A 144,179-nucleotide genomic window follows, 5' to 3' on the forward strand; every position below is an offset into this window, starting at 1 on the left:
CTTTGACAGAGTTACGGTAATAATACTCCGGACATATAAAACACAACGCCAGCGCTGGGTCATTAGGTAAAGGGTTAAACAAGTTTTTGAAAGATTTCTAAAATATTTTTGTTTTCTCATTTTTATGACAGGTGGTCTAATAAATTTGTTAAGCACTGTATATTTTTGAGTAAGTATTGGAAGCATTCAGATTAGTTTTATTTGAGTGAAAAAGTAGGTCGCTTTCTTTGCAACCTTCACTTATAGGTTGTTTTCAATGTTGCCATAAGATCGAGTACTGAGGCTGACATGTATTTATAGGTTGAAACATTACTGAGTTGACACAATGGCACACAAGATCTCTCACATTCATCTAAAAAACCAGATTGCACAGTGAGGCACGATATTTATGGATATTTAGACCAGCCTACACCAGACTGGGTGCTACAGTTGTTATACTAATTCTGTGGTTTGGGGTGCAATAAGTGCTTCAGGGTTTAGTACGCAGCAGAATTTTGGCAAGGGGCACTTGAGAGACCTTGCCCAGGGGCACTTGGATGTCTTAATCTGGCCCTGCCTGCAGGAGGATGAAGCCGGCCCCTCCTGTCATTGGGCGAGAGGCGGGGTACGTCCTGAGCCGGTCATTGATATGATAGTCGAAGACCATAAAATAAAGGCATAAAGAATGTTATGAGATTATTCTAATTTTGCCCCCCCCCCCCAAAAAGACAACATTTACTGCCCTTATTTTATCTAATGATAATCTATCTGTTATGTATTGCCTTTTTAAGCTCCAGGATTGGTCGGATCCTGAAGAACCCAATTTCTCTCAGCCATGCTAGAAGTCTAATCTCCAAAAAGAAATCTGCTGCTAATGAAACCAAGTGTGACATGAAGGTAGCTCTCAGGAGAAAAGGTTACACTAGCTTCCTAATTTAGCTGCTATGATCCGCGATTGGCTGGAGGAGTGGATTCACCCTGAGAGACGGTGAGACAAAGAGCGCTTTAATTCCCTGGGAGAAGGCCGGAGCTGCATGAGAAACCAATCTGAGAGCCATTATCTCTCCTCCTCTCATCACATCGCTCTGATTTGGCCTAATCGAGCTAATCTCCCCCGCTGCTCCTTCACAAAACTGGCTGCGGCTCAAATCATCTCCCTGCCTGAGGAGGAATATTGGTCATTTTCTTTTAGCACCAGGACTCTTATTAAGATCCATCTCTAATTTTCTCTCTGTCTCACCCGGGGGCTCGCAGGAGGAGGGAGACGGGCGTCGGCACGTGATTGCAGTTACCTTGACTACAGTCCGGCGGCGCCCCCGGGATCGTGGCCGGGCGGGGTGACGGCGAGCAGAGGGAGAGCTGAAATTGCATTCCATTAGTGCTAATACAGAGACATTAAGAGTCCGTCTGAAGCGCGGCTGCTAACGATCCCGGTCACTAATTCACCCAATCAGCTCGCCGGCATATGCTTCAAGAAGTCACGACGACCTCGCCGCCTCTCCTCGCCGGCTATTAGCGAGTGATTGACAGCTTTGTTTTAGACGGAGGGAAAGGCCACGAGGAGAAACATCACTCAGAGAGGAGGATGTTTGAAATCTCCATCCTGACAGCCCTGTATGGTGGAGGAGCAGATTGTTAGCAGGCTCCAGTCCCTCCGCTAACACCCAAACAAATGATATTGATCAGTTATCAAAGTTTAACTATCAGCACACTCCTTAATCATCCAACATTTGTTCTTAAGAATTTAGAATCTGATCTGTGGACGTCCCTAGCACAGTCAGCCTTTCAGAGTGGGCGTGGCCTCTTAGAGCTTTAAGTTTATTAGTGTAGCTTCTCACACTGCAAGATTTGCATTGAATCCCACTCCCACTGCAGCCCCCGACCTCCTGGCTTCACGACACCAGCAGACGAGGGCTGCAAGCAAGGCCAAAGATGTCGCCAGTTTTTAGCTGCGTTTTTTTCCCACACTGATTGAAATTCATCCATGAAACAGAAATGTTGGTTTACTGTTTAGTGGCAGTGGTTCTCAAAGTGGGGCCTGTGACACTGTTTACCAGAGATAGCTTCCAGGTAAACACGGGGCTAACGATGAATCTACAGCAGACGTCAGGACTACAAAAATAGAGACCACAAAATGTGACGGGTCATGTCAGACCAAGGGCTTCACCCAAGGTCTGTTCGTTTAGTTTTTACTTTGCAAAAATACTTCCTTTAAGTTAATTTTTCCTTTTACCTATTCAATTAGGATGTTAATCTCAACCTTAAGACCCAACATGAACCATTGTGTTCAGTCTTCTACACTCTCCAGGCTTAGGTTAACATGTCAGTCAGTCTGCTGCTGGCAGAGACTATAACGAAGGAGATTTTTGTCTCTAATTTTATTTTATCATTATTATTATTTCCACATAATTAAGTTTTAGTTAGTTTATATTTTTCTTCTAAAGCTTACTTTTTATTCAGTTTTAAATCACTAAAATTATTTTTGCCTTTTAGTTTTATTTAGTTTTATTTAGTTAATTTTAGTTAACTCTAATAACTTTGGTTTCACCTACACCCTGATGGTTATTGAAGAGAGAGCAACACACCTTTATTCTGCCATTTCCTACCCATGCGAAATAATTTAAAGTAATATACAGCTACAATTTATTAAGGTAAAAACTCATCACTTACCTAGTCCATTTTTTTAAAGCTGAGTTCAAGGTCACTGACATCTATCAGTCTGGAAAGGATTAAAAGATGTTTCTAAGGCTTTGGGACTCAGTCAGAGCCATTATCCACAAATGGAGAAAACTGTAAACAGTGGTGAACCTTCCCAGGAGTGGCCGGCCTACCACCATGACTCCAGGAGAGCATGGATAACTCATCCAGAAGGTCCGAGAAGAACCCAGAACAACATCTAAAGACCTGCAGGCCTCACTGACTCAGTTAAGGTCAGAGTTCATGATTCAACAATCAGAAAGACACTGGGCAACAATGGCATCATGGGAGAGTTCCAAGGCCAAAACCACTGCTGACCAAAAACAACACAAAGGCTCGTCTCACATTTGACTAAAAACATCCTGATGATCCCTAAGACTTCTGGGAAAATATTCTGAGGACTGACCAGACAGAAGAGGAACTTTTGAGAACACTAACCGTCGCTCCTCTACAGTTCCACCCACTTTTCCAAAAGTTTGGACCAGGACTACCTTAATAAAACATTCATAAAACTCAAGTTTAAGGTGGTAAATGCAGTCAAAGTGTAAAGCTAATGTTAGGAAGTCAAAGACCTACATCAAAGTCAACTGACGCTAGCACCATTTCTAAGTTCCCAGCATGCATTTGGCCCTCCTACCTCTTCTAGAAAAATCTTTAACCCTTCCCCTTTGTTAATCAATAACTAGAAGCATAAATTCCAATCTACTGATTGGATACATACATGATACATACCATCTCTGCTAATATTTATCTGTTTTATTTTGCAGTTTGTCAGGAGGAAGTTCCACAGAGGTAAAATAACTTCAAATACATTTCTTCAGACAAAGACCAACATTAAGACACGTCTGTATTTCTGCACCATTTTTGCTGGTAGATTGTATTACAGGATTTCACAATAAAAGCAGCCTGCAGGAAGGAAATAAATAGGTTTATATAATATGCACTACAGCCCCAATTTGTGGATTTAAAGCTTCAAATAGAGACGTACGGCTGCAGAGAGCTGTAACAGCAGGGCAGATGTGCATTCATGCGCAGAGGGAATAATAGAGCCAGCTGCTTTTTCTGAAATAATAAATATGCTGCAGGAGACCGAGGTACTGCTCTCCATTCACAACAGGTTGTTTTCTTTTGTCTCCAGGTCCAGGATCTAAATCTGGGATCTGCTCAGGAGGTCACATAATGATCAGGTTTAAGGGCCTCCAAACAGCTGACCCCTGAGACTACCTGTCCTCAATCTGCAAGGCATTCTGGTCCATAAACATAGGGGTTTATTTGCACCGGATTTGTAGGATTTTTTCTCCAGGAAAAAGCTATCATTAATGAAAATGTAATGACTAAAATATAAAAATCATTTTTGTTAAACGTTTGCAGCATTTACGTGATAATTTAGGAGGCAGTGATGCTCTTCACTGATATTAAATAACCAACCAAGAAGAGGAAGATACAGGCACAACGAAATACACTAGAAATTTTACGTAGCAGTGTAGATACGATGCTGTTTATAAAAAGCTAAAATATTTCAAGACTATGTGTCGACATGCAGAAGTAGAGAACACAGACCATACGCGTGTCTTAAAGTGCTCTGCTCAGGCTCCATTACAGTGTAGCTTACTGTGTGTGTGGTCCTTCACTGATGTGCAAAAGTCATGATTTTACATCAACTATTTACTACAAACTACAATGCAAAAACAACTGTGTAACAGCACACTTCATATTGCTCTAAAATAAATATACAAATGCATGCATTTTAATATGCATTTATCAGGTTTTATTTACCATATCCTTCTCCTGGGCCAAAACAAAGACCCAGGCATTCAGGGATGTCCTGGATGCTGCCATCAAATCTGTGTCTGAGCAAGGTGAGAGCATGGACGTTGTAGAGCATTTCTCCTACTTTGGTGGTGTAATCCATGGATCCACTGACTTTAAAACTGAGATCAACCAGACTTGGACTTGTGCATCGGGTAACAGGTTCACAAGACCAGGGCTTTTCAAAGTGTGTGAGAGTGAGCCTCCTCTAAGAAGAACTGATCCATTTGGTGGACCCCACCCACAAAAAGGATTAAAAAATTTTTTTAAAAATTAAACAACAACATTTCAAACATTTACATCTAATCTTTAAACATTTTTAACATTAATATATTTTGGATATTTTGGTTTGTAAATGTCCTTAAACATCTGCCTTTCCCTCTTATTCAGTTATAATGCCATTAAATACCCCTTTTCCACTTTTATCCCATTTTTGCCGTTTTTCACTTTTTTGTCCATTTAAGCTACCTTTCATCATTAAATATCTCTTTTTTCCAATTTTTTTGGTGTTTTGCCACTTTTATCCCATTTTTGCCCTTTTTTAAACCATTTTTTGCCACTTTTTGCCCATTTAAACTACCCTTTGCCATTACATACCACTTGTTTTCTCTTTTTGCCCATTTTTGCCACTCTTGACTGCTTATTGCCCATTTAAGTCACTTTCCACTCATTTTTTGTCACTTCTCACATTTTTTGCATTTTTTGCTGTTAACCTATTTTTATTGCTACCTCAAGCTGTTTTTGCCTCTTTTCACCTCTTAGATTGTGGCTCTTGCAAAGGTATTTTTCAACAGCTTGGCTCTTTGGTTGAGTAACACTGCTCTATAGCATAGTCCCTATAGTAACTATAAGTCTATCCATTTTCCTCCATGCACAGCAGAGGTTAGCAAAGCAAATCACCTTTTTTCAGGTTTATGGTTCCGCGCCTCCCCTGAAGCTCTGTGGCGACCCCCAGGGGAGGCCCGCCTCACACTTTGAAAACCACTGCACTAGACGGTGTGGAGTTCCCAGTGAGCATGCAGGAAAAGTCTGCAGTCACCCCAGTCTTACTAGACTCTTGCAAGGCCTGGATGCTGGCTGATGACCAGAGGCACCGACTGGACTCCTTTGTGATGACTTCTGACCCGTGCACTTTAAAGTACCGGCTGCTGCAGATGTGATAGGAGTATCGACTCTTTTTAGTGATCTCAGATCAGTAAGAAGAGTGGGCTCCAGATCCCAAATACTCTTACCAGCTTTACTGGACCTGCCAAATTAAGCAATGCCATGACGTTCACATTCTTGTTAATGATAATGCAAAGATGTGGAGCAAATTGGTAAGCATCAGGAATGTCCATACAGGCCTTCTCGCACAACTGCATCTCTGCCTCCTCCCCACCTGGCTGTGGGTGTGGTGATGCCTCGGCGTCCTCCTTCTTTTAGTCTGTGAGAGTCCTGTTCTCCAGAAAGATGCGAACTCCGCAGGCGCTCTTCCTTTAGCAGCAGTTGAGATTAGACTCAGCGGTTGAATCAGACAGTACTGAGACTGGCTGCTTTAAGGTTTATGATCTCACCATGAGAGAACCGAGGCTTTCTGCTGAAGGTACACCGTGCTGAAAGCAGGGGCTGTGGCACTCTGTGGACATGTGGAGGCCATTCTCCATGACTACAGTTGGATCCATAGATTGCTGCTTTGAACAAGATAAATTCATGCAACTATGTTCTTAAAGGTTTCAAGAATAAATGGAAGAAAATTTGTTTTTAGAACACATTTCGGTTGATTCGGACAGAGCAGGACGAGCTATGTTGCCGTTTATGTTGGATTTACTGTCACATTAAAAAACAGGTGAAACGGTAGCTCTGTGTCTTCATCTTAATTGGTAGGATAAAATAAGATAAAAAGAAAAAGTAAAAAGTGAAACTGGGACTACATCTCCATTGTCTTTCCTCTCTCCCCTCCCAACGTGCCACATCTCGCCTCCTCTTTATTTATCGTCTCATCTCCTGTATTTTCACCTCAGGCTTTTGTCTTCGTCTCCCCACGGCGATCAATAAAGTTTCATCTCATCCTGATCAAAAAACAAACATCTGAGAGCAGAAACGGCGCGGCGGCGGGGCGATAATTGTGAGGCTCGATTCATTTGTTTTTACTCGTCTGTTGTCTTTTCTGCCGCTGTGTGTCATCAACATTTGAGCGAGCATGGCGGACAGACGGAGGGACGAGGAAGCGAGGGATAAAGGAGGGATGGAGGACGGAGGGAGGGAGGGGGTACTGGTGTTGTCTAGCCTGGTTTTGTTTCCTAACAGACACATCTAAATCATTTCGACGTGGGAAAACTGTTGTGTTTGTTGTGTTGGTGTGTCGTCATCGGGCGATGCTGCTGCTGCCAACAGAGGGAGGCTGAATGGAGGAGTTACTACGGCAACAAACCCATCATCCCTCTGTCTGCCAGAGAGGGAGAAAGTGAAAGACGGAGAGAGGATGAAGAGGAGGGAGAGAAGAAAGGACGGAGACAAAGAGACGGTGGAGGAGAAGGAGACGACAGCAATCTTATCTCCTCATTTTTAGGACTAATTTATATTTTTTAAACAAAAGTAAAGGCAAAACAGTTCAATCCTGTTTCTGCAGCTCTCTAATATTAGACTCTTCTATGGTTTCTTTATTTATACAGGAATGTAAGCTATTTTTGAAATGGCAGATAACAAGAGTGTTTTTGATTTTCAAATATAAAACATCTATTCTTCATTGCAGTTTCCAAAAAAAAAAAAAAAAAACTGGCATATTACAGAATTTTTAAAAATATATATCTGGTTGTTAAAAAAAACAAAAAAAAACTGTCTTCTTATAAGTGACCCAGGCCCGGATCTGATGACCCTTGACCCCAAAATCTGGCTCAGATCAGAGTGGATCCAGGGATGCTGAGTCTGTGAATGCCACCATGCTCCAGTATGGGGTATGTAGCTGGGTTTCCATTACAGTTTTTCGCAAAATAAAAGCGATATTTCTTTAATTTCGATTAAGTACAATTGCGTTTTGAATGCGTTACCATTGAAGGGAGTTTTGGGCATCGGCCTTGCAATTCTCGTGAAATCTCGTCTCAAGTGAATCCTCTGCAGGGAAGTTTGACGCTGAAAACCTGTTGCGTGTTGGTACGGTTTTGGTTAGATCTACTGCGGTTGCCTTGATAATTTTGAACAAAAGACGAAGACAACGGATGATAGTTCAGAGGTAAAGTCTGTATGTATGGCAAAAGCCACGTATAAGGGTAGAAGTATGATGTTAAGAAAAGTCTCGTCTCTTCTTCTGTCCACACGAACCGCACCATGTTGTCTCAGAGTGACTGGTCATGTGACACCGTACGTCACGTACCGTGACTTGTAAATGCAGAAAAGTGTTTCCATTACACTTTTGCAATATATTTCTAGAACGAAACGCCTGAAAAACCTCCTCATGAAAGCGTAAAATCTTTTTAGCACTATTTTATTTTGCATCACAAGTTTTTTTATTGCGCCATTTCAATTTTGCGCATTTTTTTTTTTGTCACCTTCAATCAGTTTTTACAGCTACAAGCACACTTTTGCCCCTTGTTTTTGCCACTTTTTACCCATTTTTGCCACTTTTATACTGCTTTTCCCTATTTGGAATTTTTTTTACCCCTTTTTGCCTTTTTTTTTTTTTTTTCCACTTTCGCCCATTTAGGCTGCCTTTTGCTATTGAATGCCACTGTTTTATTCACTTTTTGCCTCTCTTTGTTGTTTTTTTCTGCCCATTTTAGTCCCTTTCACTCATTTTTGCTGCTTTTTGACTACTTTTACCTCTTGTAAGTCATTTTTTTGTCATTTTTCACCAGTTTCTACCACTTTCTACCCTGTTTTGCCACTTTTCCTCCCCATTTAAGTCACTCCAACCAATTTTTGCCATTTTATGCCTACTTTGCCCCTTTTCACCTATTTTTGCTGCTTTTTGACCATTTTTGCCACCTTTTAATTTTAAATTTTTTACTTTTTAACCCATTTTTGCCACCTTTATCCTGTTTTTGCTGTTTACAATTTTTTTAACCCATTTAAGCTGCCTTTTGCTATTGAATGCCACTTTATTTTTCACATTTTTGCCTCCTTTTGGTGTTTTTTCTGCCCATTTCAGTCCCTTTCACTATGCCACTTTTGACAATTTTTGCCACCTGTAACTCATTTTTTGGCATTTCTCACCAGTTTTTACCACTTTTTACCTTGTTTTGCCACTTCTTCTCCACATTTTTGTCACTGTAACCCATTTTTGCCATTTTATGCCTATGTTGCCCCTTTTCACATATTTTTGCGGCTTTAATCATTTTTGCCTCCTTGAATTTTTTTTTTTTTTTTTTTTTACCTCTTTCACCCATTTTTGCCACTTTTCACCACTTAGATTGTGGCTCTTGCTAAGGTATTTTTCAACTTTTTGGCTCTTGGTTGAGCAGGGTTAAGTAACTGGCTTCAGTAGTAAAACTACTGTTGCATAATTGGGCGTCCACACACAGACGAGTTTAGGAGTATCTGCATCTATCTTATTGGCGTTTTGACCACATGGATCTGGTGTTTTGGGAGCTGAGAAATGCTTTTTGAAAGAGTGAACAAACACATGCACGCCTACCTTTGCATCTCCGTGTGTAGAACCAAGTGCATCTCTTCTGAAACCATCAGCATGGCCTGACCTCGCCAACAACGACGATACCAGCAGACTACAGAGTGTGTTCTTCTTTGGCTGTGCCAGTAAAACCCTCTGCTCCTCTACGACCACCGTGATCACCAATGAGGACCAGCGTACGCCACATGTTCTCAGCTCCACTCGTGGCGTACGCAGTCAGGAGAAAATTTATGGGTTAGCTCGCTCCATAATCGTCTGTTTTTTTGTGTATTTCTGTGGCAGCGTTACAGCGCCACCTACATGACTGGCATATGTACTACAGCATTTTCAGTGGTTTCGTGCTTACACAGACATTTCTTTAAAAAATGCCATGTTTAAAGTCTATATTTCATTACATTTTCTGCATTAATTTGGGACAAATACACTAGTTTGATTTGCAGAATTTGAAAAATAGGATGTTTTATCACCGTGGTATTTTATTCGTGACCTGAAGAGACGTTAACGGCTGTCTTTCACTGAGTTCCGCCAACTGCGTTGAAGTTAAACAGCCCCTCAACTACGTGTTTGCATTTGATTTTCTTTACAGCCGGGAGAGATGACAGATGTGAACACATAAAGACGGATTATCACCTTTAACTCTATAGCCAGAATACTCCTAGCATACTCGCAAAATTCAAACTATATGAATGCATGCAAATGAACAACTATGTCACCTGTTTTATTTATTTTTAAGACAATGCAAAAGCAGTTTTATATCTTTTTGTCACTTTAACATAAATGCATTTTATTTGGGTTGTGCTCGGCTGTTTGAGTCTGACTCTTTCTGAGATGGGAATTCTTGGAAAGACTTTTGACTTCCACAAAGCTTTAAAAGTAGATTTTTAACAAATTCACCCTGCTCTTCAGCAGAGTTAAAATACTCAGTCTGTCAAGGATTAATGTTTTACATTACATTTAATCGCTGGATTTGTGTTGCCAGTTGCGATTAATCATAGTTGTGGTCACGTTCCTTAAATTTTCTTGATTTTTATGTCTGTATTTGATATGAATCATTTTAACAGTGAGTCGAATGAAGTCAAAGAGATTTATTCAATGACAATAATTTTAATTAATTTAATGTTAGTTTTTTAAACTGAGTGCAGCACTGCGGTCTAGATCCATGCCTTAGATCAGGGGTAATCAACTAAAACTCAAAGAGGTCCAGTCAGAGAAAATGTATTAACTAAAAGGTCCAGAACATCACTATGAGTTAGTGTGAAATGTGGATCTGGGTGTGATTTCAGAGACTTGTGCTGATGAATATGAAAATTAGTTTTCCTTTAATGCTGTTAATTTTATTTAAAACACAAGTTTTTATTCAAACAAAGACACACATAACAAGTAAAAGTATAAAGGATAATTTGACTGTTATTTAAACACTAATTAAAAAAAAAAAGGAATTACTCCATAAATTCTTAAAATAATATTTAAAATTACTCTTTCTTTTTGTCTTCCTCTCGTCTGTCCCTCGTATGAATGTAGCGGTTCAGTGTTTACCGCCTGGAATGCAGACAGTTCATTGGCCGCGTAGCGTCACATGAGATGGCTTAACTCGCATGCAGTTGGTCTGTGCATTTCCTGAGCTGCAAAACCAGTACCGTAAATCCTAGAACAGCTGCGCCGGTTAAAACAAAAGCGCCCTGTCAAGTTCCCTTTCAATCTAATGATTGTAGGTCCGGGTCCAGGTCCTTATCGGATGGCGTCTGGGTCCGGACCCGGACCATGGTCTGCCTGTAAGTAACCCCTGCCCTACCCCCAATTTCCATATACAGCGTGCGCGCCCCGGAACGCCAGCACTCCAGACCGGCAGTGGCACGTGCCTGGAGTGGCGCTGCGCTTCGTTTCAGATATACTACCGGTCTATTTTCAGCGCTGGCCGCCGCCAAACCTCGTAAATTTACTGTCGCTCAGAAAGCACCAACCATGGAAGTCACAAGCGCAGAACATCCGGTTCTTTCAAAATAAAACACATTGCATGGACTCCCGATCGTAAATCATCACTTTATCAACATTACGTCTCATCCTGCAGCGAGAGCAATGGGTCACCGAGAGGTCAGAGGGTCACAGAGCTACAATGGTGTCATTGACGAGGAAAAGTTATCTTTTGGGGACATTTAGCCAAAGAATTTGCATAAATCCACAGATCCTTTAAGCAAACATGAACCTTTTAACTTCCTAATGTACTCACTCAGTTGAGGAAGCAATAATATCATGGACTTATACCAGAGAGGATGGTAAATTAACCCCAAAAGTTCCTGCGTGAACTCGCAGTTCTCCTGTAATCTCTTCCTGCTGATCAGGGCTTGCACGCCACGGTGCTGACTCACTTCCAGTGGGCGATGTCGCTGGCTTTTCGGTCGGAGCAAACCCGCAGCGCTTCAGTGTGCGGCGCACACGCTGTATATGGAAATTCGGGGTTAAAGCTAGGAGACAGGTACAGAGAAGTCATTCTGTCACATAAACTGTTAAACACCGAAATACCTGCAGAAATCTGCAGGAGTGCATGTACAAAATGACTCACCGCTGTTCCACCCTGAAGCACACGCCGTCCATTTATCATCTGAAATTGCTGCACCCTAAAAAAAGAAACAGAATGTTTAAACGCATTTGTGTTAAAAACTTTCATCTATCACTATTTTTATATTTATGTTTTTTCAGAATTTGTTGATTGTGTTTTTTGTTTTCTGAGACTGATTTTTCAGAGTAGTGGCTGCAGCTCTCTCTCTATAAACACTGTGATTTGTATGATATGGATATAAACCATCCTACCATGAAGAATAAAGGCCAGCGCTTGTACTGATAGCGACCTAGCAGTCCGTAGATTAGCGCCGTGACTCACTATCTTGTGCAAATAAGAAACATGGCAATCTCTGTCAGGATGGATGGACCCCGTGATTTTTCTCTTTCAAGCCGAGGTCCACAAAATCATTCCCATGTCTTTATTCTTCATAGAGACGGCTCTTTCGTCTCCCAAACAGCTCTTCGTTTGAGTACCAGTTTGGCTTCATTTTACCTGCCAGTTTTATCAATATGATAACACATGGCTGATATTTGTGCAGGTATTTTACTCCAACTATGCTCAGTTTAAAAACAGCTGAAAATGTCATGTATTTAGTGTTCAAATGTACTGTCTCCCCAAAACCCCTTGCAGGATAGATGATAAAATCTTATCTCTACAAATCAATCAAATAACACACAGACACACACAATCTATAAAATAAAATTGGTAATAGTTACAAAGATAATGAGCCCGCGCCTATCATTCATCTAAAAGAGCCGGCTCTTTGAAACGGCTCGTTCACGAACGACCCATCACTACTTTTTAGCTCCAGACCAAATTTTTGCCGGGAAGAAGAAGTCAAATAAATCCATCTAAATCTGTGTTCAAGGCTCACATAGGTGACACTTTTTATTGAATTCTGAGTCTGAAAAATGCAACCAGAAATAACCGACTCAGTGTGCAAAGACCATAACTGGTCTTAACATCTGGTCTAACCCTTGACTACTTCACCTGCAGCTCAGTGTGTGAGGTCATTTTGAGTTCAGGATGGAGGTGGCTCATGTCACCGTTATCATTTTTGACCTTCCAAGTGTTTCATACCTTACCCGTGCTCGACTTCTCCTCGTCTTTCCCAGACGGCCTGCTTTTCCACCAGTAACATCATCCTGTGCCCAAACCCTGGACCTCAGAGGATGGAATGGGTCCATGCTGTGCAGATACTAGAACATATTCCAGATTTGCCCTGTAAACCCCCTCATAGACAGGGACCCTGAACTCGAGCACGGTCAGCTCTCATCTCCAGCGTTCTGTGCTCGGGTACAGAATGCCTGAGTCCAGCTTTCCATGTGGACTACAGAATCCTGAGCGAGTGCAGTAGGCCTGGGACCTCATCGATCAAATAAACAAACTTTGGGGTCAGGTGTTCTTGGTCCTGGGCCTGGGTACCCTAATAGAAACGCTTCCTTAACCTCCTAAGACCCTGCGTCCACATGTGAGGACATTATATGTTGACTTTCTGATATTATAGTTATCATTTCTGGTATTAAACTTGACAAGTGTCCAAAATGTTCATTTAAGTTTAGGGTATTTGCTTGAAAAGCTGGGATAATTTGCTGTTTGGATATTTCAGTGAAGTTCTTTAGTATTTTTAAGGAAATTTAGAGGATGTATTTGTATATTTTGGAGTTTTATTGCTTTAAATTTATTTCAGTGTTTCTTTTTTTTGTTTGTATTTTCATGTGAATATGGGAAAAGAATTATCCAATTTGGGGAACTGGAGCAGGATTATTTGAAGTTTTCAGGTTTTTTTTTTTTTTTTAGAAAATTGATTTGGATTTTCCATCACTTTCACTAAATTTTGGATAACGTTTTTAAAAAAAAAATTCCAGAATTTGCCAAAAATAAATAAATAAATAAATAAATAAATAAATAAAAAAAACAGGGGGAATTCACTTTTATATTTCGGTAATTAGCCTGAAATTTTTCAGGAATTTGTATAAAATTTGGGGGGAAATTTTTATTGGAATTTTAAGGATTTATGAGAAAGTTTCACTGAAAGATATAAAGACTATCTAAAGAACTATTTTGCACTTTCCATGGGAAAAATGTGTTTAAGAATTTTCAAATACATTTTCTGTATTTTTATTTTATTTTATGGATTTTGTTTGGGTTTCTAGCAGGGAAAATTTTAAAGAAATTTCCATTCAGTGACAAGGCTGATGTTTTAACTTATCAGACCGTATTTATCAAAAATAAAAACGCTTTCCAAACAAAGGCTCGGGTCTGAAGAGGTTAAAGGCCGGTGAAATCCATCATCTCAGTGACAGGGCTGGAACTCTCTATGTCAGGGGTGTCAAACTCAAGGCCTGGGGGCCAAATCCGGCCGGTGGAGCGGTTATATCTGGCCCACATGATCATATTTGTGCTAAACTGGCCCACCAGTCTAAGGTCTGCAGATTTCCTCCAGTATAAAAATATAAACTTAACCTGGATGATTTAAAACTCCCCTTTTAAGCCACATTAAAGAATCAAGAGTAAGAAAATTAGATAAAAAGTTAAGAATGTGGGGAAAGAAATTAATTTGTGTTTTATTTCATATTTTCAATTTTGCATCTCAAGATACTTTGTTCTTTTCAACTCATAACTGGTACTAAATATGCCATATTTATATTTCTAGATTCACAGTTTTAAATTTGAAATCATATTCTTATATATTCCACTCATTTTAAATTTCATATCATATTTAGACATTTTCAACTCCTAACTTTGGTCTTTAAACTCATCATTTAAATGTTTTGCTCATATTTTGATGTTTTCAATTCATAATTTTTACTTTTTCTATTGTATTTTGTCATTTTACATTAACTATTTTAAATCAAAGTAATTTTTTTTAAACTTTTTTTAGTCATTATTTTGAATTTTAGCTCATATTCTGAGATTTTCAACTCCTTAATTTGGTTTTTTAATCCTATATTTTGACTTTTAAACTCAGGATTTCCATTTTTTTTCTTATATTTTGACGTTTTTAAACCATAATTCACACTTTCTATATCATATTTTGATGTTTTAGATCAACATTTTAAATCAAAGTAATTTTTTAAAACTTTTTGAGTCATTATTTTGAATTTTAGCTCATTTTGACATTTACACTAGTTAATTTGGCCTTTTTTAATCCTATATTTTGACTTTTAAACTCATCTAAATATTTTGCTCATATTTTAGCGTTTTTAATTCATTATTTATATTTTATATCATATTCTGACATTTTCAACTTCTTAATTTGGCTTTTTAATCCTATATTTTGACTTTAAAACTCATGAGTTCAATTTTTTCTTATATTTTGACATTTTTAATCCATAATTTATCCTTTTTTTAAATCATATTTTGACATTTTAAATTAAAAATTTTAAATCAAAGTAATTTTTTAAAAACTTTTTTAGCCATTATTTTGAATTTTAGCCCTTTTTGACATTTTCACTCCTCAATTTGGCTTTTTAATCCTATATTTTGACTTTTAAACTCATGATTTCAATGTTTTTTATATTTTGACAATTTAATCCACAATTCATACTTTTAATATTATATTTTGACATGGTAGACTCATAATGTTGAATTTAGGTCATTTTTTAAAAACTTTTTAACTCATTATTTTTTAATTTTAGCTCATATTTTGTCATTTTCAACTCACACTTTAAAATTTCAATTCATATTTTGACCTTTAAACTTGTGATTTCAACTTTCTGCTCATATGTTTGTTCTTAAAACATTATTTTTCAGTTTTTAATATCATGTTCTGGCCTTTGGATCTAATAAATTTCAGCCTTTTTTTAAACGTATCATTTTTACTTTGTTGGATTTCCAAATGATTTCGCATCAGTGCTGTTTGTTTTATTTTTCATTACTGGGGAAACTGAGGTTGACAGTTTAAGGTTGTGTTGGCCCTGGTAGGCTCTCAGGTTAGACCTGAGTCCAGAGTCCGGCCCTGCTCTGGTTTAGTTTGACCCCCCTGCTCTACGTCCAAAAAGGTTTTAGGAGAAAATTTGGCTTTTAGCTCGTATTTCATTGGTTTTCTTTACATGATAATAAAATGTACAATATCGATTTTTGCTGAATTTAAACAGAGATAAATAAAAATATACCCTTTGTCCCGCCGTGCCCTTCCTCTGGAACAAAAAGAACAGACTCTACACCTGACTAACCTCACTGATATTTTATTTACTGATTTAATTGATTCGTGGAAATCTTGAGTCATTCTTTTCACTCACCACCTTCCACGCTAAAGAAACCAAACAAAGGTCACGATTTCACCGCCGTACTCTGGAAGACTCGCCTCGAGTGAAAGTTTGCCCGACAGGAAGTAGCCCAGTAATGGTTAGAAATAGAGGAGGCGTCCTGATTGGCTGCCTTTATTTTGGGTGGGACCAACGGACGTTACGGGTGTCGCAGCGTTACTTTTAATATCTAGACGATGTGGCTGTTTGACGTAGAGACAAAGCATTAAATAATGTAGCTGCTCTGAATGTCAAAGGCTGATTTAATCAATAAGGGGCCCCTCTCGAGACGCTGAGGGGCCCCTGGAGGCCCCGGGTTCACTGCTCACCAATTAATCACCAATTAATTTTGATAATCTGATTAATTGCAAACTGCTGCAGGACTTTTGATAACCATATCAGCACTTTTAGCCAAATTTTTGCAGCTCGTTTTATTTGTGAAATTCTTTGTTTTTGTGTTTTCTTTGTCTGTGCCCTCTCTGGGACTATTTTCAGCGGCGGATGGATCCACGTTTGCTCCTTTAGTTCGTGTTTCAGCAGCAGGATTGTGTGTTTGTAGGTTTTAATAGTTTTCAAACAATAAAATGAGTTTAAAGGGAGAAATCAGTGGATGAATCCGTCAGGCAGATAATCATTTTTACATGAAAATAAAAGCAAACATTCAAGAGATTTTTTCCGTGTTTTGGCACAAAGTGTCCTCTGAAACCCTCTGGTATAAAAACCGTGAGGCAGACGGAGAGGATTAAACGATAAAAGAGAAGAAACGAATCAATAAAGCGAGAAAAACTGAGACGGGGAGAAGGAGAATGAAGAGAGAGGAGGAGTAATGAAGCGAGAAAACGGCGGAGAGAGGGAGACATATGGTGGCTGCTGGTTTGCAGACTTCTCTGCCTGGCGGCGTGGAGCTGACAGCTCGCCTGAATAAGTCGAGAACACAACACGTAAAAATAGAAAGAAAAGGTAGAGACAATGTGAGAGAGGCAGGAGGGAGAGGAAGGTAGAAACAGCTGCACGGGGGAGAAAAATACGGAAAATCTAAATTACAGCATTTTTAAACTCACATGCTCCAGAAATGGCAAACAGTCAGATTAATGCTTCTTTGTTTATTTTCTTCTGTTTGTAATCTGCGGTTCAATCTCGGATTAAACCGGATTAACTAGGTTTCACAGCAGGACCAGTGAGGGAGGTTTTTAGAGGAGGAAAAACTCCAATATTTAAATAAAGACGGGAAAATCTACAGACCGTTTTAGTGCAAACATGTAAATTAAATGTGCCATTTTATTTAGATTTGTCCTTTAAATGTTTGTGTTCCTTCAATAAACCACCGGGAAAATAAATAAATGAACACAGAGGAGAAAAATAACTGCAACAAACCAATAAAATATTATTTTTAAAGTAGTTGTGGTCATATTACTTTCATTAATTTTTGCATATGAGTTTAAAAATGTTCTTGAAAACAAACAAAACTGAAAAATAAAGCATGCATTGTTTGTTTAAAACAACAGAGAGTTAAAATAATCTGTTTTATATCATATTTGTTTCAAATAAAATTATTTGCAGACTAGGTTTTGCAGAAAAAAAAGGTTTTGTTAATTGAAAAATTAAAAATGAATGTCTGAACAGAAAGTGGATCGAATCAGTGGTTCTCAACTGGTGGGGCGTGTCCTTAAAACAGGTCGTGGGCCTGCTGTCAGTGTGAGCGTGCTGAAAACAAAGAGTCCATGATGTATGGAAGCCCAAAGCGGACATGCATCCATGTGTTTTATTTTATGTAGTTCTGCAGAGATGATTGGTGCAGTTCGGTTGTTTTCAGGAGACCTTCTCTTCGTTTTCTCTCTGATTTTAGAAAACACTGCTGACGAGTTTTCCAGATCTCCATAAAACATCTAGAACGTCCGTGCTATCACAGGAAAAGGAATAATAAATAAATAAAACAAATGTTTGGTTCCATTTAAGATCCAACCTGAGATATTTTTAATGAAATAATATTTAATAAATGGATTTTTTTTTAATTCAGGGTGGTGGATGCTGATGAAGGTGGTGGATAAATCAGCTGATAAATGACTGAGAATGTGCACAAAAGACACTAAGAGGGAAAATTAACAGAAAACAGTATTATATAGAGTGTTTAAAAATTCTGTGCCTGTTTATTTTATTTATTTTAAAGTTTAAGGACAATAAAATAAAATAAAGTGTGAATCAGCACTGAGAACAAGAATGGTTTTATTCTAAATCATATTCTGATGATAAAAATTATTTTTAGCTGAAATAGTTTTGAATTTTCACACACAATGATTTTATTTTAATAAAGACGACCACCATGTGAAGAATATTTTCCACTTTAACAGAATGAAGGTTCTGGATCATCCACGGCTCATGTGACTATTATGGGATAGTTTTTCTTCTACAGTGGTGTGGCCCGCAGCTCTGACTTGGTTTAGGACTGGAGGGTTGTTGGATCAAATCCTGGTCAGACAAAGACCCGATCCAAGACCTGAAATCAGGCTAGTCCTTCAGGAGGTGCAGGTTCACATCCTGAGTTTCACTGAGGGGCCCGTAGGTGAGACTCTGACCCCCGTCCTGCTGAGGCGGTCCTCCTGCACGGTCAGCAGTCCTCCTGACGTCTCTGAGTCTCTGTTCAATAACACAAGGAAAACTGAATTCTCCCACGGGGGATTAATGACACCAAATCTTCTTTAATAATAATAATAATAATAATAAATATATATTTTTAAAAGTAATAATAACAATAATAATAATAATAATCATTATCATTATTATTATTATTATTATTATTGTTATATTTTAAATAATTATAATAATAGAAATAATAATAATGGTAATAGTAATATAAATAATAATAATAATAATAATAATAATAATAATAGGCTATTTATTATTATTATTATACCAAAAGGCTTTCTTTCAAATTTTATTTTTTTACTATTAGAAAAGTATTTTATTTAGAGAGAAAACAGCTGATGAAGAGGCATGGAAGAATCTTTATGAGGAGCAGCTCCTCAGTTTAAGAAATTTAAAATAAAATAAAAAATAGATTTTGTTTAAAAAGAGAAGCCATGATTTTTTTTCTTCTTCTTTTTTTTTTTTTTTTTTTGTTTGGAATAAAAAAACAAACTTTTTAAAAATGCAGTGAATAAAAATTCCTGACTCTAAAATGTTGGTTGATGTGTTGAAATGAAGCGTTTCTTCCCGGTAATAAATCAGCTGTTAACAAACACAAACATGAATAAAATCTGAATATCTGCTCTCTCTCTGCTCCAGCCTCAGTCTCCTGGATCCTCCGGACTCTGCGGCTCTGCAGGCTGCAGGTCTCGGTGCGTGCAGCGTCAGTTCCCCGCGGAGCGTTTCTGTGTGGACGGCAGAGAAGCGGACGAGCTGGAGGACTTCTCTGCAGGAGGACGGCTAACGAGACCCGGAGCACAAAGGAGAGCCGAGTCCTGAGGACGGCCGGACGGAAGGCACTGATTTATTCTGCTGCAGAAAAACCCGAGCAGAGGACGGAGGGAACCCAGATATACGCTAAATAACTAAAATAACAGGCGCATTAACGCAAACACAGGCTTCCTGTCTATCAGCAGAATAAATGTGATTTACATCTGCAAGAGAGGGAATGAAAAAAAAAACTTTATTTAAAAATACAATTTTTTTTAATCCTGCTTTAACAACATTTCTGTTCATCTAAGTTTTTATTTCTATTTAAATCTTCATCCAGCTGTTAGAAATAAACTGTTAAATAACGTAGAGCTTCTTCATCAATCTAAACCTGATTTATTCACGTAAAAAAAGGAGAAGTGGAGCACATTTAGGCTTAGAAAGACCGGATTTCACCTGAAGCATAGTCATAGTAATCACTTATCTACCACCTCACTGTTAAATCCACTTTCTTGTTTTTCTGTTGATGTTAAAGCTGCCTTCACTGTTTTTGTTTGTCAAGTTGTGAAATTCAGTTTATTTTTGTTGTGTTTTTATGTCCTCTGTGAAGAAAAAGCGATAAAAATATGTTTAAAAAAGAAAGACTTTATTTCATTTATGCACAAAAAACAAGATTTTTGAAGGTTTTTTAAAATAAAGCTTAGAAATACAAAATGTTTTTTTCCTAATGTAATTTATGAATTTAAATTTTTATTTTCACCAGTAGCTGTTTTAGAAATTCTCTGTTAGAGCTACAGCTCAGGATTCTTTGTTTTTTTTTCCTTTAAATTTTTAAAAAATAATTCTTTAATTTCTAATTAATCCACCCATCCACTTTAATTTTAGTTATTTTTCTTCAATTTCTGATTATTTCTTATCATTAAAAAATATTATTAACCCCTTAAAGCCTGAAAACACAAATAATAGCCAGAAAATTCTAATTTTTTGGAAACTGAAATGTTTATTTAACTTTCTACTGAAATTAAAAAAAAAAAAAAATCAAATTTCTATAAAATCTAACAATTATATTTTTAGTTTCTTATTTTGTTCATTAGGTGTTTTTGTTAACTGATAATCCACTTGAAGGCATTTTTATCATTTATCAGATTGTATTCAGAAGTTTTTTGAGTCATTTATTGATCATATTGATTAGATAGAGGTGTCATAAAAGTATGTATCAAATATGTGACAACAGGCTTTAAGGGGTTAAAAAAAACAAAAAATAATGTTCAGAAATTAAAAAGTTTGCACATCTGCAAGGAAAACTCTCTCTGCATATTTAGAGCAAACAAACAAAATAAAATTGAATGTAATATCAGTAATTATTTTAAGCATTTAAATCATTTATTACAGATTCTGTTTTGGTGCTACAGGTCAGGATTCTTCATGTTGGTTTTTTATTTTTATTATTATTATTATTATTATTTAATAATTCTTTAATTTTCAATTAATCCACCCATCCACTTTAAGTTTAGTTATTTTTCTTTAATTTCTGATTATTTCTTATTTTTAAACAAATATTTTAAAATAAAAACAAATAAAACATAATGTTTAGAAATGTAAAAGTTTGAACATCTGCAAAGAAAACTCTCTCTGCACATTCAGAGCAAACTAAATAAATAAAATAGAGTGTAATATCACAGTAACGGTTCTTAGCATTTAAACCATTTAACTACAGATTAGCTGTGTTGCAGAGGTCTCATGTTTGACATTTTCAGTCACTCCATTTAATGAAATATATCATGAATTTAAAAGGGGATTTTAAAAAAAATCAGAATTTAATTCAATATTCAATGCAAAGATGTTAATTTTTTTTTTTACCAATCTGCATTAATTTCCTTTAAAATGTTGATATTTTATTTTATGAGTCCATTTAAAAAAACTTTATTAACTCTGTGCCTCATTTACAGTTTTTAAAATGACTGAAAATAGAGGCAAATCCCTTTCTTTCCTTTACCTCATTAAAATCAAACAGAAATATTAAAATCATAAAGCACGGTAAATTATACCTGCAGCAGGGTTAACACAGACGGGGTCGCGACCCTCTGAGGGAGTCGCTAAAGGGGGACGCGGAGGAAAGACGAAGATAGGGCAGACAAATTCAAATGGCACTTTTTATTTTGACTATAACTGAGGAATTTATAAATATTTAGTTGTAATAAATCACTGCAGAATGGAATCAGTACACTACTATTCTTTGCAAATCATTTAATTCACTTTAATTGTTGTTAAATATCTTTAAAGAGGAATTAAAATAAATAAAGTAATAAAAAATGACAGTTTCATACCTAATATATCAAAAGTTTACATTCAGTCAGAAATTAAAGATCTGACATCCTGATAATAAAGGAGAAATATTCAAAAATGAAGAAGAGATGAAAGAAAGAAATGTTGAGTCAAGAATAAAAGAAAAGAAAAGAAAAGAATCTGTGTTCATGTCTGTGGTTGCTGCTTAATGTTAATTTCTGCAGAAAATGCATGAAAGAATGAGGAGATTATGAATAATAAAGCAAAATAAATCAATGTAGGGAGAAGATGCATGTTTAAATTTTGGGATTTCCCATCGTTACGGACATGGGATTTTAGGAATTCTGCAGGACGGGGGTCCGGTGTGGTGTGGGGGTCTGTGTGTGGGAAAGTTAGTGGTCGTCCTTCATTAGCAGCGCTGCCTTATTAGCACGGCCTCGGTTTTATTTAGAGATGATTTCACAGCAGACAGAGGAGTGTGCGGTTTTTCTGCAGCTGCTCCGATCCACCGTTTAGACGTCACGTTGCTCAGCCTCTCAGAGTGTGTCGCCTTCTCTCCGTGAGTGTGTGTGTGTGTGTGTGTGTGTGTGTCTGCAGAAAAACAAACACCTGGGCTCACACTCATCCATGCTGCCTTCTTCTTCTCTGCTTTTAGAGGTAAAATCCTCTCTTCTTTGCTCTATTTGTGTTTCTTCCCAAATGTGTCGGTGTGAGCGTCTAAAATAATTCAGTTTTTGTCTTAAACCCTCCTCTCTCTCTCTCTCTCTCTCTCTCTCTCTCTGTTTTTTTAATTGGCATATAGGGAGGCTTGTTTGTTTTTGTTGTCTGCTGTTTCTTAAATGTGTGTGTTCGTGCTCATGTGGCCCCCGGTGTCCCAACAAGCACCGCGGTAGGTGTTGGGAGGTGTTGGGAGGCGCTTTCAGCGGCACAAACACAGAGAGAGAGAGAGAGAGAGAGAGAAACACACGAGACAAAATAGATGACAAAGACAGAAACACACAAAGACTCCTAGCATGGGAAATCACACACAGATACACACAACGCAGAGACAAACACACACCCACACACATGCAGGGAGGAGAGGCACACACACAAGGATGAAAGGCACGCATGGGGCGCCATCTAGTGGCCACACGGGCCCTCAGAGCCTGCAGGCGTCTGCAGAAGGAGGCTCAGATTTCTGCCTTTTCTGCACAAAATGAAGAATTTTCCACCATGAGAGAGGCTGATGGAGCTCTGTGTTCACTTTTAGGCTTGAAGAATATGTAATGTTGGTATTCAGCCTGATAAAAGAGAGGATTTTTACCTTACAGGGGGCACTTTTTGTCTGACTGAGGCAGTGATTGATCAGATTTTGTCTAGTTCAGTGTGGGAGAGTGAGCCTCATTCGGTGGACCCCCACCCACAAAAAGGATTCAAACTGAAAAAAAACAACAAATTTTAAACATTTATGTCTAATCTTTAAACATTTATAACATTAATATATTTTGGATATTTTGGTTTGCAAATGTCCTTAAACATCTGCCTTTCCCTCTGATTCAGTGGAAACTCTACATTTTCATCTGTCCCATTGATGCAGGATTGAATAACAGCAGACCGCACCCCCACCTTCAGCCTGTCTTCGTACTGGTTTCTCATAAGTGCTGGTGCATTTATTAGTGACCGAAACTCCTCTCACTTCCTGTTAAAAATTCCTCTAGTTTGGTCACTAGACTTTTTGCTCGGTCTTAAGAAGACCCCGAGGTTTACACAGCCTCATGCTTGAACATCTCTGCAGTTAAACACTGAGACTTCAGCATCATTGGGATCCATCCATCCATCCATCCATCCATCATCCATCCATCGTCCATCATCCATCCATCCATCCATCGTCCATCTTCTTCCACTTATCCGAGATCAGGTCGCGGGGGCAGCAGCCTAAGCAGGGAAGCCCAGACTCTCCGGCCACTTCATCCAGCTCTTCCCAGGGGATCCCGAGGCGTTCCCAGGCCAGCCGAGCGACATAGTCTCTCCAGCGCGTCCTGGGTCTTCCCCGAGTCCTCCTCCCAGTGGGACCTGCCCGGAACATCTCACCAGGGAGGCGTCCAGGAGGCATCCAGACCAGATGCCCGAGCCACCTCATCTGGCTCCTCTCAACGCGGAGGAGCAGCGGCTCTACTCCGAGTCTCTCCTGGATGGCCGAGCTTCTCACCCTGTCTCTAAGGGAGAGCCCAGACACCCTGCGTAGGAGACTCATTTCAGCTGCCTGTATCCGCGATCTTGTTCTTTCAGTCACTACATCACTGGGATCAATGCAGGAAAATCCTAACTGGATTAGTTGACTCAACAGCACTGATACTCAACATGGAGCGCTTTTGTGATTATTCCCCCCAGAAAAAAAAGAGATTTTTTATTTTGCCATTTTCACAATTTTTGCCACCTTTCACCCTTCTGACATTTTAAAGATTTATTTTTGGACTTTTTCATGCCTTTATTTGATAGAGGAAGGACAGTGGATAGATTTGGAAACAGGGAAGAGACATGTGGTAAAGGGCCACAGGCTGGATTCGAACCCGGGCTGCCCGCGTCCCTAGGTGGCGCTTTAAACCACTCAACCATCTGCATGCCCCTAAATACCCCTTTTTCATATTTTTTTGGACATTTTACAACTTCGTTTTTGCCACTTTTCCTCCATTTGTTCCACTTTTATCCCATTTTTGCCCTTTTCACCCTTTTGCCCATTTAAGCTAAATTCATCATTAAAGGAGACATGCAAAAATCACTTTTTCAGGCTTTTCTCACACAAACATGTGCCCTTGGACTGTCCACAGTCCCCTTAAATACCAGAAAAATCCATTCCCTCTCCACCTCTCAGAAAATGTGTGCTGAAACAAGCCTCACCTGGAGCGTAAGCACCCGCCCCCAGGTTTGGTTGGCCCTCCCCCACTTGGAGGAAAGTTCCGCCCTCCTCTCCTGACCCTCTCAGCTACCAGCTGAGATGCTGATAGCTCAGTGGGCTACCCTGCTGACTACGGTCTGGGAGGTTGACGGCTTGAATCCCAGTCAAGTTCTAAACTTTGGATAAAAGTGTCTGTAGTACCAGGAGTACTGCATCCATTTCCTGAGAGGGGTGTGGTCAGGGGCGGAATCAGACAGCTAATTACCATTTAAAGCCACAGACACAGAAAGGGCTCGTTCTGAGCAGGGCTGAAACAGAGGGGTTACTAGTTAATACTAGAGTGTTTCTTCAGGAACAAACTTCACAGGCATGTTATACGGACCTCTGAGACCGATATAAGCTTGTCTTAAGAGGGTAAAATCCTTTTTGTCCCATTTTTGCAACAAATTTTGCCACTTTTATCCAAATTCTTTGCCCTTTTTTACCATTTTTGCTACATTTCATCTGTTTACGCTACCCTTTGACATTAAATACCACTTGTTTCCTAATTTTTGCCTCTTCTTTTTGCCATTTTTTTCCATTTTGCCATTTTTTGCCCATTTAAACTAACTTTTGCCATTACATACCACTTGTTTCCTCTTTTTTTGCCCATTTTTGCCACTCTTGACTGCTTGTTGCCCATTTTAGTCACTGTACACTCATTTTTTTGTCACTTCTCACCCATTTCTGCTACTTTCTGACCATTTTTCCACTTTTTCGCCCATTTTCACCCATCTTTTGCTGCTTTCTGACCATTTTTGCCACCTCTTACCTATTTTTATTGCTACTTCAAGCTGTTTTTGCCTCTTTTCACCTCTCAGATTGTGGCTCTTGCAAAGGAATTTTTCAACTATTTGGCTCTTTGGTTGAGGGTTGAGTAACGCTGCTCTATAGCATAGTCCCTACAGTAACTATAAGTCTATCCATTTAGCTCCATGCACAGCAGAGGTTAGCAAAGCAAATCACCTTTTTTTCTGGTTTATGGTTCTGTGCCTCCCCTGGAGCTCTGTGGCGCCCCCCAGGGGAGGCCCGCCTCACACTTTGAAAACCGCTGGTCTGGTATATTTATTCTTCCCTCACTGATCCATATTCTGATTAACATCAGAGATGGATTATGTCATGAACTTTAACATTTTGCTCTGGTCGCCTGGTTGTTTCTGCATTGATTTTAAAATTCTTGTTTTAGTTTCTGAAGCTCTGCATGTCCTCTACACTCCTCTAGAGCAGGGGTTCTCAACCCTTTCAGCCCGCGACCCCCCAAAATAAAGGTGCCAGAGACTGGGGACCCCCGCCATACCTGAAGGTGGTTGAACAGCCATGAACCTTCAAGAACAGTCATGTGGAGACAAGGCCGTCCATAAGTGAGATAAACAGGAGAGCTTTCTGGGGCTCAGACCAAACTGGGGGCCAGCAAAATCCTGGTCCACTGTGAAGTTGAGCTGTGATATCTGTACTTTATATTTAACCTGAAAAGTAACCACTCTTTAAAATTTAAACCTCATTTGCTGCAAAAAAAAGCTAAAATGGGTTAAAAATTGCAAAAATGTTGGAAAAGGAGGTGAAAATGGATTTTAAAAGTAGAAGAAATGAGTTAGAAGTGGCAATATGGGATTAAAATTGAGAAAAAAAAAACTAAAACAGGCAAACACTGGCATACATAAAAAGTAAAAAGTGGTAAAATGGGGTTAAACAGAGGCAACATTAGACTTAAGTCACAAGAATCGGTTTAGAAGTTGCAAAAACAGGGATAAAAATGGTGGAAAGGGTATAAAATGGCAAAAAAAAAAAGTTTTTTAACTGGCAAACGTGTGTTAAAATTGGTGGGAAAATAATGAAATGGGTTAATAATAGCAAAAATGTTGCAAAAGGAGGTGAAAATGGATTTTAAAATTAGAAGAAATGAGTTAGAAGTGGCAATATGAGATTAAAATTGAGAAAAAAAAACTAAAACAGGCAAACATTGGCATACATAGTGGTAAAAGGGAGTTAAAAGTGGCTGGAAATGGGCAAAAATGGGTGGAAATTTGGTGAAATGGGATGAAAACTTGATCTAAACTGTATAAAAAGTTAGCTGAGAAAGAAAAAAAATGGGCAGATGTTGGCAGAAATTGGTTAAACTTGCAAAAATGGGCAGATCAAATAGTAAAATGTGGATAAAATGGGAAAAATTGGGCGTAAAAAGTGGTAAAATGGGGTTAAACAGAGGCAACATTAGACTTAAGTCACAAGAATCGATTTAGAAGTGGCAAAAACAGGGATAAAAATGGTGGAAAGGGTATAAAATGGCAAAAAAAAAACATTTTTTAACTGGCAAACGTGTGTTAAAATTGGTGGGAAAATAATGAACATGGGTTAATAATAGCAAAAATGTTGCAAAAGGAGGTGAAAATGGATTTTAAAAGTAGAAGAAACGGGTTAGAAGGGGTAAAATAAGAATAACATTGAAAAAAAACAGGCAAAAATTGGCATACATAGTGGTAAAGGGAGTTAAAAGTGGCTGAAATTGGGCAAAAATAGTTTTTTACCTGGCAAACGTGTTAAAACTGGTAGAAAACTAATGAAAATGGGTTAAAATGTGGCTTAATTTGTGTAAAGTGGCATTAAAAACAATATTCTTTGTTTTCTTTTAGGCAATCTGGAGACCCTCTCTCAGTGTCTCACGACCCCAAAGGGGGTCCCAACCCCAAGGTTGAGAACCCCTGCTCTAGCATATGGAGACTTTTAAAGCTAGGCTAAAACTCATTTATTCAGTGAGGCCTTTATGAACCAGTGAATGAACTAGTGTAAGTATGAACAGTCATTGTTATAGTTTAAATATTTAGTTCACATTTGGATTTTTAATTGAAGGCTAAAAATACTAATAATAACAACAACAATAATAATAATAATAATAATAATAATAATAGTAATAATAAAGAATAAAAATAGTAATAAATTACTACTGACTACTATTACTACTATTAATAATTATAATAATAAGAATAATAATAAAAACTATTGATAAAATACTGCCACTGCTACTACTACAAATACTACTAAAAACAATAATCATAAAACTATTAATAAAATACTACTATGACTACTACTAGTAATAATAATAATTATAATAATAATAATAATAATAATAATAATAATTATAATGGTGATGATGATGATGATAATGATAACAATAATAAAAAATAAAATACTACTACTACTTCTACTACTACTACTACTAATAATAATAGTAATATCTGCAGCAGGGCATCATGAGGTTAATAATTTAGTTAAATTACTTTCTACCTCTTATTTTGCAAAGGTCAAAGTGCATGACTAAGTCAGACTTTCATTAAAAGAACTGATGAGTAGATATTTTGACCCAGATCAGCTCTGAGAGGGTTTAGATGATGATTTTCTACCAGTGTTCATTAATATTAACTCCAACAGTCTGTTTGTCCGTCCACATCCGTGTTTCTCTTCTGTCTCACTGAGCCGCAGGATTATTTACCGTCTAACCCGTCACTAGTGATGCTGACCCTTCACACTCCTCTCTCTAAAGATTTACTTCCTCCTCATCTTCAAACCCTCAAACAAACCCCCACCAGTCCTCCCCCCGACCCCAGGACTTTTCTCTGTCGCCACCGATCACCATCAAACCTGAAGGCGGAGCAGAACCAGGAGCCTCATGGCGAGGGCTAAACGGCTGACAAAACGCAGATCTCCTCCTGCAGGCTGCATCACCGCAGCCACGATATTTATACTTGAGAAAAAAATCCAACAGACCTTTAGAACAAAGAGGAAAATGACTCCAGCATAAAATCACATCATCGGGGCGTAACTATGGAAACCATGAAGTGTTCAATGTTTAATGTGCCAGCTGGTAAATGTTACCGTGACGACTTCATTCACTGCCGGGCCGGGGGTCACAGCAGCTCCAGGGGCGGGTTCAGTTATTTAGAGGCCCTGGGCAAAGACCAACATGAGGCCCCTCTCCTTTCAGCTAAAAACAACCAGAGAAGTGAACATACATCGATTTTTTCACCAGCCATCTTATTTTAACGATCAATTCAAAAAAATGAGATATGATGTAATAATCAAGGCTTATAGTGGCTCAAGTTAGACTGTTCAATACACTGCAATGTTTCAGTGGCATTTCCCTGTGCTTTGAGTGGCAGACTTCCAAAAATTAAACATGTTGTGCACGATTTCTGAGACAGTCTGGCTGCAGACCACAGATCTCAGACCCGCCCTCTCGCAGAAGGTTTATGTGTCGCTACGTTTCCAGTTTAAGATTTTTCTTTAAATTCAACATTTTTCATAAACAAAGTCATTGAGCAGTTAGCTTTAGTAGCATAAGCTCTAGCAAACGTAGCTATGGCTAACTTAGTTACATAGTTCATGTAGCTTATGTAGCTAATGTTAGCTTTGTAGCTCTGTGAGTATAGATACTTAGGAGCTTCATAAGCTGGAGCTTTAGCTATGTTGGCTACGTAACTACATTATCTAAGTAGCTTATGTGGCTAATGTTAGATTTGTAGCTTGGTTAGTATAAATATTTATGAACTTAATGAGTTGGAGCTGTAGCTATGTTAGCTAGGTTTTCTATGTAGCATAATTAGCTACAGTGTGCTTGGTAGCTTTGCTAGTACATATGTGTGTGTGTGTATATATATGTAATATTTTTTTCATTATTTCAGTTATGTTTTTCATTATTTCTGTCAGTTATTATGTCATTTTGTCATTTTTTTGGTCAGTGTTTTCATTTTTTTTTCTTTTCTTAGTCTTTTTTTTAAAGAGTGCACTGTCCATGCATAAAAATCAGCCCCTAAGGTCTGTTGCCTGCACAGATTTTCCACCAGTCAAAACACAGCATTTTAGTATCAGATGTAGTGATGAGCAGCAAAACAGCTCCAAAAATGTGTCAAAAATATCTCACTCGCCCCCTAGTGGCAGGTGGCTGTATCAGTGATCTCAAAGCCAAAGGCTGAAATTACAGAAAATAAAAATATTTTGACAATTTGTCAATTAGACCAAAATATTCACATCGTTCCTCTGAGAGTCTGGCCCCCAGAGTGTCTGCTCAGAGAAAAGCTGGTCCTTGTGCTAGTACAGCTGATGAGCCTTGTTCTATGACCTGGTCTGAATCATCTTAAACAGTACCTTAAATAAACAGTTTCTTTCTTTAAGATTGATTTATTTTGGTAGAAACCCGAGGAACAAAAAAACCTGTAGAAACAAGTAGTTAGTGTTTTATCTTTACAATAGAACAGTAAAAAAAACACCAGACACGTCTCCCTGTTGGGTTTAAAATATCTTTATTTAAACATGATTGAGGAAAAATACATCTTTTAGTTCCTGCAGAAAGCAAACACGTGAGCACTTCAGGCAGGTGTTTCTGAGCGCAGAGGAGTGAAGCCACGGTAGGAAATCCAACATTCAACCACTCAGCACACGGCAGCGCTGCAGGACAACAGTTCTGACCAATAACACCATCAGAATCATCTCAGTCCTGAAACAGAGACCGCATGGTCCAGAACTTTCTGATGTGAGCTGACTGGACTATCGTCTGAGTGCAAACACAGGAAGGGTCAATATGAGAGGCAGAAATCCTAAATGAATGCTAACGCTAGCTCGCTAGATGTAAGAGAATGATTGTTGAATGTTGGCGTTCACCTGCAGGATTATCACATCTGGATTCTGAAGTTTGATTGGATGCTGAACTGTTACCTGTCATTCATATAACACTACCTTTACCTTCAGAGTCCTAGCACCTTTACCTTCAGAGTCCTAGCACCTTTACCTTCAGAGTCCTAGCACCTTTACCTTCAGAGTCCTAGCACCTTTACCTTCAGAGTCCTAGCACACACAAACAGCCTCACCAGCAGACGCTCTCTGCTGCCATAAACACCCAGGGATCTGCACTTCCTGGATCTTTAGCTTCTCTGCAGCATTCGCACCACTTCAGGACCATCTGTACTCAACAACAAACGCCTGATCACGCAACTCTTTGTTCAAACATACACAACAGGTGACATTTGTTCAAGCTCAACCTCAGATGTTGTTTTCAGAGAAGACAGAAGCGGCGCAGAGAGGCACGAAGAAGACAAGGCCATGGAGGCTTGAGAGAAACAGCCCTTATTTTCAGATCTATGGCGGTATCATCGGACTACGATAACCATGACACACGCTGTTAGACTCGGGGATTAGCGCGCTCCAAAGGTGGCAGGACAGATTGTCTCTGCCTGTCAGTAACCAAAGCTCAATGATTGTGTGGGCTCCATGCTGATATTGTTCCTGGTCAGGGATGACCGGACCAGTCAGCATCATTTGGGGAGAAAGAGGCGGAGCTACAGGTGAGCTTTAGTCAAAGTGCCTCAGACATTTCTTTGTGGATGAGGAAGCACTGAAAGCTTTTCTTTTGACTTCAGCAGAGTTTAATTCACCAGCTGACTCCTGTTGAGCTCCTGTTTACATCTTATTTCACATGCACACCTCCATTGACACTGTAGGGGGCAGTAGCATATGCACGCAGTCTGTTACACTAGGTCAGGGGTTCTCAACCTTGGGGTTGGGACCCCCTTTGGGGTCATACGACACTGAGAGGGGGTTTCCAGATGCCCTAAAAGAAAGCTTAGAATATTTTTTTAAGCCAAATTTTAACCCATTTTCATTATTTTTCCACCAATTTTAACACGTTTGCCAGTTAAAAACCTATTTCTGCCATTTTAAACCCTTTCCACCATTTTTTATCCCTGTTTTTGACACTTCTAAGCCAATTCTTGTGACTTAAGTCTAATGTTGCCTCTGTTTAACCCCATTTTACCACTTACGCCCAGTTTATCCCATTCTAACCACATTTCACTATCTGATATGCCCATTTTTGCCAGTTTAACCAATTTCTTCCAACATCTGCCCAGTATTGTCTTTCTCAGTTAAGACTTTTTTCACAGTTTAGATCAGTTTTCATCCCATTTCACCAAATATCCACTCATTTTTGCCCATTTTCAGTCACTTTTAACTCCCTTTTACCACTGTTTACCAATTGCTGCCTGTTTATTTTTATTTTTTTTTAATTTTAATCACATTTTGCCACTTCTAACCCAATTCTTCTACTGTCAAAATCCATATTCACTTTTCCAAAATTTTTGCCATTATAAACACATTTTAATATTTTTTTCAACAAAGGTGGAGGAGGTGAAGCTTTAGTCTATAAAGGAGGAGGCTGGGGTGGAGGAGGTGAAGCTTTAGTCTATAAAGGAGGAGGCTGGGGTGGAGGAGGGGGAGCTTTAGTCTATAAAGGAGGAGGCTGGGGTGGAGGAGGTGAAGCTTTAGTCTATAAAGGAGGAGGCTGGGGTGGAGGAGGTGAAGCTTTAGTCTATAAAGGAGGAGGCTGGGGTGGAGGAGGGGGAGCTTTAGTCTATAAAGGAGGAGGCTGGGGTGGGGGAGGTGGAGCTTTAGTCTATAAAGGAGGAGGCTGGGGTGGAGGAGGGGGAGCTTTAGACTATAAAGGAGGAGGCTGGGGTGGGGGAGGTGGAGCTTTAGTCTATAAAGGAGGAGGCTGGGGTGGGGGAGGTGGAGCTTTAGTCTATAAAGGAGGAGGCTGGTGTGGAGGAGGTGGAGCTTTATGACTTCTGTGAAACTTCATCAATACTACGTTTGAACTAAGGCAGAATGATTAAAAAACATCTTATTGTTATTTTTACTCACATTGCTTCATTTAAGGGGGTTATCATTTTTAATTCACTTGTTCTGATTATGAAAAACTTATATAAAACAAGAAAATGAGGATTTTTGCAAACCAATCTAAAAATCTGACACTTGAATGTTTACATAATGTGCACTTAATCTCTGCTGCTGCAGAAATGACTGTGTTAAAATGTTTTTTTTTTTTTACACATTTAAAGTTAAAGCAACATTGACACTTCTGTGATTTCTACAGTACAGCAGGACATATTGCAGTTTAATCAAAGTTGTGATTAATTGCCCAGCCCTAACAAATGCTGTCAAGTGCACTCAGATCCGGGCCTAGAACCACCCCATGTAAAACCACCCTAAAGTCCTATTTGCAAACATGTCTTTACCTTGCAGAGTTTAAATTCCAGGGCAAATTACCGACCATATTTTAGCACACCAAGTCTCTCAGGGAATACTAATCCAGTGCGAATCTGCATCTCTGCAATTTAGGGTGGCATTGATGCGTTTTTACAGTCTGTGTGGCTTTTTTGCCTTTTTCTGATTGAGAAAAATAATAGAAGGTGTGTAAGAGATTGTCTACAAAGTTAATTCAGTTCATGTCATCGTATGTTTACCTATGCTTTTATTTTGCTTGATTCATTCCTTTAAAGTCGACTCTCTTCATATGCTCTTCTGCTCTGCCTCCTACAGCTTCTCCTTCCATGTGCATGATCTCATATCAGAATTATTTAGCTGGTCATTTCATGCATAACACAATTTATGTGTTAAATTTGATAATTAACATTTTGTGAGTAGGCTTTAACAGCTGAGGAAGGCTGTTGTTGGTGCACAGCGATGAAGGTTTAACATGAGACGTCTCATTCTCTCATCATGAACAGGAGCAGCTACCTCTTCCTCACAGCTGCAGATATGCAGGTTACAGATGTAGACTAATGCATGCTGGGAGAGCCAGGGGAGATTATAACTTCTTAATGGATCATGGACTGCTTGTAACAGACGATGAAATATGAAAACACTCCAGCCCATGTTATCTATTACAGAGGTTTTCAAAGTGTGTGAGAGTGAGCCTCCCCTAAGAGAAAATTATTCATTCGGTGGACCCCTACCCACATAAAGATTCAGATTGAAAAAAAAACTTAACCATATTTTCAAACATTTATGTCTAATTTTGAATCATTTCAACATTTTCATATCTTTGATATTTTGGTCTCCAAATGTTCTTAAACATCCATCTTTACCAGGTTATCAGTTGTTTGGTTTTAGTATTAAATTTATTGCCAATACTACCTGATTATTCTGCTCTGATAATCCTTAAAACAGCGATACTCAACCAAAGAGCCAAACTGTTGAAAAACACCTCTGCAAGAGCCACAATCTAAGAGGTGAAAAGTGGTAAAAACAGGGCAAAAAGTAGCAATAAAAATAAGTTAAAGATGGCAAAAATGGTCAAAAAGCAGCAAAAATGGGTGAAAATGGGAAAAGGGTGAAGTGACAAAAAAATGAGTAACAGGTGGCAAAAAATGGTCCAAAGGTGGCAAAAACAGGGCAAAAAAAAAAAAGTATAAAAAATGTGTAAAAAGCAGTCAAGAGTAGCAACAATGGTTAAAAAGCAGCAAAAATGTAAAAAGATGGGTGAGAAGTGACAAAAAAATGAGTAAAAGGTGGCAAAAAAATGGTCCAAAGGTGGCAAAAACAAGGCAAAAAACTAGAATGGCCGTCTGAGGCGGCAGACCCACGCCTAAGCAGCGCCACCGAGGAACTTACACTCCCATTGATTACTATGGTGTTCAAAATGTTGAAGTCAAAGAAAAACTGAGCGGTTGCGCAGATCACCATCAAAATCTAATCGATTCTTCCCTGTCACTAGCCCAATATTGCCTGAAAGTTTGGTAAAGATCCAACTTTCCGTTCTCGAGTTATCTTGTACACATACAAACCAAAGAAAGATATGGAGCCCTTTACATAACCCCCTGCCAATTTCATCGGTGTGGGTAAAAAAGGATAAAAAATGTGTAAAAAGCAGTCAAGAGTGGCAAAAATAGTCAAAAAGTAGGAATAAAGTGGTATTTCATGACAAAGGGATGCTTAAATGGCCAAAGAGTGGCAAAAACATGGTTAAAAAGGGCAAAACTTCGAAAAAGTGGCAAAAAGAAGTGGCAAAAATGGGCAAAACATCGGAAAAAAGTAGCATTTAATGACCAAAGGTAGCTTAAATGGATGAAAAGTGGCAAAAAATGGTATAAAGGGACAAAAAAGTTCCTTTCTTAAGATTTTCTGGGGAATAATATTTAAAATGAAGACATCAAAGAGCCACAAATAATCACACGGTGAGTACCACTGCCCTGAAGTAACTATAAGTCTATTTATTTTGCTCCATACACAGAAGAAGTTAGCAAAGCAAATCACTTTTTTTTTTTCCAGGTTTATGGTTCTGCGCCTCCCCTGAGGTTCTGTAGCGCCCCCCAGGGGAGGCCCGCCTCACACTTTGAAAACTGCTGATCTATGGGAAACTCTGATTGACAGCGTCTGCAGGATGTGCTGGATGAATGCAACATCACCTGCAGAGTGTGTACATGACATTGCATTTTTTGTATGGAATGTAGAAATAAAAATTCCCTGTTTTCATTGCTGCTGCTGTTGTGCAGCATCTTCATGTCTTTCCTGCAGAAATGTCTGTAAATTTAAGTATACTACAGACTTCCATTATCCCATGCAAATGCAGCCCAGCAAGCACTGACATCAGGGGGTCATTCATAGAAACTATTCCCATGTAAACAGTGTTTCAGACAAATAAACCAACAGCATATTTGGCTGGAATATCCTGCTTGTCTTTGTTGTTTATGAGAGTCTAACAGCATGTGTGAGGGTTATACTTTATATTACAGTACATGTGCAACATTCATACAGAGAACAGAAGACGCTACATAGCATGTCAGTGAGCTACTGACTAAAAACCACATACACGCCACACTGTGTCATCATATAAACACATTCTCTTTTTTAACGTCAGTCATTGTTAAAAATATTTCTGTTTTTCACTGGCTTTAAGACTGATAACAGACATGTTTTTTTTAATCCTAGCACTAAAGGAGAGGCTCTGCTACAGTCGTGGTCCAGAAAGCCCACCTTGTTTTAAAATGGTGAAAATAAAAACCTCAGAAAGACAAGTCGAAGCAGCAGTGTCGCAACGTTTCTGGAGAAACAGAACGCAGAAATCCAGGACCAAAAATTAAACGCTTTGTGGTTTTTGGTTTTTGTTGTTGCTGTGTTTAAGCGGCGGAGGATTTTCATTCCAAAATGCTACATATCCTTTTATCAAAACATTCAGTCCTCAACCAAATAGACTTCTATTTCCCAAATTAACCGTCTGTTTATTTGTGTACATCTAATTCAATTTGGATATCTCCTTTTGGAATGAAACCCCTGACAATCATTGCTACGCTAAAATGGTGGAGTTTATTAGTGAATATCCTTGTACGCTGATGACACTCTTCTTTATCTTGATGCTGCTTTTAAGCTGTAACTTAACCCTTGTGCCCTCCTCAAATTTACTACCCTCTGGACACCTTTGAGGCAAAAATGTACACGTACAGAAAAACTGCCATTAAATCACCATACATCAATATTTTTTCTACTTTTTTCATAAATCTCTTTAACAACTTCAGACCTGTTCAAAACTACCAAACATTAAATAACTCTCAAGATTTCAACCCTTTAAATGCCAGTTTGATTATTTGAAATATTTTATTTTTTACTAAAAAACACAAAAAGTGAATTATTTTCCATATAATAATTAGTAGAAAGATGGGGCTTTGGGGGTGATAAGAGTCTTGGATGGGTCAAAGTTGAGCAATAAAACTGATTTGATCACATTAATATCTTTTTTATGTAATGTCAGAAATACTCTCTGGACATCTTGGAGGCTAAAATGCCTCCATTGACTTCCATTAAAACCAGGTTTTTTAATCTCACTGTCACTGCAGTATAAAATCATGCATTCTTTAATGTCAGCATTTCAATGTGAAGAAGTCTAGTGAAATTTGACATTTTTACCGTATTCCACCAGATTCAACCATTTACTCATTGTAGGACCATGCACCACATTCTTCTATTTTTGCCCGTTATAATATGGAGAGTTTTGTGTGAGTTTAAAAGGGTTAAAATTCTGAGAGTTATTGAATGTTTGGTAGTTTTGAGCAGGTCTGAAGTTGTTAAAGAGATTTCTGAAAAAAAGTAGAAAAATATATTTATGTATGCTGATTTAATAGCAGTTTTTTTTAACATGTACATTTTTGCCTTGAAGGTGTCCAGAGGGTGCCCTAATGTTAAAGCTGGCACTACATAAAAAATATTAATGCAATCAAATCAGTTTTATTGCTCAACTTTGACCCATCCAAGACTCTTATCACCCCCAAAGCCCCATCTTTCTACTATTTAGTATATGGAAAATAATTCACTTTTCGTGTTTTTGTATAAAAAGTAAAATATTTCAAATAATCAAACTGGCATTTAAAGGGTTAAAATCTTGAAAATGATTGAATGTTTGGTAGTTTTGAGCAGGTCTGAAGTTGTTAAAGAGATTTCTGAAAAAAAGTAGAAAAAATATATTGATGTATGCTGATTTAATAGCAGTTTTCTGTACGTGTACATTTTTAGCCTTAAAGGTGTCCAGAGGGTAGAAAATTTGTTGAGAGTCTGAATGACATTTAAGAGTTAAACATGTTGGATTTCAAACATTTAACTAGAAAGAAAAGTTCCTGTAAAAATTCATGCCACGAGCTGTAAAACTGACAAAATGATCAAAAATGTAAAAAAAAAAGTTGAGAAAAATGGCTAAAAATGCCCGAGGAGGGCACAAGGGTAAAAAAAAAACTTCCACTTGAGAAAAAATGATTTTATATATATATTTTACACAGGGTCTAGGTAAATTAAAACTGTAGTAAATGAACACTTAACAGACAGAAACCCTGATGTGGCAACTCTTTTAAAGGATATGAAATGGTAATAACACTTATTTTTGTATATATTATACCTCTGTCTTTAAAGATTTTTCACTTTTATATCAGCAATGGCTTCTTTCGATTCATGAACTTTAATAAGCAGTAAAGATACATAAATGTCTACATAAAGAGGATAATCTTAGAGGATGTAAAGTTTTGTATTTTGAAAAATAAAACAAGGCTGAATGTCCATAGTCTTGATTTTTCTGATTGTCAAAATGCAGTTTTTTTTTTAAATATTTTTTTGAGTCAATACTAAAACCAGAAGTGCATTGCAATCACCAAAGACAGAAAAGGATTACTTTAGATTTTCATTTTTCTTTATGAATCAGGCAAACTAGATTTTGTTGGCACCTGTTTACTTTAAAAAGTTAGTTTTTAAAACACAGTTTTAGCTTTAGTGAATGTAATACTCTATGAAAGGAAAGGTTTTGGGCTTATTTCTTAAACCCACATTCAGAAATAATCTCCCCTTAAATGTTTGTGTTTTTGGAAATATTCTGGAAATTAGGAAATGATCTGATCATGAAAAAGGCCTCAGAATAATCCTATTTTTGTGCTCTCACTCTTGTGTTATCTGGTGTTTCAGTCCTCAGAGTTCGCTGACCCTCTCGCTCAGGGTCTCGAGCTCCTCCTCCGTCTCCTGGTAACGCTCCACCCTCTGTCCGCCGTCGCCGCGGGGGCCGTTGCCCACCTGGCTGGGGTAGTCGAGGCCGCTGAGCTGGGCGTGGTGATGCCAGCGCAGGTCGTCGCTCTCGTGGGTGATGTAGCGCTCGTTCATCCGGGACTCCAGGTTCCTCAGGTCCAACCACATCTGGTAGTCCTGGTGGAGAAAACAAGCACAACCTTAGCTCTGGTGCAGGTAAGTTTAAGGATTCATGACAGTGACTTTCCTTTAATTTAACGGGCTTTTAGCAATCATTTTGTGGAGTGGTGAGTCCAGCAGGTCAGCAGAGCTGATGGCTCTGATTATGAGCAGGTGTGGGAAGCTTCTCTGTCTTGGTCTCAGACCAAGAAAAAAGGTTGATTTTTGCTTTGTGGTGTTCGCAGACATCTTGTTTTTTGCTGTCATTTTTTAAAAGCAAGCGAAAATTAAAGTGAGAGCGCTCTTTTACTGATTGACCTTTACGGTCTTGGTCTGGACCCCCCAGAAATCTTGGCCTTGCCTTCGTCTCGGTGCTCTCTGATCTCGGGCTTGTCTTGGTCTAGGATCGTGTAGTCTGGACTACAACACCAGTGTTGCATCGCGTCTACTCATGTCTTTGCATCTTCCTATTAACTTACACGAATGATTTTCTCACGCCTGGCGTGAACGGAACGTAGCAGTGTTAATTCGCCGTTTGTTCCTCTCTGGGTTGCAGTATTACCTGGGCTTGTTTCCTCATTGGTCAGCATGTCGACATGATTGAAAACTTTCTTTCATTACAAAAATCAAGAATAAAACTGGTCGAACACGTGGGTGGAAACAGAGACCGTCTACTTCTCCATACCTCCTGTGCAGACTTAAAAGACACTTAAAAGTGCTCTGATAAGGACGAGGTTGATGTTTTCGTTAGATTCAGACTTTTACTTTATTATGAAATTATAAAGACTGAGATAAAATCTTTAATTTTCTTGTGACCTACGTTTCATTTGAGTTTACACACGATGTGCGCTTATGTTCTGGAGAGGTGTAAATTAAATGGGAAGTGCTTTAAAGCCATTACGTTCTCTTGAGAGATTTATTGATTATATTTGTTCAGAACTGTTTTCAAAGTGTGAGGCGGGCCTCCCCTGGGGGGCGCCACAGAACTTCAGGGGAGGCGCAGAACCATAAACCTGAAAAAAAAAAAAAAGTGATTTGCTTTGCTAACTTCTTCTGTGCATGGAGCAAAATAAATAGACTTATAGTTACGTCAGGGCAGTGATACTCAACGTGTGATTATTTGTGGCTCTTTGATGTCTTCATTTTAAATATTATTCCCCCAGAAAACCTTAAAAAAGGGAAACTTTTTGTCCCTTTATACCATTTTTTGCCACTTTTAATCCATTTAAGCATCTCTTTGTCATGAAATACCACTTTATTCCTACTTTTTGACTATTTTTGCCACTCTTGACTGATTTTTACGCATTTTTTATACTTTTTTTTTGCCCTGTTTTTGCCACCTTTGGACCATTTTTTGCCACCTGTTACTCATTTTTTTGTCACTTCACCCTTTGCCCATTTTCACCCATTCTTGCTGCTTTTTGACCATTTTTGCCATCTTTAACTTATTTTTATTGCTACTTTTTGCCCTGTTTTTACCACTTTTCACCTCTTAGATTGTGGCTCTTGCAGAGGTGTTTTTCAACAGTTTGGCTCTTTGGTTGAGTATTGCTGCTTTAAGGATTATCAGAGCAGAATAATCGGGTAAATTTATTACTATAACCAAATAACTAATAATCTGGTAAAGATGGATGTTTAAGAACATTTGGAGACCGAAATATCAAAGATATGAAAATGTTAAAATGATTCAAAATTAGACATAAATGTTTGAAAATATGGGTAAGTAAGTTTTTTTCAATCTGAATCTTATGTGGGTGGGGGTCCACCGAATTAATGATTGTCTCTTAGGGGAGGCTCACTCTCACACACTTTGAAAAATCCTGGTTTATTGCATTTTGATATATTCTTTACTTTAAAGGTTTTCTATTTTCCTTGAACTCCCCCCTTGTGTGTGTTTAACGCTAGCCTGAGACAGTGTTCACACAGAACATCAGAAAAACAGGATTGAGAGATCCCAGTTGTGATAGCTACCATACGAAGGAATGACCCAGATGCAAAAAAAAAACAAACAAAAGCAGCCAAGTGTGCGCAATTACACATACAAACTGTTTGCACCTCCCTTCGAGAGACGCAGTTTCTATGAGCTTTCAGGTTTGATAAATCGCTTTGCGTGTTCTAAAATAACATATTTACATTTTCTCCTCCCAGCACATGCACAGTTGCATGTAAATGCCCCATATTGCATATTCATTGCGGGGAATGTACTCACTGGATGCAGCTGCGCTATTTTGCACCTTTGAAAGGCGCAATCCTTAAGGTCCGGACATACTCGAGCGTTCTGTAAGTAGAGCGGACTCCGAACGAAATGTCCGCAGTCATCAGAGCTTCCATAGTCAAGCGCACTGCCGCGTAGTAGTTTCCTGTAAAAATTTTAATGAAATCTGACATTTCCCACAATCCTTGCACGTTGTTTACATTTTTCTGTCATGGCGTCCTACACTGATGAAGCCTGCTGGCTTTGCAAAGCAATAAAATTAAGAGATGGTGGTACGTACGGCCATTAAATGTCACACCATGTTGGTGAAGGACATGAAGTATTGGCGTGGAAATTTTCAATACTTCCGAATGACACGTGAGAACTTTGATGATCTAGGTGGGCGCCTAGCCCCACTCCTTCTCCACTCTGGGATTCACCGCTCACAACGCTGCACAAAGGAACAAAATGCAGGTCGGTGTCACATTTAATGGGTCGATGTGAAAAATTCATGCTGAGCAGTGTTTTGTGTGACACCAGTACGCGGAGCGGAGTCCGTGCAGTCGTAAAATTTGACCTTTGCGCACACAGGCCTTGTGGACGTCTGCTTTGAGTCCGCGCGGACCTCCATGGAGTCCGTTCTGCGTACATTCTGCCCGAGTATGTTTGGGCCTTTAGCGCACACTGTTAGTAAATCAGTTTGTACTTTTTTTTGCGTGTGCAATGAGTTTGCACACGTTTTTATACACGCAAAACTTTAGTAGATCTGGCCCTGAGTACCGGATTGATTCATGGTCCCCTTAGGATGAACCATGATGTTAAAGCCATCAAGACCAAACAAGCCTTAAATCACAAAAACACTGAAAAATGAGCTTTTTGGGATTTTTAACTGTATTAATCTAAGATTAGAGAAAATGTGGAAAAGAAAAATCTTTAAGCTTTAAATCCTCACTCCAGTCTTCTCTCTTACTCCCCCCATGAAAACCAAACTGCCCCTCTAAACGTCCCACACCAAAGTCAGGCTTCTCTGATGTCTCACCTGTAACCAGGGGTGGCTGAGCGTCTTGTCCACGCTGTACCTCTTCCTCATCTTCACCTGCAGCAGGTTGTTAATCAGGTCAATCGCTGCCAGGAAGGAGAGACGGAGGGAAAAAGCAGAGATGAGCGAGAAAGTCCACCAGAGGGAGGAGGGTGTAGGGCCTGAGCCCCCCCGCGGTGAGGGGCCAGTCGGGGCTAATGAGCAAAGCTAACATGATGTTAACATTTCTTCAGGGGTCATCGGTTTGAACGGCTCAGGGACCCAGGGGCCCCTCAGGTCTGCGGGGGCCTCCTTCACTTGGTATTATTCACATGAATGGAGCGGCACATGAATACCCCCCGAAATCTGTCCGTCTAACTCTGTTTCCAAGAAGAGCCCGGACCCTCGCTGCTTCTCAGGCTCTTTCTCTCACACAGCCCCCCCCGCCCTCCTTCATTCCTCTCTTTGAGGAGTCACATGACCCCTCTTTAATCTGAGCTCTCTTTAGCAGCGAGGCCGAAGGATGGCAATAGAAGTCTGTCCAACTCCAGCTCAGAAGAGGACCAACTTCCCCGTCAAAGTTTCCTCAGTCAGACGTATTCTTCTAGAAAAATCTTAAACTGGATGTTAGTGTCCTGTCCTGAGTCCCTGTCATTGTCTGTGATGTTCCTCTGTCCCTTTTCCCTTCATAAACTCTCAGTGTTCGTTCTAGAAGAAACCTCCATGTTCTTCATCCTAACCATCATTGGGCTGCAGTAGCAGCAGGCTGTAAGTCAACCTGGACAGCTCTCCGGGTCTCCTCCCTGATGTATGTGCCTCCACAAGGAGGCATCCTGATCAGAGACCTGAACCACCTCAGCGGACTCCTTTAGCTGCGTAGGAGTGGGTTGAAAAATAGGGATGCTCGTCTCATTGGGTTTCCTAAAAGCTTCCCTTCTGGTCTACACTGATGCAGTAAAAGCACTTTACTGGTTTCATCCTACAGCTTTAAATCAGGGGGGTCAGACTCAGTCAAGTCAGGGGCTGGGTTCTGGATCAAGGCCTAACCTCTTCTTTAACTACCAGAGAGAAAGCTAGCTGTAGATAGATGCTACAGTCATTCCTACTATTCTTTTACTTCCAGAGAGGCTGAGTTAGCGCTCAGACGTCCTCTCATTAAAAACCCGGACTCACGCTCTACGTGGGCAGCTCTCTAACAGAAACCTTTAAGAGTCTCCTTCTCTCACACTGATCTTTGAAAATGCAGATTTGTTGACGCACTGAGAGTCCGTTCTGACATTTAATCCTCCTGTTTCTGACAGAAACAACTTTTACAACACTTTGGTTCCTGAGCGACCGAGGCGTCCCCGGCGGGACGAGGAGGAGGTGGACGGGGGGTCAGGAGAGCTTCGGGGAGCCAGTGAGTCAGGCTGATTTAAATCAGTCTCCTAGTCAAACAGGACGATTCCAGCCAACACACACACGCGGCGGATGCGTTTAGAGACAATGACGACAACACGATGAGTCAGACAGCAGCAGACGGCGACTCGGAGCGACCTTAAGGCCGGGGCAGAGCGATTTATCACACCGCTGCAGAGGAAATAACAGCCTGAGCTGATGTAGAGGAGGGAGAGTCAGACAGAGAGGTTAGACAAAGATTTCTGCATTGTTTACAACTGTAGAGAAGAAGTCTGATGTATGGAGAGATTATAAAACGCCTCTGTAACACAGACAGCTGCTGGACTGGTTTCTCTGATTTTAGCTCTGTCTTTCAAAGTTCTACCCAAAAAAGCCATAAACTGCACAATAATCAAAGCCATGCCGGCTTACCTTCATTGGAGACTTTCTTCCAGGGGTGAGGAGGGTACATGAAGGCAGCGTTCTGGATCTGATCGTTGATATCTTCATCTTCATTAAAGGGGAACGTTCCACTGAGGCTGCAGCACAACAACACTCCTATAGATGCAGGAAGCTCGAGCTTTTATGAAATATATTCAGATCAAATACTAAACCTCGTACCTGACGTAGATGATGACTCCGACCGACCACATGTCCAGGGAGCGGTTGTAGCCCTTGTTCCTCAGGACTTCAGGAGCCAGGTACGCTGGCGTGCCGACCACCGAGCGTCTGAACGACTTCTCTCCAATGATCCGAGCGAAACCGAAGTCACACAGCTTCACCTGGAACAAAACGAAGAAGATGGAGCGTATAAATGTCAGCGAGCAGAAGTCTGAGTCTCTTAGAAACCGAACTGTAGCATCAAATCTTTAATTTGAGTTTATTTGGATTGATATGTGAATTTAAAACGTGTAAATTAAATGTCATCAGTCTCCCATGTTGCTACTCATCGATGTTTTTTGCCCATTTTCCCACGTTTTTTCTGATTTTTGCCCATTTTAGTCACTTTTCACTCATTTTTTCCACCTGTTACCCCTTTTTTTCACTTCTGAGGCATTTTTGACACTCTTCGCTTTTTATCTCCACATTTTTGCCACTTCTTTTGTCACTTTTCACCCATTTTTGACACTTTTATCCTGTTTTTTGCAATAATTTGCCTCTTTTTGCCTATTTTTGCCACTTCTCACCCATTTAAGCTGCCTTTTGCAGTTAAATTCCACTTCATTACCATTTTTCCACCTTTGTTTCTGATTTTTGCCAATTTTAGTCACTTCTCACTCTTCTTTTGCCACGTTTTTGTCCCTTTTGAAACATTTTTTGCCACCTGTATGCATCAATTTCAACCACTTATGCTCACTTTTCCATCTAATTTTTAACACTTTAAATTCATTTCACCAACTTTTCTGCCCATTTCTTCCACTTTAAAGTCATTTTTTGTCACTTGTAATAATAATAATAATAATAGTAATAATAATACATTTTATTTAGGACACTGTACAACCAAACATGGAAAAAAATAAGTTAAAAAGATGTAACAGTTTTAAAAAGAGGGGAGATCTGCAGAGTGACAGAGTGAATACGCTTGTTTGGACAGGTGGGTTTTGAGGTGAGATTTTAAAATAGTCAGTGTGTCAATGTTTCGGATGTCCGGTGGGAGGGAGTTCCAGAAGTGGGGGGCAGAGCGGCTGATGGCTCTGGACCTCATGGTGGTCATCTGTGCTGGAGGGATAGTGAGGCTGTTGGAGGATGATGATGTGAGAGTCCGGCTGGATGGTTTATGTGGAGGAGTTCAAGGTTATGGAGGGCTTTGAAGGTTCGGAGAAGGATTTTGTAGGTGATGCGGAGTTTGACTAGGAACCAGTGAAGCTGATGGAGAACAGGGATGATGTGATGGATAGCAGGGGTCCTGGTGATAATCCAGGCTGCAGCATTCTGAGCCAGTTGCAGTTTATGGAGGGACTTGAGGGGGAGACCAGAGACAAGTGAGTTGCAATAATCCAGGTGACCAGAGAGTGGACTAAGATGGCGGTGCTGGTGGGGGTGAGGGAAGGACAGAGGCGATTAATGTTACGTAGATGGAAGTATGCTGACCGGGTGACATTATTGATGTGAGTTTGGAAAGACAGAGTGCCGTCAAGGACGACGCTAAGATTCTTGACTTGAGGGGAGGGAGAGACAGAGGAGCTGTCGATGGTGAAGGTGAAACTGTAAGCATTTGTGGGGGGGGATTTGGAACCAATGAGGAGAACCTCAGTTTTGTCACTGTTGAGTTTTAGGTAGTTGGAGGAGAACCAGGAGTTGATTTCCTGTAGGCCGTCACAGAGGGAGGTGGGAGAGAGGGTGGAGGTGGGTTTGGAGGAGAGGTAGAGCTGATGTCGTTTGCATAGCAATGAAACGGAATGTAATATGTACGTAATATATATGGCCAAGGGGGAGGAGATAGATGATGAAGAGGATAGGACCGAGGACAGACTCCTGGGGGACACCGGAAGAGATGGGAGACGGCTGGGATGGCAGGAGAGATTTAATTTGAACCAGTCAAGTGGTGTGCCAGATAAGCCAATGGATGCCAGTCTATGGAGAAGGATGGAATAGGAGATGGTACTGAAAGCTGCAGTCAGGTCAAGGAGGATAAGAATGAATAATCTCTTTTTTGAACTCTTTTAAAAATATTTTCTGCCCATTTTTCTACTTTCAAACCAATTCTTGCAATTTTCCACCTATTATTGCCACTGTTAACCCCTTTTCACCACTTTTTACACCCATTTTAACCACATTACACTATTTGTTCTGCCCATTTTTGCCAGTTTAACACATTTTTGCCACTTTTTAATCCCATTTCACCCTCCTATCCAAGCATTTTTACCCCCTTGAACCCATTTCTGCCACTATAAAAATCCAAAATCACCTGAATGCTAAAAGCATGAGATGTCATATTTTCACATGTGCAAAACAGTCAATTTACAGGGCAGAGAATTGCATATTTAAAAGATAACAGATAGGGAGAATGTAATGCTGCAGGATGCAATACATCTGACGCTTGCATGCAGTAAGGACATTGGTTATAGTATCTTTAGTTGTTGCATAGTTGTAGTGATAGTGTGTAGTTAGACACATTCTCAAGGCACAGCATTTCAGAACCACCCATAGGGTCTTTTCTCTTGTCTGGTACTACATCATACCCAGACTGCAGTATCTCTTCTCTTGTCTCATACGGTACTGTCCCATGATAAACTGTATCATACTGGACTGACAGGTTGTCTTGTCAGGTATTTCATCTTACTGATGCATTTATACCATCTTGTACCGCGTGTCCTGTCTCATATCTTTCTGTTGTGTCTCATCTTGAATCCTATCACACTGTATCATCTTGTACCATCTATTCTTGTCTCGTCTTGCCACATTAGGTGATCATATATTGTATTGTGTCATAAAGATAAGTTTGAGCTCACATATCCAAGCCTGTCTTCTTTTTGTTATCCTGACTTTTGCAGATTCTGGCATGTCTATATAATGCCTAAAACAGCGTTACTCAACCCTGCTCAACCAAAGCGCCAAATTGTTGATAAATACCTTTACAAGAGCCAAAATCCAAGTGGTCAAAAGTGGCAAAAATGACTTGAAGTAGCAATAAAAATAAGCTAAGGGTGGCAAAAAGGGTCAAAATGCAACAAAGATGGGTTAAAAGGTGTGAAATGGGGAGAAAAAGTGGAAAATTGTAAGAAAGTAGCAAAAATGGGTAAGAAGTGACAAAAAAATGAGTTAGAGGTGGCTAAAAATGGTCCAAAAGTGGCACAAACGTTGCAAGTAAAAGAGTGAAAAGTGGCAAAAATGGGCAAAAAACAGGAAACAAGTTGTATGTAATGGCAAAAGGTAGATTACATGGGCAAAATGTGGCAAAAAAGGGCAAAAATGGAATAAAAGTGGGAAAAACTGGGAAAAAGTGGCAAAGAAAGTTGGAAAAATGAGCAAAAATAGGAAAAAAGTGGTATTTAATGGCAAGAGGTAGCTTAAATGGGCAAAAAGTAGCAAAAAATGGTGAAAAAGGGCCAACATGGTCCAAAAATAGCAAAAACACGGCAAAAGAAATGAGGGAAATATGACTAAAATGGGCAAATAGCAGGAAACAAGTGGTATTTAATGGCAGTAGGTAGCTTATTTGGATAAAAAGTGGCAAAAAAATAATAATAAAAAACAGGGCAAAAATGGGATAAAAGTGGCAAGTAAGGGGAAAAAAATGTCAAAAAGAGGTTGCAAAAGTGGGCAAAAAAGGAAAAAAGGGGTATTTAATGTCAAAATGTAGCTTAAATGGACATAGAGTTGCAAGAAATGGTGAAAAAGGGTCAGAATGGGAAAAAAGTGGTAAAAATTGGGAAAAGGTGGCAAAAAAAGTTACAAAATGGCCAAAAAAAATGGCAAAAGACAGTGGCAAAATTAAATGAGCCACAGATCATCAGAAGAGAGCCACATGTGGCCCCAGAGCCACAGGTTGAGTATCACTGGCCTAAAACAACAAGCCTAGGCTAGAAATAAGGGTCCACTGTTACGACAGCATGGTCTGTACTGGTATAAGTTCTGTGGTATTAGAAATCCCAGTTAAAGTGTTGGCAGCTTTAATCCAAAGCTGTTACCGGGTCTTTGTAGGTGTGGTTACAGCACGCTGGCTCAGGTTCTGGTGGAGGGCCCTGAAATCCTGGAGACGCCCCTGGAGGGAAATTCTTAATTGGTCTGAAAGCTAAATGCTGATTGGCTCATTGTCCTGGCTCTGCAGCAGCATCAGTCACAGTTTGGATGGAAACACAGGAGGGAGGATGAGTGTGATGAAGCTGCTGACAGTGAAGAGCTGTTGGCTGCTATCTTTACAGGATGAATCACACGCACTCAGGAGAAGGATGGAAGTGATCGAAGAGAGGCTGGCTCGCTACGCGGCCGTGTTGTGATGAATCAGTTCGACTGCGAGCTCTGAAAAATGTCTATTTTAGGTTCTGGTGTCATTATGGAGCCCGTAGCTTCTCATTCAGGTGGATGTTTGGATGTAGGCGGAATGACCCTTTTTTAGAGCTGATGTTGGTGAAGCCTCCAGAGAAGCAGCATTGTTTTTGTTTTTCTGCTTTATTTCAGTGATTGACACATCCTGTCTACGGCACCTGGACATTCACGGTTAGCATATCATCTCCTGTGGTGTCAATCAACACACAGATAACATGTTTTTAAATAAATAATTCCTTTCCCTTTTCAAACAACATCAAACTGCTGAAAGAGACGGTTGTTTTGAAGGAGTATTTTCCCTTAGGCTTGTGCTTTCCTCCTGCTTCCAATCATTGTGCTCCTTAAATGAAGGGAATCGCTTTGGATTGAAAAGACCAAACAGATCTCTAAGAACAGTCCTTTTGTTGATTCTTCAGCTCATAGTACATAAGGCTGTTCTGCAGGAGACATTATAAAGGTACATATGGTGATATAAATCCAAAAGTTGCTCTTCTATTTCAAAATTCCCCTAGGTGGTTGGTGGCGCTTCTTGGCCACCAAGCCGAAATTTAGACTGTGCAATTTCAGGCTGACCCCCTAACAGTTGAGGTGTATTGTGAGCTGAGGCTGGAGTTCTCTGTCAGACTGAATAAGATTGTCCTCCATCATTTAACCCTCTACCTCTATAAGACGTCCTGGGCACGATGCTGCCAAGAAGCATCCCAACAACACGGTGCTGCTGAGAAGCATCCCAACAACACGATGCTGCTGAGAAGCATCCCAACAACACAGTGCTGCTGAGAAGCATCCCAACAACACGATGCTGCTGAGAAGCATCCCAACAACACGATGCTGCTGAGAAGCATCCCAACAACACAGTGCTGCTGAGAAGCATCCCAACAACACGATGCTGCTGAGAAGCATCCCAACAACACAGTGCTGCTGAGAAGCATCCCAACAACACGATGCTGCTGAGAAGCATCCCAACAACACGATGCTGCTGAGAAGCATCCCAACAACACAGCGCTGCTGAGAAGCATCTCCGCGGCATGATGCTGCTGAGAAGCATCCCCACAGCATGATGCTGCCACCACCGTGCTCCACAGTGGGGATGGTGTGTTTGTGGTGATGTCAGTGTTTGGCGTCTTGTCTGATGGTCTCAAAGCTCCATTCTGGTCTCATCAGACCAAAGAACTTTCTTCCTCTTGACCATGGAGTCTCCCACAGTCCTTCTGGTGAACTCTAGTCCAGATTGAATCTGAGTTTTCTTCAACAGTGTCTTTCTCTTTGCCAATCCCCCTGCCACTTTCAACAGATGTTTATCTTCTCCTGGTTGGATGTGCCTGGAAGACCTCTACAGGGAGGCAGCCAGAAGGCCTCAGCTGCATAAACATCTCTGCTTTGAGCTTCCTCCAGATGTAGAAACTGGTAAATTTACAGCCTTGCCTTCAGGCTCTGCTCTTGTACAATGCCTGCAACAGTGCTGATGCTGTTCCAGTCCATTTGTCAGTCTCATGATCCATTTTAACCTCACTAATGAACAACAGCTCTAGACATTCACGCAGCTTTCCATCATTGCATAGATGGTTAGTGGTCTTTACACTAAGCGTGCTGAAAATGCGTTGGCATCTTTTGTTATGAATGCATGACTAATGCCCAAAGAAAAAAACAAGTTTGTGCTCCGTTGCTTCAAACCCATTAGACAGACAGCCGCTAACATTAAAGCAGCACATCCAGGCTCCATTTCTTCAGCCGTTACCGCTCGGCGTTTGCCTCCTGATATTTCCAGGAGTAGCAGGCTCTGCAGATGATCCTCTGTCAGTAAACGGTGTGAGGAACGCCGAGCCCAGCAGCCGGCCTGATGCATCATTAGCGCTAACAGTTTGTGTGTCTGACACAAACAGCTATTTCTGGAGAGGAGGCTGAAAACTGCAGAGAGCTGCTAATAGTTTCACTGAAAGCTAATGGACCGTCTGAGCCTGCTGCTGTTTGTTTGTCTGGATCGGCCTGTTTCACCTCTCCTCCTCACATGAGCAGTTTCACTCTGGTGCATCAGGTCTTCTGTGTGTTTTATCAGGACAAATGTGGAGTTTTTGAAGTAGTTTTAGTCTTTGAATCACACTTGTAGTCACAGATTCAGTCTTTTCTTTGTCTTCTCACATCCTGTAAAGCTCCGCCCACCTTCCCTCACACCTGTTTCCACTTTAATCTCACCTGTGAGCCTGATTATGCTTCTTACCTGGAGTCTGTTTGAAGGGTACTCTTTGCTCTAGAACAGATGGTTTTCAAAGTGTGAGGCGGGCCTCCCCTGGGGGGCGCCACAGAGCTCCAGGGGAGGCGCGGAACCATAAACCTAAAAAAAGGTGATTTGCTTTGCTAACCTCTGCTGTGCATGGAGCAAAATGGATAGACTTATAGTTACTGTAGGGACTATGCTATAGAGCAGCGTTACTCAACCCTCAACCAAAGAGTAAAATTGTTGAAAAATACCTTTGCAAGAGCCACAATCTAAGAGGTGAAAAGTGGCAAAAACAGCTTGAAGTAGTGATAAAAATAAGCTAAAGGTGGCAAAAATGGTCAAAAAGCAGCAAAAAATGGGCGAAAATGGGGAGAAAAAGTAGAAAAATGGTCAGAAAGTAGCAGAAATGGGTGAGAAGTGACAAAAAATGAGTGGACAGTGACTAAAATGGACAAAAAGCAGTCAAGAGTGAAAAAAACGGGCAAAAAAAGAGGAAACAAGTGGTATGTAATGGCAATAGGTAGCTTTAATGCGCGAAAAGTGGCACAAAATGGTAAAAATGGATAAAAGTGGCAAAAACAGCTGCTAGTAGCAATAAAAGTAAATTAATGGTGGCAAAAATGGACAAAAAAGCAGCAAAAATGTGTGAAACGGGGCAAAAATTGGGAGAGAAAGTGGAAGAGGGGTCAGAAAATGGTAAAAGTGGGTGAGAAGTGAGTTACAGGTGGCAAGAAATGGTCCAAAAGCTGCAAAAACATGGCAAAAATGAGTGGAAATCAACCAAATAATGGGCAAAAAGCAGTCAAGAGTGGCAAAAATGGGCAAAAAATAGGAAACAAGTGGTATTTAATGGCAAAAGGTACCTGAAATAGGCAAAAGATGGTAAAAAGGGGCAAAAAATGAATAAAAGTGGGACAAAAAGAACTGTCAAAAATGGGCAAAAAAATAGGAAACAAGTGGTGCTCAATGGCAAAAGGTAGCAAAATGGGAAAAAAATTGATTGAAGTGACAAAATTTGGAAAAAAGTGTCAAAATATAGTGGCAAAAATAATCACAAAAGAGTCACAAGTAGTATTTAATGGCAAAAGGTAGCTCTAATGGGTGAAAAGTGGAAAAAAAATGTTAAAAAGGGCAAAGAAGTTTGCCTTTAAGGTTTTCTTGGGGAATAATATTTAAAATTAAGACATAAAGGAGCCACATATTACAAAAAAGCCACACGTTGAGTATCCCTGCTGTAGACGATGGTTTCTGTAATCATCATCAGGAAAAACTGTCATAAATCTTTTGAGCTGTTTTTAAAATATCTAATAGATTTGGATAGAAATGCCTCAAAATATTAACTTTCTGTGTTGATTTGTTCTTTATTAAAGCAGGTTGTGCTCGTACCATTCTTCTACCATGTATGAGAGCTTACAACTGCAATGCATGATGGGGAACATTCCTGGGATAGTAACCATAGGTTATTTCCTTCTTTTTAAAAAGCATTGTTCAATACACTTACACAAACCAGTCCCTGTTAGTTTTAATGCCATCAGTGTGATATGTTGAAAAAATGTGCATAAATAAGTAAGGACAAAAACAAGTTCATGATGTGCAAAATGATTGAAATTTTGATTAAGCTTAGGAACATGATATATATGCACAAGAAAAGTTCAGTAAAAATGACTGAAAATATTAAAACATTTGAAATCAGTTCTATTTAAAAAGAAATCATTTAAGAGTTAAAAGGGGGTTTAAATGTATTATATACCTCATTCTTTGATGTTAATCTTTGTTCTACTCTGTAGGCTGAGCTGAGATCATCTGTGATCGATTGCTTTCGCCTCACAGAAACTCTAGGGGGACATGCGGTCTTTTCCTCATTCTACTAAACGCTCTGGATGAGGAAACAGCACAGAAACACCCTGGGGATTATTTCTCCCCTTTTTCAGGGGTGTGACATCAGTACCTGAGGAAAAGAGTCAGCAGAGGCCAGTAGGACGTTTTCAGGCTTCAGGTCACAGTGGACAATGTTCTTAAAGTGGAGGTGACGCAGAGCGACCAGGATCTGAGGAGACACAGAGACATAAATGTCAGGGGTCAGGAGGGCCATTCATGGAGGGTTTCAGTCAAGGCAACATGCTAGACCCGTTAAAGGTAGCTATTACTGGTACCATAGAATCTACAGGTACCATAGAATCTACTGGTACCACAGAATCTACTGGTCCTATAGAATCTACTGGTACTATAGAATCTACTGGTACCATAGAATCTACTGGTACCATAGAATCTACTGGTCCTATAGAATCTACTGGTACTATAGAATCTACTGGTACCATAGAATCTACTGGTACCATAGAATCTACTGGTCCTATAGAATCTACTGGTAATATAGAATCTACTGGTACCATAGAATCTACTGGTACCATAGAATCTACAGGTAGCATAGAATCTACTGGTACCACAGAATCTACTGGTACCATAGAATCTACTGGTACCATAGAATCTACTGGTCCTATAGAATCTACTGGTAATATAGAATCTACTGGTACCACAGAATCTACTGGTACCATAGAATCTACAGGTAGCATAGAATCTACTGGTACCACAGAATCTACTGGTACCATAGAATCTACAGGTAGCATAGAATCTACTGGTACCACAGAATCTACTGGTACTATAGAATCTACTGGTACCATAGAATCTACTGGTACCATAGAATCTACTGGTCCTATAGAATCTACTGGTACTATAGAATCTACTGGTACCATAGAATCTACTGGTACCATAGAATCTACTGGTCCTATAGAATCTACTGGTAATATAGAATCTACTGGTACCATAGAATCTACTGGTACCATAGAATCTACAGGTAGCATAGAATCTACTGGTACGATAGAATCTACTGGTAATATAGAATCTACTGGTCCTATAGAATCTACTGGTACCATAGAATCTACTGGTCCTATAGAATCTACTGGTAATATAGAATCTACTGGTACCACAGAATCTACTGGTCCTATAGAATCTACTGGTACTATAGAATCTACTGGTACCATAGAATCTACTGGTACCATAGAATCTACTGGTCCTATAGAATCTACTGGTACTATAGAATCTACTGGTCCTATAGAATCTACTGGTACGATAGAATCTACTGGTAATATAGAATCTACTGGTCCTATAGAATCTACTGGTACCATAGAATCTACTGGTCCTATAGAATCTACTGGTAATATAGAATCTACTGGTCCTATAGAATCTACTGGTACCATAGAATCTACTGGTACCATAGAATCTACTGGTAATATAGAATCTACTGGTCCTATATAATCTACTGGTACCATAGAATCTACTGGTACCATAGAATCTACTGGTACCATTGAATCTACAGGTACCATAGAATCTACTGGTACCATAGAATCTACTGGTACCATAGAATCTACAGGTACCACAGAATCTACTGGTACTATAGAATCTACTGATCCTATGGAATCTACTGGTACCATTGAATCTACTGGTACCATTGAATCTACTGGTACCATAGAATCTACTGGTACCATAGAATCTACAGGTACCATAGAATCTACTGGTAATATAGAATCTACTGGTCCTATAGAATCTACTGGTACCATAGAATCTACTGATCCTATGAAATCTACTGGTACCATAGAATCTACTGGTACCATAGATTCTACTGGTACCATAGAATCTACAGGTACCATAGAATCTACTGGTACCATAGAATCTACTGGTACTATAGAATCTACTGGTAATATAGAATCTACTGGTCCTATAGAATCTACTGGTACCATAGAATCTACTGATCCTATGGAATCTACTAGTACCATAGAATCTACTGGTACCATAGATTCTACTGGTACCATTGAATCTACAGGTACCATAGAATCTACTGGTACCATAGAATCTACTGGTACCATAGAATCTACAGGTACCATAGAATCTACTGGTACTATAGAATCTACTGATCCTATGGAATCTACTGGTACCATTGAATCTACTGGTACCATTGAATCTACTGGTACCATAGAATCTACTGGTACCATAGAATCTACAGGTACCATAGAATCTACTGGTACTATAGAATCTACTGGTCCTATAGAATCTACTGGTACCATAGAATCTACTGATCCTATGAAATCTACTGGTACCACAGAATCTACTGGTACCATAGAATCTACTGGTACCATAGAATCTACTGGTACTATAGAATCTACTGGTCCTATAGAATCTACTGGTACCATAGAATCTACTGATCCTATGGAATCTACTGGTACCATAGAATCTACTGGTACCATAGATTCTACTGGTACCATTGAATCTACTGGTACCATAGAATCTACTGGTACCATAGAATCTACTGGTAATATAGAATCTACTGGTCCTATAGAATCTACTGGTACCATAGAATCTACTGGTACCATAGAATCTACTGGTACCATTGAATCTACTGGTACCATAGAATCTACTGGTACCATTGAATCTACTGGTACCATAGAATCTACAGGTACCATAGAATCTACTGGTACTATAGAATCTACTGGTAATATAGAATCTACTGGTCCTATAGAATCTACTGGTACCATAGAATCTACTGATCCTATGGAATCTACTGGTACCATAGAATCTACTGGTACCATAGAATCTACTGGTACCATTGAATCTACTGGTACCATAGAATCTACAGGTACCATAGAATCTACTGGTACTATAGAATCTACTGGTAATATAGAATCTACTGGTCCTATAGAATCTACTGGTACCATAGAATCTACTGATCCTATGGAATCTACTGGTACCATAGAATCTACTGGTACCATAGAATCTACTGGTACCATTGAATCTACTGGTACCATAGAATCTACAGGTACCATAGAATCTACTGGTACCATAGAATCTACTGATCCTATGGAATCTACTGGTACCATAGAATCTACTGGTACCATAGAATCTACTGGTACCATTGAATCTACTGGTACCATAGAATCTACTGGTACCATTGAATCTACTGGTACCATAGAATCTACTGGTACCATAGAATCTACAGGTACCATAGAATCTACTGGTACTATAGAATCTACTGGTACCATAGAATCTACTGATCCTATGGAATCTACTGGTACCATTGAATCTACTGGTACCATAGAATCTACTTGTACCATAGAATCTACTGGTCCTATAGAATCTACTGGTACCATAGAATCTACTGGTACCATTGAATCTACTGGTACCATAGAATCTACAGGTACCATAGAATCTACTGGTACCATAGAATCTACTGGTCCTATAGAATCTACTGGTACTATAGAATCTACTGGTACCATAGAATCTACTGATCCTATGGAATCTACTGGTACCATAGAATCTACAGCTACCATAGAATCTACTGGTACCATAGAATCTACTGGTACCATAGAATCTACTGGTACCATAGAATTTGCTGGTACCATAGAATCTACTGGTCCTATAGAATCTACTGGTACCATAGAATCTACTGGTCCTATAGAATCTACTGGTACCATAGAATCTACTGGTACCATAGAATCTACAGCTACCATAGAATCTACTGGTCCTATAGAATCTACTGGTACTATAGAATCTACTGGTCCTATAGAATCTACTGGTACCATAGAATCTACTGGTCCTATAGAATCTACTGGTATGATAGAATCTACTGGTCCTATAGAATCTACTGGTACCATAGAATCTACTGGTCCTATAGAATCTACTGGTATGATAGAATCTACTGGTCCTATAGAATCTACTGGTACCATAGAATCTACTGGTACTATAGAATCTACTGGTACCATAGAATCTACTGGTACTATAGAATCTACTGGTCCTATAGAATCTACAGGTACCATAGAATCTACTGGTACTATAGAATCTACTGGTCCTATAGAATCTACTGATCCTATAGAATCTACTGGTACCATAGAATCTACAGCTACCATAGAATCTACTGGTACCATAGAATCTACTGGTACCATAGAATTTGCTGGTACCATAGAATCTACTAGTACTATAGAATCTACTGGTACCATAGAATTTACTGGTACCATAGAATCTACTGGTACCATAGAATATGCCGGTACCATAGAATCTACTGGAACTATAGAATCTACTGGAACTATAGAATCTACTGGAACTATAGAATCTGCTGGTACCATAGAATCTACATCTGCTTTACCATGCACACAAATGAGCAAGCTGCCAACACTTATTTCCATTTATGCTGTTGGATTTCAAGGTCAAAAGTCAGAATGGAATCTGTGGAGCATGCTCAGAACACTTAGTCCTGTCTGGGTTTAACTGAGGTGTAGGAGTGTATTGATCTGCAGCTGCATCATCTTGCTTTGTTGGTCTGACTTTGGGACCCAGTAGGATCCCTGGTGTGTGAGCTGAAGCTGAGTTTCTGTGTGACCTGTGTGACCAGGAACTTGGTGATCCTCTCTGGCAGTCTTCCTTTCTCACTGGACAGAATCATCTCCAGCATGTCCCCGTGAAGTTTCTCCATGACCACGAACACTCGCTCCAGCGTCTCGAACATGCAGTCCAGGTTAACCACACCGGGGTGGTGCAGACTCTGCAGGGAGGAGAGACCAGACTCTGATCAGGTCCTGAAACATTCCCCAGGCTCTCACCTGTAGGAGCAGGTATGAAGTCAGATGAACAGGTGTGTGGCTGCAGCAGCAGCTCCTGCAGGCTGAGCAGCGCTGCATTTTTCAGGATGTCACACCCCTATGGTGTTGTCACGGTAATGAAGTCGTTCCCGACAGGAAGTCTCACTTGGCGCCGACAGGAGGAGTGTGTGTTAGTGGTGTGTGTACCTGCAGGATGGCCACCTCGTTACGCAGCTGACTCTCCTGTTTGGTCGGGAAGCGGAGTTTGTCGATGATCTTGATGGCAACGTCTCGGCCGGACTTCCTGTGTTTACCTGCATGAAAAACAAACAAACAATGAACACATGGGCTGTTACCTGCACAGGTATTCATCTAACTGTATCTACTGCAGGAGTTCACCTTAACATCCAGGTATGAGTTAATGTTGACTAATAAAACTACACCTTTAAGGAGCTAAATTTTCAGCTTTTGACTCCACCAGTGACCAAAGTTATGATGATTTAAGGAAGCCAGCAGGTTAAAAAGGTTGAGATTATCTGAATCAGCCAAGCTTTGCTGAAATAAGACAAGAGGAACAAAGATTAGCTCAAAGAAATAAGAGGACATTGTTTTGCCATCTATCAGAACCAACAGGCTCTGTGCTGCTTGATCAGCAGATGCATGGAAACATTAGTTAAAGGGTTTTACTTTTGGGGACTGCAAACAAACTCTCTTGGTTAAAGAAGTTTAAAGTTCAGTTTGGGAGCATTGTTGTACTTTTAACCCTTGTGCCCTCCTCAAATTTTCTACCCTCTGGACACCTTCGAGGCAAAAATGTACACATACAGAAAAATTGCCATTAAATCAGCATACGTCAATATTTTTTCTACCTTTTTTTTCATAAATCTTTTTAACAACTTCAGACCTGCTCAAAACTATCAAACATTTAATAATTCTAAGAATTTTAACCCTTTTAATGCCAGTTTGATTATTTGAAATATTTTATTTTTTACTGCAAAAAACGCAAAAAGTGAATTATTTTCCATATTATAAATAGTATAAAGATGGGGCTTTGGGGGTGATGAGAGTCTTGGATGGGTCAAAGATTAGCAACTTAACTGATTTGATCGCATTAATATTTTTTTTACACAATGTCAGAAATACCCTCTGGACATCTTGGAGGCAAAAATGCCCCCACTGACTTCCATTAAAACCAGGTTTTTTAATCTCACTGTCACTGCAGTATAAAATCATGCATTCTTTAATGTCAGCATTTCAATGTGAAGAAGTCTAGTGAAATTTGACATTTTTACCGTATTCCACCAGATTCAACCGTTTACTCATTGTAGGACCATGCACCACATTCTTCTATTTTTGCTGTTATATTATGGAGAGTTTTGTTGTTTTAAGTTTAAAAGGGTTAAAATTCAAAAGCGATCAAATCAATTTTGTTGCTAATCTTTGACCCATCCAAGACTCTCATCACCCCCAAAGCCCCATCTTTCTACTATTTATAATATGGAAAATAATTCACTTTTTGCGTTTTTTGCAGTAAAAAATAAAATATTTCAAATAATCAAACTGGCATTAAAAGGGTTAAAATTCTTAGAACTATTAAATGTTTGGTAGTTTTGAGCAGGTCTGAAGTTGTTAAAAAGATTTATGAAAAAAAGGTAGAAAAAATATTGAAGTATGCTGATTTAATGGCAAGAGAGTCTGAATGACATTTAAGAGTAAAACATGTTGGATTTCAAACATTTAACTAGGAAAAAAAATTCCAGTAAAAATTCATACCACAAGCTGTAAAACTGACAAAATGATCATAAATTAAAATAAAAAAAGTTGAGAAAAACGGCCAAAATGCCCAAGAGTGCATAAGGGTTAATGGTGCTTTTCTTTCATTGACCAATCAGAATCAAGAAGAGGAAGGACTTGTGATATCAACTTTTTCAGCAACTAGACAAAACGATGTGATCCTCAAATTCCACATACTCCACCTGCCCTCTTTAGTCTATCTATGCTATTCCACTGCATGCTCTCCGTCCATCGCTGCTGCAAGAACAGTCTGTCTGCTCCATTCCACTTTAGATAAGCACCAGTCGCTTCCTTTCAACATATTCTTCAGCCAAACCCATAAAGAGGTTGATCAGAACAACGATGAGACCGTGCAAAGCATGCAGTCAACTTGGAGACACAACATGATCAACATTGTGTCTCATCCTGTGGCACAAACTTCCACTCTGTGACCCAATCACAGAGCCACTACGGCACCAGAGCCAAAGAAAAGTTAACTTTGGAGGTGGAAACCAGGGAAATTTAAATGAAACCACACATCTGTTGTATTAAAATCTTTTAATTCTTAAGGCATCATCTAATTTGCATATTCTGACATCACCAGGTGGCCTCCACCACCGTTGGCTGTGCATTTTCTCCCTCAGCTTCTACCACGTCTGCCCTACCTCAGCGGTGTTTTTTTTTTATCGCTACCTCCATCACTATTCGCAGTGTTTTGACGCCCCCGCTACCCCCCACCACGTCCCCTTCTCGGCATTCACCAATTACTCCTACCCCGGCCACGGTGAGGCAAAGCGTCGGCTTTGGTATGTGCTGCTTGGGGACTGTCACGGCGCTTGGGACTCCGTGTCGCTGCTCACAGTCTCACCCATGGTTTCACCGGATGACTGATCGTCATGTCAGAGGGTGAATATTCCTCGATTCCTCCGGCACTGTGAGTATTCTCGCTACAATTTGCTCTCTCCGTTACACTCCGACTACTACCTCGTCTTTGTCTCCTTGACAGGGGGGTGCATCTTTCAAAACTCTCCCTCCAAAACTTTGAATAGAAACACGCCCACAAATGCTGCTTGGATTGAAGTTACTCATGTCTGCCATCTCCTGGTGTAAAGTAGTAACAACATTAAGCACCATATTTGCAGCTAGAGTCTGTTTAATCCAGCAATCTTGCTTATCGCAATTTTGAGACTTTGGCGCTTAAAGAGTTAACTTCCGAATCTACTCACCCATTGTAGAAGCAAAAAAAATCACAAAAAACTACCAAAGTAAACAGGAAATCAACCCCAGAAAGGCAGAATAATCCATTGGTTGTTTCTTGAGTGAATGGCACACGGCTGCAGGAATGCCTTTAGTGGGTGATGGTGCATCCTACTAGTCAGAGCAAGGAGTTGCATGCCCAGAACACAGGTGGACAGGGGCGTAGCTAGGGATTATGGCCCAAGAAAGAATATTACACAGGGCCCCCCAAGCTAAGCATAAAATGTTGCATCAATTTTGCAAATATCTCTGCATTTTTATGTATTTTTGAGCCATCATTTCCCCATTAAGTAAGGGTTTATGCCCTTTGAGGTGTCCAGTTATCAGGGGTTCATGGACGACATGAAGGTGTGAACCATCCAACGGGTATATATGTTTTTCAGTGTATTTTTATTATTATTATTATTATTACTATATATATATATATATATATATATACAAATTTGCTAATCTCTGTCCTCATAGAACTTCACGTTTACTTATCAGAAAATAACGGCTGCTGAGTATTAATTTTGAACAGTGAAAAGATTTTTTGACTGGGACTACTTGAGAAGTTTTGAAAGGTGTCCATATATCAGAAGTAAATTGACACCAATGGACTTTCCAGAGCCAATCAGAATCGAGTATTCACCAAGACCATGGTATAATGAGCAATATTTTTACTATGGTTTAATTAAATTTACTGGCATTATTTTGCAGTGCTGGATTATATCACTTGGTATAGTGGGACTGGGTAATCAGTACCCTTTTCCCTCCCTGTGCCATGCCCATGCAAGTGGAGTATGTGGAATTTGAGGGTCATCTTTATGAGGAAACAGACTGTATCTTCACCACTGAGGGAAGCAGAAGTGAACTTTAGTAACCTAGAAACATGCTGGCTCTTCATCATCTCCTTTAATAGTTGGCACACTTGCTCTTCATTATTCAGGGCTTTCACAGCAGTAAGACCATGATTCATTTCAAGTTGAATTTTTCAAATAGCCGTGCTGTTCATGATGTCACCTCTCTCCCCTCAGTGCTTTACCTCCGTAGACGATTCCGAACTGCCCCGAGCCGAGGACCTCGTCTGGGAAGATCTGATACACTGAGTTTATGTCCTGAAACAGAAAAGAAGAAATCTGAGAACAAAATACAAACATTATTCCTGATCGCCCTCATCCTGGCTGACTCCAGCTGCAGGACCGCCTCCTAAACACCTTCTACACGAAGGTGAACCTTTTCTTTAAACCATAACCGTGTTCTGGAATACTTCAGGCTCTTAATGAGTGAAAGGTAGGACATGCTTTGGAACTCATTCTGTAGATTTTTGCGTCCTTTTAGAGCTCATAGCTTTCAGTCATGTGACTGGCAGAGAGGCCTGGAGGGCAAAAAGAACTTAGAACAGTAGCAGCTACCACTGAGTATTTTGCAGAGTGCAGCAGCCCTAAATGATCACATTACAGCCAGTTTTCTGCTGCATGCTAAAGCAACCTAATGGAGCAACTCAGGAATGCAATTTTGTTGTATTTTGATCCAAAATATGTAAAATGAAGAGCCATGGTTGGAAAATACTGGAACTATGAGCAACTATAGTCTGAGTGTGCCATGTAAAGAGGTTGTTGTCCTTCATGAGAGCGGCCTGAGCTCCTTTCTCACCAGTGATTCCTCACCGTCTCTCTCTTGTTCTGACTCTGTCCACTGTCCTATTCTAGCAGAACAAAGGCATACAGCCCAGATAAATCCTTAAAAAGCAAAACTCAAGAACTCCCGTCTAAAAGCTCAGGCTTTTCAGGTCCTCTGGTGAAAGGATGTTTCACGCAGGTTGACAGAAAGCGAGTTTACCCACAGTAAAGTGGATCACACGGATTCATCTCCAGAAGGGTTTTTCAGAGAAGGTTTTTGTACGTGGAGTGAAACTACCCGGCGTCAGTGATCCGCCACAGCTTTGACACCAAAACTGCAAAATATTTTCTCCTTGTCTGCAATCACGTCTCCCTCTCCTCCCCTGTTAGCTGACAGCCTAATATCACACCTCGAGCAGAGAGGACAGAAATACAATATTATAAACCTCCTCCTCCCCCTCTCCCCCCCGGTCTGGCTGCCTAATTACCATCCGTCGCCATGGAAACCGTTTGGCTGAGTGAGTAATCACAGTAATCTCCATCTGAGGTGCTTGAAGACGTGCTCACCTTGGAGACGGCGAGGTGAGCGTCTGCATGGAAATGGGACCTGATGTTCTCGCCGCTCGCATTTGCATGAAAAGAGTTTGCAGACATTTGAGCTTTATGTAAATCTTTATGATGTTAATGCACACGTCACCGACGGATTCATGCAGACGCTGTGACACGGCCGCTCCAGGCTTTAAAAGCACATGGAGGAGAGAGCAGGAGAGCAGGGATATGATGGAGGACAGGTTCAGACCTCGTAAGTGGTCAAAACCACATTAGTACTCCACTCCATCTCCAGACAGCAGATCTAAAGAACCGTGGTGTGTCTTCCTTTATCTCCTCCACACAGAGCTGTCTTTCTCAGGCCCGTCACTCAGAAAACTAACATACCTGCCCCCCTGTTACTGCTCAAACCTGTGTTGGTCCTTAAACAAGGTCAGGTCAGGTGTAGAGCTGACGCATTCCTATCACCTAGACCAGTGATGCTCAACGTGTGGCTCTGGAGCCACATGTGGCTCTTTTGTGATTATTTGTGGCTCCTTTATGTCTTCATTTTAAATATAATTCCACCAGAAAACCTTATAGGGAAACTTTGTTGCCCTTTGTCACATTTTTTTTGTGTCATTTTTCACCCATTAGATTTACATTTTGCCATTAAAAACTACTTGTTTCCTATTTTTTGCCCATTTTTGCCACTTTTATCCATTTTTTTTCCATTTCTTCCATTTTTTTTGCCCATTTTTTCCATGTTTTGCCACTCCTCACCCATTTAGGCCACCTTTTACCATTAAATATCACTTGTTTCCTATTTTTAACCTTTTTTGCCACTTCTTTTTGAAATGTTTTTTCCAATTTTTGTCACTTTTATCCCATTTTTTCCATTTCTTTTCCATTTTACCCATGTTTTACCACTTTTCACCCATTCAAGGTACCTTTTGCTAATAAATACCACTTTTTTCCTAGTATTTGCCCATTTTTGCCACCTATCCCATTTTTGCCCCTTTTCACCATTTTTTGGCCCATTTTTGCCACTCTTTTTAGAAACTTTTTCCCAATTTTTGCCACTTTTATCTCATTTTTTCCATTTGTTGCCACTTCTCACCCATTTGAGCTACCTTTTTCCATTGAATACCACTTTTTTCCTTTTTTTGCCCATTTTTGCCACTCCTTTTCTGAAACTTTTTCCCCATTTTTACCACTTTTATCCCATTTTATTGCCACTTCTCACCCATTTAGGCCACCTGTTGCCATAAAATACCACTTTTTTCCCTTTTGTTGCCCATTTTTGCCACTTTTATCCCATTTTTGCCCCTTTCCACCATTTTTTGGCCCATTTTTGCCACTCCTTTTTTGAAACTTTTTCCAATTTTTGCCACTGTTATCCCATTTTTGCCCCTTTTCACCAATTTTTGCCCATTCAAGCTACCTTTTGTCATTAAATACCACTTTTTCCGCTATTTTTTTTCCTATTTTTGTCACCCTTGACTGGTTTTTGCCCATATTAATCAATTTCCACACAATTTTGGCCATGTTTTGAAACTTTTGGACCATTTTTGCCACCTCTAGCTCTTTTTTTTTTTTTGTCAAATACCTTTGCAAGAGCCCCAATCTACATGATGAAAAGTGGCAAAAAAAAAAATGCCTTAAGTAGCATTAAAAGTAAATTAAAGGTGGAACAAATGGTCAAAAAGCAGCAAAAATGTGTGAAAAGGAGTGAAAATAGTGAGAAAAAGTGAAAGAAGGGTCAGAAAATAGCAAAAATGGGTGAGAAATGACAAAAATTGGGCTAAAAATGGGTGGAAATTGACTAAAATGGGCAACAAAAGGAAATAATTGGTATTTAATCGCAAAAGGTAGCTTAAATTGAAAAAAATGGGGTAAAAGTGGCAATGACTGGAAAAAAAAGTGGCAAAAATGGGCAAAAAAGTAGGACAAAAGTTTCCCTTTAAGGTTTTCTGGGAGAATAATTTTTAAAATTAGGAGCCACATGTGGCTCCAGAGCCTCACCTTGAGGGCCAGATCTACTAAGATGTCATTTTGCATGTACTGATTTACGTGCGCAATCTAGAACTTTGTGTTTGGGGTTGGACCGTGGTTTGCGGGTGATTTACTAAGAGTGAATGCATAAATGACAAGAGGTGCAAACGTGTTGGCGACACGTCTATTTAAATGAGGGTTTTGCGTGTTTCATGGTTTGCAGCATGGCGAGTTTGGAGAGCCGAACACGCAAAATTAAATGAGCCATTTACGTAACAAGCTGTACATTTAAACCGAAGCCGAAGCCGAAACACAGGAACATTAAATAAATAAGCAGCAGTTACGACTGGAGACGGTAAAGAGTATCCTGGCTGGGCTTCTGGACGTGGACGCTGAGTCAGGGAGAAGAGTTTTCCCTGTTGGATCATGTTCCCTGGATTTGGGTGAGATCGTTGTGTTTTTGTATTTTTTACCTGGTATACCAGTAATTAGAGGTTGATCACATATTTTTGTTTTTGGGGGTTTTTGCTGTGTGGATTTGTTGTGTTTTTTTTTTTAGAAGGAGACTGGTGGATTATAGACTTTTGCGTCACAGACATTTAAAAAAGACTTAAAAGACACTTAAAAGTGCTCGGATAAGGATGAGGTTGACGTTTTTGTTAGACTTTTCGTTCATTATGAAATTATAAAGACTGAGATAAAATCTTTAATTTTGTTGTGACCTACATTTCATTTCAGTTTACGCACGTCGTGCGCTGATGTTCTGGAGAGGTGTTAATTCAATGGGAAGCACTTTAAAGCCATTACGTTCTCTTGAGAGATTTATTGATGATATTTGTTCAGACTTGTTGTTTATATCATTTTGATCTATTCTTTACTTTAGAAGGTTTTTATTTTCTTTAAAATCTCCCCTTGTGTGTGTTTAACGCGAGCTTGAGAAAAGTTGTGTTACAACTTCAAACAGAACCTCAGAGAAACAGGACTGGGAGATCCCAGCTGTGATAGCTACCGTACGGAGGAATGACCCAGATGCAAAAAAAAAAATAAAAAAGTAAACTTGCAGGGAGTTTTGTCATTGCAGGTACAGCGTGACTCCTCCTCCTGGCTCCACATCTGCTCTGAGTTCCTCCAACAGCGCCAAAATGGCAAGGCTGGATAGGCGATATGTTTCAATGACTGTTTCCTCATTCAATCCAAAAATGTTCACACGAGGAACATTTTGCAATTACGGATACAAACAGTTTGCACCTCCCTTTGAGACGTGTTAAATATAGACGCAGTTTCTATGAGCTTTCAGGTTTGATAAATCGTTTTGTGTGCGCTAAAATAATATATTTACATTTTCTTCTCCCAGCACACGCACAATTGCGTGTAAACGCCCATATTGCATGTTCATTGCTGCAAACGTACTAACGGGATACAGCTGCGCTACATTGCACCTTTGAAAGACGCAACCCTTAATCCCTAGCAACCCTTAGCGCGCACTGTTAGTAAATCAGTTTGTACTGTTTTTTTGCGAGTGCAATGAGTTTGCACATGTTTTTATACACGCAAACCTTTAGTAGATCTGGCCCTAAGTATGTGGTCTAGACTCAGTAGGAGGTATCTAATCCTGCTGTCGACGCTCCCACTGAGGCCAGAGACCCGACTAGAAGGAAGCTCTCCATTTTAAAGAAGGTAAATCTCACACTACCTGTGTGTATCGGTGTGTTTGTGTTTGTGCTCTCACCACATTCTCCTGAATCTGGCAGTTGGAGACAGAAATACTGATGGAAACTTCCTCTGTTGAAGAAACAAACACAATCAGTGTTAAAAAAAGCAGAAAGACAATCGATGAATCAGAGTCCAGGAAAGATTCAGAAACAGTCAGAGTGAGAATCTGAATTCAACTCCTACGACTCACGTCTTTATCTCAGAACAAAAGTGGAGGAAACTCATCAACCGTCACCTTCAGTGCCCGGAGAAGGCGACGCCTTAGTCTCTGGAGCTTGTACTGAGATGCCTTCGCCCGGGTTATTGATAGAAACCTCATAAATCTGCAGCCTTGAGGCGGCTGATATTATTTCAGTCCCCAGGTGAACACACAAAGATGGAGAGCAGCAGAGAACAGTGAGGTGTTAGTCATGATCAGTTTGACGTCAGTAAAGGTCTGAAATATCTCTGATGGCTTTTATGTGGGCGTCGACGGCCATGACGGGAGCTCTGAGTCTGCAGGAGAATTCAACATCAACGTGAGCGTTTCTACCTGAGCCGGAGACCTGCAGGGGCTTCGCACACGTGGGATGGTGCTAGGATGACACTCTATCAGTCCAGTTTAGACTCAGAGAGACACCGACGGCTGGTTTTAAAGAAAAGCACATTCCCAGCTCACATTCAACTTAGAGAGTAAAGATAAATACTAGAATGTACTGCTGAGGAGCCACCATTGCCTTTATATAGTACTACCTCAAGGCAGGGGTGTCAAACTCAAGGCCCAGGGGCCAAATCCAGCCCGGCCTGCAAGGTCATGTCATGTTTTTATTATAACAGGCCCACAAATTCTGCCAGAAAGGCAGAATAACAGGCTGCACCACCCCACTCATACTTTTTGCCCTCGCCATGAACATGATAGTCAAGTCAGCAGAGGTGGAGTGCAGGGGACCCTTGACAAATCAGGAATACTCCAGCCCCCCCATAAAAGCCTTTATGGACGACCTGAATGTCACCACCACATCCGTCCCAGGCAGTAGATGGATTCTCCAAGGCCTACAGAAGCTCATCACCTGGGCAAGGATGAGCTTTAAGCCAGTAAAATCAGGGGCTCTAGTGCTCAAGAGGGGAAAAGTAGAGGACAAAGTCCGCTTCTCAGTGGAGCCGCCATCCCATCCATCACAGAGCGTCCAGTCAAGAGTCTCGGGGAGTACTCTGACTGCAGCCTCAAAGATTCTGCGTCCATCCAGAAAACCAGCAAAGAGCTTGAGAACTGGCTGAGTCAGGTTGACAACTCAGGTCTGCCAGGGAGGTTCAAGGCCTGGATTTACCAGCCTTCCATCTTGCCCCGGATCCTGTGGCCTCTGCTGGTGTACTCAGTACCCATAACAACAGTGGAGGCCACTGAAACGGCACAATACCTGTTCTGGTTTATCTGCATAAAGCAGAAGATGAAAATATGTACCCACATAATTTTGTGCATTCATTTTATGTATTGGTGTCTACCAACATAAACCTGCAGAACAAGTGACGAGGACTTCCACTGCGACTACAGTCAGGGATAAGGCTGTCTTACTGTGTCCTCCATGGTGAGAGTTGTGTGAGATTCCTGTAGACACGGCCGGCATCAGAGCGTGCTGGATCGCCATCTCCCACATCCGGGCCACATCCTGACCCACCCCGCTCACCTGAGACCGGCCAGTAGAGGAGAGTTAGAGATTAACATGCTCTACCTCTTGTGTGTGACAGTGTCGCACACTGCTCTGTCTTTTCATCCATCCATCCATCCATCCATCCATCCATCCATCCATCCATCCATCCATCCATCCATCCATCCATCCATCCATCCATCCATCCATCCATCCATCCATCCATGCATCCATCCATCCATGCATCCATCCATCCATCCATCCATGCATCCATCCATCCATGCATCCATCCATCCATCCATCCATCCATGCATCCATCCATCCATCCATGCATCCATCCATCCATCCATCCATCCATGCATCCATCCATCCATGCATCCATCCATGCATCCATCCATCCATCCATGCATCCATCCATCCATCCATCCATGCATCCATCCATCCATGCATCCATCCATCCATCCATCCATCCATCCATCCATCCATCCATCCATCCATCCATCCATCCATCCATCCATCCATCCATCCATCCATCCATCCATCCATCCATCCATCCATCCATCCATCCATCCATCCATCCATCCATCCATGCATCCATCCATCCATCCATCCATCCATCCATCCATCCATCCATCCATCCATCCATCCATGCATCCATCCATCCATCCATGCATCCATCCATGCATCCATCCATGCATCCATCCATCCATCCATGCATCCATCCATCCATCCATCCATCCATGCATCCATCCATCCATGCATCCATCCATGCATCCATCCATCCATGCATCCATCCATCCATCCATCCATGCATCCATCCATCCATGCATCCATCCATCCATCCATCCATGCATCCATCCATCCATGCATCCATCCATCCATCCATGCATCCATCCATGCATCCATCCATCCATCCATCCATCCATGCATCCATGCATCCATCCATGCATCCATCCATCCATGCATCCATCCATCCATCCATCCATCCATGCATCCATCCATCCATGCATCCATCCATCCATGCATCCATCCATCCATCCATCCATCCATCCATGCATCCATCCATCCATCCATGCATCCATCCATCCATCCATCCATCCATGCATCCATCCATCCATGCATCCATCCATGCATCCATCCATCCATCCATGCATCCATCCATCCATCCATCCATCCATGCATCCATCCATCCATGCATCCATCCATCCATCCATCCATGCATCCATCCATCCATGCATCCATCCATCCATCCATGCATCCATCCATCCATCCATGCATCCATCCATCCATGCATCCATCCATCCATCCATGCATCCATCCATCCATCCATCCATCCATCCATCCATGCATCCATCCATCCATCCATGCATCCATCCATCCATCCATGCATCCATCCATCCATGCATCCATCCATCCATCCATGCATCCATCCATCCATCCATCCATCCATCCATGCATCCATCCATCCTTCATATTCACCAGAACACTGCTGCTGCTCATAGAGGACTCGGCTCTCAGCACATTCTCTCCGATGTAGTAAACCAGCGAGGCTGTGGCGATCTCGAAGCAGTGAGGGTTGGATCCATCAGGAAGAGGGGAGAACGTCTGAGCCGGTTCTAGAGACAAGATCTCGGACAGAGGGATCTCCTGGAAACCAAAGGGGGATATGATCTTTCCAAAACCAAAACCATGGCTAAACTCTTCCAGTCTTACGACTAGACCAGGAGTCATCATAGAAACAGGGAGATTCCTGTCTGCTGGTACATCTTCATAACTAAAGAACAGAATATTTTACGTCTTTTTCGGGACTTTAAAGTGGATATCAGGGAGGCAGAGTGGCTCACCTTGTAGTATTTACTTCCTGTGTCATTCTGGAACAGTGTGATGCATTTACTGTCCAGCCTCCAGTAATGTCTCTTCCTCTGGTAGGTGGAGAATAAAAGGACAAAGAGGGGTAAAAAAAAAAAAAAAAAAGATGAGATAAATGAGTAAACAATGGAAGCACTTCAGGAAAAATTCAGACAAAGAGAAAACAAACCGTCGTCACTCAACATTCAAAATATTGAAACTTTCACACCGAGCTGAAAGACGATGAGCAGCAACACCTCCACGGGATGAGAAGTCATTTATCACCCTTTTGTTTTTAAAACTCATGAAATTTGGGCTAAAATCTGCCAAAATATTTGTACTGATACAAAACCACGAGTCAAAATAACGCCCTTCTTCCATTATTTCCTCATTATCTTTTTGTCTTTGTTGACTTTCTCCATCATTTAATCACCCTACTGATATTAAAAATATGCCTAATTTCCATATCAGCATCTAATGATTGGCATTTCTCCTTTATTTATTCATAAAAAGACTGACATAAGTAGGCCACCCAGAAGAACAATAGGAGAGGAGAGGGGGACGAAGAGCAGCACAGCAGTCACAGAACACATTCATACCTCCTCATATTAAATATGTAAACTATAAACAAGCTAAAGCATGCCTTAAACATGTCATTTATACAGCCGTGATTCCAAAAAAGCTGGGGCGCTGCTTCAAATGTAAATAAAAACAGAATCTCATAAACCCATAAAGCAGTGATGCTCACTCTTTTATGTCTTAATTTTGAATATGATTACCCAAGAAAACCCTTAAAAAAAGAGAAACTTTTTGCCATGTTCATAATTTCTGTCACTCTTCACACATTTAAGCTACTTTTCGCCATTAAAAAAACCCTTGTTCATATTTTTAAGGCCATTTTGCAACTTCTTTTTGCCACTTTTTTCCCATTTTAGCCCCTTATCACCATTGTTTACTGCCTCTTTTTCCCATTAAAGCTACCTATTGCATTAAATATCCATTTTTCCTACTTTTTGCCCATTTTTGCAATGTCTTTTTGACACTTTTTTCCCAATATTTACCACTTTCACCCCATTTTTGCCCCTTTCTTTACCATTTCTTGCATCTTTTTGTCCATTTAAGTAAGCCTTTACCATTAAGTACCACTTGTTTCCTTTTTCCCCATTTTTTGCCTCTTCTTTTGGCCAATTTTTTCCCATTTTTGCCCTTTTCACATTTTTTCTGCTACTTTTTGCCCATTTAAACAAACTTTTGCCATTAAATACCACTTTTTCATATTTTGTTGCCCATTCTGCAACTTCTTTTTGCCACTTTTCCCCCATTTTTCCACTTTTATCCCATTTTAGCCCCTTTTCACCATTTTTTTTTTTTTTTGCCTTTTTTGCCTTTTCCTATTTAAGCTACCTTTTGCCTGTAAATGTGGCAAAAAAATGGGTGGAATTTGACTAAAATGGGCAAAAATCAGTCACGAGTGGCAAAAATAGGAAACAAGTGGTATATATAATGGCAAAAGGTAGTTAAAATGGGTGAAAAGTGGAGGAAAAAATGGTGAAAAAGGGCAAAAAATTGAATAAAAGTGGAACAAAAGGGTAAAAAGTTGCAAAAAAGTGTCAAAATGGGAAAAAAGAAGGGGAAAAGTAACATTTAATGACAAAAGGTAGCTTGAACGGATGAAAAGGGCAGAAAAGTTTCCCTTCCTTAAGATTTTCTGGGGGTATAATATTTAAAAGTCAGACATAAAAGAGCCACAAATAATCACAAAAGAGCCACATGTGGGTCCAGAGCCACACGTTGAGCATCACTGGTCTAAAAGCTCTCTCTACTTCTCAGCATTGATAGTTCCTCTCCAGATGTTAGAGCTGCCCACGCCATATGCACTAATGCAACCCCATACCATCAGAGATGCAGGCTTTAGAGCTGAGCCAGGAGAACAAGCTGGATGCTCCAGATCCTCCCTAGTCCATCTGTGGTTTCCTCTGACCACAGAACAGTTTTCCATGTTTCCTCTGACCACAGAACAGTTTTCCATGTTTCCTCTGACCACAGAACAGTTTTCCATGTTTCCTCTGACCACAGAACAGTTTTCCATGTTTCCTCAGTCCATGTTAAATGAGCTTTGGTCCAGAGAAGACGGCGGTGTTTCTGGATCCTGTTCACATATGGCTTCTTCTCTCCATCATCCAGCTTTAACTGTCATTGGTGGATGGCACGGCCAACTGTGTTGACAGACGATGATTTCTTGAATGTTCCTGAGCCCATGCAGTGATTTCCAGATTAGTTAAAACACTCCTCCAGCTGTTTTTCATTAGTACCACTTACTTTTCCAGCCTTTTGTTGCCCTGTCCCAACTTTTGTGAGATGTGTTGCTGCCATCAAATTCAAACTGAGCTTATAGGTAAAATGTCTCAGTTTCAACATCTGATATGTTGTGAATAAAATATGGGTTTATCAGATTTGACAATTATTGTTTTTATTAACATTTTGCATGGCGTCCCAGCTTTTTTGGAATTAGAGCTATACTTAACCAAAGAAAACTAAGAAGAAGCTGGTTGTGTTGTTAGCTTTCTCATCAGGCATGCAGGGTAGAAATGAGGGAGTCCTTCAGACTGGCGCTCAGGTAAACAGACCAGGGCAGTACCAGAGTGTCCTTGCTGGTGTAGTGAACCATCCAGCCCTCCTTCATCACGTTGCTGCTCTTCCTCTTGGTGTGTTTGACCGACTGAACCACCCTCATCAGAGGGATGTTGTTACTGGTGGACGGGCTGCAGGAGGCGGGACAAACGTTAGCCTCACATCTCAGACTCTACACTCCACATCTCTGTCTTTTTTCCTCGAGTACCTGATTGCGCGGTTGGACTCGTCCAGGTCAGGGTCGTGCATGTCGCAGAGGTCGCTAGGTCCCGCCTCCAGCATGAGACCGCCCTCTGATGTCAGCGCTTCGTCCAAGTCGTCCAACAGGCTGGCTCGTCTGTCCATGCAGGGGTCGTCAAGGCAACCCTCCACCATGACGACGTCTGACTCCGCCCCCGGGCTCAGGAGCTCTGCGGGACAAAGACAGAGGCCTTTAATGGTAAGGCTATTGTCATATCACAGTTTCAGTATTAGAGCAGCTTCACAAGGGTTAAAAACTTGCCTCCGTTTCTGGAAACTTCTCCCAGGCAGTTGTTTGGCACTTTAGGAGCACATCGTTTGTGACAGTTAAATCTGCAATCTGAAGAGGGAACAAGAAGCTGTTAGGTCAGGGATAAAGAAGGCTGTCTGCTATGGAAGCCTCTAGAGTGTTGGAGGTTTAATATGAAAGCCTTTCTACCTTTGCACTGCAGGCCCTGTCTGAAGAGGCCTTTCAGGAGCTTCTTGCAGTGCTGGCAGACAGTGGGTCTGGTGTAGGAGTGGATCAGGAATGTGTGCGGGACTTTGACCTTGGACAGTAAGATCTTATCGAGTTCAATGGGACGGCCGACGTAGGACTGAGAGCTGGAGCGCCGCTCTCTGCCCGGGAAATACTCCAGCTGGTTCTTCTGCTGTCAAGAGAAATAAGACAGTATGATCGCGTCATTCAGGGCCAATGAGAACTCAGAAATGACTAGTCATTGATTATAGCAGGGGTTCTCAATGTTGGGGTGGGGTCCCCACTGGGGGTCGCTAGACACTGAGAGGAGGTCTCCAGATGCCTTAAAGAAACTACGAATATTTTTAAATGACACTGTTGCCACTTTTACACCAATTTGGCCAATTGTAACACATTTTTGCCTCTTAAAACCCATTTTTTTGTCCATTTCCAACCCTTTCCACCACTTTTTTTCTGCCTGTTTTTGCCACGTCTAAACCAAATCTTGCCACTCTTCCTCTATTGTTGCCTCTGTTGACCCATTATTGCCACTATTAACCCCTCTTTACAACTTTTATGCCACATTTCACAATCTGATGTGCCCATTTTTGCCAGTTTAGCCCATTTCTGCCTATTTCTGCCTCAGCTAACCTTTTTTGCCAGTTTACATCAGTTTAATATTCCATTTCACCAAATTTCCCCTACTTTTGCCACTTTAACGCCATTTCAGCCACTTTTTTATGCCCTTTTACCACTTCATATGCCATTTTTTGCCACTTTAATGCCATTTTTGCCAGTTATTGTTAATTTTTTTTTTGCCACTTATATCTAATTTTTAGCACTTCTCACCCATCTCTGCTGCTTGTAAATCCAATTTCACCACCTTTCACACCATTTTTTCCCATTATTAACCCATTCTAGCTATTTTCAGCATATGTAACATTTTGAAGAGGGCTATTTACTACACAAATGAATTAAAATTGGTATTTGTTTCTTTGATAATAGTGGTTATTATTAAGGTTAAATGTGAAATATGGCTTTCACAGCTGAGCTTTACAGTGGACCATGATTTTCCTGGCCCCCAGTTTGGCTGGGCCCCAGAGAGCTCTCCCATTTATCCCCCCTAATGGGCAGCCTTGTCTCCACATGACTATTCTTGAATGTGCATGGCTGTGTTCAAGCACCCTCAGGTACAGCGGGGGTCCCCAGTCTCTGGCACCTTTATTTTGGGGGTCATGAGCTGAAAAGGTTGAGAACCCCTGGATTATAGTTAGCTGCTGGCCAGCATTAATAGTCAGCAATTATTACAAGTCTAGTTGTACATTTGCAAACTGTATTGCTTTTCAGAGAGGCCTATTTACTCAAATCCTTTAATACCAGGATTGACTTTATATCCAAACCCTTTACATATGTCTTACAGACAGAGAGACATCCAAGAATGTCTACTGTAGGGGTTCTACGCCAGAGACCGGGGACCCCGCTGACCTGAAGGTGCTTGAACACAGCCATGCACATTCAAGAGTACTCAGTAAAACCATGGTCCATTTAAAGTTAAACTGTAATATCTAGATGTTGTTTTTTTTTACCTGAATAACCACGCTTTTCAGAGCAACAAACATATTCTTCCGTTCATTTGTGCAGTAGAGTATAGCCGTCTTAAAGTTCCTGTCTTTAAAAACAAAATAAAAATGGGTTAGAAATGGAAAAAGTTGGCCAAAAAGGAGGTGAAATAAGATTTAAAGTAGGAGAAATCGGTTAAAGTGGCAAAAACGGACACAAAAAGTGGAAAAAGGGTTAACAGCGGTGATTTTGGCTTTAAAGTGGCAGAAATGGGTTTAAGGGGGTAAAAATAGGTGGCTAGGAGGGGGAAATGGGATTAAAAAGTGGCAAAAATTGGTTTGAATTGGCAAAAATGGGTTAACTGAGGCAGCAGAGCAGGCAGAGAGTAAGGAAATGTGTTAAACTGGCAAAATGGGCAGAACAAATAGTGAAATGTGGTTAAAATGGGTGTAAAAGGTGGTGAAAAGAGGTTTATAGTGACAATAATAGGTCAACAGAGGCAACAATAGGTGGAAAATGGCAAGAATTGGTTTGGAAGTAGCAAAAGGGGCAGAAAATATGTGGAAAGGGTTAAAAAGTGAGAAAAAAGGCTTAAAAGTGGAAGAAATGGACAAAAAAGGTGGTGAAATGGGATTAAAAATGGCAAAAATTGGTGGGAAAAAGTGAGGAAAACTGGTTTAAATGATGCAAAATTGGTCTGACGTGACAAAAAAATGGGTGCAAATAAAACAAAATGATGGAAAGTGGCAAAATTGGTATAAAAGTGTTAAAAATGGGTAAAAAGTTGCAAAACAAGTGTCAAAATGGGGGAAAAGCTGTATTTAATGGTACCTTAAATGGGTGAAAAGCAGTGGGAAAAAAAAATGTGAAAAGGGTGAAAATTGAATAAAAGTGGCAAAAAGAAGTGGCTAAAATGGGATAAAACTAGGAAAAAAGTGGTATTTAGTTACAAAAGGTAAATTAAGTGGGTGAAAATGGGGAGAAAAACTGTGAAAAAAGGCAAAAATGGGATAAAAGTGGTAAAAAAAAAATAGGGAAAAAGTTGCAAAACAACAGTCAAAATGGGAAAAAAAGTGGAATTTAATGGCAAAGGGTACCTTAAATGGGTGAAAAGTGGCAAAAAATTGTGAAAAAGAGCAAAGTTGGGTTGGGAAAAGTGGTTAAAAAGTGGCAAAAATAGTTTCTTCCAACATTAGAACCCAATAACAGTTCGACACAGTTTTGAGCTCCAAAATCTTACATCTGGTGACTTCCTCTCATTGTCTCACAACCCCAAAGGGGGTCCTGACCCCATGTTGAGAACCATGGACCAGTTGGGCAGACATTAAATGAAAACCTACCAAGTCTTAAAAAAAACAAACAAAAAAAAAAACAGCTGAATTAAATCTGCAGGGCTGTCTGCACTCAGGGCTGCACGGCGGCGCACTGGTTAGCACTGCTGCCTCACCGCCAGAAGGTTCCTGGTTGCTTCCCTCAACTTCCTCTGCATGCATACGTTCTCTCCAGGTTCTAAGACATGCTCCTTAGGTTAATTAGTGACTCTAAATTGCCCCTAGAAGTGAGTGTGAGCAGTTGTTTGCCTCTCGCCCACTGACAGCTAAACTCCACCCCCCCCCAGGTAAGCGGTGTAGAAAATGCGTGCATGGATGTCTGCACTCATGCATTATTTTCAGTAAAGAAACTCTGAGTTAGTTTGACGGCTCTTTTTGAGGTCCCACATGAGGAAGCATGTATTTATTCCAGCTGATGAATCTCAAGCCTGCAGAGAGCATCAGCATGGATTTAATCATTGGGACTTACCTCCATGCTTGGACTGACTGGAGACTGGAAATAAAGAGAGAAAGAAACAGAAGAAGAAAGAGAGGAAGTTAAAGGTCTGAAAGCTCCAGTAAAAGTCAAAACCTTCTCAGAAATATTTCAACTACCAGTAACAATTCTAAATCACTAATTAAAGATCAGGGAGCAGGACCAAACCTCAACCATAAATCCTCTCCCTCCACTGTATTTTATCCTGCATGCTTCCCTCTTTTTCTCTATCTTTCCTTCCTCCTACCTGTAGGGCCCTAAATGTGTTTCACCATGCTGCAAGCTAAGAAAGATCACTCCAAAATCATTCATAAATAGCCCCCAGATTGCATCCTGGTGTAGTCCTTGCTGGTAAATTCATATCAACAAACCCCAAAATATGGTCTTGCATTCACCAGTTTATCTAAATGTGGACCCAGAATAAATGCATGCGTACTTGAGATTTTAAAATCAAGGATGGCGCTGAAGATTGTATTGATTTGGACACAAAATCAGACGTTTCAGTCCAGTTCTGCAGCTAGTAATCACTGAGTTGATTGCTCTTTTCACATTATCTTTATCTGTTGTTGTTTGTAAAAATACCCAAGGTGAATATTGGTGCCCAAAGCCGTGTATCCCAACAAACTAAATCCAAACTGTCACATAAAAGTTTGATTGTTTTGTTCATCTTCTCTTATTGTGTTGAATTTTAAATAAAACCTGAGCTACATGTGGATGCCAAGCTCCAAACTGCTTCAAAATCCAGTTTAAATTTGACAGTAAAACCTCTAGACATGTAGGGATGTGGTCTAACGTAGGCAGTAGGGATACCAGGAAAGGACTAGCATAAAGGGAAGAGTACTTCCTGCCTATGAAAATGCTGTGAAATTCAATGGATGGCTCTTGTTTTGACACAGAGGCTTTTATTTTGAAAAGCTCACCTTTCCCAGTGGGTCACATGATTTCCTTTTCCTCGAGTATTTCGACTAATGAAGAAATTGGACCCCTTTTTTAAAATGTCATCTGTTTTTCCGTTTTGTGACCAAAATGAAAAAACAGAAAAATGACTTCAGTCTGTTTTTCCATTTTTTTTGTCAAAAATGAAACAACGGAACAACGAGAGTTTCTCCCATTTTCTGAGTCTGGTTTCAACCAGGAAATGGATCTGCCAGAAAATACACTGCCCCATAAAGAACCCAAAGGGTCTACACACCAGGAAGCTTCTAAAAATTTATTTTTATTCATATTTATTTGACAAGATGTGACATTTTCAGTCGCCATGCTCTCCCTCAGACGTGCCAACAGTTCTTTATACTGCGTTCCAAATTATTATGCAAATGATATTTTTATCTGATTTTCCTAAATAGTTGATGCAAATAAATAATTTTCATGTCATCAGCTGTTAGAGCATAATTCAAATTCGATTAAACAAACCTCCCAATGATAACTATTTCATTTAAAAAAATAAAAAACTCAAAATGCACTGTTCCATATTATTATTAAAACAGAGTTTTAAAACATTTTTTTGGTTGTAAAGAACTGAAAATGGTCATTTGTTGAATTTGCAGCATTAGGAGGTCATATTTACTGAAATCAAAGCTATTTCAATCAAAAACATCTTAACAGGACAAGTTCATGTTACCATAGGAGCCCTTCTCTGATATCACCTTCACTATTCTTGCATCCATTGAACGTGTGAGTTTTTGGAGAGTTTCTGCTTGAATTTCTTTTGCAGGATGTCAGAATATCCTCCCAGAGCTGCTGTTTTGATGTGAACTGCCTCCCACCCTCATAGATCTTTAGCTTGAGGATGCTCCAAAGGTTCTCAGTAGGGTTAAAGGTCAGGGGAGGATGGAGGCCACACCATGAGTTTCTCTCCTTTTATGCTCATAGCAGCCAATGACACAGAGGGATTCTTTGCAGCATGAGATGGAGCATTGTCATGCAAGATCATTTTGCTACAGAAGGCACGGTTCTTCTTTTTGTACCTTGGAAGAAAGTGGTCAGTCAGAAACTCTAGATACTTTGCCGAGGTCATTTTCACACCTTCAGGGACCCTAAAGGGGTCTACCAGCTCTCTCCTCATGATTCCGGCCCAGAACATGACTCCGCCCCCTCATTGCTGATGTCACAGCCTTGTTGGGACATGGTGGCCATCCACCAACCATCCACTACTCCTCCATCTGGACCATCCAGGGTTGCACGGCACTCATCAGTCAACAAGACTGTTTGAAAATGAGTCTTCATGTATTTCTGGGCCCACTGCAACCGTTTCTGCTTGTGAGCATTGGTTAGGGGGGGCTGAATAGTAGGTTTATACACGACTGCAAGCCTCTGGAGGATCCTACACCTTGAGGTTGGTGGGACTCCAGAGGCACCAGCAGCTTCAAATACCTGTTTGCTGCTTTGTAATGACATTTTAGCAGCTGCTCTCTTAATCCCATGAATTAGTCTGAACCCTGAGACACAACACCATCCATGAGTTTCTTTGAAAAACAAAAAACTGAATGTTTATGAGACTAAAATCCAATTTGCATAATAATTTGGAACCCGGTGTAAATGTCATGTTTACTTCATGAGAGTTAGACTTGAACCAAAGGTTGGGCTCTACAAACTAGACAGATCATCCAGAGGCATGCTGGGTAGTGTAGTTCTGAGCCTGTCTACTGACCAGTAAAGCGTCGTCGGTGTAGTGTGGCGGTGAAGGCTCAGCAGACAGGGGGCGACATATGTTCACCAGCCCTCCCGTCAGAGAGACGTTGGAGGAGCGGCGCCTCCTCACCCCGCTGCAGTTGTTCGGGATCTTAAAGGCACAGCGCTTGTGGTAGTTCAGGCCGCAGCCTGGACCCAGAAACAAAGGCAGCGAGTGAGTAGACGGGAGCGACATGGGTGTGCAAACTCAACGAGAACAGAGCTGAGATCATACCTTCACATTTGAGCCCCTGCCGTACCAGACCCCACAGCATCTCGCCGCAGTGGTCGCAGAACGCCGGAGCTCGGTACGAGTGGACGAACAGGCAGTGTGGACGGATCTGAAAGTCTTCTACGGTGGCTGAAGCTGCAGGAAATACATGAAAAACATACAGGAGTAAGGTGCAGGTTAACCCATTTAATTCCTCCAGCTGAAGGAGCAAATGTCAGACGTTAGCGCGCTAAATATGACTCTGCATGAAGCAAATCTCTGCAGGAATAAGGAGGGTGTCTTTTTGTTTTGTTGTGAGTCATTTTTATTTGAGTTGCTGAATTAATTGAGAACATTTGAGCAAACAACAGACCAGTTTGACATAAATGGATCCATTTTCCAGCGTTTTCAGACTTTTCCAGCATAATAAACACAGCAAACAGGCTGCTATTGAATCTGCCGTGTTCTATTCACATTTATCTCCTTTTTACAAATGTTTCTACAGATCGGCTCAGAGACGAGCAGCTGCTGATCGCGGGGTAACTGGGCCGGCCGCCACGATGGCCATCTGAGCCCAACTATCCTCCAGCTGTTTGCACAAAAACCCCGTTTGGTTCTCTGGCAGCCATGAGAGCTCCTGCTGACCAGCGACAACACAGAGGGAATAAACCCAGCTCCTAACTCAGTCAGGGTTACAGAACTAGAAAAAGACCTTTAGGACCAACAGGAGATGTTAAAAAGTCTAGACTTCTGCAGGCTGATGTTAGTTAAACTTTGGTTTCACAGCTTTCTGTGGGGTTTACTGAGTCCTGGATCGATACTTTCAAAAGTCTTTTTTTTTTCTGTTTTAAGGCTGAAGTCAACCAGTGAAAAACACCCACATCCTATTTATTGATTGTTGCTGAAGGAAAGAAAGAGAGACGACCAGCGTTCACCTGCCTGTGACTCTGGACTTTTTAAGTCCAGACTGTATTCTCAGTTGGATAGAGGACTGACTTTGACTCGGCCACTCCAGAACATTCCCCTTGTTGTCTTTAGACCATTTCTGTGTAGCTTTCTCTCTATGCTACGGCTCATTGTCCGACCAGGAAATGACTCTTCTTTAAGCTGTAGTTCTCTGTCAGACTGAAGCTGATCGTCCTCCAGGATTAATTTCACCCTTTACCTTTACAAGCCTTCCAGGGCCGGCTGCTGAGAAGCATCCCCACAGCACCATGCTGCTGAGAAGCATCCCCACAGCGCCATGCTGCTGAGAAGCATCTCCACAGCGCCATGCTGCTGAGAAGCATCCCCACAGCGCCATGCTGCTGAGAAGCATCCCCACAGCATGATGCTGAGAAGCATCCCCACAGCACCATACTGCTGAGAAGCATCCCCTCAGCACCATGCTGGTGAGAAGCATCCCCACAGCATGATGCTGAGAAGCATCCCCACAGCACCATACTGCTGAGAAGCATCCCCACAGCACCATGCTGCCACCACCAGGCTCCACAGTGGGGATGATGTGTTTGTGGTGATGCCTTCTGTTGCTTCTTTTTGCCACTTTTTGTTGCCAATCTTTGTTGATTTTGACCACATTTCATTCTTTGTTGCACCTTTTCCCCCACTTGTAACCACTTTCCATCACTTTTTCCACCCAGTTTTTCCACTTTTTAACCACTTTTCTCAAATTTTACGCTGCTTTGGCCACTTTCTCTGTCTTTCTCTGTCTCTGTTAACCCTTTTTCCCCCTTTAACACATTTTTGCCCCTCTTAATCCCATTCCACCGCTGTTTTGGCCCATTTTGCCACATTAAAACATTTTGGCACTTTTGAACCCTTCCCATCACTTTTTCCTGCCCATTTTTCTTCTCTTTTTTTGCCACTTTCTGCCTCCTGTTACCTCTCTTAACCCTTTGCCACTATTTAAACCTTTTCAGTTTCTCTACTTGTTGTTTTTTTTCTTTGTTTTGTTTGGTTTTTTTTTTACAATTTTAAAGCCCTTTTTGTGACTTAATGCATATTTCTTTGCATCTTTGACCCTTTTTCTCCACTTATTCTGCATGCTTTTTCCACTTTTAACCCATTTTGCCCCTGTTTCTGCCCATTCTGCCACTCTTTGAACCCATTTTTTTCTCTGAACCCTTTTTGCCTTCGATCACACCTATTTGCCACTTTTGATGCCAACTTCTGTTAATATTGACCACATTACACTTTTTCTTTTACCTTTTTCCCCACTTCTCATCCATTGACAACACATTTTCCTGCCTGGTTTTACCATTTTTAAGTCATTTTTGCAACCTAATTCCTTTTTTGCTTCTGTAACCCCATTTTCGCCACTTTTGATGCTGCTTTTGATTAGTTTTAACTTATTTTTTCCACTTTTAACAATTTTGCTCCTTATAATCCCATTTTCACCCTGTTTCTGCACATATTTCCTCTGCTAACCCGCCTTTTGCACTTCTTAAACCTTTTTGTCACTCTTTATGCCAATCTTTGTGGATTTTGACCACATTTTCAACTCTGTTACGCCCTTTTCCAACTTGTAAACCCTTTTCATCACGATTCTCTGGCTGTTTTTTTTTTAATTTAATTTAATTTTTTAGCCCTTCTTGTGACTTCATACCTATTTTTTCATCTGTTACCCATTTTCACCACTTTTTATGCTGCTTTTGATCAGTTTTAACCTACTTTTTCCACCTTAAACTCTAGTCCAGATTTAATCAGAGTATTTCAATAACCTTTTCTCTGGTGTGTTCCTTCGTCTTCATGGTGTAATGGTAGCCATGAATACTGATTAAACAGTGACACAGGTGTCTTTATACTAAAAGGTGAACCCAGCTGTGAGACTCCGAGCACCAACTGTCTGGCCCTCTGTTGGATCAGCTCAGTCACTTTAAGGGGGGAAATATTTATTTATCATTACATATTTTTATTTCATTGGCATCACTGCAGAAATCTGTGCCCACTCTGACATCAAAGAGGGTTTCTGTGATGTTGAGTTCTTAATTATGCTGCATAAATCTCTCCCTCCTGGTCCTCTCTCTTGAATCGAAATCCTCCCTCTTTGTTAACGTGAGTGCAGTACCGGGTCTTATTGACGGGCTCCCATCATCTCTGATCAACAATGGAGCTCGACAGCACAAAGACGGATGATTATAGAATCAGATCTCCCGTCTCTCCTCCTCGGTTGTCCTGCTGGAGCATCCCGAGCTGGACGGAGGACGAGGAAGGAGGCAGATAAACAGAGACGCAGACAAAGAGTAATGAATGGGTTGTTAGCGGGTATTTTGTAAATGTTTTGGAGCTATGAGAGGCTCTTAGCGAGCGCAGATGGACCGAATGTTTGTTCGGTTGGCCAGCAGGCTTGGCAAGGCATGATGGGTAGTTGAGGATATGATTTTTTGAGCTGCTTTTCTCTCTCTCTCTGCGTGCTTTTTAAAATCTCTCCCGCCTTTTTGGTTTTCTTGCCGTGGTCCTCCAGCAGAATACGGCCCTGATTAGACATTCTGCTGTGCTGAATTACCTCCATTTATTCAAATTATTGTTTATGGCTTTTGTTTGGAGGACCAGCATACGTTTGGAAGAGTGAATGAGCCGTGAACTGTTATTATATGCTTCACAAAATGACTTGTGTGTTTGTGTATGTGTGAGGGTCTCCTAGGTAGTCCTCGTCTGAATATAAATGCTGTTTATGTGGAGGAATTAGGAGCGTGAAGGAGCGCTCGCTGCTGGGTTGTTAGCACACAGCCAGAAAACAAACACTGCAGGAGGAGGAACTGTAAATCAGCAGCATGGGACGCTCCAACAATGGAGCAGAAGGTCGAGATGTTTAGAGCCGCGGTAGGCCTTTAACGGCTGGAAACCAAACACTGAGGGACATCAGACATCTGGTACGGCTAGTTCAACTACGTAGATCAGAGCTATTCAACGCTGCTTAACCCAAGAGCCAAACTACTGAGAAATACTTTACAAAAAAGTGGCAGAAACAGCTGGAAGTAGCAATAAAAATAAGTTTTAGGTGGCAAAAATGGTCCAAAAGTGGCAAAAACATGGCCAAAAAATGAGAGAAAGGAGACTAGAATGGGCATTAAGCAGTCAAGAGTGACAAAAATAGGGAAAAAAATAGGAAACAAGTGGTATTCAATGACAAAAGGTAGATTTAATTGGTGAAAAATGGTGAAAAGGGGCAAAATGGGATAACAGTGGCACAAAGAAGCTGCAAAAATGGGAAAAAAAGAAAAAACAGGTGTTATCTAATGGCAAGAGGTAGATTTAATGGGCAAAAAATGGTTTAAAGAGGCAAAAATAGAATAAAAGTGGCAAAACATGGCAAAAAAGAGAGAAAAGTGACTAAAATGGGAATTAAGCAGTCAAGAGTAGCACAATAGGGCAAAAAAATAGGAAACAAGTGGTACATAATTGCAAAATGTAGCTGAAATTTTTCAAAAATGGTAAAAAGGGGCAAAAAATGTCCAAAAGTGGCAAAAAAATTGTGAAAACGGGCAAAAACGGTGAAAAAGTAGCAAAAAGAAGTTGCAAAAATGGGAAAGAAATTAGAAAAAAGTGGTATTAATGGCAAAGATAGTTAATTGGGTGAAAAATGGTGAAAAATTGCTGAAAAGGGGCAAAAATTGTTCAAAAGTGGCAAAAATGTGGCAAAAAATGAGAGAAAAGTGAGTTAAATGAGCAAAAAGCAGTGAAGAGTGACAAAAAATAGGAAACAAGTGGTATTCAATGGAAAAAGGTAGATTAAATGGGCAAAAATGGTGAAAAAGTAGCAAAAAGAAGTTGCAAAAAATGGAAAAAATAGAAAAAAGTGGTATTTAATGGCAAAGGTAGCTTAATTGTCGAAAAGTGGCAAAAAATGGTGAGAAAGGGCAAATAGGGATAAATTGCACAACTAAGTTTGAGAATTGAAGCCTTCTGTTAAAGTCTGGGAGACAAACTGATTATTGTGATGAATTTCTGAGGTCATAGTTTCCCTTTATAGAGGTTTTCAGGGGGAATAATGTTTCAGATTAAGACTAAAGAGCCTCATGAGGCTCAGAGCCACATGAGGCTCCTGAGCCATGTGTTATCACTGATGTAGTCATCTAGGCTCCGCCCACTGCTTTTTCAAACCTGGGGTGAATGTGTGAGTGAACTTTCCATCGTTTGTGTCCTAAAACTCTAGAGATGTGTGAATCTGGTTTCTGTAAACGTGAAAACTCTGAGATCTACATGTGACTGAATTCTGGATTTAGACTGTTGGAAAGTTTTTCACGTCTTTCCTGGCTGGGTTTAATGTGGGCGGGGCCAATTTGTGGGCTAGTGATGTCACCAGTCCAGAGCAGGGAATGACCCCGCCCCTCTAACACTAATATATAAAGTCTTAGAGCAGTTCGCCTCAGTCCAGTCTGTTGTTAGCTGATGTCCATAAATAAACTTTGTAATAAAAAGGCCCATAAGCACTAAAGCCAACATGGAGAGCAGAGAAAGAGGACAAAGAGCCCAAACAGACAAAAATGTAGTAGTGATGCCTGAGGGTGGATCTACGGTGAGCCTTTGGTTCTTTGTGAAAAACAACCACTGTGTTGAAGAAAGCTCTAAAAATCAAAGTTCAGCACCGAGGGTTTTCCTCTTTGATCTATTTATGTTTTATTTGGGGGTTTTAAACCCGTCTGCCATTAACGTGAGCTGATGAAAGCAGCAGAGTTTGTTCACTAGCTCCGTGTTGAAGTCCCAGCCAGTTAAAGCTGTCTGCTCCAGCGTTTCATCGGGATGTTTGTTTACAGGTCGTCACCAGCCAATCAGATCGCTTGGCTCCAGCTCCCTGTTACACCGCACCAAGTCAATTTCCTGTTTGTTTCCTCCACACTGAGAGCTGTCGCTGAGACTGACAGAGAGCTGTCAACTAAAGTGTTTAAAGGGACCGTCAGCATCCTGGTACAGGGGACGATGAAGACAAGGAGGAGGAGGAGGAGGAGGAGGAGGAGGAGGAGGAAGAGGAGGAGGAAGAGGAGGAGGAGGAGGGAGCTGCTGAGGGCTTTATCAGCAGAGCAGCAGCAGATTTACCTCAGATCTGCATGTTTATGCATGTTAACACTGTTCTTCTGCTGCTTTATTTGACTACAGCAGCGATCCTCAACACCTGGTTCTGGACCCACATGTGGGTCTGCAGCAGTGATCCTCAACACCTGGTTCTGGACCCACATGTGGGTCTGCAGCAGTGATCCTCAACACCTGGTTCTGGACCCACATGTGGGTCTGCAGCAGCGATCCTCAACACCTGGTTCTGGACCCACATGTGGGTCTGCAACAGCGATCCTCAACACCTGGTTCTGGACCCACATGTGGGTCTGCAGCAGTGATCCTCATCACCTGGTTCTGGACCCACATGTGGGTCTGCAGCAGTGATCCTCAACACCTGGTTCTGGACCCACATGTGGGTCTACAGCAGCGATCCTCAACACCTGGTTCTGGACCCACATGTGGGTCTGCAGCAGCGATCCTCAACACCTGGTTCTGGACCCACATGTGGGTCTGCAGCAGCGATCCTCAACACCTGGTTCTGGACCCACATGTGGGTCTACAGCAGAGATCCTCAACACCTGGTTCTGGACCCACATGTGGTTCAACAGCAGTTTTAGTTTTTGTCTTTATATTTTTTTTTTGCCCTTATTTGAAAATGTTCCCTCCTTTTAGCCATTTTTCCACTCTTTGCTGCTTTTTGCCCATTTTAGTCACTTCTCATCCATTCTTTGTCACTTTTTTGACAATTTTTTCCCCTTGTAACTTATTTCTATTGCCACTTTAACCCATTTTTTGCCACTTTAACCCATTTTTTTGCCACTTTAACCCATTTTTTGCCACTTTAACCCATTTAGCCATTTTTCACCCAGTTTTTGCCACATTCTGACCATCGTTGCCACATTTCAGTTATTTTTATTGCCACTCTAACCCATTTTTGCCACTCCTCACCAGCTGATGCAGCTCTTGTAAAGGTATTGTTCAACAGTCTGGCTCTTTGGTTGAGCGGGGTTGAGTACCATCAGAGTTAACAGGAAGTCAGTGCTTAGAAATAGCCAAACACGGCCCCAAACTCCCAGCTCTTCTTCTCAGGGCTTTTCTTTGTCTCGTCCAGGTTTGACATTTCATCCTGTACTGACTGGAGCAAAAACACAAGTGCAGACGAGCTTCATGCAAATAAAGCACATGCTCACTCTGCACAGGGTGGAGCAGCAGCTGCAGGTCGTTAGCGTTAGCATTAGCATGGTGTGAACACCTGAGTCCTGATCTGGAGGACGGCCATGGAGACGAGTCTGACACCAGACTGATGGTCTTTATCAGTCCCTGATTCTCTGAAGAGGTCTGAAGACTGATTTAGGAGTTTTTACCCACAATCCTGTGCTCATTTAAAGGTTTCTTTCTTTGAGTGATCCTCCTTAAGGCGGTAGTAGCAGTCATCATTTAAAGACATCAGAGGAGTAAACTGGGTGTGAGAAGTCTTCACACTAATACTTTATTTTCAGTCTTTTATTTTTAGAGAGTCACTACTCGCTCAGTTAGGGGTGTCAGGATTTATTTCCCGCCTCCTGCAGAATCAGTGACACCTCTGAAATCACTAAAGCAGAGTTGAAATGCCTCGTTTCTCTTTGTTGTTGTGTTTCACTTCTGTCACAGATGGCAGGAGGGGATTTATTCTTTCAGGTTCTTCACAAATAAAAATAAAACTTGATCATAATCCTGGATATTCTGAAGGAACTCAGTGTTCCTTACACGTACTGATCTGAACTAAACAGGGAAGACTGTGGGGTTCAAGTCCAGCCTGTGGCCCCAGGTTTGGTTATTTATTTATTTAATGTTTCTTCAAGTATGAAGCAGGTAGACCGTTCTGATTCTGTCTGCTGTCCTGATCCATAAATGAAGCAAAAAAGGCAAAAAATACATGTTTGAAAAATGTTAGTGAAAGTGGGTCTAGAGTAGGGATGGGAAACTTTGGTCAGAAGAGGACCACATTAATTTTATTCCCGATGCTTAAGGGCTGAATTATTAAAAAAAAAAATCTGATTTGACCAGTCATTACTAAAAATTAAATAAAAGGAGGAAAATGTTGCTTTCATGGTAATTTATTGTATCTATCTAAATCTATTTTACAAGCATATTTCATTTTTACAGGTGCATTTAGAGTTTGATAAAAAAAAAAAAAAATCAGAATCAACTGGAACCAATTATACCTAATAAAAGAAAGACTGTAAGAACTAATTACAAAAATGTAGTGAAAGAAATTACAAACAAGTTAAATTAAAAATAAATGTAAAAACATAAATACAGTAAAATAGAAAAATAGTAGAAATTCAGTAAATAAAAACAAAATAAAGTCAGTCAAAAACATTCAGAAATAAAAATAAAATAAATATAAAAAATAAAAATATAAAAACAAATAGATAATAAAAATAAAATAAATTAAAGAGAAATTCTTTTTTTTAATCAAATAAAGAAATATTTAAAAAGACTAAGCTTACAGTAGAAATCAAAGATAATACGAGAAGTCTATTTTCATATTTTAAAGGCTGATTTTCTCTTGTTCTCTTCTAGTTTATATTTTTGTGATGCTGAAATTGACTTGATAGTCGCACCAAATAAGATGGAGGGCCACATTTGGCCCCCAGGCCCACCAGTTGCCTAACTCTGGTCTAGGACATTGGTTCCCAACCTGGAGGGTGTTAGCATGAACGAGTTGTTTTTTAGCAGTCACATCCCTAACTTCTGATCTGGCATGGATATGCCAACTATTTTGTAATTTTATCATCATTTTTTGTCATTTTTTTAACATTATTTTTTATCAATTGTTTGTCATTTTATTGTTATTTTTTGATGATTTTTTCATTGTTTTTTGTCAATTATTTTGTCATTTTATCATTATTTTTTTGTCATTTATTTCATTATTTTTTTGTCAATTATTTCATCTTTTTTCATTTTTTTGTCTTTTTTACATTATTTTTGACCCTTTTTTCATTATTTTTTGTTATTTTTTCATCATTTTTGTCAATAATTTTTTCTTTTTTCTTTTTTGTCTTTTCTACATTATTTTTGATCATTTTTCATTATTTTTTTTGTTAATTATTTTGTTATTTTATCTTTTTTTGGTCATTTTTTCATTATTTGTCATTTTTTCATTGTTTTTTTTCAACTATTTTGTCATATTATTATTAATTTTTTATCTTTTTTTGTCAATTATTTTGTCATTTTATCATTTTTTTTGTTATTTTTCATTATTTTTTGTCAATTATTTCATCTTTTTTCATTTTTTGGCTTTTTTACATTATTTTTGATTATTTTTTCATTTTTTTTGTAAATCATTTTGTCATTTTATCTTTTTTTTGTCATTTTTTTCATTATTTGTCATTTTTTCATTATTTTTTTGTAATTTTTTCTTTTTCTTTTGTCTTTTTTATCATTTCTTTGAGAGTGCAGTATCCATGCATAAGAATCAGCCCCTAAGATCTGTTTACTGCACGGATTGTTAACCAATCAAAACACAGCATTTTAGCATCAAATGCAGCGATGAACATCAAAACAGCTTCAAAAATGTGGCACAAATATCTCATTCGCCCCCTTGTGGCCGGCTGCAGTATAGGTGATCTCAAAGCTAAAGGCTGAATTTCCCAACCTGGAGGATGTTAGCATGCACGAGTTGTTTTTTTAGCAGTCACATCCCTAACTTCTGGTCTGGCATGGATATGAAAAGAGTTTCTAGTCAGTTTTGCAGAACTTTCTGCAGAAAGCCGACCTTCTGTTGACAACAGAAGCCATTTCCTTTTACAGTGGATCATCCAAAGTCCCGATGAATGTTTCTAAAGTCTGAATTTGTGTTTTCCACTTCTGCCTGTAAGGGAGGAAAGGCTAAACAGTCTTTAAACACTTGTTTTTAAACTAAGAGTGTTTCATAAAACTTTCCAACCTTTTTTAACCCCTGATGGACTCTTAAAGGATTCCACCTAAATTGATCTCATCCAGGGTTAGAACACATTTTACATTTATTGGTGGTCAAATCCTCTCTAGTTGCTCTTTTGCATTTGTTTTTACTCTTTTGCATTCGTTGTTAGTGCTATAAAATCAGTTCTAGGTGTTTATTTTGCTGTGAAGACGGGCTGTCTCACCTGACAGCACGGCCTCCACCAGGTCCCCCTCCTGGATCTGCGAGGCCGAGCGGAGCAGCTGCAGCACGTTCTCCGACGTCTGGTCATGACGGAACAGCAGGATCTTCTCGTACATCCCGTAGAAAACACACTCAGGGATCTGACGGAGCACAGACACATCAGTTAGGGTATTTTGGAGACACTCTGAACACTCAGAAAAAAAAAAAAAAAAAGAAACAAAGCAGCATTTTGGATTTTTGGATTTCCTCCCTCGCCACTTCTTTTGGCGTTGCTCGACGTCTCCACTGCCAGTGACAACAGGAGGGACAAAAATCAGTTCCAGTAACACTTTTAATGTACATATGTGCATGTGAGTGAGTATGGTGTTGGTATAGACTTTAAAACATGTCATACTAACCTTCTGAGAGCGGCCAAAAAAACACAGATTATATTCAAGAGAGAAAGAAACGAGGAGCTCTGGTGTTCCTCAGCAGACAATAAACCATCAGAGGGATGGACCAATCTGACAGGAGAAACTAACGACAACGATGAGGAATATTTATGTCCTTTAGAGCAGTGTTTCCCAACCATTTTTCCTTGGAGCCCCCCCTACACAAAAATACAAATTTAATTTCTTTTTTTCTCATATTTAAAAAAAAAAATCTTTTTTCATTTTTTGTCAATTATTTTGTCATTTTTCTTTTTTTTGTCAGTTTTGTTGACTTTTTTCATTACTTTTGGCAATTGTTTTTTCTTTTTTTTCATTATTTTTTTGTCTTTTTACACATTTTTTTATCTTCTTTTCTTGATGTATTGTCAATTATTTTGTCATTTGATCATTATTCTTTGTCATTTTTTTCAATATTTTTGTCAACTATTTTGTAGTTTCATCATTATTTTTTGTCATTTTTTACATTTTTTGTCAATTATTTTGTCATTTTATTTGTCATTTGTCATGAAAGCTGCTGATTTGTTGATTGATGTAACATTTGTTATATGTCCTGTTCTAATGCTGCTGTCTTGGACAGGACTCCCCGAGGTTTTTTTTTTTTTTTTTTTTTTTTTTTTTTATCAATGAGAATAAATCAATAAATCAATAAATTAAATAAAGGTTAAAAATAAAATAAATAATTTCATCATTATTTTTTTCATTTTATCATTTTTTTTGTCAATTACTTGGAAATTTTAGCATAATTTTATGATCATTTGTTTCATATTTTTTTGTCATTTTTTCTTTTTTATTCTGTCTTTTTTTTATATTTGAGAGTGCAATATCCATGCATAAGAATCAGCCCCTAAGATCTGTTTACTGCACAGATTTTTAACCAATCAAAACACAGCATTTTAGCATCAAACGCAGGGATGAAAATAAAAACAGCTCCAAAAGTGTGGCAAAAATATCTCATTTGCCCCCTTGTGGCCGGCTGCAGTATAGGTGATCTCAAAGCGAAAGACTGAATTTACTAGAAAATAAAAATATTTGACAATAATTTGCTAAGTAGACGGAAATGTTCACATTCATTCCTCTAAAAGTCCGGTCACCAACGTGTCCGCTAAGAATAAAGCTGGGGTCAAATCAATCGTTTTCTGCTGAGTCCGAATCAAGAATGTCAAACATGTTTGATATTTCTGAGTCTATGGATTAACTACTACAGGACACCCAAAACAACCAATGAGAGTGAGTAAACCAGGTAGCATCACCAACGGGACGTCCCGTTTGACCCTGTGAGATCTTGAGTCACAACAACCGACAGGTGTGTGGTTTCTCTGTGTGGCTGAAGCATCGTCTAGTGCGTGTTTGTAGGATTACGATGTTAAAAACCCGTGGATTAGGAGGATTTGGGAACCATCAGCTCATGTGGGACTCTGAGGCGACTGCTCACACCGTTTCTCACAGCGATGAGGGTTTAAAGGAGCAGAGGAACAGTGAACTCCAGCTGAAGGTTCAGGTCAGTGTTCAGGATCAATGAGAGACGCCGAAACGAGCAACACGACGACCAACCGCAGAGTAACTGCTGAGACTGTTATCGACCACTCAACACACTAACACAGGACCAGCACAGCACTGACGCGGTTAAAAAACCTCAGTGAAATAAAAGCTGGGCATCAAATCCTCGACTACTGATAGACATGGACTCACCCTGCACTAGAGAGGCTCTAGTGCAGAGCTACAACACACAGATCCATGATAAACAGTCCTGCTAGGTCTAAAGGCCAACACTGCCCACGACACTACATTACCCAGAATGCCTCACAGGGAAACAAAAGAGTGCAGTTTTATATAAAGAGGGGCTAAATTTAATACAAATGTGTTGAACTGAATAAAAGAGAAGGAGCAGGAGGAGGAGAGGGATCAGCCTTGAGGTTTTGCTGCCATGACAACAAGACTAGCGCTGCTGCTATGGCGACAGCACACGCACACACTCAACAACATAAAGATGTATGAATGGAGAGGGTTGTTGAGGGTTTCACAGAGAGAGGGGCGGATAAGAGGAAGACGGGCAAAAGACGAAAGATGAGACAGGAAGGCGTTAGAGACCCCTCCTCTTCTTCTTCATCATGGTCCTCCTCTTCTTCCTCCCCTCGCCTACATTTAATATTCTCATCGACATAATCCGACGACAGGCCCACCCCGGCACACACCTTCAATCCCAGACTCAGCAGGTGTAATCAATGTGATCGATACCTGCCGCATTTAGATCAGACACGCCCACTTCCTGCTGGCTCGTTAACAGCTGTGAGAGCCTCTCCTGCTAAGAGGAGCAGACGCGGAGCTTCTGCAGGTTTGGTATGGGCAGCAGGGATGCAGAAACACCGGCTAGACTCACAGAATCCGAGTGTGTAACATTCAGCTGCACTATTTTCATAAACGCCCTCTCATTCAGACGCAGGAACAAACGTCACTGCAGATGACAAGTCCTCACTTCAACTTTCAGACTCTGCCTGCTGCAGAAAAAGGCCCAACTTTACACCCACATTAGCCCTTAGAAGGACAGAGGAGAAGTATTCCTCAGCTTCTGTAGCAGACAGAGAAATAAAAACCACTAGGAAGCTTGAACCCTCTGACTGTGAATCACTGGATTCACCCTAAAACTCCTGATCATTTTTAAAGTCATCTGCTAAAAACTAAAAAGGCCTGAGGATAACACACCGTTGCTTTTGGCTTCTTTATGTCTCATCACACAGTTGTCAGCCGCCACCTAAAAAAAATACTCTTAATCCGTCAAATTTTTATGTGCTGAGGAGCTAAAGCCTGATTTATCCTTCTACGTACGCCATCGACGCGATACCGTCGCTGACCATTCAAAGTTCTGCGTCCAGGGAACGTGTCGCTCTGCACCGCCATACCGCTAGGGGGGTGTGGCTGTGTGTTCGTGTTGTTTCAGAGGGGTCACATCCGAATCCTTGTTTATCTTCCGGTCACAGTAAACAATGGCGACCAAGGTAGAGAAGGTTTGTTTGGAGTTGGAGCTCATCGATATCAACGAATAAATTCTTTTGTTGCATTTGTTGAAGCGCAGGCGATTGCGGAGGCGGTCTGTACGACCACTGAACGAGTCGAGGCTGAGAACCGCCGGAAATGACGTTCTGAGCTGACCAATCACAGCCCTTGCAGTCTGCGTTGCCGCAACACATAGTTAAGATTTTTTGGAGGTGCACGTCAGGCTACGGCGTTGGGGTCCGCGTCGATCCAGAGAGCTACTCAGAGCTATGCCGTCAACGCAACGCAGAAGCAGAAAACAGGTTTTAAACGAAAACCTGTTTGTTATGAGATGCTAAACGTCACTTTTCATCCATTTTGGACACTTTATCCTGCTTTTTGCAATTGTTTGCCCTTTTTTGCCTATTTTTACCACTTCTCACCTATTTAAGCTGCTTTTGTAGTTAAGTTCCATGTTATTCACATTTTTCAACCTTTTTGCTAAATTTTTGCCCATTGTAGTCATTTCACTCATTTTTCTCCATGTTTTTGCTACTTTTGAACCATTTTTGCCACCTGTTACTCTTTTTATTGCAACTTCTCAGCCATTTTTGCCACTTGTTGTCCATTTTCCCACCTTTTTTCAGATTATTGCCTCTTTCAAACAATTCTTTAACCTCCTTTAACTAATCTTAATTGCCACATTTTCACCGCTTAGATAGGGGTGGGAGAAAAAATATCAACACAGTATAGTATCGCGGTATTTTGTCTGCTGATGTATCTTCTTGCCCACCAAGTTTTGATTTTTAGGTCATAGAGCAGGAGAAAGTTAGAACAACAAACATGGCAGCACCAGGGTAAGGACATTAGGAATGCAAGCAGGGCACAAATGAGACGGACATGACGCATGAGGGTGGCCGGAAGTGCTCCATGAAAATAAAATGCTGCAGAAATACGGCAAACATGAGGGACATTCAGGGTCCCATGATTACAAACAGCCTATATATGAGGACCAGCTGGTTTAACTGAAATTTACCGGGCAGAGGATGACATGTAAACAGGTGCAGGGTGGACAGTCAGAGTCGTGCATGCTGCAGACTTGACTTTTGTGCAAACTTTAAGAAAATCCCTCAGAGCAGTGCTTCTCAAACTTTTTTGGTCATTCCCCACTTTGAACAAGGGGAATTTCCAAGCCCCACCTGGCTCGATTTCCCTACAAAAATCCTGACAAATTACACATTTTAAAATTTATTGAACTAACAGTAATGTAGGAGGCCATTTGTGCCTGACAGGTAACTGATGTTACCTTCACCATGCGTCGTTCCTGATGTCGATACTCAGTGACTTTTCTTTTAAAGAAGTCCAGCGGCTTGGTGACGTGACTGGGGTGTGTTGTCTCCAGGGGTCTCCTCAATTTGTTGGGCCTCATGCCGTCTGCTGCTAACTGTTTCAGACACAGAACACACACGGGTCTCTCCTCTGCCCCCACCACTGCTACTGTGAATCCAAAACCCAGATAACTCTCATCATATTTTCTTTTTGGTTGGCTTTTTGGTTGATTTGGCCCATCTGTCTTGTGTGAGTGTGATGCCGCTGGCTCGCCAACCTTGGTGGTCCGTGTCACACACCTATCCATATTGCTCAGAGTAGCCTGCTGCCTTGTTGTGCGAAAGTTTGTTTTGTTCCACTGCAATTAACATGCCGACGTCAATCATTAGTTTTGCACTTTAGTTCCAGGTTAGATTTTTCTCCAAGTTGCCTACCTTATGCTGTTTGATAATTTATTGTTCTTTTAATTTCAGCTAAATGTAGGCTATTGTGTGTGGGTGTTTTGTTTCGAGTGAATGATCTTTATTGTCAAGAAAGAAAGGCGCATTAAATTGAATATTTCCTCCCATGTGTTGCGCCCCACCTGTCATGTCTCCATTCCCCACCAGTGGGACACGCCCCACACTTTGAGAAGCACTGCCTCAGAGCATGCCTGAGATATTGCACCTGCAAGAATTGATGGGACAGGCAGTGTGTTAGGTCTGCATGATGAACAGGTAAAAAAGGAGTTTACAGGCATCCTCTAGCAGATAACCAGGCTGTAACGTCTGCAGCAGCATCACTGATGGTCCAGAATAAGTTCCTGTCTTTGTCCCTGTCAGGCTCAGATTGTAAATCTCAGCTAACATCACAGAGAGGTTCCCTGCAGAGTTTGAGCTTCTTTTTTACGGAGGAGGAGGATCGTTTTAACCCCCAAACATCTGTTATATCACTCTACAAACACCAGGCTGATAAAAACAGAGCTCAGCCTCACAGGACGCCGCTGCTGCCGGCCTCGCTCTGCCTTCGTCTGTCAGCTTCTTATGAAACAAAGTCACAATAAAAACGCTCCAGGAGTTCGGAGCTTTCAGCCCACAGCAGCATTTCTGCAGGTTCTCACTTAGAACACCCAATAAGGATGAGAGACGGCCGTCACCATGGCGACAGGACCTGCAGCATGATGCCGTTTATAAATGTTAGTGCGTGTGATCATCATGACTTAGTGACATCAGCAGTGACAGCAGCAGATTTACTAACTGAGGGTGGGTGAGATCTGGAGGTGGACAAAGACCAGAGCTCTCTGAGAGCCGGATCCTCAATCCAGACCGGATTTATAGATCGCTTTAAGCTCTGCTGGTAAATTAGTCACCCTGCTGTAGATGTAGATTCAAAACCATCAACCTTTTGATAAACGCCAGCAAAAGCCAGGGACGAGGACAGCTGTTCTTAACTGTCTGTCAGTGAACACGACATCCTGAAAACGCCATCGAAGTCTGAACAGTTAGCTAAACTCAGAGCCTGACAGATTAGATTTTAGAGGTCAAAGGTCAGCTTGAAAATAGGAGTGGTGTGGTGCTCATTGTATCTAAATATGCTGGTGAGTCTTTCTATACCCTAGTGCACTGGTTCTCAACCCTGGGGTTGGCACCCCCTTTGGGGTCACGAGACACTTAGAGGTGGTCGCCATTTTTTCCCAACCAATTTACTACTTCTACACTTTTTAAAATCCATTTCTGCACAATTTGGAAAATTGTTTGCCTCAATTTAACTCATTTTTATCACTTTTTCCAAACAATTATTGCCAATTTTAACCAAAATTTGCCATTTTTGTCCATTTTGTCCTCTGTTGACCCGTTATTGACCCTATTAATGCTTTATACCACTTTCTACACCCATTTTTGACAGCTTAACTCATTTCTGCCTAACTTTGGGCCCCAGTTTGTCCATTTTGCCATCTCATCCCATCTCATCAAATTCTCCATCCATTTTTGCCACTTACAACCTTTACATCTTTACTAGTCACTTTTACTTTTATTTACACTCATTTTTTGCCGTGTTTTTGCTGCTTTTTAACAACTTTTGCCCATTTTAGTCACTTTTACACTCATTTCTTGCCAAGTTTTTGCTGCTTTTGACCATTTTTGTGACTTTAACACTCATTTTTTTGCCGTGTTTTTGCTGCTTTTTAACAATTCTTGCCCATTTTAGTCACTTTTACACTCATTTTTTGCCACGTTTTTGCTGCTTTTGACCATTTTTGACCATTTTAGTGACTTTAACACTCATTTTTTGCCGTGTTTTTGCTACTTTTTGTCCATTTCTGTCCATTTTAGTCACTTTTACACTCACTTTTTGCCATGTTTTTGCTGCTTTTTGCCCCTTTTTCCCATTGTAGTCACTTTCACATTTATTTTTTGCCATGTTTTTGCTGCTTTTTAACAATTTTTGCCCATTTCAGTCACTTTTACACTCATTTCTTGCCACGTTTTTGCTGCTTTTGACCATTTTTGCCCATTTTAGTCACTTTTACACTCACTTTTTGCAAAGGTACTTCTCAAAGTGCAATAGTGTCCCTATTATAAACCTAAAGGCTTGTCTGCAGGCATTTTTGTAGTCCTTTGAAGTACTTCTGAATACAAAAACAGTTGCAGCCTTTCATGCAATTACGCATTTGCACAACCTGCAGTTGCATTTAAATAGAACTGTGCTGCATGATGGTGTAAGCACGCTGTAAGAAGTGCTCTGCTTTAAAATGCATTTGTCATGCATGTCTTAGAATCGGTGCACATCAGTACCACACCAAATGTCTTGTGCTAAATGTGTCTTTACACCACTTTAATCTTTAACAGCAGTCATCCCCCAGGTTTAACGCATGGTGTTACACTAAATTCAACAAAACACAAGAAGAAGAGTAGAATCAGGCGACAGCAGGGCTGGAAGAGCGGTCTGCTCCTTTAAATCAAAAACTGGGGCACAAACCAAAGCGTGACCTTTTGAACCACGACACCCCTACTGGAAATATGAAAGAGGTTTCAGTGTTGGTTTGAGTCTGAGCATGAAGAAAACTGTGAGATATCAACAGACTTTAAGGCAAAAGAAGAAGAGCTGAAAGACTGATGAAAGGAGAGAGATGAAGAGATGAATAAAGAGACATGAATGGATGAGAGTGGACATGAAAGAGAGAGAACAATGACAGAAAACACACATCTGTTCTCCTCCCCTCCAGCCTGTGAGTCTCATAATGGCCCTTAGAAGGACACTTCACCGCCGCAATCATCATCAGTTGCCAGGCAACAGGAAGGAGCAGCTACGGGCCGACAGAAACACGCCGTCCGTGGCTTTATTACCGCTGTCACAGAGGTGTGTGTCACTGAGAGAGGAAACAGGGATGTTCACTGACACCTCGAGTGTTGGACGCCGTTTCCTGTCATTACTGAGGTAGCAGTCTGACTTTCCTCCAAAAGACTGCAGCTCAAACGCTCCTCTGTCTACAGCAAGACTGTTAATATGTCAAAGCGTGCTTTATTATTGTTAGCCTTTTGTTTTAAGATGAGAAACTCACCATCTGCATCCAGAAGTGATGCTTAACTTTCCAGATATTACAGTGTTGAATGCCTGTTTTATTAGGAACAAATATGTGACTTTAAATGTGTCAGCAATCACTTAAAACTGTCAAAAATGTAAAATTTTAAAGCCCTTTTTACCCTACAGCGCCTACACTAGGACCTTTAAAGAGTGAATGCATTTTTTGGCAGCATATGAGGCGGTACCTGCTGAATTATGCATCCTCATCATGTCAGCAAAACCCCAAAAAACACTCTACAAAGGCTCTGATAGTGACTTCAACAGAAATTTATTCCTGCACTGACTTATTAGCTGCATGCATTTCTTGCATATCCCTTGCTCCCTTGTACTAAAAACTGTATATAAAATAATAATTTTCAACACTTTTTTTACTTTCACTGCTTCAAATTGCTTCAACAACTTCAACTCTGACTACTAAAATAAAAAAAAATCAATGTTACCCCCTTTTTACACCAGTTATTGTCCACTATGCCTGTGACTGTGATTCAGTGAGATAGCGTCCGTGCTAAACAGATGAGTCTATCAGAGCCAAAAACACAGCAGTTTTACCATCCTTTTCTCAGCCTCCTCCTCTACCAAATCATATGAGAGTGAATGCATTTGTTCATGTTAGGTTTATTTTATGTACAGGCATAAAAAATCAGAGGAAATATGTAGGATATGAATCACAAACGTGCATTTCCACCTCTAACCAAAATGCGACCATGATTACTCTAATTCTGCGCATATATAAATTTACTGCATATTTGGGATATGATTTATTCTCTCCTATTGATGGAAAGGACCCGTGCATCCTCATGCATGTCCATCCACTTGCTATGAAGTGAGGGCAAAGTTGAAATTGTCCAAATGTCCCCCTTTCTTAGTCCCAGACTGCAGAACCTGGTAGTAGCATTTTCGAATGTAAACACTCCACTTACAGCATGTCCGGCTGTAAACATAGATGCAGATTCGCACCCGAGCACACACGTAGGAGCACACAAACTTTTCCTTCCACATGTAGCCCACTCTCAGACATCCATATCTAGTGGCACCAATCGTTTCATTTAATTCTGATGATGTTGAGTGGATGAAATAGTGCTTCAAACACTCTGAGTCCATGGAAGAAGTCCTGCATGTGCGTTGCTGAAGGGGTTAAAATGGTGCGCTGGCACTATCTGCTGGATCACTGTGGAATGGTGAAATTTAGAGCCCTGGTGATCGAGTGACTGCATAGCAAAGGTTGCTGTATGTTGTTCTGGTGCCATAGACACACAGTCAATAAACGTGTTATTAATGGAAGTCTATTGTCCAAATGAGGATGGATGGAGCTATTTGGCGTCAGTAGAGTTCTATGGGTAACACGTTTTTTTTAATATGAAGAGAATAATAACTTTGGCCAAATTTGATGCCTCAGTCTATAAAAATGTGACTATCAACTCAAAATAATGATGATAAAAATGATGAATGTCCTCAAAATCGACATAGTAGGATCAGAGGGATATCCCTAGTTACAGCAGCTGTCTGTGTTTGCAGCAAATTCCACAAACTTAAGGTCTGCAGCCTTCCTTGCACAAAGTGGTTTTCCATTTACCAGTGGTGCACAAAGCAAACTGGATGTGTTTTTGCAGCCCAAAATATCACAGGACTGATTGTCTTTCTGGCATCGGCTTGCTGTTCATCATGACCTTATTCTGTGATTTTTTTTGCTTCTACCATGGGTCAGAACTTAAGGAATATAAGAAGTGTATGTTTTCTGGAGCAGATATGTGGAGCCAAACACAATCATGTTGTTTACTCCCTTCAAATGATGGTCGTGTTACCTCTGTGACCCTCTGACTGACAGATAATCTGCGGCTTGCACCAAAGGACAGAACAGAATGTTGATTTAATGGTGAGATTTACAGTTTGGAGTTTGTGCATTGTGAAGCTGACCAGATGCTTTGAGCGTTCCTGTGTGAGTCTGCTCTCTGCTGATTGATGAGTTTTGGCTGCAGATAGACATTCTTCCAGCAGAGAGAGCAGAGGTGCTTCTGGCCTGCGACAGAGACGGAGCAGAGCACATGCTGTGGAATTAGAAAGGAAAGGAAATTATTTGCACGGAAGTGCATTTCAAGTGTGGATTGCTGCACAGACAGAGTATGTGGAATTTGAAGGTTAAGGGTGCACTCAAGGGTGCACAATGCTGAAACATGATTGTCCCTCTCCCCAGTCCCTTGTTGGCATGCATTCACGCTACATCTGGCACACCCTGGCCTCAGCACGGTTACCTTTTGTTCATGCATATCTACATATTACCCAATGCTTCCTTTTTCATAAAATGCATGGCTTACAGTCAAACCAGCCTCAAGGTAAACTAGTCCTCCTCAGTAAATGCCTGCAGACAAAACCTTTTTTTACTTTTAACATTTAAATGAGCTGAGAGTTGTTGACCAGACAGGATGAGGTCCAGACACGCGAGAGCAGAACAATCTGATATTTTTACCCAAAGAGGAAGTGACAAAAGGAGCAAGTGATGGCAGTTTGTTTGCAACAAAGGCGAAGAAGAATTTCTTCTTCTGCATCAAATTGTTGGTAGATGTGACCGGTAGGACGATGCTGCATGTCAGAGCAGAGTCATTCAGATCAAATGTGCGATGCGTGCTCATGCATGTCTGCATCAAACCGCGTCTTTTAGCGACCGTGTGAACAGAGAAGTTTAACTGTGATTGGAGAAAACCTGAGAACTGAACTCTGCTCCGATGAAAACAGGAGTCTGCTCGCTTTCAGGAGCATCAGATTCAGATTCATCAGAGGTGTGAAGGCGACGCGATCGATTCAGAACCAGACGAGAAAAGTGAACCGGGCGTGGGTTAAATTTAGCGTGACATGGAGGACGTTGACCTGCAGGTGGACCAAAGAAACAGAAAGAACATGCAGACAAACTCTGCATGAATGTGATGTCGCTCCATCGATTAAATCAGTGGTTCTCAACCTTGGGGTCGGGACCCCTTTGGGGGTCGCGAGACACTGAGAGGGGGTCTCCAGTTGGCCTAAAAACTAAGAATATTTTTCAGTTACACTGTTGCCACTTTGCACCAATTTTGTCAAATTTTTACCCCTTTTTGTTAGTTTTTTTCCCACCAATTTTCACACATTTTTGCCATTTAACACTTATTTTTGTGAGTTTTAAACTCTTCTGAACCAATCCTTGCCACGTAAGCTTAATGTTGCCTCTGTTGATCCATTATTGCTACTATTAACCCCTTATAACCACTTTTATGCCCAATTTTTCCCACATTTCACCATTCGGTTTGCCCATTGTTGCTAGTTTAACCAATTTCTGCCAGCATCTGCCAATTTGTTTCTTTCTCAGTTCGCACTATTTTGCAAGTTTATATCAATTTTTCGTCCAATTCACCAGAGTTCCACCCATTTTTGCCAATTTAAAGCCTTTTCAGCCACTTTTTAAATTCCATTTTACCACTATGCCTATTTTTGCCTTTTTTGGCTATTTTTTTGCCATTGTAATCTAACTTTTGCCTCTTTTAACCCATTTCTGCTACATTTAAAATCCAATTTCACCACTTTCCACCATTTTTGCCATCATTAACTCATTGTAGTTATTTTAACTATTTCAATATATGAAATGTGAAAGGGGATTACATGTGACAAAAATGGATATAAAGTGGCAAAAATGGGCAGAAAATATGGTGAAAAACAATAAGTGCCAAAGATGGGACAAAAAAAGCAAAAATGAGTTAACAGAGACAAAAAAGTTATGAGAAGTGGCAAAAATGGTAAAATAGTCAAATATGATTTAAAAGTGGAAAAAGTTGGTCAAAAGAGGAAAGAAGAGGCACAAAGGGGCAAAATGGATTTCAAGGATTAAAAATTGGTGTATAAGATCGCTAGCTGTGATTAAAATGGGCACAAAAATTGTGAAAAGGGATTACAGTTGACAAAAATGGATTTAAAGTGGCAAAAATGGGCAGAACATGATGAAATAGTTTCAGAAGAATGCAGCCAAATGGGTTTGAAGGGGGAAAAATGTTTAACAAAGGCAAACTGGGTTAAAAGTAGCAAAAATGTGTTTAAAATGTCTGAAAGCTCGCCCATTTATCCCCCTTTATGGACAGCCTCGACTCCACATGACTATTCTTGAATGTTCCTGGCTGTTCGACCACCTCCAGGTACAGCAGGGGTCCCCAGTCTCTGGCACCTTTATTTTGGGGGTCGTGGGCTGAAAAGGTTGAGAACCTCTGGATTAAATGAGGGACATTTTCTTTATCTCTGCATGCATGGGGCCACGGACCACAATGCACTGCAGCTCTGAGCTCCTCTTCATCTTCTAGCAGACTGCACACTTAAGCATCCCTCTTCTTCACACCATGAGCAGCCCCGCCTTCTGCAGGACCCTCTGACTCCACAGCAGCGAAGGAGTTCACGCTGTCTTGAGCTGAAATTCTAAAAATGTGTTGAAGTTTTGCAGAATGACTCCCACCTTAGTGCTGATCAGACCTGAAGCTCAGGGGTGAATGTTTGATGCTGAAGAGACTGTTAGCTGTTCCTGCTCTCCACACGGACAGACCTCCTCTACTCCAGAGGCCCGTCTCAGCCCTTCAGGTCAGTTTAGCTTCCTCTGAGCTGAGTTTAGACTCGTCAGTCGGAATATTTGTGCCGCTGTGAGTTTACATGAAGGTGATTAGAGGACGAGGTGTCTGCTTTCTGTCTGAGTCGCGGCTGTGACCTTAAAGAGCCACAAATCTGAGTGGGTCTGTTTGACCAAGACAGGCTCTGAGATACAGAGAGAGAGAACAGAGTCCTCTGAGTGGATCAAACAAAATCCATCCTTTCTGACAGAGCAGCCAAAGAGCAGGTGAAGCACGAAACGCAAGATAAACGGGACAATTTAGATCCAGAGTCCTAAAATATAACTAAAGTCAGTTATGTGACGGCTCTAGAGATGATCTTTCACAGTCTGCAGTGGGTTAAGAGTGATCAGAAATCCTGGGACACTTTGGATAGATAAATAGACATGATTGTTAAGTTGGATGGAACGAAAGCAGATCAGGAAGTAAGCACACTGAGAAAAGGAAGCACAGTGAACACCGCTGTGGTGACGATAGTGAACATGCCATGTAAAGGTAGATGGATGTCAGCACAGACCTGCCACAGGTGACCTAACGACAATCCAGTCAGGCTGTTCAGTTACATAACCGCGTAAAAGGCTGCAGATATTTCTGTATTTAGCTGTTCTGAGGCAGGGGTGTCAAACTCACTCACAGAAGGGGCCGGATTCTGACTCACCTGAGGGCCTAACAGGGTCCACACATAACTGTCAACATCATTTTCACCAGCAATAAATTATGGGGAAAAAATTAATGCTGATGATAAATCATTTTGGGATTTAAAAAGTTAAAATGCTAAGGTAAAAACTCAAAATCTGAGAAAAAGTCAAACTTATTTGTCCGGAAGGTCAAAACACAAAATAAGATGTTAAAATAGAGCTTTGAAAAGACGAATATATAAAAAACAAAGTCACAATCATGTTTAAAGGTAAAAATATGACTCAAAATTTAAAACTGTGAACCTGAAAGGTAAAAATGTGAGATAAAAATCCAAATAATAAATTCAAAAGTTCAAAATATGAGATAAAACTTTAAAGTTAGTAGCGCAAATTGCACATTCACCACGCTATGAAATAATCATGGAACATCACGAGACGAAGATGTTTTTAAGTTAACTGCAAAGCTGGAACTACACTCCAGACATGGCTGCTGCACTGTGTCACTCCACCCAGTGGTTTACTCAAGAAATAGTTCCAAGTATTTGCTTCATGTGTCGTAATGTTACATAATTATACGTTATTATTTCATAGCGTGGTGAATGTGCAGGTCACAACTTGTCCACGAGAGTGTTTTGGAGCTGTTGGATTGTGTATTGGATGAGTTTGATGAGGGAAAGCAAAAAATACCATCTGCTTCCATAGCATCAGCTGTGCAGCTGGTATATCAGTCCCCCAGATCTAGGAACAACTTGAACGGACAACTAAAGGAAATGAACCTATTACTAAGACTATAGGAATTATGGCAATCCCTTTAAAGTAGCCGGAATGGGTTAAAAGTGCCAAAATCAGACAAAAATTAGACAAAAATGGCAAAAAATGAATAAATAAAAAGGTGGCAAAAATTGGTTAAAGTGGCAAAAATTACACAAAAATGGCAAAAAAATAAAAAGGTGGCAAAAATGGGTTAAAGTGGCAAAAATTTGACAAAAATGGCAAAAAATGGCAAAATAGGCATGAAAAGTGGTAAAAGGGAGTTCAAAAGTGGCTGAAATGACTTTAAATTGGCAAAAATGGTTGGAAAACTTGGTGAAATGGGATGAAAAATTGTTAAAGAATAGAAAAAAGGGTCAACTGAGAAAGAAAAAAATAGCAGATACTGGCAGAAAATGGTGCAACTTGAGAAATGGACATATCAAATGGTGAAATGTGGTTAAAATGGAAAAAATTGGGCATAAAAAGTGGTAAAAAGGAGTCAATAGTAGCAATAATGGGTCAAAAGAGGCAACATTAAGCTTAAGTGGTAAGAATTATTTTAGAAGTGGCAAAAACAGGCAGAAAAAAGTGGTGAAATGTGTTTAAAACTGACAAAAATAGGTGTTTAATGGTAAACATTTGACAAAATTTGCGTAAAGTGGCAACAGTGTAATTTAAAAAATATTCTTAGTTTTTTAAGGCATCTGGAGACCCCCTCTCAGTGTCTCAAGACCCCCAAGGGATTCCTGACCCCAAGGTTGAGAACTTCTAATATTGTCTTTTTATGATATAGAGTGCTTTTTTGACTGTTTGTTGAAAGACACAACAGATGAGGAACTTAAAAGTAGTTGCATATTAAATTGCAATTGCAATGTTGTAAAAAAAAATCATTGCAGTTAGATTATTTCTATAGTTGTTTTTGAAATTCTGCCATTAATGTTGCAGATTATTTACAATGCATTCATAGCTCTGAGTTTGAAGGGTGCTGCAGCCCTGGTATTTTACCCTAACCCTCCTCTCAACAACAACCAGGACATCCTAACCCTATATCCACATGCAGATCCTGGGATGAGGGCTAAGGCTGGACTGACCCTGACAAGCATGTCCCTCCTGCTCTCATGCTAAAGTCAAACTCAAACCTCAAACTCTGGTGTTCTTCCTCTCCCTGCAGAGCGGATTACACCTGTTTGGTGTGAACATGGTCCAGAGTCTGGCGTATGAAGAGGAATATTTATGCACATTAGTGTGGACATTTTAATCACCCTGGCTCTCACGGGCTCATATTTCTGGTGTGATGCCTCCATTATCTCTCTGCATGTTCACTAATCGTCTCATTTCAGGTGAAAATCACCTCGTTTCCCCGCGGTGAGACTTTACGCCTGAATGCAGCACACGTACCTGAGAGCCGAGATGCTGACGGGGCTGACGGGGCTGACGCCGCGTTGCAGGAACACGTATGCATTATTGTTGAGGAACGTGTCTATTTGTTCCATAGAGACTTCTGTACGCCAGCAGGTCACCGCCACACCTGTTCCCACCAAACCTGCGTGACATCGCTCGCAACACGCCACACTTAACACTTCAAATAGCACCAAATGAACTGATTAACACACGGAGAACAGGTGTGTGGAAACAGGCGAGTATAAGAGCTTTAAATAAACGGTAAAATATTCTCTGAATACATCAGAGAGAAAGTTTGAAGGATGGAGGCTTTCCCTGTGATTATCAGCCACAGGAATGTCTACCGCCGAGTCTGACATTTAAGAGAACAGAGACAGCAGCAGTGTGGGATGTGGATTCATTTTAAAATAAAGAAAATAAAGACATTCAAAGTCAAAGACAGGAGAGGAGGAGGGTTAAATCTCTGTCACACTGAAGGGATGAGTGGAGGAGGCGTGCAGAGACAGCGGCGTTGGTTTGGAGAGGTTTCCTGATCTCTGGAAAGTTCATACGTCATAAAAGCTGCAGCACACTTCCATCAGCTCTCACAGACAGCAGGCTCATCTTTATTTATGTTTTCCAGTTACCGACATCACCAACAGACGCTTAATGCAATAAGGTCAATCTGCATGGAGCGGGGTGTTTGTTTCCCCAAATGTGGGCTATTTAGTCGGTGCAGTGGAACACCAACACTGGCAGTGCTGCTGAGACCGATTTATGCGGATGTATGGCACCAAACACTGACAATTCCTGATCCTGCTCTGGTGAGTCTGCTTTCCTGGCCGCAGTTCACCGGGTAGAGGTTCCGCTGAACATTCTTCACTTGCTGCGTGGATACATGACGCCCTACTGTACTCTGAGCTGGTGACTGCTGTCTGTGAACGAAGAGCCTCTCTTTCCCTTCATCGAATTCAGAGTGGATCTTCTTGTGGATATCCTGTTCTGTGCCTGTTTGCAAAAGCCTCACTGAGTCTGCCGGGGCCCTCTACAGTGGTGGATTATCGGTGCATGGTACACAGTGGTGCACAGTACACAGTGGATTATTGGTGCACAGTGGATTATTGGTGCACGGTGGATTATCGGTGCACAGTGAATTATTGGTGCACGGTGGATTATCGGCGCACAGTGGATTATTGGTGCACGGTGGATTATCGGTGCACAGTGAATTATTGGTGCACGGTGGATTATCGGCGCACAGTGGATTATTGGTGCACGGTGGATTATCGGTGCACAGTGGATTATCGGTGCACAGTGGATTATCGGTGCACAGTGGATTATTGGTGCACAGTGGATTATTGGTGCACAGTGGACTATCGGTGCACAGTGGATTATTGGTGCACAGAACACAGTGGATTATCGGTGCACAGTGGATTATCTGTGCACAGTGGATTATCTGTGCACACTGGATTATCGGTGCACAGTGGATTATCGGTGCACAGTGGATTATTGGTGCACGTTGGATTATTGGTGCACAGTGGATTATCGGTGCACAGTGGATTATCAGTGCACAGAACACAGTGGATTATCGGTGCACAGTGGATTATCTGTGCACACTGGATTATCTGTGCACACTGGATTATCGGTGCACAGTGGATTATCGGTGCACAGTGGATTATCTGTGCACACTGGATTATCTGTGCACAGTGGATTATCGGTGCACAGTGGATTATTGGTGCACGGTGGATTATCTGTGCACCCTGGATTATCGGTGGACACTGGATTATCTGTGCACCCTGGATTATCGGTGGACACTGGATTATCAGTGCACACTGGATTATCGGTGCACACTGGATTATCTGTGCAAACTGGATTATCAGTGCACAGTGGATTATCGGTGCACACTGGATTATCGGTGCACAGTGGATTATCGGTGCAGGGTACTGCGCATCATTTGTGAACATTTTATTGTGGTATCTCCTCCTGAACCTGGCAACCCCTTAGCCCGCTGCTGGGTCACCAGCATTGTTTCAGAATGCACGAGATTGCGGTGGTGTACGCTTGTACTAGGAAAATCAACTTTCCTGCTGGACCTCTGTGCAAGTGTATGGCAGCATAATACTGTCAAAATTCAAGAGGGAATACGAGATCCACGTGAGAAAATATGAGATCCACGCAAGCAAATATGAGATCAATGCAAGCAAATATGAGATCCACGCAAGCAAATATGAGATCCACGCAAGCAAATATGAGATCCACGCAAGCAAATATGAGATCCACGCAAGCAAATATGAGATCCACGTGAGAAAATATGAGATCCACGTGAGCAAATATGAGATCCACGTGAGAAAATATGAGATCCACGTGAGCAAATATGAGATCCACGCAAGCAAATATGAGATCCATGCAAGCAAATATGAGATCCACGCAAGCAAATATGAGATCCATGCAAGCAAATATGAGATCCACGCAAGCAAATATGAGATCCACGCAAGCAAATATGAGATCCACGTGAGAAAATATGAGATCCACGTGAGAAAATATGAGATCCACGTGAGCAAATATGAGATCCACGTGAGAAAATATGAGATCCACGTGAGAAAATATGAGATCCGCGTGAGCAAATATGAGATCCGCGTGAGAAAATATGAGATCCACGTGAGAAAATATGAGATCCGCGTGAGCAAATACGAGATCCACGTGAGCAAATACGAGATCCACGTGAGCAAATACGAGATCCACGTGAGCAAATACGAGATCCACGTGTACGGCAGCAGAGGAGCCGCAGGCGCGGGTCAAACATTCACACTTGAAAATGACTTTTGCGAGGGCTTTCACAGCGCTTGTGCACAGAGTATCTCTACCCACATGAGCAATATTGTGGCCTTAGAGAGCAAAGTCATGCCTTGAGCGCACTCAGAATCTAAGAGAACACACAACTACTGTCAATGCTCTTCTGGGAGGGAACTTACTGATCTCTGTTTTAGTCATATGGCCCCATAATATGTCAACGTGAAATGACACTTAGCCATCCCAGACAGAGTATTCAGGTGGGTTTTATCATGTTGACGAGTCAGATAGTTTAACGTGCTGTCAATCTGAACAGACGAGTGATATGTTTAATTTTCCTGTAGCCTTCTTACTCTTTCCAAACTCATAATGCCCACATGCTGCCACGTAGACTGAACGTTTATACGTTTTCTTTAATCAAACATAACCAAACATGGAAATTATCACAAGTCAGCACACTATCACAGTTAACACAGCACGTTCTACTCCACTTACCTGCTGCGTTTGAACTAATCCCTTATAAAGTTTGTGTCCCATTTATACTAAGTATAAGTAAACATTCCTTAATGCATCCGATTCATAACCACAACCATCCTGTACAAAAATATTCCACTTAAAACAAGAAGTTTTAACAGCGTGTCACCTCTGTTTGCATTGTTTTTAATAGGAACCAGCACAGTCACCTATGTTTTCTTTCCTGGTATTTAAGTCCTTAAACGTACTTTTTGATGCCCCAAACAGTTATCATGTGACGTTAATATCCCAACAAGCACCAATAAATTGTTATAATAGAAAAAACGGGCGATATTACTGCATTTTCAGTGCTATTTGGAAGGTAAACACAAACTGGTGTTGACCAGTTAATCTGTGACACCGTCCGACACACAGACAACAGTCAATCATTAGAGACTTACATTTTTAAGATGGCTGTATACCAGGGCACAAATTAGTAATACATTTTTGTGGCTTTGTCCTGGTTATTATTCAGGGTAAATATAAAATAAGGATATCAACGCCTAACTTCACAATAGACCATGATTTTGCTGACCTCCATGACCCCCTCCGTCTGTCTGGGTTCCAGAAAACTCGCTTATTTATCCCCCCCATCGCCGGCCTCGTCTGCACATGACAGGGCTGTTCAACCACCTTCAGGTGCAGTGGGGTTCCCCGGTTTCTGTCACTTTTATTTTGTGGGTCGAGGGGTCTAGAAGAGAATCTGATGGTCTGTTTCAGTTCCCACCATCCCCATCCCCAGAGCTAGAGCTTTATATAACGGAGGAGCATCAGATAAAGTCGGTGAGTGTGATATTAAAACAGTCCTTCCAAACATATATAGACACTGAGGTGTTAATGAGTCAAACTCAGCGTGGTGATTGTGAGATTGGGACTGGATCTGGTTCAGATCTGGTGTCTAGAGGAAGACAGCGTTATCACATTCATAACAATATCATTATTTGTGTAAATGAGAGCGCTCACATTCACAAACTCATGAGTTGTCTAAGTGAGAAAGAGGACATCTATCACACTCATAAGGACACTGACACCGTCTGCGTGTGCGTGCGTGAGTCCCTGCTTTTTAATTGCGAGCGTTTGGCAGCAGCGTCGGTTCATAAAGCAAAAGCCAAAAAAACAGAAAAACCCCTGCAGAGCGAGCGAACAAAGGAACGGATTCATCTCCATTCCAATGAGAAGTGACTGTGCCTGGGAGTGAGTCACCGCAGTGACTAACAGAGGAGCAGATCTGCTGCTTTCCAGACACACGTACTGTACATTTACACATGGAGGGAAATACCAGTAAACACGCCCAGAGCCATCAGGGGAACGCTGGGGATTCATCCAGTCATCCGCAGCACCGACCGCTCTAGGATCTGTAGTTTTACCTCGAGAGGCAAATCACTGCAACTCCTTCAATCATGGAGGAAAACAGCCAAAACTAAGCAGCTCCTCCATACCTGAGCTGCAGGTGTAACCACCAATGACAGGCCTTTTCTTCAGACCAGGGCTCATCAAGTACATCTGCACAAGGGCCAGGTTTATTCTCCACAGAGACCCTGGGGGCCGGACTTTCAAAGCCACAGAATTTAAATCAATATGTTGGTCTTATTGAAATATTATTGTAGTAGTATTTGGATTTTCTTTCAAAATGCAGGACATTTTCTGTCATTACCAGTGAGATCAATCCCCATCCATCCCCCATTTTTGCCACTTTTTTCCTCATTTACCTATTTTTGCAAGTTTTTTAACCCCTCTTAACCCCTTTTCCTGCATGTTTTACCCACTTTTATCCATTTTTGCCACTTTTTACCCCCTTTTCATTACATTTTTTTCAATATTTAAATCAATGTTTGCCACTTTTCACCCATTTTGCCACTCTTTAATCCCTTTTTCCAACTTTGTCAGGCTATTTGTGCTGTTTTTACCACTTTTAACCCATCTTTGATACTTTTTGCCTCTTTAATCCATTTTTTCCCATTCTTAAACCACTTTTCCAGCAGTTTTTATCCTCTTGGTTCCACTTTTCTTCATATTTTGAGACTTTTAACCCATTTTCATTACTTTTTTTGGCACAGTTTTTGACACTTTTAACCCATTTTTGATACTTTAAACCCCCTTTTTCCGTTTTCACCACTTTTTCACCACTTTTTGTCCTTTTGTGCCACTCCACAACCCATTTTCCTGTTTACCACCCATTATTTTTGTAACACTTGCCAACCTAACCCCTTTAAGTATGACTGAAAAGTACATTTCTGTAAAAACAGATCAGATTTGAAGTTATTCTAAAACTATTTCATATTAATTGTTTGTTGGATGGATGTAACAGCTGCAGACATTTACAGCCAAAGGATACTCTTAAAACCACAACATCTTCCTTTCCTCCTTTCTGAATTCGATGATCTTTCGGGGGCTGGACAGGAAGCTTTGGGGGGCCTGATATGGCCCCCGGGCCGCCAGTTGATGATCAGTGCTTTAGACAGTCTGTGAAGAAAAGGAGCCAGCTAGGACCCAATGGATCCAATAGATTTAGTCAGAAACAAATAATAAGAGGAGGGATATTTGAGCAAAAACTGGGGGTGGGATTGCAGTCATGTAGAAGGGACTTTTATCTACTCATCAACTAGTATCATCAAATTCAGCCTCTTCATGCACAAGGCCTGTCATTCTGCAAGACTAGATCTGTTATACACCACTAAGCAGAACTTTTAGGCATGCTGAGACCAAATACTGAAGCTGAAGTAAGGCATGGATGTGGCAGAAAGCCAAGTCAAGCAGACACAACCCCGGTCATGCTCTGGATGTCCTTGCACATTCCCAGGGGCATGGGAAAATAATTTGTTGAAAATTAAAGTTAGCACCTTTAGGGTGGAGTCAGGGACGGATGTGGCGAGTAAGCACGGCCTCAAACTGTCCAGGTGGGAAGGAAGGTTGCCATGAGCTCCTGGTCAAGCTTTGGATGTCCCAAAAACCATCAGCAGTCTCTAGGTGTATGACCAGGTGTGAAAAGGCCCAGACAACTGGCTAATCCCTCCAGTGAGTCCTGGGTCTACCCCAGGGACTCCTTGGTGGACACCAGGTGACGCCTGAACCACCTCTACTACCTCTACTACCGGTAAACTCCTCACCCTGTCTCTGAGGGAGGACCAGACACCATCCAGACAAATCTAGTTTCGGCCGCTTGAATCCGTGATCTCATTTTTCGGTCATTACCCAGAGTTCATGACCACAGGTGAGGGTTAGGAGGTGGAACTATCAGTAAATTAAAAGTTTAAGCTCCTTCTTAACCACAACAGACCAGCACAATGCCCACAGTACTGCTGATGCTGTAACAATCCACCTGTCAATCTCTCGCCCACTTTTTCCCTCACTCGTGAACAAGACCCTGGAGTATTTAAAATCCTTCACCTGAGGCAGAGACTCACTGCCCACCCAGAGGGAGCCATTCAGGCAGAGAACCATGGCCTCAGACTCTGAGGTGCTGATCCTCATCCCCATCCTCAGATCATAAATATCAAATATGAATACCTGCGACAGCCAATCAGAGCGAGCAGACTGAGAACAGCACAAACCAGATTCTTTTAAGGCAGGGGGGTCAAACTCAATCACGGACTTCAGGTCTAACCTGAGGGCCTAACAAGGTCCACATTTAACTTTCAACATCATTTTCACCAGTAATAAATCATGGGGAAAAAATAGCACTGATGACAAATAATTTTGATTTTTAAAAAGTGAAAATGATAAGTTTAAAAACTCAAAATCTGATTTATTTGTCCAAAAGGTCAAAACACAAAAAAATGTTAGAATAATGCTTTTAAAAGGCAAAATCATGTTTTAAGGCAAAAATATGACTCAAAATTTAAAACTGTGAACCTAAAAGGTAAAACTGTGACAGAAAAGTCCAAACAATACATTGAAAATGTCAAAATATGAGATAAAACTTCAAAGTTAGTAGTGCAAAAGGTTCAAACATGAAATAAGATGTAAAAATAATGCTTTAAAAAGGCAAATATATAAAAAAAGAAAGTCACAATCATGTTTTAAGGCAAATATATGGCTTAAAATTTAGAATAGTGCACCAAAAAAAAGGTAAAATATGAGATACAGCTCAAAACAGTACATTGACAAAGTCAAATTATGAGATAAAAAGTAAAAAATTAAATAAATTGATAAGGTCAAATTTTGAGATAAAAAGTTAAAAATAAATTGAAAAGGTCAAATTTTGAGATAAAAGTTAAAAATAAATTGAAACGGTCAAATTACGAGATAAAAGTAAAAAAAAAAAAAACAGAAAAGGTCGAAATATGAGATTAAAAAGTAATAAATTGAATAAATACATTTTAAAAATAATAAATTGAAAAAGTAAAATTATGAGATAAAAAGTAATAAAATAAAATAAAATAAAATAAAAAGGTCAAAATATGAGATAAAAAATTTGACAAAGTCAAAATTATACATTGAAAAATCAAAAATATTAGATTCAGTCAAAATTATACATTGAAAAGTTCAACATATGAGATAAAAAGTCCAAATAATAGACTGAAGTCATAATTGTTTAATGAAAAATATAAAATTTAAAATGAAAACACAAATGAATTTGTTTTCCCACATTTCTTTTTATCTAATAATTTTTCCTTTTCTCACATTTTCATGACTTAAGTATGTTTGATATCATCAAGGTTAAGTTCACCTTTTTATCCAGGAGGAAATCTGCAGACCTCATATTTTAGGGACAGGTATAATAGAATATATGATCTTGTGGGCCGGGTGTAACTGTACCACGGGCTGGATTCGGCCCCCGGGCCTTGAGTTTGACACCCCTGTTTCACAGCATGTAAATATGTGCCAAATCAGTGATGTCTGGATTATTCCTGGTTTCATCAGACTTCATAAAGCCAGCAAAAGATTCACTGAGTAGCTGAAAATCCCCAGAAATGATCAAACCCACCTCGCTTCAACAAAAACATAAAAGGTTGTGTTCTCTGAAGGTCAGACCTGACAAAGCCTGACTTTTTACAAACCTGAATTTAAATCTGCAGATGTAGTCCCTCCTCCCTAGACAGTCACACTTTTCTTTTTCCAGCTCAGAGCTTCAAGTCCATGCCAATAAAAAACAAGATATCAGCCAATATTGGGTGCTTTTAGACTTCTGCTCTGTTACCCCCTCATCAAAAAGGTCTTGATTCAGTTTGAAGAATAGCATCAAAGCCCGAATGCAGATACTGAGACGGCCCTAGAATGGAGTGAAGCTGCAGAGATAGACCTGAGGTTTGTGTGTTTTGCTAACTATAATGAGGGGTCATCAGGTCGCTGCTAATTGACTGATAATGACTGCAGCTATGGACAACACTGCCTACAGCTGTGTGCATTATCCATACAGTATTGATTATTCCTCCTGAACATACATGCACTCAAACATGTGGGGAACATGTGATCAAAACGTCTGCTGATGTGTCTGCTGTCCTGAGAGGATGTTTACCCTTTTATTGATGCTACAACCATGTTCAATTCGGGAAAACAAATTCCCCCAGAGTTCAGTTAAATCCATCATGAAGAAATGAAGGAATATGTCACACGTGTAAATCTGCCTAGATCAGAGCGTCCTCACAAACTGAGTGGGCGTGCAAGAAGGAGACTAGTGAGAGAGGACACCAAGACACCTATGACTACTCTGAAGGAGCTCCAAGCTTCAGCAGCTGAGATGGAGAGACTCTGCAGACAACAACTGTTGTCCGGGTTCTTCACCAGTCAGAGCTTTATGGGAGAGTGGCAAAGAGAAAGACACTGTTGAAGAAAACTCAGATTCAATCTGGACTAGAGCTCACCAGAAGGACTGTGGGAGACTCCATGGTCAAGAGGAAGAAAGTTCTTTGGTCTGATGAGACCAGAATGGAGCTTTGAGACCATCAGACAAGACGCCAAACACTGACATCACCACAAACACACCATCCCCACTGTGGAGCACGCTGGCGGCAGCATCACGCTGTGGGGATGCTTCTCAGCAACATAACGCTGTGGGGATGCTTCTCGGCAGCATCACGCTGTGGGGATGCTTCTCGGCAGCATCATGCTGTGGGGATGCTTCTCGGCAGCATCACGCTGTGGGGATGCTTCTCAGCAACATCACGCTGTGGGGATGCTTCTCGGCAGCATCATGCTGTGGGGATGCTTCTCGGCAGCATCACGCTGTGGGGATGCTTCTCAGCAACATCACGCTGTGGGGATGCTTCTCGGCAGCATCATGCTGTGGGGATGCTTCTCGGCAGCATCACGCTGTGGGGATGCCTTTCAGCAGCATCACGCTGTGGGGATGCTTCTTAGCAGCACCATACTGTGGGGATGCTTCTCAGCAGCATCACGCTGTGGGGATGCTTCTCGGCAGCATCATGCTGTGGGGATGCTTCTCAGCAGCATCACGCTGTGGGGATGCTTCTCGGCAGCATCACGCTGTGGGGATGCTTCTCGGCAGCATCATGCTGTGGGGATGCTTCTCAGCAACATTACGCTGTGGGGATGCTTCTCAGCAGCATCACGCTGTGGGGATGCTTCTCGGCAGCATCATGCTGTGGGGATGCTTCTCGGCAGCATCACGCTGTGGGGATGCCTTTCAGCAGCATCACGCTGTGGGGAAGCTTCACAGCAGCATCACGCTGTGGGGATGCTTCTTAGCAGCACCATACTGTGGGGATGCTTCTCAGCAGTATCACGCCGTGGGGATGCTTCTTAGCAGCACCATGCTGTGGGGATGCTTCTCAGCAGCATCATGCTGTGGGGAAGCTTCTCAGCAGCACCATACTGTGGGGATGCTTCTTAGCAGCACCATACTGTGGGGATGCTTCTCAGCAGCATCACGCTGTGGGGACGCTTCTTAGCAGCCGGCCCTGGAAGGCTTGTAAAAGTAGAGGGTGAAATGAATCCTGGAGGACAATCTCAGAGAACTACGGCTTAGAGAAGATTTATTTTCCAGTGAGCTGAAGCATACAGAAAAAGCTACAGAGAAATGGGTTAAAGAGTCTCTTCAATCCCGGTTCTCACTGTTGATCCACTTTCATCTAATCAGCCTCACTTCATCAGCCGACACCACCCCCACCAGTGTCTGGACTCCACAGGGGGCTAGATCTCACCACCACTCAGGGCAGACACCCCGCTCTGTCTTTGTGGAGTTCAAGCACCAAAGAGAATGTAAAACTCTGGACTTTTTCTTACCAGTCTTGAGTACAGGGGATGGTCTAGCACAGCTTTTCCCAGACTCTAGTGCACTGCAGCCTAATTTGAAACCTTCCGGGGATCTCTACAACCTTCATTCAGCCATATCATGAGAGTACTGAATTCCTCATTCCTACTTCCTAAACAGACGCTTTCATTGCATATGCTGACTCTTCAGAGATATTACCACCATAATAAATCGTTGGTGTCATTATTAAGAACAATAAACAACCCACCAGCAATTATTTTGTCTAAACAGACATCTTAAAAGTCACTTTTATTTTCTAGTGTAGTATAAATGTCTTTAATGTATGTCTTGACTCCATAAACCTTTCCTTGTAGCGTTAATGCAGCACAGTAGAAGGTTTCATGGGGTCACCGGTTAACTCAGCACCAGCTGACCCCTGACACCAGACAAAATAGATGCTGACATTTATTTTGCTGACAACATTTAATTGAAATCTTCTGGCTGTGTTTGTTTCCTCGTTGACTTTAAAAAGGAGTTTCTACTTGTTATGAAGCTTTTAATGATTATGTGGAACTTGATTTTAATTTCTAAAATGATGTTTGTGGTTGAGATTGCATGTTCTCCTCAAGCATGTTCCTCCCACAGTCCAATGACATGCTCGTTAGGTTAATTGGTGACTCTAAATTGCCCGTAGATGTGAGTGTTAGAGTACCTGGTTGTATTCGCCCTATATCAGCCCTGTGATTGGCTGGTGACCAGGAGGGGTGTAGCCCAGTCCCCCCATCACCCAAAACTGGATAAGCAGTGTAGACCAGTGGTTCTCAACGTTGGGGTCAGGACCCCCTTAAGGGTCGCAAGACGCTGAGGGGGGGTTTCCAGATGCCCTAAAAATCTAAGAATATTTTTTTAAATTACATTGTTGACACTTTACACCAATTTTGTCAAATTTTAACCAGTTTTCATGACGCTTTTCACCAATTCTAACACATTTTTGCCTTTTAACATCTATTTATGTCAGCTTTAAACTCTTTCCAACAGTTTTTTCTGCCTGTTTTTGCCACTTTTGCCTAATGTTGCCTCTGTTGACCCATAAATGCTATTGACCCCTATTTACCACTTTTTAACACCCTTTTTTCCCATTTTAACCACATTCCACCGTTTGAAATGCCCATTATTGCTAGTTCAACCAATTTCTGCCAATATCTGCCTATTTTTTCTTTCACAATTAACCCTTTTTTGCCAGTTTATATCAATTTTCTTACCCCATTTGACCAAATTTCCACCCATTTTTGCCATTTTAAAGCCATTTCAGCCACTTTAACTCCCCTTTACAACTATTTATGCCCATTTTTGCCACTCTAACCTATTTTTGCCATTTTTCTCTAACTTTTACCACTTCTAACCCATTTTGGCTCCTTTTAATATCCAATTTCATCACATTTTCCCCCATTTTTTGCCATTATTAAGCCATTGTAGCATTTTTTTAACCAATATTAAGTATTTTTTTTAACAAAGAGGATTTACATTTTTAAGGCCATTTACTACACAAATGATTTAAAAAAAAGATATTTTGTCTCTGATAAGAGTGGTTATTTTTTCAGGTTAAATATAAAATACAACTGACCATGACTTCACTGACCTCCATGTCCCTCAGTTTGGCTGGGCCCCAGAAAACTTCCCATTTATTCCCCTTTATGAGCAGCCTTGTCTCCACATGACTATCTTTGAATGTGCATGGCTGAGTTCAGTCACCTTCAGGTCCAGTGGGGGTCCCTGGTCTCTGGCACCTTTATTCTGGGGGTCGCGGGCTGAAAAGGTTGAGAACTACTGACTTAGAGGGTAAGCATAGTTTAGCAAAGCATGATAGGATGAAGGAACAGCTTGCCATTGGCTGTCAAAGCCCATGTGACAGTCAGTGTGGAAAGCTACATGGTGGCTAATGCTAAGCTAGCAGCAGAAACAATTAAAAATGGATTATTAATAGATAAAATTGCATTTAATTTAAGAGTTACTGTTGTGGATTTAATCCTTAAAGACCCCAGGAGGTCAGCCAAGTTTCAGGCGTGCTAGTGAAGCTTCTGTAAGAGCTATGAAGGCGTGGATAGCGTCATTAGAAAAGCACAACAGAGGGTTTCTGAGGGTTAGCTTCACTAAATTTGACAACTTCTGAGAGTCCGGGCTGCACGGCGATGCAGTGGTTAGCGATATCGCCTCACAGCAGGACGGTTGTCCCAGCCTGACGGGCCTCTCTGCACATTCTCCCCTCAGGAAAACTTTCTGTCATCAGAGCTGAGTCTTTAACAGGATCTCTTACCTGCTAAATCTGTTAGCCAGTAAATGGAAACTTTCATTATGTGTTAGCATCAAGCTAACTAACTCAAATGCAAACCCTTGCTTTGTTGTTAGGACCCTAGCACCAAACTCAGTGCAAAGACCCTCTCATACAAGGCGTGCCCCAAAAGCCACCAAACTCTGCAGAAAAGTTCAGCCCCAGAGAAATCACCACGTGATCGTAAATCCGTGCAACTGCATCGCAGAAAGAGCTACATGCATGAAAATCTGCACACCGTTAGAACCGTAGCCACCATAACAGGTATCCTCTGAAGTGTAAAGGAGTGAAAGGTCATGTTTTGGATGACTGACGTGTCTAATTTTCCAGGAAATGCCCACCCCTAACTCTGAATAAACTCAGTTAAACAGTGAAAACGTCTCTTTCTGCACCAACATTCATGCACTTCCCATCATGCACCAGCTTTTAAACCTGAAAGTGAAACTTTGGGCTCTACGTGGAAACTTTGACATAAACTTGGAGGGTCTTTTAAGGACTCGGTTACCTTCTGGTCCACGATGGAGCACGCCACCTCCCGGACCTGGCTGAGGCTGAGCTCTGCGGCGTCCAGCAGCACGGGCTCCCGGCTCAGCCCGATCTGGATGTGGAAGGAGATCACACCAGAACCACCTCCTCCCCCTCCTCCATTTCCACCTCCCCCTCCTCCCCCTCCTCCTGTGCTGGTTGTCCCCGCTGAGAACGGGAGCGGGCTGGGCGCACGGATCAGCGGAGGCGCACTCATGTGAGCCGTTTCCCCAGAGCTTTCCAATCTGCCAGGAAACAATCAGGAGGCGCGACGAGGATGGATGAGCGCCCGGGGGACTGAATGAGGAGATTATCAGTCCAGGTGGAGCAGATCTGCAGCCGTGGAGAGATGAAGGACGCACGGAACTCCTCGACGCGTCAGAAAGGCGCAAAAAGAAGAGTTTCCGGCTGAGAAAGTACGGGAAAACTAGGAGAATCTGCGCCTAAGAGCCGTGGGAGTGCAAACAGAGACAGGATGTGGAGTTAAAGCAGCCATAATGACTACATGACTGGACTGGAGAGCAGCGTGGAAACCGCTGATGGTGACGCGGACGTCAACAGTGGATGAAGAGGAGGAGGAGGAGGAGGGAGGAGAGAGGGAAACCTCCTGGACTGCTGAGGATGGAGGGATGATGGATGAAGGATGACACCTCTACTGACGTTTTTATCTCCTGACACAACAGATTTATCAGGAGGAGTTTAAATCATGATTATTCTGCTCTAAAATGACTTTATCTGTTCAGATTTATCAGGAGGAGTTTAAATCATGATTATTCTGCTCTAAAATGACTTTATCTGTTCAGATTTATCAGGGGGAGTTTAAATCATGATTATTCTGCTCTAAAATGACTTTATCTGTTCAGATTTATCAGGGGGAGTTTAAATCATGATTATTCTGCTCTAAAATGACTTTATCTGTTCAGATTTATCAGGGGGAGTTTAAATCATGATTATTCTGCTCTAAAATGACTTTATCTGTTCAGATTTATCTAAAAATGGTGTGAAATAAGCTGATTATTCACATTTATTTAGGGTTAGTCAGATTTTGAAGATTTTGCCTCAGTGTTGGGAAAAAAATGTGCTTCATTTTAGATTTATTCAATACAGAGCCAGTATTTTCAATAATAATAACTTTATTTAAAAAAAAAAAATTATAAAGTGATTTAAGGACATAAGAGCAGCCAGGACAGGAAATAAACTAACCCAAATAATAATAATAATAAAAATGATATTAATAATAATTTATAATAATAATAATTTCCCTTCAGGGATTAATAAAGTATAAAATAATGTTAATAAAAAAAATAATGATAATAATAATAATAATAGTAAAATAATTTTAAATAATAATAATAAATATAATAATAATAATAATAATAATAATAATAATTTAAAAAATAATAAAATAATTTTAAACCACAAACAACAACAACAGCAACAATAATAAAAATAAAATAATAATAATAATAAAAAATAATAATAAAATAATTTTAAATAATAATAATAATAACAATATCATTAAATAATTTTAAACAATAATCAAATAATCATAATAAATATAACAAAATAATAGTAATAAAATAATAATATTAATTAATAAAAATAATTATAGTAAAATAATTAAAAAATATATAACAATAATAACATAATAATAATAATAATAATACAATAATAATAATAATTATTATTATTATTAAAAATAATGGTTATAATAATCATAACAATAAATAAGCAAGAGGACCTTTGGGAATGTGCCAAACCAATAAATACAATCTAAAGATCTTGTGCTTGTCTCTCCTGATTAGAGTTGTCTTACAGTGCCAGGCTAACGTTATCAATAGGCTAAAGCATTGATGCTCAACATGTGGCTCTTTTATGTATTCATTTGAAACATTTTTCCCATTTTTGCCACTTCTATTTCACTCTTTATCCTGCTTTTTGCAATTTTTGCCAATTTTTTGCCTATTTTTGCCTTTTAGTCATTTTAGTCATTAGTCATTTTAGTCATTAGTCATTTTAGTCATAAGTCATTTTAGTCATCAGTCATTTTAGTCAGTCATTTTAGTCATAAGTCATTTAAGTCATTAGTCATTTTAGTCAGTAATTTTAGTCAGTCATTTTAGTCATCAGTCATTTTAGTCAGTCATTTTAGTCATCAGTCATTTTAGTCAGTCATTTTAGTCAGTCATTTTAGTCATTAGTCATTTTAGTCATTAGTCATTTTAGTCAGTCATTTTAGTCATCAGTCATTTTAGTCAGTCATTTTAGTCATTAGTCATTTAAGTCATTAGTCATTTTAGTCATTAGTCATTTGAGTCATTAGTCATTTTAGTTAGTCATTTTAGTCATAAGTCATTTTAGTCATTAGTCATTTTAGTCAGTCATTTTAGTCATCAGTCATTTTAGTCAGTCATTTTAGTCATCAGTCATTTTAGTCAGTCATTTTAGTCATTAGTCATTTTAGTCATTAGTCATTTTAGTCATCAGTCATTTTCTACCTAGTGCTGTCAAACAATTAAAATTTTTAATCAGATTAATCACAGGATTGCTATGGATTAATTTGGATTAATCATGATTAAATATCATTCATTTTTAATCTATATTAATCGCGTTTCATTTTGCATAAGCACAGACTAAAGAAAGAAGGGAATATATGCCATATATGCTTATCCCATTAAGCTGGAAGTGCTTCAGTGAAAAGAAAACTCCTTCCTGCAGAATGTGCATAATACTTTCTGTCGGTCGACTGTTCCTTCTTGTTTTTTTTTTTGTACTCAAATTTCCCATCGAGAGGGCCAACGTGCTGTTTAGCGTCTTCCATATGGAGTTGGTTGGTCACTACCGGATCAACAGCCCATTTGCACATGCACGGCGGCATGCACGACGGTAACCCTACTTGGACAAACTGCCCGAAATGCGTTGCCAAAGATGTTTCAGGGATTTTGAGTCGTTCTGCGCTGTAGATGGGTAATTGTGGTAGAGTTTTTAATCAGATTAATTATGATGATGGATTAATCTGCATTAACGCGTTAATTTTGACAGCCCTATTTTTGCCACGTTTTTGTCACTTTTGGACCATTTTAGCCACCTGTAGCTCATTTTTTTTACCACTTCTCACCCATTTTTCCACTTTCTGCCCTTTTTTGCCACTTTTTCTGCACATTTTTGCCACTTTTCTCCCAGTGGTTGCTGCTTTTAGCCATTTTTGTCATTTCATTTTGCCACTTTCTACCCATTTTTGACACTTTTATCCTGCTTTTTGCAATTTTTTTGCCCCTTTTTGCCTATTTTTGCCACCTCTCACCCATTTAAGCTGCCTTTTGCTGATATATATTCCCCATAATTCCCATTTTCCCACCTTTATTTCTGATTTTCGCCCATTTTAGTCACTTTTCACTCATTTTTTGACATTTTTGGCACTTTTTGACCAGTTTTGCCACTTCTTGCCTATTTCATTTGCCTTTTGCAATTAAATGCCACTTGTTGCCCAATTTTTCCACCTTTTTTTCCTGATTTTTGCCACTTTTTATATTTTTTGCCACCTTTAACATATTTTTTGGTCCCATCCCCCCATTTTTGCCTCTTTCTGCCCTTTCCGCCACTTTTCTCCCAGTGTTTGCTGCTTTTTGACCACTTTGGCCACCGTGGCCTTTTTAAATTGCCACTTTTCACCTCTTAGATTGGGACTCTTGCACATGTATTTTTCAACAGTTTGGCTCTTTGGTTGAGCAGGGTTGAGTAACACTGGGCTAAAGTTTCCTGAGTCATACACACCGACGGCTCAGCGGGTCAACCATCCAACATGGATTAAAGTAGGCCGACGTCTTTGTGGAGAAACCAAACATCTGTTGGCTTTCGGTAAAATGTGTCGGTGGTTTCTATCGTTACAACAGGAGCGAAAGACTAAAAAAGTCCTTTTAAGCATTTTTAATAACACTCAAACAAAGAGACATCGGCTTGGAAGCGTTGTCTTTAATGTCTGTTGTAACTATCCAGCTGAAAGTCACCAGCTAGCACGGTAACTCTTTAAACAGTAACACTCTCAGAGACAGCTACAGACTGAAAGTGAACTGACCTGGTTTGCAGCCGTGCTACAGGATATTTGTGATCGAACAAGTGATGCTGGGGTCATTGCACCTTTTGCACAGTTTTAGTTATCAGGCAGTGCGGTCGGGACCCCCTTCAGTGTCACACGACACTGAGACACTGAGACACTGAGAGGGTCTCCTGACACCCAAAAAAAAAAAAACGACACTGTTGCCACTTTACACAAATGTTGTCAAATTTTAACCCCTTTTCATTATTTTTCCAACCAATTTTAACACATTTTTGCCATTTAAAAACTATTTTTGCCATTTTTAACCCTTTCCACCACTTTTTTTCTGCCTGTTTTTGCCACGTCTAAATCATTCTTGTCACTTAAGCATAATGTTGCTTCTGCTGACCAATTATTGCCACTTTTAAACCATTTTTACCACTTTTTACACCCATTATTTCCCATTTTAACCCCATTTCACCATTTTACCTGCTCATTGTTGCTAGTTTAACCAACTTAACCGACCAATATCTGCCTATTTTTCCTTTCTCAGTTAACCCTTTATTGCCAGATTTTTAACTATTTTTCATCCCATTTAACCAAATTTCCACCTATTTTTGCCATTTTGAAGCCTTTTCAGCCACTTTTTAATCCCCTTTATCACTATTTATGCCCATTTTTGCCTTTTTTTGCAATTTTTTGCCATTCTTATATAATTATTTGCCACTTTCAACCTATTTCTGCTACTTTTATGATCCAATTTCACCACCTTTTCCACCATTTTTTTGCCATCATTAACCCATTTTAGCAATTTTAAACTTTTTTTTTGTTTTTTGTTTTTTTACCAAATAGATTTAAATTTTACTAAGTCTATATTCTACACAAATGATTTAAAAAGAGACTTGTTTCATTGATAAGAGTGGTTATTTTTTCAGGTTAAATATAAAATGAGGATATCACAGCTTAACTTTACAATAGACCAGGATTTTCCTGACCTCCATGATCCCCCAGTTTGGCTCAGCCCCAGAGACCTCCCCCTTTATCCCCCCTAATGGACGGCCTTGTCTCCACATGACTATTCTTGAATGTTGATGGCTGTTCAACCACCTTCAGGTACAGTGGGGGTCCCCGGTCTCTGGCACCTTTATTTTGGGGTCGCGGGCTGAAAAGGTTGAGAACCCCTGGTCTAGGAGACAGCAACAATCCAAAAATGTTTAGAGCCACACAGAGGCAACCACATAACCCGTTCATATTGCATGTGTCCATACTGCACAGTTTTCTCTTAGAAATAATTACAAATGGAAATAATCAATAACAATAAGGAAAAGATAAATCATGGTAAAATAAAAAGGAAACATCAGAGAAAACTGATTTTATTGTCAAACCCCCAGGCTACAGCCTCAGCAGAAAGACCAGGGGAAACCAGACCTACCACCTCCACAGAGATTCAGACCGTCTACAGCGCTGGGTGGAGATGGAGGGCTGGGGGTTTGTGTGGTACAGCATTTTTGAGAACAAATCATAAGAATGGATGTAAAGATGGACAAAAGCACAAGACCTCTGCCTCAGCCACGGCTGACGTGGAGGCATAACCATTTTAGACAGGGAAATGTGGATGCACCAACAACAAAGACATTCAAACTCAGTTGATCAGGGATGGGTGGATGGATGGATGGATGGATGGATGGATGGATGCATGGATGGATGCATGCATGGATGGATGGATGCATGCATGGATGGATGGATGGATGGATGGATGCATGCATGGATGGATGGATGCATGGATGAATGGATGAATGGATGGATGCATGGATGAATGGATGCATGGATGGATGCATGGATGGATGCATGCATGGATGGATGGATGGATGGATGCATGCATGGATGGATGGATGGATGGATGCATGGTTAAATGGATAAATGGATGGATGCATGGATGAATGGATGGATGCATGCATGGATGGATGGATGGATGGATGCATGGTTAAATGGATAAATGGATGGATGCATGGATGAATGGATGGATGCATGCATGGATGGATGGATGGATGGATGGATGGATGCATGCATGGATGGATGGATGGATGGATGCATGGTTAAATGGATAAATGGATGGATGCATGCATGGATGGATGGATGGATGCATGCATGGATGGATGGATGGATGGATGCATGGTTAAATGGATAAATGGATGGATGCATGGATGAATGGATGGATGCATGCATGGATGGATGGATGGATGGATGGATGGATGGATGCATGGTTAAATGGATAAATGGATGGATGCATGGATGAATGGATGGATGCATGCATGGATGGATGGATGGATGGATGGATGCATGCATGGATGGATGCATGCATGGATGGATGGATGGATGGATGGATGGATAGATGCATGGATGGATGCATGCATGCATGGATGGATGCATGCATGGATGGATGGATGGATGGATGCATGGATGGATGCATGCATGGATGGATGGATGGATGGATGCATGCATGCATGGATGGATGCATGGATGGATGGATGGATGGATGCATGGATGGATGCATGCATGGATGGATGGATGGATGAATGGATGGATGCATGGATGAATGGATGCATGGATGGATGCATGCATGGATGGATGGATGCATAGATGGATGGATGGATGGATGGATGGATGGATGGATGCATGCATGGATGGATGGGTGGATGGATGGATGCATGGATGGATAGATGCATGGATGGATGGATGGATGGATGCATGGATGGATGGATAGATGCATGGATGGATGGGTGGATGGATGCATGGATGGATGGGTGGATGGGTGGATGGATGGATGCATGGATGGATGCATGGATGGATGGATGCATGGATGGATGCATGCATGGATGGATGGATGATGGATGATGGATGATGGATGGATGTAATCAGGGTTAAATATTTTCAAATGAAAAAGTAGAAAAATAAAAAAGGATAAAGGCTGAAGATGGAGGAACATGTTGAAGGCCATAGGGGAGAGTGAGAATGTGCACACCTGTTGATGTGAGCGTGCTGCTTTTACTCTGACACAGACACAGAGTGAAGTGTGCTGGTTGCTAGGAGACACACACACAATCACACACTAAGACATATACACAAAAACACACTCCTGCCAGCCCTCCTACGCCTCAACCTTGCCTCCTTTTACTTCCTTTTATTACCAAGGATGCTGCCAGAAACGTGGCATATGGAGGGCAGTAGACAGAGCCAGGGCCTACCTGGTCCTGGTCCTGGTCCTGGTCCTAGTAATGATGGCAGACACAATCAAACACAACAGACACATTCTTCTGGCTGCCACCATGGGTTTAAATCATTCATTTGTTAGCGCTGTCATTCCAATAAACTGTCATTTGTCCAGCGTGCACTGGGGGCTGTTTCCTGCAGGGAGCTTTATAAACTGGCAAAATGGTGCTAGCTGAGAAAGAAAAAAAAACAGATATTGGCAGAAGTTGGTCAGACTGGAGAAAATGGGCATATCGGATTGTGAAATTTGGTTAAAATGGGAAAAATTGGACATAAAAAGTAGTGAAATGGGGTTTATAGTGGCAATAATGGGTCAACAGAAGCAACATTAGGCTTATGTTCGTTTAGAAGTGGAAAAAACAGGCAGAAAATGTGGTGGAAAGAGTTAAAAATGGCAACAATACGTGTTAAAATTTGTGGGGAAAAAAATGGTGAAAACTGGTTAGAATTTGGCAAAATTAGTGTAAAGTGCCAACAGTTGAATTCTAAAAATATTCTTAGTTTTTTTTTAGGGAATCTGGAGACCCCCTCTTAGTGTCTCGCAACCTCCAAGAGGGCCCCGACCCCAAGGTTGAGAACCACAGGATTAGAGCAACAGAACAAGACACACCATGCATAAAGCTCCAGCTGTTGTCAGCTGCTACAGCTGCATCCACACTAGTCTCTTCGCTGGCCGCCATTGTTTCCAGGCAGTCACTTTGACTAAACCACACCTGCAGCTCCGCCTCTTTCTCCTCACTGATTGGTCTGGTCGTTCTCTGAAAAGGAACAGGTGCATCAGCCTGAAGCTTTGCCACATGGACCCAGGAATATGAAATCTGGCTTTGCAAAACATTTTCACTGTTTTCTGGTTTAAAAATCCTCTCTTCCTCAATAAAACAGACGTTATGTCTGTACAGATCCTCTCTAACTTTTATTAGAACAGTCTGAGCTCATCAGGACAAAGTGGGTGGACGTTATCCTCCACTGCAGCTATTACATCTTGTTTTAATGCTGCATGCTAAGAAAAATATACAAGAGCATTTTTAAAACTTTCTACCTGATGGTGACTTAATCTCCAAATAAATGAGTGCAGGAATCCCCACTTTTGATGGCTATAGTCCTGGTTAAATTTGTACTTTTTAGCCTCATTTGTGCCTCAGCATGGTTTATAAGCGTGCTTAATCCAGGTGATGTGTGTCCTGTATGGATTAACACTCCTCCACTAGAAGAATGTCAGATTAAATTTTCATGACGTGCAGCGATAATCCCATCACAGGAAGGCCTGACAGAGCGTATAGGATGTTCTAACCCCTCTGTCTTCTCTGCATTTTGTACATTTATTACATAAAATCTGTAGAATCTTCCCCGAGCAGACACATCTTCCTCTCCGTGCGGTGACTCACTCTGCCAGGATCCTCTCCGGCTGAAAATGTGCGGTGTAGTAATCGTTCTTATTTATAGATCCGGTAAAAAAGTGGTGAGTCAGTGCAGAGGACGCTTCGCTACCAATCTTCATGACGGCAGAAATTTAACAAAGACGGAGAGAGATTGCAGAAGCAACGGTCGGTCATTTTCCTCTCATGGTGACGTCCAGAGCTGCTCGGCGTTGACTCAAACACAGAAGGATCAGCAGCAGGCCAACTGTGATTAACTGGACATCACAAAGCAGCTCAGAATGCTGCACAGAGAAAACTCAGGGAGCGTTCAAGAGCTCAAAAGAAAAACATTTAAAGAAGATTTGTTCTGCAAACTTCTCAGAATTCTTCAGTGAAAATAGTTTACAACAACATCTGCAGTTACAGGCCAGTTTGAACTTTTGGTTCACATAGACTTGTTTGACTTCAAGCCCTGTTTCCAAAAAAGTTGAGACAGGCACAGGAAATGCTCCAAAAACGCCTGGGACATTCCACAGGTAATTAGGTTACCTGGTGACAGCTGGTAGTACCATAACTGGGAGTAACAGGATCCCTCTTCAAAGGCTCAGTCTTTCATAATTTATGGGGAGCGAGGTCCTCCACGTTCTTTCATCAACTGGTGGCCCGAGGGCCATATCAGGCCCTCCAAAGCTTCATGTGCGGCCCCCAGAAGATCATTAAAGTCTGGCCACCCATTAGTTATTGCATTAGTTAACTTAAATGTTGTCATTTTGGGACAAATCCGGATCTGCTGGACTGCACTGGTGTAGCCTGAGGTTATGGCTTAATCCTGTGTTGTTGTTAGTGGCTTTGCTAACATTAGCAACATTAGCTATCATGGTTTGATCCTCTCTTGTTGTTAGCATCTTTGCTAACATTAGCAACATTAACTATCATGGTTTGATCCCGTGTTGTTGTTAGCGTCTCTGATAACATTAGCAACATTAGCTATCCTGGTTTGATCCTGTGTTGTTGTTAACGTCTTTGCTAACATTAGCAACATTAGCTATCAGGGCTTGATCCTGTGTTTTTGTCAGCGTCTTTGCTAACACTAGCAACATTAGCCATGATGGCTTGATCCTGTGTTGTTTTTAGTGTCTTTGCTAACATTAGCAACATTAGCCATGATGGCATGATGCCATCTTGTTAGCGTCTTTGCTAACATTAGCAACATTAGCTATCATGGCTTCAGGGAGGTTTGTTTGCATACTGAACAAGTTTTGAAAGAACTGGGGGTGAGGTTGCAGAATGGGTAAATTCAGTTTGCACTTCTGGATGATTGCAAACTTTTCTATCAGAATGTTTACATTCCATTTAATGAGAGGGGCGGCGTGTTAGATATTCTGATAGTACACTGGTTAACGGTCCTATAATTGGGTAAACCTTGTCAAGAGTATATTTAAAGTAGTTTTGCATCTTTTAGAAACCCAACTCTCTGTAATAAAATGCATTCATGGCTAATTTCTGCACATCTCTGCACCGTTCTGCAAGGATGTCCGGCATACAAGTCATGCTTCCAATAGTGCATTAGTCAATAAGATGATTAGACAGGCGTTTTTCTGTCCTTTTTTCTCCTGTATGGTTATTCTGAAGTGCTCTGAAGTCATTTCAGGTCTGTCTCTTCCCCACTGTGAGCTCTGAGCGTGTTTTTGTAATGCCTGAAGTCTCCACAGCGGCCTGCTGGAGGGCACCGATCCTAAAGTTTGAGCAGCCGTTAAAGAAAATGAAGTCAAGGATGTTTTTTAATGATATTGATCTGTGTTTGTGTGAAACATCAGTCTGAAAGTTTGTTTGATTCCAGTCAAAAGTTCAACATTTGGAGCTCCGAAGAATCCAGACTTTCCCTCCCACGGTCCTGCCTCCTCTGACCTGCTCAGTATCTATAACACAAAAATATCTTTGCACTCCTACGACAATAACGGCAGCTTTGTGAGACCCGTCTGCATGTTTTTGTTATTCTCCATCAGAGTCTGCGTCTTCTTCAAATCTAACTCAGATCCTGCTTGTTTATATCTAAACTGCTTTAGAGAAAACAGGTGGCAGTTGAGATTTGGGTTGAAGAGAAGAAGGGCACCAGTTCAGTCCCAGTAAGGGCTATACTGGTCACTAGGGATGGTTACTGGAGTGGCCTTGACCTATCACAATCAGTCTGACAGAACGATGCACAAGTGGACTCTGGACAGTTCTGAAGAATCTGAGACAGACTTCCAAGGTTGGCTCTAGGGATGGGTACTGATGTCTGATACCAGTATGGTACCTGGCTGTACCACCATGCACCATGCACAACTCTGATATATTTCAACCAATCAGATTAATCTAATAGGAAACAGTAGAGTTTGGACCTCAAACATCACAATGTAAAAATTCTAAGCCAACCCAAACAGGCATGACTTAGGAGTAAGACTTTGAGGCACATTTTTTGAGCCTCTGTGCCTTTGAATCAAAAATATCAAACATTTCTGACATTCATGATTCTTGGCAGAACTTCTTCCGACAACAAACCCACAGCAAGCCTGTGAGCGCCACCAACAGGAAGTTACGTAACTTAACAGCTTACAAAAATAAACACAACTTTTCCCTCCTCTCTCTCAAGATTTCATCCAGATTCTTCTCTTTATTTTTTGTTTGCCAGGGGCATGACGAGATCAAAACGTCACAAGATATCTTGTGGAGGTGGAAATCATCTCACAAGATCAAAATTGTCCAGACACCAGGAGCAGCAGCTCTCCTGACAGAAAACAATACCAAACTGTAAATTATAAAAGATCATTGCATGCAAATGCATAAAAAGTTCATCATAGCAGTGTGAAATGATTGAATGCTGCTGCTGGAAACCTGTGCAGTCTCTCTGAGTTTGTTTATGCACACAGACTCGCTCATAGCGATGTTGTCTGTGACTTTATAGCTTTGATTTGATCGCTGCTTCGTCATGTCTCACTAGCTGGGTTTCCATTACAGTTTTTCACAAAATAAAAGTGATGTTTCTTAAATTTTGATTAAGTACAATTGTGCTTTGAATGCATTTTCATTGAAGGGAGTTTTGGGCATAGGCCTTGCAATTCTCGTAAAATCTCATCTCGCGTGAATCCACTGCAGGGAAGCTTGACGCTCAAAACCTGTTGCATGTTGGTACGGTTTTGGTTTCATCTACGGTGGTTGCCTTGTTAATTTTGAACAAAAGACGAAGACAACGGATGATAGTTCAGAGGTAAAGTCCGTATGTATGGCAAAAGCCACGTATAAGTGTAGAAGTACGATGTTAAGAAAAGTCTCGTCTCTTCTTCTGTCCACACGTGCAGCGCCATGTTGTCTTGGAGTGACTGGTCATGTGACACCATACGTCACGTCCCGTGACTTGAAAATGCAGAAAAAGTGTTAGTGCTAGTACAGCTGCCGTACCCATCTCTGCTCTCCTGCATGTCAGCATCAGACACACCGTCAAACAGTGATACCCAAAGATGCTCCGAAGAGAAGTCGTCATAAAGGAGTCCAGCCAGCGCCTCCTGCAGTCAGACAAGAGCACAGTAAGACTAGGAGGACCAAGGACAGACTGATGTTCCTCCATATCCTCAGATACCAGAGTGCCACACCATCAGGCTGTATCAGTTGCATTAGTTTAAGTGTTAATGCAATCAACAGTCTCCTTCCTTTTCTTTTAAGTTTATTTATTCTGCATTGTTTGGACTCTGGCACCGTTTAAAGCAGCTGATCTGACTTTGCAGAGCTTAAAGTCATAAACGACAGAAAACCTGGAACAAAGCAAACAAGAAGGTACAGCATGTGTTCAGTAAATCCTCAGAGTCTCCAAATGTCTGACTTTTCACATCTCTCCCCTCCAACATGGTGCCTTTCTGCTCTGCTTCACTGAGCACGCTCAGAACCATCTTACTCCCTCACACACACTCTTCATTCACACTGATGCCGATCACGCATGAGCGCGCAGCACTCTGACAGATTTGACACCCACCACCCGCCGTTACATTTTTGCAGCCCCCTCCTCCTCGCCGGGTGTGATTCCCGTCACCATGGGGTGTGCGAGAAGTGGCAAAGTGCTAAAAAGCCGCCGTCTCTTGCCTGTAAACGCCGTCGTCGTCGTTGTTGTATGTTGTTGTGCAAATGTTTGGAGGAGAAGTTTGCTGACGGCGGCGCGTGGTGAGGTACAACAGTAGTCAGAGGGCAGCGGTGGGAGGGGCAGGAAGACGCCGCAGGAAGCCCTGAAACGTGTCATTCTGCAGGTCACAGGCCACGCCTCCAACATGTTACAGCTTGTCTTAATTACTTTCACATTTTCTGTAGCTCACTTTCACAAAACATAAAAACACAGAAACAAAGACGAGGCGTTATGGAGACGCCATGTGTGTTTGTTTTCTTCTGCCGAGATAAAAAATCTCTTTGTTTGTGTCAGGAGCCTCCCATCAGGATCAGGAGAGACTTTCTCAGCTTATCTCTCATCCAGGACTCAAACAGTAAAAAACAAAGCTTGATTTTCAGATGACCAAACACCCACGGACACCCCGAATAAAAGACAACAAGAGTTATTTATCAGGGGCCAGTTTCAGAGAGAGACCGTTCACCAACAAAGAGCACAGCAAGGAAGACATGGGTTTAAAGAGATGAATACTGAGGTAGCTGTTAGGGTCAGGGAGGGAGGATGAGGGAAGGGGGGTAAGGGTTAGGGTTGAAAAATTAAGACAAGAGGGTAAAGGTTAAGGGATGAAGGGATAGGTGAAAGGGTTGGGGGATGAGAGTCCAAAGATGACAGGATGAGGGAATGGGTTGAGGGATAAAGGGATGAGGGTAAAGGTTGAGGATGAGGGGATAAGGGTTGGGGGTCAAGAGATTAAGGTAAGGGTCAGGATTATGAGATGATGGTAAGGGTTGAGGAATGGTGGGACAAGGGCAGGGGTCAAGGGAAAAAGAGATTTGGGTAAGAGTTGAAGAGATGAGGATAAGGGTTAGGATTGAGAGATTAAAGTATGGGTCAGAGGATGAAGGGATGAGAGTTAGGGTCCAGGGAAGACATGATGAAGGTAAGGGTCAAGGGATGGTGGGTGTCATGAACCATGGACTAGAACACAGAATAAACAGGACCCAAAATGCAGACTCTGGAGACAGGTTGACGTGAGGCAAAAATGAGATTCTTTAATTCAGTCCGAAGTCAAAAACCAGAGGTTCCAAAGCTCACAGGCAAAGGTACAAAGAGGTAGCAGGCTGGAGCAGAGTCGATAAGGCAGGCAAGGTTGTGATCAAAAGAACAAAGACGTGAGTAAACTTGAGAGCTGGTACGTGACTGTGAAGATCAACGGACTAACAAAGGAGGTGAGTGAGCAGGTGAGTATTATACTATGACTAATTAGTGATGTAGGACCGGTGTGAGGAGCAGCGTGCAGGGCGGAGAGCAGGAGAGGGAGGAGACGAGGTGAGTGACATAAGAGGTAAGGAGAGTCAGTGAGGATAAGGCAGGGCACAGTGAGTGGAGCGTGATCAATCTAAAACAGAAAAGAGAAACTAGAACATGCAAAAATAAAGCAGACATGAATGTGCGAAAAATAAGTGGAAAAATAAACTTAACAGACAGGGATCGTGACAGGTGGGATTTGGGTGAAAGTTAAGGGATAAAGAGATTTGGGGAAGGGTTAAAGAGATGAGGATAAGGGTTAAAGAGGGGTGAGGGATAAAAAGATGTGGGTAAGGGTTGAGAGATTAAGGTAGGGGTCAGAGGATGAAGGGATGAAAGTTAGGGTCCAGGGATGACATGAGGGGGGTAAGAGTCAAGGGATGGTGGGATTTGGGTAAGGGTTAAGGGATAAAGGGATTAGGGTGAAGTTGGGTGAATAAGGGGTTGAAGGTAAGAGTAGAGGGCTAAAGTTTCAAGAGATGGATGGTTTAGGGATGAGGGTAAGGATGGAAGGATACAGAGATGAAAGTAAGGATTAGGGATGAAGGGATGAGAGAATGGGTCAATGGATTTGGGTAAGTGTTGAGGATGAAGGGGTTAAGGGCTAGGGTTGAGGGATGGTAGGATAAGAACAAGGGTCAAGGGATAAAGCGATTTGGGTAAGAGTTGAAGAATAAGGGGATAAAGGTTAGGGTTGAGGGATAAAAAGATGTGGGTAAGGGTTGAGAGATTAAGGTAGGGGCCAGAGGATGAAGGGATGAGAGTTAGGGTCCAGGGATGACAGGATGAGGGTTAGGGTCAAGGGATGGTGGGATTTGGGTAAGTGTTAAGGGATAAAGGGATTAGGGTAAGGTTAGAGGAAAAAGGGGTTCAAGGTCAGAGTAGAGGGATAAAGGGTCAAGAAATGGAGGGTCAAGGGATTAGGGTTAGGGTTGAAGGAATGTGGGTAAGTGTCAAGGGATTAAAGGGCCAGGATGAAGAGATAAGGGTTGAAGGATGGTGGGATAAGGCTTAGGGTTGAGTAATAAAGGGATCTGGGTAAGGGCTGAGGAATAAGGGGATAAGGGTTAGAGTTAAGGGATGAAGAGATGTGGATAAAAAGTTGAGAGACTAAGGTAAGGGTGGGAGGATGATGGGATGAGAGTAAGGATAAATGGGCGAGGGTAAGAATCAGGATGAAGGGATGAGGGTAGGGTTGAAGGATTAATGGGTGGAAGGTAAGAGGCGAGGGATACAGGGTTAAGAGATGGAGGGTTAGGGGATGAGGTTAAAGGTTAAGGGATGAGCCAACCTGTCACCCTTAACATCATTTTAAAATCATGTTCCAGCAGAGATATCACTTTGTAGATGTTCCCCAATGAAAAACTGTAAATATTATCTTTTAATTTAAAAAGCGACACCTGAATAGTGGATCATGTAATACTGACATAGTGGTTTTTAAGTGTAGATATCTATTTTTAGCTTTCATCAGCGCTGACTGCTGATGTTTCAATATGGATCTGCATTTTCAAAGAGGTCTGATTGTTTCTTTTCTAATCAATAATCAGTCAAATTAGTGTCTCATTGATGGAGCCGTCTCTGACTTCAACACTCTCCAAACGTTGCTAATGAGCTTTTTCTCACCTGTCTGATGTGTCCCGATGCGCCATGTTGATGAGGAGAATAAGGAGGAAACTGACAGGACGGATGAGGGAAAAACTATAAAAATAAATCTACAGGAGACCGCTTAGAACAGCCAGATCTCTAGAAGGTAGCTCTGTGTGGGGATTTGATCTGTGTACCTGGAAAATTAACCTGACAGCCTCCATACAAACATAGCCGTCTGTTTCTGCTTGCTCTGAGTGCCTCTAAAAATGGTGGAGATATATTTATGTTTGGTTTAATTCTCTGGTTTGCCTGATGATTTTTTGGACAGTGGCATGGACAAACAGATATAAAACTTTCTATTTTGTGTGAACTAGAAGTATATAGTTCATAGGCATCAGTAGCATCAGTGGGAAGGCACAAGGGGGAGCTTCAAGAGGAAAAACAAGTGAGAGGCAGCGATTTATGGTTCAAAAGGGATTTAACTTTTGATAACCGTGTCCCTTCTTGTTGTGTACGACAGCGCCGGTCTGGAAGGCGTTTTAACAATCACATTCAGAGAAAAACTGTCTCACGGTCTCCATTCTTTGCTGCTGCAGTGGATCCTTTGGTTCTTCTTCTCTGCTCTCAAAATGGTAGCCTGTGCATGCAGCATTTTCCAGCTATGAAGAAGAATTGATTACCGGTTTATAGCACTGACATTTACCATGGCTAAACGAAGCTAAATATAAAGTTAAACCAAACAGTATGGGATCAGTGCATAAACTCGTGAACTCGCTGATACCAATGCCTGCACTTTAATAAGTATCGGACGTATTTCTGGTACTGGTATCAGAATCAGAACAACCCTATGGAGAACTATGCAGCCCACAGCAATCACAAGCTCGTCAGTACAAGGCTCCATAATTTATTTCACCACAATCAAAATAAAAGCACTAGATATTATTTTAAAAAATGGAGACTTTTAAATTACAGGACAGGGAGTAAAATATAAAATGAATGCAGTATCATCAGGGTTGGATGCTGTGTTATGTAACATGATATCTGGACAAGGTGTGAAGATCTGGCATTAGTCTTTCAAGAAATAAAAACCAGAAAGCTATCAAACCAACCTTAAAGTCTGATCATTTTCATTATAATGAATGCAGATTTTTAAATCAACACCCTACCTGAACTATACATGTGTGTCACACTGTTTTACTTTGCCACATGTGGATGGTTTATGTTAATTATGCCTATAAATGCAGAGATTGTGTTGATAATTCAGTCACACTTGGTAGGTGTCTTCATGCTTGTCTCCTAAAGGCAACAACAACATCAGGTCCTCCTGAATCACAGAAAACCCTATTTCTAACCCCGACCTGCGGGCACACATGCATCACAGTGAGTACGAGGGTGACAATGACACCCGCTCTTCAGCGCTCGCTGTTTCCCCGGTGGGTTTTATGTAAATATTGACAAGCGTCGACGCCTGCAGGCGAGCCTCGGGGCAGAGCTGTCAGCTTCCATGTTTCATTTCCTTCGACATATGCTGATGAAGACAAACGCTGAAGTGCCGCTGCAAAAGGTGACGAGTCGTTGGAGTGTTTTTATCCTGTGATCAAATCTGTCCAATCAGATTAGCCAAAGTTTCGATGTGTTCATAGTTTAGTCGATTTTCTCCTGAAGGCGTGAAGGCAACCTGGAGTCGCACATACCTGTCAGAAACAATGTGACAAAACAGGCATGAAAATGGGTTTAATGCCAAAACACTGATGTCTGAAAGCACTCTGGATGTCTTACATTAGTGGTCTGCAAACACTTCAACCATAAACAAGCCTACTTGTCTGATGTCTGGTTAAAAACTGTCATTAAGTTTAATATAAACCACATACACCTGAAGAAAGAGTCAATAAAAACATCTTACTCCAAGATTACAGGAGAAAACCTGCAGCAGCTGAGATGGAGAGACTCTGCAAACAACAACTGTTGGCCGGGTTCTTCACCAGTCAGAGCTTTATGGGAGAGTGGCAAAGAGAAAGACACTGTTGGAGAAAACTCAGATTCAATCTGGACTAGAGTTCACCAGAAGGACTGTGGGAGACTCCATGGTCAAGAGGAAGAAAGTTCTTTGGTCTGATGAGACCAGAATGGAGCTTTGAGACCATCAGACAAGACGCCAAACACTGACATCACCACAAACACACCATCCCCACTGTGGAGCACGCTGGTGGCAGCATCATGCTGTGGGGATGCTTCTCGGTGGCATCACGCTGTGGGGATGCTTCTCAGCAGCGTCTCACTGTGGGGATTCTTCTCGGCAGCATCATGCTGTGGGGATTCTTCTCAGCAGCCAGCCCTGGAAGGCTTGTAAAGGTCAAGGTTAAAATGAGTCCTGGAGGACAGTCTTATTCAGTCTGCTAGAGAACTACAGCAGGAGAAGATGTATTTTCCAGTCAGACAATCACCAACCATGTCTTTATACCAATAAAACATGTTTGTTATGGTCCTGCTAATACACAGAACTCCCTGCAGGATTCACTTTAGTCACTCCACATCAAATTTTCCTTTTGTGCTCTTACTTTATGCTGTCTCTGAAAGACATGAGATGATGGCTCAATGAAAGAAAAACCTGCAGCAGGGCCCATCCACCACACCTTAGCACATGGTCGATGGGGCCTGCCGGCACGTTGCTCCAAGCCCCAACATGCCCGAAGGTGCGAGGGCTCATTCGGTGCTGCGTGCAGCCCTAGCTGTCTTTTTTCTCTATTGTCTGGCAATATTTTCTCTTCAGCTCCGAGAGCTTTAAAGAGACCCTCCATCCTCTGAGTACGGGATGTTTTCAGCACTCAACAGCAGACACTCATGCATGATACACGCAGCCTGTTCTCTCTCCAAAATGACACATACAGACGCTCGGTCAGCTGCTACATTTAAAGCTGCAGGCTCCTCTGTAGCTCTGTGCTAAACCCATGCTTCTATTTCAGCTGTTTGCAGGCTACAGTAGATTCTCTTTGAAAATAAAATCTAGAAAGGTTTTTTTTTTTTTTTTTACAATGGGGTGCAGATGGCAAAGAGGTAAAGTCATGCAACATGTACAGATGCTTCTAGAGCATCACTGAAAATGCAGCTGCAAACAGAGCATATAAAAATCTTCCTCCCTGATCTGTCAGTGTTCGACTTGTCGATATCTAAGTTAGGTTAACTCATCTGCATCCCGTCACTTTTTGCAGCGCAGGTTCGGGGCTGTGTCACTTAGAGTGGCAGCAGCGTGAGGCGACAGTCTCAGGAATGATTACATGAAGACTGTTTGGTAATTTATTCCAACGTGTTGCAGAGGAACATATGTGGTGAGAAAAGTGCTGTTTCTCCAGAGGAGGCCTTTTGTTTCTGACTCATTAATGTACTTTAAAAATATCAAGTGAGGAAGAGCACGCTCCATCACTCCTGTTTGACTCCAAACCGCCGGCATTAGTGAGACAAACTTTAATGAGGAGAAATAAACGATACCATGGAGCTAATTTAACTGTGACCTCTGGGTTTGGGATCATTCAGAGCTCCCTTAGTGCTTAAATTTAGTCTGAGAAGTCAGAACTTTACCTTGTTTTTTAGATAAATACACATTTTTAATTACTGTGACCTTTTTGTCCTCACTATAAAACATTCAAACATTCATTGTGTAACATCACTTTTAATGAAGAGGGCAATTTAACTGTTGAATCCAGAAATCCTTAAATAGAACCGGTCTGACAGTGAAACAGGCTAAAAGATCTCCAACAATCATGGAACCATCTGAAGAAGAACAGATGAGAAACAAAGTCACTGACATCTATCAGTCTGAAAGGGTAACAAAGACATTTCTAAGACTTTGAGACTTCAGCCAACCACGCTGAGAGCCATTACCCACAAACGGAGAAAACTGTGAACAGTGGTGAGCCTTCCCAGGAGTGGCTCGCCTACCAACATGACTGACGCCCATGAGGGAGAGATTTCTTTGGGCCCAGACAAAATGGGGGCCCATAGAGGTCTACAAAATCCTGGTCTATTGTGAAGTTAAGCTGTGATACCCATATTTTATATTTAACCTGAAAAAACAGCCACTCTTATCAATGAAACTAGTCTCTTTTTTAAGTCATTTGTCAAGTATATAGCCCTCTTAAAAATGTAAATCTATTTTGTTAAAAAAGAATGAAAATGGGTTAAAATTTGAAAAAAAAGGTTAATAATGGCAAAAATTGATGGAAAAGGTGGTGAAATTGGATCTTAAAAGATGGCAGAAATGGATTAGAAGAGGCAAAAAATTAGATAATAAAATAGCCCCCAAAAAAAGGCAAAACTGGGTTAAAGTGGCAAAAATGGACATAAATAGTGTAAAAGGGAATTAAAAATTGGCTGGTAAGGCTTAAAATGGGCAAAAATGGGTGGAAATCTGGTGAAATGGGAAGAAAAAGCGATATAAACTGGCAAAATAGTGCTAACTGAGAAAGAAAAAATAGACATTGGCAGAAATTGGTCAAACTGGCAACAATGGGCATATCAGACAGTAAAATTTTAAAATGGGAAATATTTGGCAAAAAACGTAGTAAAATTGGATAATAGTGGCAATAATGGGAAAACAGAGGCAACATTTGGCTTTTGTGGCAAGAATAGGTTTAGAAGTGGGAAAAACAGGCAGAAAAAAGTGGTGGAAAGGGTTAAAAATGACAAAAGTAACTGTTAAATGGCCAAAATGTGTTAAAATTTCACATAAAAATGATGAAAAATTTGATAAAAATGGAATTTAGACATGGGAAAATAGGTTTAAATCAGCAAAAATGGGCATAGAACGTGTAAAAGGGGTTAAAAGTGGCTCAAACAGCTTAAAATTGGCAGTAATTGGTGGAAATCTGATGAAATGGGAAGAAAATCAATATTAACTGGAAAAATGGTGCTAAAAGAAAGAAAATATAGATATTGGCAGAAATGGGTCGAACTGGCAAAAATGGGCATATCAGGTAGTGAAATTTGGTGAACATGGGAAAAATTGGCCATCAAAAGTGGTAAACTGGGGTGAATAGTGGCAATAACGGGTCAGCAGAGGCAACATTAGGCTTTGTGGAAAGAATTGGTTTAGAAGTGGCAAAAACAGGCAGAAAAACGTGGTGGAAAGGGTTAAAATGGCAAAAACAAGTCTTAAATGGCAAAAAATGTGTTAAGATTTGTGGTAAAAAATTATGAAAACTGGTTAAATTTGGCAAAAATTGGCGTAAAGTGTCAACAGTGGAATTAAAAAAATATTCTTAGTTTTTCAGGGAATCTGGAGACCCCCTGTTAGTGTCTTGCGACTCCCAGGGGGGTCCTGACCCCAAGGTTGAGAACCCCTGCTCTATGTATACTAGATTATACAAGTGATTTTATATGGCTGAGGATGTTTAAGAAGAAAACAGAGAGGGAAACCTCAGGTCAGTGAAGAGGGCCGGCCTGATTATAGAGACAGAATCCTGTCAGGGTCAGGTGTGTGTGTGTCTGACTGGCACTGATTCTATCCAGGTGTGTGTGTCTGATTGGCTCTGATTCCATCCAGGTGTGTGTGTCTGACTGGCTCTGATTCTATCCAGGTGTGTGTGTGTCTGATTGGCTCTGATTCCATCCAGGTGTGTGTGTCTGACTGGCTCTGATTCTATCCAGGTGTGTGTGTGTCTGATTGGCTCTGATTCCATCCAGGTGTGTGTGTCTGACTGGCTCTGATTCTATCCAGGTGTGTGTGTGTCTGATTGGCTCTGATTCCATCCAGGTGTGTGTGTCTGATTGGCTCTGATTCCATCCAGGTGTGTGTGTCTGACTGGCTCTGATTCTATCCAGGTGTGTGTGTGTCTGATTGGCTCTGATTCCATCCAGGTGTGTGGAGCTTATATTTAACCCTTGGTCTGTCCAGACTCATCATCTCACTATCAGAGATAGTCAGAGCTTCTCTTATCTCACAAAACTGTGACTAAAACCACGACCTGTGAGTTTACCTGCAGCAGCTCTTAGAATAAAGTCTGAGCGGGTATTTCTGACCAAATCTTCCTTATTTCTCCTTTAACCTGCTCTGGAGGCCTCATATCAGCTTCAGAGTTTCCTTAATCTTCCTAATAGATCTAGTGTATTTTCTTATTTCTCATGCACATAGGAGTAAAATTTAAAAATACAACCAAGAAAGATGTGGGTTTGAATGTGGAGCTTTAAGTTTAATTTAAAGGGGATGAATGAATCTGTGGAGTTCTATCTTACGTGTTTGAGCTGTGGCCGGGCTCAGAAGCTTCTCATTGACAGTTTTCCTCTGTAGGTGTGTAAATCTAAGTTTCACAGACGTCAATATTAACACAACAGAGCAGCGCCGTGCTGTCAGGAGGCAGCGTGTGAACCTGCAGGCCTCAGAGTGTAAAACGTGTAGATCCTGTTTGATCCGTGTATGTTTGGTCCTGCTGTGTGAGCCGAACACCGACATGCAGCCCGCTGTGAATCACTTATCAGCTCACAAACACAGGTACACATTTTTATAAGGCTGCTAGAGACACAGACACAAGAACACGGTGGAGGAAATGGAGGTTTCTCAATAAAATTGAAGCTTAAGATGAGAATAAAGGGAGCAGCCGTGGGTTTCAGTGGAGAATGTGTGACCTGCTGTGGCAGTGGAGATGCTGAATTGTGCTTTTGTTTAGTCTTTAATGAATATTTAACGCTTTCACTCCACAAAAACAACAAAAAGGAACAAAGAGGCGCGGCGGCAGCGGCAGCCGAGCGGAGCTTTAATCAGCCCGTTATGAATGTGAGAGTGATTGTGTTGTGCTTAAGGAACAGACCTCCCACTGAACCCACAGACACACGGCGTGTTTACAGACAAACATTACAGCAGGAACACGTGAAGGCAAATCATCATCTTGAGAAAATCAACACTTGGAAACAATCAAAACAATCCACAAACACATGATTTATGAATTTGTTTAAATGTGGCTTTCACCGAGTACATGTGGGGATTTCACCAACAAAGAGCAGGTTTATAAAGCCAGACAGGGATCCACGAGTCCTCGGGTGAACTCAAGTGTGAGGGTTTTTAGAAGCCAAAGGTCAGTCCCAGGCTGTCCTGCACAAGGCCGTCTATAGGGGGGTTAAAGGGGATGGATTTCAGGGGCCCAGCCAACCTGGGGCCATTCACTGGGTTTATCAGGGTCCATTCTCTGGATTTATCAGGGGCTTCTCTGGGTTTATCAGGACCGTTCTCTGGGTTTATCAGGACCATTCTCTGGGTTTATCAGGACCATTCTCTGGGTTTATCAGGACCGTTCTCTGGGTTTATCAGGACCATTCTCTGGGTTTATCAGGGTCTGTTCTCTGGGTTTATCAGGACCATTCTCTGGGTTTATCAGGGTCTGTTCTCTGGGTTTATCAGGACCATTCTCTTGGTTTATCAGGGGCCAGTCTCTGGGTTTATCAGGACCGTTCTCTGGGTTTATCAGGACCATTCTCTGGGTTTATCAGGACCATTCTCTGGGTTTATCAGGGTCTGTTCTCTGGGTTTATCAGGACCATTCTCTGGGTTTATCAGGACCATTCTCTGGGTTTATCAGGACCATTCTCTGGGTTTATCAGGGTCTGTTCTCTGGGTTTATCAGGACCATTCTCTGGGTTTATCAGGACCATTCTCTGGGTTTATCAGGACCATTCTCTGGGTTTATCAGGGTCTGTTCTCTGGGTTTATCAGGACCATTCTCTGGGTTTATCAGGACCATTCTCTGGGTTTATCAGGACCATTCTCTGGGTTTATCAGGGTCTGTTCTCTGGGTTTATCAGGACCATTCTCTTGGTTTATCAGGGGCCAGTCTCTGGGTTTATCAGGGTCCGTTCTCTGGGTTTTACCAGGGTCCATTCTCTGGGTTTATCAGGGGCTATTCTCTGGGTTTATCAGGGTCCATTCTCTGGGTTTATTAGGGGCCAGTCTCTGGGTTTATCAAGGTCCATTCTCTGGGTTTATCAGGGTCCATTCTCTGGGTTTATCAGGGTCCGTTCTCTGGGTTTATCATGGGCCATTCTCAAGGTTTATCAGGGTCCAGTCTCTGGGTTTATCAGGGGCCATTCTTTAGGTTTATCAGGGTCAGTTTCTCTAGGTTTATCAGGGTCCAGTCTCTGGGTTTATCAGGGGCCCAGCTAGTTCTATGTGTAGACATAGCCCTGCCCTATCTCTGATCTGTCTTTCTGCGCTCTTCAACCCTTAATTTGACCTTAACTTACTAAATGAGCCTCTGCTTCAATGAAGACTTTAAGGAGAGATTGAGAACATAAACTGAAAATAAGAATATTTTCTGAGGGAGTAAATTGGCTTTAAAGTGGGCAGTATTAGAGCTGAGTCACCAAACCTTCAGTCTCAGGGTGCGTTCACACTGTGTCTGTTTGTTTTGATTTAAAAGGAGCAGGAATCTGTTTGCTGAGTATTTTTGGTTGGTTTGAGCTGCTGTGAAAGCTGTCAGTCAAACCCTGCAGGGACCAAACCTTACAGAAGCACCTTAGAAGGTGGGTTTCTTTCCTTTGTCAGGCTGAAGAATAGGAGATATTACATAGGTCAGAAACTTTGGGACATACCTTCAGAAAAAGTCATCAATTTCAGGTAAAAAAATGAAAAATGATCAATGTATGGAAGGCTAATAGCTTTACTGTTGTAGACTAGTTTCTGCAGCTAGCCTGTTCAGTTAATCTGGGTTTATCAGGGCCCATTCTCTGGGTTTATGAGGGGTCCATTCTCTGGGTTTATCTTAACTGTTTGATTAAAACTATTACTTAAACTGGACAGAGAGAGTTCAGTAACTCTAAGGGAGCAGCGACATCAACAGCAGCCTCCAGGTATCTTTAATTATTTCCCTCTCAGACAAACAACTTTAATTGGCTCTGTGTGAGCAGAGACAGATCATTAGCAAGCTGGGAACAAGCTGCAGCAGCACTCACCTCTGTAGAAACAGATTTAATAAAGTAGCAAGTGTGTGAGTTTACCTTTCTTATTTTTAGAAGAAAACTTTAAAATCAGTGGAAAAGCTATCGACCAATCAGAGGTCTAGATTAGAGAGATTGATGACCATGTTGTGTTTCTGTTGGATTTTTGATGGCTTTTTGCAGGGGTCATCAAATACATTTGCACAAGGTCCAGGCTTAGTCTTGACGGGGATTCTTGGGCTTGGACTTTCCAATAAACAGAAATAAAAATAATACTTTTTATTTTTATTTTGGCCTAATTAACATATTATTGTATTAATATTGTGTTTCCTTTCAAATCCCAGAGAACTGACCCCTGAAAACCCAGAAAATGGGCCTTCCCCAGTTGTGATTTAGCACAATATCAACTAATTTTTGCCACTTTTTAACTGCTTTTCACTGCGTCATTCGGCCATTTCTGCAACCTTTTTTTTTTTTTTTGGCACTATACCAGTTTTGATAATTTTTGCCACTTTTCACCTATTTCAGCCTGCGACCCCAAAAATAAAGGTTCCAGAGCTCAGGGACCCCCACTGGACCTGAAGGTGGTTGAACACAGCCATGCATAATTCAAGAATAGTCATGTGCAGACAAGGCTGTCCATGAGGGGCCCAGCCAGATTAGAGGCTAACAAAATCATGGTCCATTGTAAAGTTACTCTGTGATATCCATATTTTATATTTAACCTGAATATAAACCACTCTTATCAAAGACACAAGTATCTTTCTGTTCATTTGTGTAGTAAGGAGTCCTCTTTCTAAAAAAACAGAATTAATGAGTGTTAATTATGGTAAAAAAAGGTGGATAAGGTGGTGAAATCTGATATTAAAAGTAGCAGAAATGGGTTAGGAGTGTAAAAAATGTTAAAAGGTGAAAAGAAAGTCACCAAATAATGGCAAAAATGGGTTAAAGTGGCAAAAACGGGCATATAAAGTGGTAAAATGGGGTAAAAAAAAAAAAGGGGCTGAAATGGCTTTAAAGTGGCAAAAAAATAGATGGACATTTGGTAAAATGGGATGGAAAATTGATATAAACTGGCAAAAAAAAGGGTTAACTGAGGGCAAAATTGGCTGAAATGGGTTAGACTGGCAAAAACGGGCGTATCAAAAAGTAACATCGTTGAAATGGGCATAAAAAAGTGGTAAAGAGGGATTAATAGTGGAAAAAACTGGTCAACAGAGCCAACAACAGGTAGAAAGTGGCAAAATTTGATTTAGAAGTGGCAAAAACTGGCAGGAAAAAAGTGGAAAGGGTTGAAAATGGACAAAAATGGGTTTTGGGTGACATAAATGTGCTAAAATTGGTGGGAAAAATGGATGAAAACGGGTTATATTTTGCAAAATTGGTTCAAAGTGACAACAGTGTACTTTGAAAAATATCTGAAGCTTTTTTGGGCATAAATAGTGTAAAAGGGAATTATAAAGTGGCTGAAAAGGCTTGAAATTGGCAAAAATGGGTGGAAATCTGGTGAAATGGGAAGAAAAATTGATATAAACTGGCAAAATAGAGCTAACTGAGAGAGAAAAAATACTGGCAGAAACTGGTCAAACTGGCAAAAATGGGCATATCAGATAGTGAAGTTTTAGAAAAAAATGGGCAAAAAAACGTACTAAAGTACCAAAAAAAAATCTGCCTCTCTGCAAATGTCAGTGTTAATTTAATGGTTTTACTTTAGCCCCCCCTTACTGTAAGATGCAAATACACTGCAAAAAATAGCAAATCCAATCGTATTTTAATGTTTTCCTTTTTTTTTTAACCTATCATGTTCTGACTTTGACCTTAATTCCTCAATATCTGTCCAATATGGTCATGTTTCATTAACAGATGCCCCAGCAACCATGTCGGCCATTTTGATCCTTCACCTTCAGGACAAGAATTTGGTCATTTTTGTATTTCTCTTACTGTGCTGAACCTGCGGTGCTCTGATTTTGACATGAACTCCTTATTATCATCCCAACATCAACGTGTGACAATCCTGGATGCCCCAGTGACCATGGCAGCCATTTTGATCCTCCGCCACGCTAGTCAGATCTTCTTTTTTCGCACTTTTTAAAATCATTTTTGTCATGTTTTATATTCTTTTTTGGGTCTTTGTTTAATAATTTTTGAAATGGATTTTAA

The 144,179-nt window shown here is 40.9% G+C and overlaps 1 protein-coding gene across 1 annotated transcript; it reads right to left on the reverse strand.

Annotated features, from left to right (window-relative positions):
* Positions 1-37,760: 37,760 nt before the first annotated feature.
* On the reverse strand, positions 37,761-117,629 carry prkd1 (protein kinase D1). The gene is made up of 21 exons (XM_041813076.1): positions 117,393-117,629; positions 88,432-88,570; positions 78,332-78,463; positions 78,077-78,246; positions 75,421-75,444; positions 72,043-72,253; positions 71,866-71,943; positions 71,572-71,773; positions 71,371-71,494; positions 68,729-68,806; positions 68,364-68,531; positions 66,812-66,923; positions 65,276-65,328; positions 60,447-60,519; positions 56,600-56,706; positions 56,194-56,355; positions 51,718-51,816; positions 43,184-43,344; positions 42,995-43,101; positions 41,207-41,292; positions 37,761-37,991 (listed from the first exon to the last, which is right to left on the reverse strand). Exons 1-21 carry the CDS (start codon positions 117,627-117,629, stop codon positions 37,761-37,763), a joined length of 2,754 nt encoding a protein of 917 aa, XP_041669010.1.
* Positions 117,630-144,179: the final 26,550 nt, after the last annotated feature.

The sequence above is a fragment of the Cheilinus undulatus genome, linkage group 18, assembly GCF_018320785.1.
Source record: "Cheilinus undulatus linkage group 18, ASM1832078v1, whole genome shotgun sequence".
NCBI lineage: Eukaryota > Metazoa > Chordata > Actinopteri > Labriformes > Labridae > Cheilinus > Cheilinus undulatus.

Coding starts and splice junctions, on each gene's coding strand:
- prkd1 (XM_041813076.1), bottom strand. CDS start 117,629: ATGAGTGCGCCTCCGCTGATCCGTGCGCCCAGCCCGCTCCCGTTCTCA. Junction 72,254..75,420: donor CAGTCAGTCCAAGCATGGAG/GTAAGTCCCAAT, acceptor TTCTCTTGACAG/CAGAAGAACCAGCTGGAGTA. Junction 56,356..56,599: donor ACGAGGTGGCCATCCTGCAG/GTACACACACCA, acceptor TCCTCCCTGCAG/AGTCTGCACCACCCCGGTGT.